A 112791-nucleotide genomic window follows, 5' to 3' on the forward strand; every position below is an offset into this window, starting at 1 on the left:
GAGCGGGGCGCGGGACCCTCCCATTGTCTGCGGCGGGGCCGGGCGGGGCAGGGGAACCGGGGGCCGAGGACGAGGGGCGGCCGCCCACCCTCCGCAGCCTCATTGGCCGAGCGCCGGTGCCTTAAATGGGCGCCGCCCGGGAGCGCCCCCATTGACAAAAAAGCGGCGACGCTGCCGCAGGGCGCCCGCGGGCAGGGGCGCGGAGCCGCCGGGCGCGGAGCGGGAGGCGCGGCCGAGCCGGCGCTGCGGCGGGGGCGGGCTGCGGCAGGGGCGGGCCGGGCCGAGCCGCGGAGCCCCGCACCGGCAGCGGCTCCCCCGGCCCCGCCGCGCGGCCGGGCAGGCGCACGCTCGGCGGAGCCGCCCCTCCTCCGCCTTCCCCGCGCATGGCGCTGAGCGCGGCAGCCCCCGGCTCCGCACGTGAGTAACGGCCCCGCCGCGCCTTTGTGCGCGGGCCCGCCTCAGGTGAGGGGCTGCACCGCTCTGTCCGGCGCTCTGGGCCGCGCCCCTGCCGGGCACCGGGGACAGGGGGGGGGGGAAGCCCGGGCAGGGCGGCCGCGGCCCGGCCCGGGGGCCCGGCTCGGCGGAGCCCCGGGGCCGGGGGAGGTGCCCGGGGGCCGGGCTGGGCCGTGGCGGCGCCTCAGGGCTGCGCTCTGCCCCGCGCAGGTGGCGGCGCGGGCGCGGCTCGCGGTGACTCCCCCGGGCCGGGGCGGCGGCGGGCGCTGAGACCTCGGCCTGGATGGAAACTGGGGGCGATGCCAGAGCGGCACCTCGGCGGGGCGGCAGAGGCGGCGGCCGTGGCGGGGTTCCCGCGACTGCCGGGCCCGGCGCTCTCCCGGCCGCGGAGATCGGCGTGAACATGGATGGGCCCGGCGGCGGGGGGAGCGCGGCCACGGACGCTGCTGCAGCGCCGGCGGCCCCCGGGGCCCTCACCCCGCCGCCCCGCGGACCCGGCTCCAGGGACCCCAAGCTGGTCCATCAGCGCTTCCTGCGGAGGAGCGTGGTGGACTCGGACCAGGAGGAGCCCGCCTTCGACCTGCCCGAGGCGGAGCACCAGCGGAGAATCATCCTGCCCCCCAAAACCAGGAGGATAATCGCGGAGCGGGCGAAGGCGGGGCAGGGGGCGGTGGAGGCGGCGGGCCGGGAGGCCGAGTGCTCCGAGGAGCCGCGGGCGACGCCGGCCGCGGGCAGCGCCGCGGGAGCCGAGGAGCAGAAGGAGCCAGGCAAGGATGCGGAGCGGAGAGAGGCGCAGGATGCTGCCAAGGACCAGGGCAAGGCTAAGAAAGAGGAGCCCGAGGAGGAGGCTGACATGAAAGCGGTTGCCACCTCGCCGGATGGCAGGTTCCTAAAGTTTGATATTGAACTCGGGCGGGGATCCTTCAAAACGGTCTACAAGGGTCTGGACACGGAGACGTGGGTGGAAGTCGCGTGGTGTGAACTGCAGGTAAGCCCAGCTGATCCTCCTGTGCTTTTTTTTTCTTTTTTCCCCTGCCTTATAAGACGGGAACTAAAGGCGTCGCGGCGGTGTCATCCACAGCAACTCAGCCCTGAACAGCCTTTATGGTCACCATCGCTTAGGATCCAGTGTCTAACTATAGCGCAGTATCCCCATTGGCTCCGGATCCACCACCTTATGTACACTCCTCCCACGCTTAACCCGCTCGGCCCGGCGCCGCCGCCGCGCAGGACCCGCCTGGCGCAGCCAAGGTCACGCGTGGCTCCCGCGCCGTGGGAAAGGGCGCAGCGAGCGGGGATGCTCGGCCCGGCCCCAGCCCCTCCTCGGGCCAGCAGCTCCTGCTTCAAGTGACACCGACAGTCGGTGCTTTGAGTGCGTTTGCAGGAGGAAAATTTCCTTTTGTGTTATGGCTTCATGAAGGCTGAGGAGCTGCTCTCCCCCACCTTCCCTCTCCCCTGCCATGAAATTGTCACCGTTCCGGGGAATCAAGGCTCGCAATATGCCCCGGTGCTTGCCTTTTTTTAGGCACCGTGTGTATGCTTTGGTTAGGTCAAAGACCTACCTGTCCAAATACCTTCGAAAAGGCGGATTTTTACATTTAAAGTTCTAGATCTTCAGCATGAAGTAGCACCATCCAGTAATACCTAAGGAGAACGAAGGTTTAGATGCTGTCTTTTGCCGTTACCCTGTTCTTGGTGGGTTTTATAGCCTTTGGTAAAAATCACAGTCATACAGGCTTAATTTTCTTTTTTGCTTATGGTGAAGCTTGCAGTGCCTGTTAACCCTCACTTCTGTTGGCATCCATTGGAATGAGACCTACTTAAGAGAAAAACCAAATACAGACTTAATACTGTTTTATTTTCAGCCTGAGTTACTCTGTAACTGAGGTGAAAGGAGGTTTAACTCTTCCTTATAATTTGGGGCCTTCAAACTTCAACTGGGTGGCTGAGCTTATGGCCTACAAGAGCATTTGAAACTGATGTGGAAATAACGTGTTATTTTAAGTCTGAGCTCCTGGTTGTTTGTTTATATTTTAATGATGGCCCAATCTGTTTGTAAATTACTCCTGGCTGTCTGGGATAGCTGGGGATGGATGTGCAGCCACATCTTTATTCTGATGATTTCATTACACAATATAATCATGATTCACTGCAGTACTGCTCCCTTAGTAAGAATTATGGGGAGCACTCCTCAGTCTTCATAGTCGTGCATTCCCCGGCTTTTATCAGGGGGGATGCAGAACGGGAGACACAGCAGCCAGGCAAAGGTGTGGTGGGTTGGTGGTGAGGGGAGCAGCCCCTCTCTCCTCCAGCCCGGGGGTCCAGGAGGGTTTGTGGGGAAAGGGTGGTCTGGAGAATTGTTACGGGGATTTAAAAGAGAGCTGCTTGAGGGAAGCCTGGGGGCAGGCCCGGGCTTTGTCTGGCTTTGCTGGGAACTGAATCCGGAGTGTGTAAGGCTTCTACTCCAGCAGCCTGCAATCCACGAGGGATGGTGGCTGGGATGCTGGGATGCTGTTGGAGGGATGGTGGCTGGGATGCTGTTGGAGGGATGGTGGCTGGGATGCTGTTGGAGGGATGGTGGCTGGGATGCTGTTGGAGGGATGGTGGCTGGGATGCTGTTGGAGGGATGGTGGCTGGGATGCTGTTGGAGGGATGGTGGCTGGGATGCTGTTGGAGGGATGGTGGCTGGGATGCTGTTGGAGGGATGGTGGCTGGGATGCTGTTGGAGGGCAGGTTGGAGGAGGCTGCTGCTCCTGTCAGTCCATGTGGCCCAGACCAGCCCCATCACTGCAGAGCCATGGCACTAAAATCAGCGAGACCCAGAATTCAGCACGATGCCTGGTTGTCTGTGCTCTAGCAGGGGGATTGACATAGATGGATTTTCCATATATTTTCTGTAACAGCAGCTTTAACGACCAAAGCCTGCCAAATGTATTGGAAAACATTGCTTGGAAATGCTAGTCTGGATTATTCTGCTCAGGAAGAGACTGGGAAGGGAATCTGCAGTGTGAAAGCTTTCTTACCTGGTGAATGGCCTTCTTATTCTTAGTCACACTTGTTTAGGAGTTCTTGAACTGAGTGTGAAGAAATTTGTATAATGCTCAAATTCCCATTAGTTTTCACTGTATGTGCATCAACCCAAATCAGATCTTAATACTGCTAGATATTTTCAATTCAATACAGGATTTGCTTTAGGCCTCTAATTGTGGGAAGAAAACTATTGTTTGGCTTTAGAGAAATTGGTGTGAATCCCCTGGAGGCAGGGGCTGCTGGGTCTCCTTAAACTTCTCCTTGTGCAGGTTTGAGTGATTCCGGAGGTAATGTGAGATGGTATGTGACTTTGGAAGCCGGTACTTGGGTCTGGATTGGGAAAGCCTCATTGAATGACAAAAGCCTTTAACGACTACAGGATTAAAGCCTGTGCCTCTGGGCTGGATTTGCATGGAGGAGGCAATGGGAGAAGGTGTGAATAGCTGTGTTGTCTCCAGCTTTTTAACTTGTAGAATACTCTCTCAGTTCAGCTGGGGAATTTTAGGGAAAACATTCAGAGGGTGCTGTCAAGTAAATCATTTTATTCATGGCATTTTTGAATTATTTTTTTTTTGTGAGCTGTGCCAGTTAGATCTGCCCCGATTTGTCTTTTCTCTGCGCAAATTTGAAGTTCCCTATAGGCAGCAAGAGAGTGGAAGCCATCATCTCACTATGCTGTTGGAGACAAAATGCCTTCCTCTGCAGCCTCACACCATCAGAACCCAGCCCAGAGCCTTTTGGTGGATAAATTGCTGCAACCTGTCCTTTTTTTTTCTCCTGGAGATGCACTTGTGTGTGTTCCAGTTGGAGCAGGGAAGTTCAAGCGGGCAGCGTTGTGGTTCCATGCAGGCATTAATCCCATCCTGGCTCAGCGGTTTTTCAGCCCACTTGTGCTGTTGCCTGTGTGTCTGTCTTTGTCCGTCTGTACAAAGGCCTCGCGAGCCATTCTTGCCCAGTGGCTTTATTTCATTGAAAAGACGGCTTTAGGGTTCAGAACTGAAGTCACAGCTCTGATTAGGGCGGGATCCAAGCGCTGCCCAAATGATGTGGGCTTTAGACCTGTCTGAAGAGGTGAAAGCTGTAGTTGAATACCAGCTAGAAAATAAGGCTATTGTTCCTTCATGAAGCTGAAGTGCCAGAGCAGGATTAGTGTGCCCTTGCAGTTTTGGAAGGGTTTGCATTCCAGTGTTTTCAGCAGCTATAATTAATATTAATTGATGGTGTACAATCGCTGTGTGGTGAGGCTTTGGCATAACAGTATTGCAGGGTTGCGCTCCTAAATAAAATGTTGGGTCATGAATAAGGAATACAGGCTTTGCCACTCCCCTGCTTGCAAGCCAAATATTCCTTTTAGTGAGGTGAATGGTTTTAAAATGCCTGTCATGATTCCCTTTGGGAATATATAGGGACTCTGCAAAGAGTCAGACTCGGTACTGTGAATTGCAGAGGCATCACTGTACTTTATGGTTCTTGCTTGGACTGTGAATACTGCCATTGAATTTAAATTTTTTTGCTGAGAAATGGGGAAAGGTTGGGCTGTCTTATCCTGCTGTTACAGGAAGGTGCAAGATGCCTGGTGATCATCACAGTCTCATGCCCCTGTATCAAAAATTCAAGGAGTTTTTTTTTTTTTTTTTCCTGAAAAGGGTAGTAACTCCAGGATTTCCATTGGTGTGGCAGTTTGATTTCTGTTAGTGTCCTTGCTGGCTGGCAGCGTTCATCTGATGTGGAAATAGTAGTAGCAGGTTACTATCTGTGCTGGTAATTTATTGGCCAGATAGACTTAGTAGCATAAATGAACAGAATAATTTAGAAAATCTGGGAGAATAAAGGAGACAGAGACTATACATGAAAGCTTGAGTCTGGTATTGAACTTCAAGATCAATTTTGTCTGTTTCCAGTTAATTCTTGTGAATGTGACTTCTGTTTAAATAGAAACAATTGGTTTAGCTGTGCTTTATGGTGTCAGTATAAAAGTGTGTGCCTGTATTACTGGTGTTTGTTAGCAGAGCTGTTGCCCTGGCATGGAGAAGCAGGGCAGGGTAGTGAACTATTAATAGACTGCTTCTCAAATTCAGTAAATGAAATAAAGCTAGGTCAGGCTTCACATTCTGCTTGTGAATCACACAAGACTCCTTTCTTTTGCTTTTGAGCACATTGTGCCTCAAGGTTGGTTGTGTGCTCTTTTAATTCTGGTGAAACTCTTCATGCTAAACATGCGGGTCCAGTTGCCGTAAGAAGAAATTACTTCAAATCAGAGCTTGGTGTAAAGGATATTTCTGGCCCTCTTGGTCATCTTATATCCACAGGGATGGCTGGTGGAAAGAGTTGATGTTGCAAGCTGTCACCGTGGTGATCCTTGCAATTGATACCAGTCTGACATGAGTGACGTTCATGCTGGTGGTATGGTTTTGTGGCTGGGGTGTGACAGAGGTTTAGGAGTTCAGAGGAGATGGTAATGATGTGCTAAAAGATGCTGGCTGCTGGAGTTAACGCCTTTGGATAGTCTGAACGATTAGAGATACTGCAGAGGTTTGAAAGAGTGTCTCCTAGACGGTAGAACCCCTGCTGTAAGGGTTGGGTATGAAAGTATGGTTGAGGAGGGAGGTAGGGATAAATCTCCTGCCTCAGGAGCCTACTGCAGTGGTTCATGTGGGTCCAGCGCTGAAAAGTTTGGGTTTCAGATTAGCCACGATGTGGCTGTTGATGGCCACACACTTATTGTGTGTGCATTGCACTCTGGGCTGTGTCTGCTGGCCAGAAGATGTAAATATGAGCTGAGTGCTGATGCACGATGGCTGGACAGGCCCCAGGCATGAGCCAAGGGCAGCCAAAGGTGTGTCACACAAGATGTGACACTTGGCACTCCTTCTAGGAGAGACATCTTCATTGTGCTGCAACAGGAGGGGCTTGCAGATAATAGCCAGAGAATATCCAGATGGGTCACATGGAAGCAGAACTGGTTTGCTTCATGTTTAATTTTATATGTATGAAGTTATGTTTGGAAAAGTGTCTTTTCCCTGAAGTGATGCTTGTGGACAGCATGGGTGCTATCTCAGTGTTGATTTTGGTGTGCCTGAAACCCAGGCTGGCCAAGAAGGGCAGCAGAGGATTTTCCTTGTGGTGTTGATAAGTCAAGTGGAAACAACCTTCTTCAGTCCAGTACCTTGCTATTGCTGTGTAGCTCTGAAAGGAGGGAGCAGCTCTCTGGTCCCACTGCCCTCCTGCCTTCTGGGAAGCAGAGGTCAGCTGTCCTGCAGGAGAGGTCTCAGCTGCTTTCTCCAGCACTGCCTGCTCTCTGCACCAGTGCAAGAGTACTTGTGCATCCTTCTAAACCCAGTTTCTACATAAACCACAAAGCAGAGTCCCTCTGATGTGTGACTGGTCCCTTGCTCTGGAATGCGCTGATCTTCAAACCATAAGCAACTTCCAGTATCCCTGATTAAAATCTCATTGTCCTCCAAAGGAATCAGGTCCATATCTCATCCTGGCATGCTTGTCCCAAGCAGTGTGTTTGTTGGGAATTTTGTCCTTTCAGAATTAGCTGCATAGCTTCTGAGCGATTCTTGTGACATGCAAATGCCCAGGCCCTGTAGAAGACACTGGGAGTTTGGGACATGGAGTAGATCACAAGTCCTGCATGTTCTCCCCTCTCCCCTGCCATCCATCCCCTGTGCTGTGGATACAGGTTGACACATGTAACTGATCCTCTCAGCCTTAGGAAGCTTATTATTTCCCAGCTGGTTGTCTGTAGCAATTGGTGAACCTAGACTGAGTTTCAAATCATCTGATAATAAATGTTCACTGAAAACTTTCTGGAGTGACTCTTAGGTGATGTGCAGGTAGCGGAGGGTGGTGATGTCTCTTCTCAATCCCTTCAAGAAATATAAGTAAACTCATACCTGTACTCCTCTTGAATTGTATTTTATGGGAGATGCTCCATCTTGGTCTTGAATGCTCTTATCTGTTCTTTCAGTTCATCATAATCCCTAAAATGCTTTAAAAAAAAAATGACACCCACTGGAAAATAATTTTACTGTATAGTGTAAATACAGTAGTGTGGCTGTGTGATACAGTGATTAAATGTGCAGTGGGGGTAACAGGAAAAACGAAAGGCCACATTCTGGGAATGTCCATCTTATTTAATTTGTCAAGGAAGGAGTAACTGAAGACCTGATACCATCTGTTCTTCAGTTGTTTGCTGCAGAGGGCTGTGTGAACTCTGGGGAAGACGAGAGGAGAAGGCAGGGCCAAGAAACACTGGGGGGAGGTTTCTAACTTGGCCATTTTATGCGAATTCAATCTGCTCTTCATTCTTGACCTTCTTAAAGGAAAATTAAACACTCTTAGAATGGTACTTGATCCTGTGATGAATCTCAGTGCCACCTGACTAAAGTTAATTTGAGTTTTAATGTAATTTTTGGTTAGATAAGTAAACCTAATGGCTTGGATTAATATTTTTTCTAAAAAAATGAAAACCTAAAAGGAAGTGAGCATTCTTTTGTTACCAGCTAGTCCTTCTTTGTAATGCTTTTGGCGGGGGGGGGCGGGAAGGCAGTACAGTAGCTGGTCACTAAAGCTATTAATTAATCTTTTTCAGACTCTGGAATTCCTGATATAGTCAATCTCTCTCTATTTTAAAGGCCTTTAGTTTCATCGTAGTTCAGAGAATTTAAATGTAAACCTATATGGATGATGGCCACCTTACTGTTTGTTTGGGGATTTTTTTGTTTATTTGTATATTTATGTGGTTTTGCAGAACTGTCTGGTATTTTCCATTAACTTTCTAGCAAAGCATGAGCCTTGATAAACTTGAAGCTCTTCAGAACTGAGCATGATAATGTGATGTTCTGTATTCCTGAATTAACAGGGCTTGTCCAGAGGCAGTGTCAGTGCATCTCACATGCTCAAAATTGCCTAAAACCCAGTCAGACTAAACAGATGGGGGAAGGGCTTTTTTCTTTAGCTGAATAATAAAATTTGTTCTATATTCTATAAAATAAGGCTTTACTAAAAAGAGCAGACGGCAGTTGGTCACCTCATGTGTTGAGAACTCGAGTATTGGTTTTTCAGAAGCAGCATAAACCAGGCACTGCCTCTGTCTGCTTCCGAAATGGATGTTCCTTTCTCTCCCTCGTGCTCAAAGGATTAAAATTGTGGTGTTTATTCCAGATTTTTATACAATAAGCAGCTTTTTCACATTGCCTTTCCTGATGCTGGATTGTCTCAGTTAGAAGAGCATTTCAGGTGCCCCATTGTGCTGGCCAGAGCTGGTGCAGCTGTGGTGCTTGACTGAACAGAAGCAATCCTACTGTCCAAACAGAACCCTGGGGAAAGCAGGGGGGGAATCACAGAATTTCCAGTGGATGGAGCTCATTGCTGCAGGCCTCTGCTGAAACACAGGAATCAGTTTTACAAGAGCCAGATATTATCAAAATGGGTTTGTTTTGTTCCAGGCTTTGCTGATTAATTAAGAAAAACAGGCATGGTTGTGTGCATCTGAACTTGTTTTGTTTCTCTTTCATATCAGTGTGTGTCTGGAGAGTTGTTGTAGATAATAAAGCAAGTGTTACACTAATGAAATGGACTTGCTTTTATCTCAATTATGATAACACTTACATTGCTAAGAATGGCAGAATCTTTCTGTCTTGAAAGCACGAAATTGCAGGAGCCGTGCCCCTCACTCTTTCCTTGGCTGCCAGGGTAGGTAAAGGCTTCAATGAGCCTTGCACACGTCAGGGGAGCTGGGAATGAATTGCCCCTCTTGGTGGAAGTTCTTTAATCTAAGTTTGGCCATTGTGAGAGGAGGGATGGGCAGTACCTCTTCCAGGTGTCATGTAAGAGGAGAGTAGGTGCCTTCACTGAGGTCTGTCTCTGTGTGATGGGTGTGTGTTTGAGGAATGGCTGAAGAGTTCATTTCTGGGTCCCAGCTGTGTTCACATTCCCAGGCTGAGGCCATTTGGGGCATGTGCTGGAGGCTGGAGCTCTTGAAGGCTCCTCACCTTGAGGAAAGGCACAGAGCCTTCAGTGTGCTGGCAGCTGAGGACTGGCTGTCAGAGCCCCAAGTGCCTTCAGCAGAGTGCATTTGGACCCAGGTCAATTTTATGTCTTATTTTTACAGTCTCATGTTAAATTAAACTGACTGGCTAGATTCCCACGTGATACGAGATACTGCTGTGGAGGCACACTGCAGCTTCCTCGAGGCTATAGACAGCTCTGAATCCCTCTCTGAGCAAGAGGATTAAGCTTTCTTTTCAAAGTACATAAAGAAGAAACTTGTAGCAAATAACTGTGGTTAGGAGAGGGAAGTGAGATGTCTTTTTAACTTGCTGGAATAAATGATAATTTTTATGTTTAGGATTTGACTGCCTACATTTGTCCCCACTCATGAGCACTCTGCCAGGGCCCATTCTCCTGCCATGCAATAGGTACACAACATCCCCACAGGGGCTCTGGTGTGCAAGGCTTTGATGAGAGGTTGACATCCCTTGCCACGAGAAACAGTGCTTAAAATGTGTGTGATTAAAAATGTGTGTGTATCTGTTCACTTGCATGAATCCGACATGTCAAATTTTTAACCAGTAAAGCTACAAAACTATTAGGGTAATTCTTTCTCTAAGTAACACCAAAGCATTAAATATGGCTTCATTTACTGAAGTGGATATACTTTTTAAAATATACAGAAACCATTATTTTTTGTTTGAGGGAAGGAGATTACAAGCTCAGGCTTATGCACCTGTGGGCTTCAAAGAAAATTTTGTTGCATAGCTGTGTTTTGAGGCTTTTGTGTGTGAAATGAAGCACTTGGGATAATGAAGCCTGGGTATTCAAAAGCAACTGCCTCAAGGAGGGGACTGAGGATTTGATTTTAGCCACACAAATATTACCCTGACAGCAGGGTAACTAATGAAATCCTCTGGCAAGTGGAGTCCTTGGTGCCTAAAATAGGATGTGAACTCCCAGTGTGGCTGCTTCAACAGTTTGGTTATTTCTGATAGTGCTCTTCCATGGGTTTTGCAGCTACCCGGGTTGGGCTTTTGCAAAGCTTTGTATTCAGTGGGGCCAACTGGAGAGTTTCTCCCTCCCTTTTCTATCAAGTTTACCAAATTTGAGAAGTGCTTTGTTTCCCGATGTCGCTTTACTCACTCGTTGTATTGTGGAACATATTTTCCTCAAGAAGCAAAGGCTGAAAATCAACCTTTGAATGTGTTTTTGACAGCCACTAGAAATAACAAGGATGAGTTTTCTTACTCTTACAATCACACGATGGTTTGTGTTAGAAGCCACCTGAAAGTCCATCCAGTGCCCCCCTGCCATGGCAGGGACACCTCCCACTGTCCCAGGCTGCTCCCAGCCCTGTCCAGCCTGGCCTTGGGCACTGCCAGGGATCCAGGGACAGCCACAGCTTCCCTGGGCACCTGTGCCAGGGCCTGCCCACCCTCACAGGGAACAATTTGTACCATAAAAGAATTCTTGATCTTCATAAGTTGGTTAAGTTGATGCAAGATACAAAACTCCCAGTGATTTTGTCTGTATTTTTGTTGGAGGATACATCCTTCACTAATTTATAATCTATTGATACAGCAAAGTGTTTAATTGTGTGACTTAAAAAAAAATGGATGAACTGGTTTAACTGGAAGATCTTACATATGCTGGAATGTTAATTAGTCATAGAAGTCTAAGACAGATGAAAAAATAGTCATGAAAACCTGTTCACCTATTTTTAAGGTATTCAGTTAATGAAAAAAAAAATGAAAAAGAACTATACTGTTTCCAAGGTGCTTGTGTACCAAAGTTTTAACCCCCCTGAGGCAGGGTTTATACAAGACAGAATAAGCATTCTGTCTAGTCTGTTAAGGATGTGACATATTTTGAAATGTAGTAACATTCCCAGAGCAGAAGCTTTTATTCTTAGGTTGCCCAAAATTTCCATTTAAATACAATTGCATGCACTGATCATGCTGGGATGGTGGCAGGTCTTAAGAATCTGGCAGGATCAAAGTGAGCACACAATTTTTTTAATTGATGGGAGACATGGAAAGCAGGCACTGTAGCTGTGTAGAGTATGCAGCAGTGTGTTAGCCTGAACCAGGACTGTAATCCCCACAGGGGAAATCTCAGTGCAAAATCAGCATGTTTGCAGATCTATGTACTTTTATAACATTGAGAGTTGCTGGTTCTGGGGGTTGACTTCTCCTTAACCTTTGGTATGGGGGTGAAAATACAGGTTCAAATGCTTTCTTTGCTTTTCAGAGAGTATTGTGGTAATTCTGGCTTTCTTTATGAAGCTGATTTAAGGAACTTTGTAGCTGCTCTCTGGCTTAATTTTTTAGTATTACACCTTGTTCAATAGCTTATGTGGGATAAATCTGGGAACAGCACTGCAAGTGGAAATCCCTAAAGAGATGGCTGTGGAGTGATTTGACTTGATTTAGGTTGCTTTGGTCTCACTGTTGAGTTGCTGTTTTCTTCCATATTCATGGCAAGTGCTTCCCCTTTGTTTTCTTGGGCTTTGCTTAAGGCTTGTCCCTAAGATGTTTGTGAGCATTCCTTTAAAAGGCCACACGTGTGCAATAGTTAACACAGTAAAGTGTTTGGACAGGTGACATAAATACAGGAATCTAAATTTGTCAGTGTCCTCCTAAATTTAAGAACTAGTAAATGAGATTTTGGCAATGACTATTATTCTTTGTTGAAAGGTGTTTTGAAGCACCTTTTTGGGGTTTGAAAATAGGTAATGTGCTTCTGGTAGGTTGAATGATTTTAAATAAGAATCCTCTTTAGCTTGTGAGTTCTCAAGTGCTTTCTTTAAGAAGTGCCTGGAGTCATTTGGGTGGACTGTGAACTGGTTTTGTTCTACCTAAGGTTTTTACAATCATATGGAAATGTCTCTACTCTGCAACTGATAAATCAGCTCTCCCCTGAGTGCTGATCATTCACTCAGACTCTAAGGTGCTAGAAAGTTAAGAAATTTGGGGTTTAAAATGGAATTGCAGCTCCAACAAAACTTTTGTTTCATTGCAGTCAATAAATTTTTCACAACAGTTCTAATTTTGAAGGCTCCTGAAAATAAAACTTCAAAATATTTTAAGTGAATTGCTTCACGACTCACAAGTTTTTTTCCCCATCTTGAAAATATCTGGGTTTTTGTATGAGATGGTAATCCATGTCTAGATCTTGATGTTTTATTATTATCACTTTTGTGATATTGAAACCATTGACTTTCATGAAAATCCACTGAATCTGATGGCATGACTAATCCAGCCTCCTGCTGCAAAAAGTCCTTTGTTGAGTCCTGCTGAGCATCCTTTTCTGAGAGATCTAGAATTTAACTACAGCTACTTAGAACCTCTTAGAACTCCAACTTGTACATTTTTAATCTTGTAGCCTAAATTAATCTACAAGAGCTGGAGTATTTAGTGTATTTTTAATCTTGTAGACTAAAATAGGGATGCCAAATGGGTGTCCCTGTTATGAAAGGATCCCAGTTTACTGATGTCACAGACAATATTTTAAAGTACTCTAGCTGAAGTTTAGGCTTGCAGACTAAAAAAGAATGGAAAAAAGAATACCATTTGCAATAAATCATATTCTGTTTGTTTCAAGTGTGCTAACACAAACTGAATGATCTTGGAGAACTTGCTCATCTAGATCTTGATGAAAACCAAGCTTTTGTCCAGCTGGAAGGCTCGGCATAGTGTGCTGCTGCTTCTGAATCCCCAGCGAGGCTGCCCACTGCTCTAGTTCTTTGCACTGCAGAAGAGAAATCCCACAGATTATTTCTATAATCAGGTTAATTGAAAGAGTGGAAAGGGCAAGGAGAAATTTTCTGGATTTACAGTTAAGGGAGAGTGGGAAGGACTAATGTGCCTGTGCTGTGTCTTGGTAGCCAGCAGCTGGGAGTGCATCAGGGGACCAGTGCCTGCAATGCTCTTTCAGTAACATATTTTTTACGTGTATATTATTACAGGGGGAATGAATGTGTTTTTGTCCCATGGAAATGTCTTGGAAGAAAGGGGTGTGATAAGAAAATTCTCTTCAGCCAGCCTTGTCTCGGTTTTCAGGGAAAAAACTCCCTGACTCTCATGTGAATGTCTCTCACTCTAGGAAAGGTAATGGGAATTAAACACAAAAAAGAAACTACCCTAGCATTGTTAGTTTTTTTCCTTTTAAAGTTCGGTAGGTAAAGGTGTTTATTTTTCACACTGTATTTCCTGGTTCCTTTCAGAATCTGCAGATTGGGACTGGTCTTTTACCTTTATCACCTGCATAGTTGAAAGTTGGAAATACTGAATCCTATTCCAGGCTGAGCCAACAAGATTTTTAGAAGAAATTGGTTGTGTGTGTTTATTAAGTTGCAAAATCTTATTTTCATATTAAATGTCTAAATATTGTGGTGCATGGTCTTGTTGTTTGGTGATTGTAGGGCTCCAGGTGTGTCATAGCAAGACCAAGGACTCCCCTTGGTTATCCATAGGGTCCACATCTGGCAGGTTTGTCAACTGAATCATACCCAAGCCTCTGTTGACATATTTATTCCCTATCCTATTTTTTTCTGTTTCATTCAAAACCATTTTTAAGCTCAGGGTAATGTTCAGGAGGACCTAATGTGTAGTTAATTTTTTTTAAAAAAAAAAAACAGCTAAAATGCCCCATTGGGAATGAAGAATCATCACAGAGCTTTTAATTTGATACCCAACCAAGCAGCTGTGGTATTTAATCCATCCTTGGAACAGCAGCCAGCATATAAAAGCCACAATAAGAAAGTTATTAGTTACATCCTCCTCTCAGTTTAATGGGACATCCTCTAAACTAACCTGTATGGGCTGTGGTGGCTTCCTATAAATGTGGTTTAGTTTTTTCTCTAAGTTTTTAGTAAATAACAAGAAGCTGTCTGGGCTTTATGGGATAACTCATTGTGCTTCATCTGTTTATTTCCAGGTAATTGTTCTTTGTAATGGGTATCCCTATTGTAAAGGATTCCTATTACTAATGCCATAGAAAATATTTATTTATTCTGAATAGACCTATTCCTATAATTTCTTCAAAGTCCTGTTTTAAGTTAGTTAAGCTCTGCTGAGTCACTTAAGAGGCATTTTTTGGTCTGGATTTAAGTGCACTTATATATTTTGTAAGAGATCATTTATATTCTCTCCATCTGTTTTGCATAATTTTTTAGGTTGAAGTATTCCTGAATTTCTTTGTCAAGAGCCTACGAATTAAATTGAGTGAGGAAATCTCTTCCTCACTTTACATAACAATTTAAATAAACTATTACGTGTCAAATAAAACTTTTATTATAATGAATGCAAGGTGCATCATGAGACTTGGTTGTGTCATATAATACTCTGCAGTTAATGGAAGATCTGTCTGAAGTTAAAAATATGAAAAAAAATCAAGCAGATTCTTCTGTGACAGGCAGTAGTTCTCAGCTGTTGCAAAGAAATTGAAGCCATCTTCTGAGGAATATATTCAGATATATTTCTGTATCATCAGAAATGAGACTTGGACAGAGGTGGCTGCAGATGTGTCCATTGTGCCTGGTGTGTGGGGTGGGCTGGGGCATCTCGGTGGGGCTGAGCTCTGTCTGTAGGGCAGCAGCTTGGGGAGAGGGGTCTGGCCAAGCATGGCCATGGGGCAGAGCAGGAAGGTGAGGATTAGCTGGGTTACCTGCTGTGAAATCTTCCTTTAACAACACGTGTGTGGGTATTTTGGGGATGGGAGATAAACCAGGGTGGGATCAGTGGGTGGTGGTGATGGCCACGAGGCTCCTGGTGGCCGTGTGGGCACTGCCCTCCTGCTCTGTTGACTGGCATGGGCAGACAGAATCACAGACACATTAGGGTTGGAAAAGATCTCTTAAGAACATCAGGTCCAACCGTCCCCAGCACGTGGTGGTCCATGTTCACCACTGTAGACCGTAGACCCCAAGTGCCAAATCCACACATTTTTTTGACACTTCTAGGGATAGTGATTCCACCACTGCCCTGGGCAGCTTTTGCCAGGGCTGAGCAACCATTTCTGTGAAGAATTTTTTCCTAATATCCAGCCTAAACCTCCCCTAGTGCAACCTTAGGCTATTTCTCTTGTGCTGTCTCATTTGTTGCCTGGCTTGTTACCTGCATAACTTGTTTCATGAATAACTTTAGCTGTTTGGGAACATGGAATTGTAACAGAGCCTCTTGTAAAGCCGGGCTGCAGGTCTGGCTGCCATTAGGGCCTTTTCTTCCCATGCACAAGTTGTTCCTGCACAGGCTCTTTGGTTGCCTGTGCTATTGAGGAAGAGGATGATTCATAGGAGAGGGTTCCTAATGTTCCTTCCTGTCAGAACTGCTGTGAATGTACGTGGGGAAATGCAGTGAAAGCTGGTTATGAAGAGCTGTGTCCATGAGGAACAGGAGCAGCTGCCTGCAGCAAATTGTAGGGTAGAAAAACCCCGAGTGGTGGAGAACAGTGAGCTTGGCATTCCACACAGAGCAAAGGGAATGGGATTGTCCCAGACACAGATTGGTCTGCTTGATCCCAAATGTTTGCATAATATTCAGTACTCTTTGGATACAACAGAGGGAAAATGCAGCTCGGGAAAGAGTTAATCAAGGTCTTAAGATGAGTGAGCCGTGCTCTGCCTGTGCCTCGTTGGGCATGCCAGGGCTTTCTGCCAGGTGGGTTTGCCATGGGCAGGTTATCCTTGGGGCTCTGCAGTAGCCTGGAACCTGACACCCAGCTGGTGTCAGGTTGAATTTGGCTACTGCTGGATGTTGCACTGATTGGCTGTTGGGGGTTTTTTCTGGGAGGTAAGTAATAAAGTAACATAAGTGCTGCAGAAAATTGAGATGGCACTCCAGGTGTTTTTCCAGGGAAGATAAGGGAAATGAAAGGATGCTTGCAAGAAGGGTCAGGGACTCAGGAGGACTGAGGGAGGGGAGGAAGGAGGAGTTGGGACTTATTGGGATGGATGGTTGTGGAAAGGGACAAGCTCACACTTTGGGAGCTGCCAGCAACATGCAGTCGTAGCAGGGATGCCTTCTCTCCTGGACTGCCTGAATCCTCTCCTGGTTCCTTCACCTAAGTGGAGCTGATTTGAGTCTTCTGTGTGAGATGGGGCTTTGAGGATTTCTTCCCTCTGGGTAGGATTTTGCCTGAATTACTCTTTGTCCATTTGTATTACATTTGCAGTGAGTTGTGGAGAAAGTCCTTGCCTTTTCTCTGCCTTGCAAGTGGGAGGCAGGATCGATGCTGCCCTTCAGCTGCTGCTCTGAGCAGCACCTTTTGTGTCTGCCTGGCCACCTGCCTTGCCGTGGTGGGCAGGGACAGCAGGCACCCCATGCATGAGAGCAGTGGCACTGGGGGGAGATGCACACCTGGCTGGCCCAGGTGGCTTGGATACAAACACAGTTGCTGGGAGAGGAGGATGCAGAACCTCCTCTGAGGTGTTGCTGTAGGAGGGATGTATCTAATTGGGATGTATGAGCCTCTTCAGGCTGTTCTGAAAAGCTGTTTCTGTTAAAAGATTAATATCCCAAATGCTGCAGTGCCTGTAGCCTTTTCTGGATTTTCCTTCTACCTGGAGCACCTTGTCCCATGGTTCTAAGGCAGAGCAAGTACACCAGGACCCAGAAGGTTTTCCAGAAAATGAATTAGAGTTGTGTTGTGTACCTGGTCCCACAGGTAAACTAAACCTATGCCTCGAAGTCTGAGCACTCATGTTAACCTCAGCTGGTGCTGAGTATTGCAATGCAATGGCTGCTTTTCAGATTAATTTTAATTAATTATCTGTTGAACACCTGCTGGGGCTCTGCTCTTCCCAAAAGCAGGGATATGTATCAGCAGGGGAGTTGTGAACCATGAACTGTGCTCTCAAATGATGTTCCCCAACTTTATTGTACAAAATGTTGGGTACTTCCCTTGGATAACTGGCCACAGCTGTTGGTGCAAAGCACTGCGTGCATCTCATGTCAAGGAAGATGTGGACTGGTCCTTCAGAATGTCCAGCACGTGGTTGGGACAGCACAGAGACATCTCAGCTGTGTGGCTGATAGTGAGAAAAGGTTTGTCTGTTTGAAGAACAGTATCTGAAAAACAACTCAAACACTTTCTTAAAGGAGGAGTTGAGTGAATGAGTATTCATGGCCACCATGTACAGGCAAATAATTACTTGGAACAGGTAGCTTTGTTGGGGGTTAGGTGTCCTTCCTTTTGTTCCTTCTCCCTTATAGAATTTTCCCTGTTAGTTGCAGAGAAACCTGGCTGCTGGTACTTTTTGGGTGCTTGAGAAGACAAATAGTTTGTCTGGGCACAGGGGGAAGGGTAGCAGGAAAAAGGGAGGGTGGGGGCAGCTGGGGGCTGGATGGTTTTTTCAGCTTCAGAGCAGCACACCCTCGGAGCTGTTGTTGCTTGGGGAAATGAATTGCCCATGACCCAGATGGAGCTGCTGCTTCTTCTCCTGTGGGCCTCGCACCCCCTGTCCTGCCGGGACGTGTGGCAGTGCCAGGCACCGCTGCAGAGCTGCTGATCCACCTCAGCCACCGGTCCAGGATCTCTGCTCATCCCTGCTGTTCCAGCCGGCTGTTCCTCAGAGCCCTGCAGGAGCACCGGGACTGCCCGAGGAGGGGGTTTGTGAAGCAAAGCCTCTCCTCCATCCCTTCCCGTCTCGGCCGAGAAAGCTGCCACGGGGTCCCTGGTTCTGTTTTCTTGCTAATGCTGTAGTTATTGTTGTTTGTTTGCCTTGTTATAAATACTAGTAAAGAACTGTTATTCCTATCCCCAGATCTCTGCCTGAGAGCCCCCTTGATTTCAGAATGATAGTAATTTGAATGGAGGGGGTCTACATTCTTTCATTCCAAGGGAGGCTCCTGCCCTCCTTAGCAGATACCTGTCTTTGAAATCAAGACAAGGTTAGAGAACAGGGAGCAGCTAGGCATTGACAAATATTCCTTAGGCAGGCTCACTGGAGCTGTGTGCAGGTCTGTCAGGAATAGTTTAAAAATCATTGCAAGGGAGCAGGCTGCTGATATTTCCTGTCGACTTCCAGATCCACTTGCTGCAATTCTCTTGCTCTGTCCCGTGGCATTGGTCACACACTCAATGTCACAAGGTCTGCACTGACATTGATATGGACTGTCCTGTGAGCACTGTTATTTCAACCAGCACACGGATAATGTAAGTTTGTTTTCCTTTGGTAAGGAGCCAGCCTAAACTGAAGAGTCATCTCATCTTTAAAGTGAGATGTTGGCAAGTTGTGTTTGCATTTATTTCATGAACAGGAGGTTGAACTGGTTTGAGATCACATAAGGCTTATGGTGCATAACTGCAAATAACAGCCAGTCAACAAAAACCATTCCTGTTCTGCTGCAGAGGAGTCAGGCACCTGAGAGCAACAGGGATTGTCTGGGGGCAGGGACTGCCCTGACAGTTGTCTTCAAAAAGGAAGAACGTGTCATGAAGGGCCAGAACAAGTAAATGAAAGGAGAACTTCACTTCTAAAGCAAGGCTGGACCTCAGCTCAATTAGCCTGGCAAGCCAAGAGGTCTGTAATAACTGTAGAAAGGCAAAGGCAGGGAAAAGGCACTATAAGGAAGAGAGCTGTGAAGGCTAGAGGGTGAAGTTGGCTTGGGAAGGACTGGCTTCAAGCAAACTAAACAAGGAGGAGTAAAGGTTTAGCACAGCTTTGCTTTGACAGTGACATGGCAAGAATTCTAATTGTTTTAGTATGAAGGTTGCTAAGTTTATGAACAAGATTGATTATCTGGCATGTCCTGCACTTGACCTTGGTTGTTCTCATGTAGGAGGCTTCCACAAGAAGCTCTTTCTTCTAAGACCTTGAGCTACTGCTTGTCTATTTTTGCAAAAATGTCCGCAAGATATTGTCAAAAATTTTAGGTTTCATCCAACACCTTGTACTAGTGCAAGATGGAAACTTAAAGTTTAAACCTCCCACACTTTAATTTGTAATTACATTTTTTAAGTGCTTATATTTCTTCTGAATTGTGAGGTTTTGCCTAATTTTTTTTTTAAAGATTTGTAGTATCCTGAAGTTATGCCAAGTTTGCTCCTGCAGGAATCCTTGAGTTTTGAATGTAACAGTAAAAACAAAGATTTCTGTTTTCCAGAAAGTGGTTCCTATTTAAAAAGAAGCAGGAAAAAAAAACTTTCTGCTGATGAGCCTTGGTGCCTCTAAGGCTGTGCATTTACACTTTTGTTTATAGGTTGGATTTTTGTTGGAGTTACTGGTGATGGCTGGAGGCTCAGAATCAGAAAACTCACCCAAGCATTTGATGCTGGTGGAGCCTTGAACTTGAGAGCAGAGATAAACTGATGTTTACGATTGATATTGGCTTATCCAGCAGGGGAAGTCTGGATTGGTTTTAAGCAGGATGTTGCTCAGCACAGGCAGAGCGTGTGACTTGCTCAGTGTGCGGAGATGTCGCGGTGCCTCGTGGTGCCCCATCAGCTGGGACACTGAAGCCCCAGAGCAAGGCAGGGTGCAGCATCAGTGCCTGGCCCTGGCTCTTGGGGCCATTCCTCTGGGATTCACCTTCCAGCCCAAAGGGATGGGGTCATATGTGAACTAATTTTGTCATCCTTACTTTATCAACCTTCATTTTTACAGCTGTGGCAGTGATGGTAGGGCGTTCCCAGTAGATGTTGGTGTTTCCTGCCATCTTTCTCATCTTGTTTTAAATAGCCTACTAGTAGTGATTCTTTTGCCTTTTTTTTTAATGGCAGGGTTGAAAAAAGGTTTTCAACCAGTGTTTCTACAACTTAATTTGCAAGGGTAACTGGACATCATAGAGAATCCTGCAGAATGAAGGAGCCTTATCTCGATACCTTTTAGAAATGCTGTGTCTGGGAACATTTGCCAAGGTCACATGTTTGTAAGAACACAATCTTCCCAAGGATGCTGCATGGAGTGCCTTGCTGCCTTCTGCTCAGGATAACCTGGAAGAGTTGAGCTGGTACTGTCACAGCATACCTGGTGGGGTTTGGTTGTAGCAGAGGAAAAATGCAGCACTTCAATCTCAAAAGCAGTGAAGTGTTAATGTGTCATTTTCAGGAAAGGCTAAAACACCGAGGTTAATGCTTGTTTTTCCACAAAACCTCATCTCTTGAGAGTAGGTCTGTTCCTGGCTCAGTGTGTATTTAGTGAAGCAACCAAGTAAATAGACTAGAAGAAATCGTTGGTTATTAACTTAAGCTTGGTAAAGAGAGACAGTAGTAATAACAAAAGAGGAACTAATCTGATTTGTTGTAGTGGTAAATGAGCTCTAAATTGGTTACTGTATCATTATCATCATTATGTTGAAGGGGTTTTTTTTGTGAAATAATAGCACTTTATTGGAAGGATTATTAAATTTAATTATTACTGGTTTTACTAGGCATTATTTTAACACAGTATGATTTCTATAAGGACACAGAGTGAGTGTGTGTTTGTCCTGCTCCCTTCCTGACTTTCTGTTACAGTAATATAATTGCTTTTCTTTCTTCTTGATATTGCCCTAAATGAAATGGAAATGGTGTTGCTGTTGTGGCCAAGGTTTACAGTTGTGAAGCATCTCATCAATCACACCTGCTTTGCTTCCAAATGTTTCCTTTGGCAAGAACATCTGTTGAGGAGAATAACATTATTCCCTAGGGCACCATTTTCCATATGCTCCCATTTCAGGATAAAATTAAACCAGTGGACCTTGACAGTGTTTTTGCAACCAAAAATGGGTCCTTGTGCTTCTGTTAGTAGAACATGAGCAGTATTATTTAATAATGGCATGAATCACTTCCACTGGTGCTCTTCTGGAGAGTAGTGCTGGCTGGCTGTGAGTGGAGTCGTTCCTTGGCACACGAAGCAGATGGTGTTTAGTCAGAGAAGTGTCGTATGTCCAATCTGGTGCTGCCTGGCTTGCTGACAGGGTAGTGGTTTGTGGAATGAAGAGCTTGGAGGTATGGTTACCACCAGGAGGAAGAAAACGGCTCTTGTGTATTTCCTGTGAGGCTAGAGCTGTCAAATGCCCAGATTTCCATGGGCATCTCCTCTTGATGAGTCTGTACATTTTGTGCAGGAAATTGAGGGCTCCCTGTGTGGTTGGCAGGGATCTGAGGTGAGTGGGCAGGCTGTGCTCAGCTCAGGTGTGGGCGTGTTAAATTATTGTACGTGCACATTGAGACCAGCCTGCTTTGGGCGATGACGCTCGCAGGGTGGGCTCAGGCTGACATCTCTGCCTCTCTGGGGATGAACTTGTGTGCAGAAGAACAGCCCAGGTGGGTCCATTGATAGTGTGTGCACATGAGGTTAAACAGCTGCCAAATTGCACAGTGATTTAAAAATAACCAAAACCAAACCCTTTTGTTTAAGCTATGCTTTTTGAACTTTTTCAGTACCTCCCCCCAACTACACATCAGCATGAGCTGTGAAGAAAAGCACAAACTGCTATTCCTGACTTCAGCTGGATGTTCAGGTGGACTGAAACTGCTGTGTGTGCCTCATATTGGGTACAGTCCATGGCAAGCAAGCGTGGGGCCTTGGGTTTTAATGTGTCAGGGAGTTTTAAAAACAGCCCTGCCCTCTTATGTAAGCTTGTAAGGCATTTTCATGCCTTGTGGTATTTATCATGGTATCTTACCTGCATTTCCTCTGCAATATGCAAAAAGGATATGTTTCCTGCAAGGTCCTATCCTACAACCTTTCCTTTTCCCAGGGTGAGGCAGGTACTGGTGATACATGGTTAATCCACTGCTTGCTTTTCTTTCAGCCCACGCTGCAGACATCTGTGCTTTCATTTTTGTGTAAAAGTACCATTTTCCCCAAGACTGCACAATAACTTGTTGACTGATGAAGCCCTTTCATGTACTCACCTGTCACTTTTCCTGAGGACTGTGGGAAACAGTCCCAGGATTTAAATTCCGTACAGTGAGCATCCATTACTGCTGTAAAAAAGTCTTACTCCAGTTGCAGGTTCTCTTTCACTAGTAATTAAGCTGTTGTTTCACAGCAGGAAAAAGCTTTTATTCTATGCAATCACAGGGACCTCAGAGAGATCAGCTTTGAAATCATAAGTGGGCATATTGATTGGTCTTTATTAATAGAAAAGCCTCTAAGGAGAGATGAAGTACCTGAATTTTGTAAAGTTAAAAAAAATAATAACAAAGCCTTTTAAAGTAACATGGAAACTAGGCATAGTTCCCAGGTCATTTCTCCAAACTTCTAGTCATGTTTTTCATGATGCTGTACTTGGTATTTAAAAAGTTTTCCTGAGCAAAGAGATTCATCTTCAGAGAAAAAAAAGTAGTTATTTTTAAAAACTTTAGTGAAAATGTGTACCAGTAATGTTATTTATGGGTGGATGGATTGAACCATTTTAAGGTGCATTGGAACCCAATGCTTCTTCAATCCTACATTTTACTGGCAATGCAATTTTCTTTAAAAAAACCAAAAAAACCCAAATCCAAGCAATCAAATGAAGTGCTGTTCACTCTAATTAAAATGAGATGTGTATGCACTACTTTTTTTCTTCAGATGTTTAGTTTGAAGAGATTTTAGTCCTTTTATTTACTGAAACTGATAGAGGGCAAATCTTTCTGTTGGGCTGTCTCTCTGTGGATGGGTTCTTCAGTTCCATAGCACCTTGCTAGTGTGCCTGCAGTCAAACAGCAGCCAAATGGAAAGGATTTTTTGTTTGCACGTCAAGGTAGCCAAGAGCATTATCATCTTTATAGATCCCCCTCTTAAGGGGGCTGGTAAAGTCAGTTTTTGCATTTTTTTCCTGTCAGCTGAGGTCAGAGAGGGAATAGAGAGTGGAAGGTTTCCCTATGTTTTTCTAACTTGTATTGGGTTTTATGAATGTGGGAAACAATATTTGATTAAATATACGACAAACCTTTTTTGGCAAATAGTCTCTGCAAACACTATCTTCTTGCACTACTCCATGAAATCTGAATATGAAGCTCAAACTACCAGGCAGTAGTTCTTTCCTATAACGTAGTTTTCCCATTTGAAAGCCTTTTGAGTATTCTTTAACCATCTGGATCCTGGGCTGTATCACCAGCTGGCTGGGAGACGATTCTGATCCCCCTCTGGTGTGTTCAGGTGGGACCTGGAGCACTGCACCCAGCTCTGGGGCCTCTACATGAGAGTGGTGGAGCTGCTGGAGTGATCCAGAGACTCGGAGCTGCTCCAGGGCTGGAGCCCCTCTGCTCTGGAGCCAGGCTGGGAGAGCTGGGGGTGCTCACCTGAGAGGAAAAGGCTCCAGGGAAAGCTCAGAGCCCCTGCCAGGGCCTGAAGAGAGAGGGACTGAGGACAAAGGAAGGAGAGCCAGGACACAGGGAATGGTTTCCACTGCCAGAGGGATGGAATGGGATATGGGGAAGGAATTGTTCCCTGGGAGGTTGGAGAGGCCCTGGCACAGGTGCCCAGAGCAGCTGTGGCTGCCCCTGGATCACTGGAAGTGTCCAAGGCCAGGCTGGACAGGGCTTGGAACCGCCTGGGACAGTGGAAGGTTTCCCTGCCCGTGACTGGGGGAACAAGATGATCTTTAAGGTCCCTTCCAACCCAAGCCATTCTGTGATTCTCTTCTTGAAATCCTTCAGAAAATTAAATGTAACGTTTCCTGATTATTCTTGCTTTCTGTAGAGTCTCTGTCCAATGCTGTTTGTTAAATACAGTCCACGTAATAATTCTTGCACCACATTATAAAATCAGTACTTCTGTAGGCCACAGATTTTAAATTACTAAACAGCTGTGATCAAGGAGTTTGAACACACCAACTCATAAGGAATGTGTCTGTGCCCACCACTTGGGAATCTGCAAGTACAAGACGGGGGTTGTTTTGGTGGGGTTTTTTTTGCTTATGCAGTCTTCAAATTCTTGTCATGATGGGCTGCAGGGACTCCTATCACTGAGCATCACTCACATTTGTTTAGATTTGGGGCAGCTGACTTTATGTTTTCATAGGTGGTGTCTAGCCAAGATTTGACCTTTCTTGTTTACATTTGATAACAGCCATTTGAATCAGTATTTTGGGCCTGTAGCCAAGGTCATGTGTCCTGTAACGTAACTGGGGCTGTAACAAAATGATTTCAAGTCACAAAGTAGCTCTGTGGTTGTCTCACCAAGCCTTCTCTATGTACCTTGGTTTGTTAGAGTTTCTTCAGTGAATCTGGTCATTCCTGACACTCTCAGAGAAGCTGTGCAACCCAAACTCCTCAGGCATGGCCAGCACTGCCCAGCTTTACTGCTTCTCACAGCCCATCTTTAAACCAGGGTCTGTGCTAAGGGCACTGTGCTCTCTGCACTGGGAGCTGCTCTGCTTGGCAGGAGGCTACCCCTGGCCCTGCAGGGATCAGTCCATGGCCAGGCTGGCTGTCCAGCCCCTGTGCTGCATCCCTGGCCCTGCAGGGATCAGTCCATGGGGCCAGGCTGGCTGTCCAGCCCCTGTGCTGCATCCCTGGCCCTGCAGGGATCAGTCCATGGGGCCAGGCTGGCTGTCCAGCCCCAGCATTGTTGGGCTGCTCACACACAGTTTACACAAGAAGCTCAGTCCCTCTTAGCAACCTGTCACCTTTATGCTGCAACACTCTCCTAATTCCTTCTAAAGTGCAGCATTTGTTACTAGCAATGAGCTTTTTTCCCACAGTTCTTTGTAAAAATGCAAATCAGTTTGTTAGAATTAAACCTGAGCCGTGTAAAACCTCATGAAAAGTCCTCAAGGACATGTATTTTTATTGCTTACCCAATTTTTAATTAATTTATATAAACAGATATTTTCTGTTTCATTATAATTCTTAATGTGAAGCAAATGCATTGCAGATATCTGAGTTTATTATGTCAATGTTATTACATTTATCAGCCCAAACATACAATCTCCTTGGAAAATAGCCCAGATCTGTTTCTCACATACCCATGTTGATGTTACCCTTTCGTGCCTTGCTGTCCAAGGGATGGGGAGTTCAATTTTTAACTATTAGTGTGTTTTAGTTGACAAGCTCCTGTTATTCTTTTGAGCAGGGCTATAGAATGTCAAGCTTTGCAGGAGGGAAAAGCAAGAAAAAGGAACTATTTTGTTACAGATGGGATGCTTTCAGCTTAATTCCTAACCATTATGGGAGACTGTGATGAATGGATCCTGTCTGGGAGTGCAGCATTTGCCTTGGAGTGTTTTCTAACAGGTTGTCAAGTGGTGTTAGGAATGCACCAGAAGTGACAGCTCCTTTCAGCACTTAGAAAGGTTCACAAGGAAGACATTTCCAAACTCCAGACACACAGCTCTGTTAAATATTTAGGAGCTGGGATACCCCAATCTGAAGAGTGGCTTTGTGACAGTGAAAGGTCCCTCTCCTTACTTTCCCAGAGCTTTGCAAGCATTGCTGCAAGGAATGCTTGTCCATTCTCTTGAGTTGTTATAGCAGTTGGGCTACTTGCTTTTTCCTTCGTTTCCACATTGCATTCTTCCCACTCATGTTTTCTTCTGAATTTTACCTCCAGCAGCAGCAGTGAGCAGTTGGTCCTTTCTTGCTTTGTGCTGTGGAGCAGGGCTGGAACAAGAGCAGAGTGTTCCTGGAGCAGCTTCAGGGCCTCTGAGGCTCGTGACTTTTCAGCTGCAGGAGTTTATAGAATCATGGAATCACAGGATGGTTTGGGTTAGAAGGGACCTTAAAGCTCATCCTGTTGCACCCCTGCCATAGGCAGGGACACCTTCCATTAGACCAGGTCACTCTAAGACCTGTCCAGCCTGGCCTTTGCAATTACATGGTGCTCTCCAAGGATGTGTTTTTCAAAACAAAGAGCAAATTATTTTAAAGGAATATCTTCCTGTATTTCCCCTCAAAGGTCCCTAGCTAAAACTAGAAGCAGGTTTGGATGAGAAGAGCTCTTGATACTGCTGGTTAGTGTGCTGCTCTTGCATAGATCTCCAGGGTGCACTGAGGAACTCCTTATCCTTTTTCTGTGTGTGTTAGAAATGCAAAATGTGGGCACAGAAGCAGTAAATGACTTGGTGTAGGAGGCTCAGAAGGCCGCAGTGTGAGGGAAGAACTGAGAAAGTTTTTATCCAGGATCCACTGAGCCACTGTTAAAGTTTAGATTAAGATCTGTGCAAAGACCTGGGCAAACACTTTTCTGTTTTCTAGCTGTTTTACATTCCTGTCCCTCAGTATAATTAAGTTCAGCATGTCTGTATAAAGACACATATGATCTTGGTCAGTCTTAAATGTTTTGTGGAAACAGGGATGTGAGAAGTTCTAAGATGTTGAACTCGCTCTGAAGGCTGCGTGGGCAAGTGTTCCATGCTTGCCTGGCACCAGGACAGCTCTTAACTGGGAGCAAGATAAAATATGTCCAGCTCAATAAGGCTCCAGTCATTGTGGTGATAAAAGACGTGGATGGTACAAGATGTTCTCCTGCACAGAGAGCTCGAGGTGGCTGCTGCAGCTCTGGCTAGTGAGACTGATGATGGTGATGATGAAAAACCTCATTGTGGTTTGCAGCTTCCTCCTGAGGAACAGGAGAGGGGACAGGCACTGATGTCATCCCTGTGGTGACCAGTGATAGGACCTGAGTGACCAGCATGGAGTTGTGCCAGAGCAGGTTTAGGTTAGATACCAGGGAAAGGTCTTCCCCCAGAGCATGGTCAGGCACTGCCCAGGCTCCCCAAGGAATGGGCACGGCCCCAGGGCTGCCAGAGCTCCAGGAACGTCTGAACACCACTTCCAGGGATGCCCAGGGTGGGATTCTTGGGGTGTCTGTTCAGGCCCAGGGTTGGATTCAACAATCCTTGTGGGTTCTTCCCAACTCAGGGTATTCTGTGGTTCTGTGACCAAGGGGATCTCCTCATGCTCAGTGCTCTCCTGGGCTCAGCACAGAATCACAGGAGAAATGGCTTTTTAGTGCTGCTTTTATGTGACACAAGGTGATTTTGTTAGAAGACTGGTCACATTAGAGGTATGTTCATGGCTGTGTAAGAAAGATGATTTGAGGAACTCTGAAGTTCTCACCTACAGTTTACTCCATCTGTCTGGTTTGGTGGGGAATCTTGGGGTGTTTAGTGGAATTGTGGTGGTTTTCTTACTAATTTGAACTTCTTTGAGGTAGTTTCCTAAAATAAATGTACTTAGTGTGTAATTGAAGACTGCGACAAGCCACCCTTCAGGGGCATCGTCACAAAGCCTGAAGGGCTGTTCATGGGTAGCTTCTAGGATTGCTAAGGCTGCCTAACCTGGGGTTCACTGACAAATCCAACACAGTCCAAGGGCTTTATTTAGGAGGCAGAAAATACATATTCTACTTTGCATCCTGCCACTGAGGGTAGTGTAAAACAGGGGAGTGAGAGAAAGCAGTGTTTGGCTTGGCAAATCTCACTATGGGGAACCAAACTGGGGAGTACCATTTCTAAACCATGATCTCAGACCAGCTGAGCATCCTAAGCCTGCTTAGGGCTCCTGGTGAACTATAATTAATTCACTGGTAGGAATATTTCAGAGTGTTCTACAAAGTATGCAATTGTTAGATTATAACAAGATGGGAAATGGTAACAATAATGGGATGAAAAGGCTGTTTTCTTGTTAGAAAGGCAGGATTGAATGCTGCCCCAAGATTAAATTTGCCAGAGCAAAGCTAAATCAGACTTTGCTTGTTCTGGTAATTCTTTGTGCCAAGTTTTGTTGGTGAAGCTCATTGGCCAAGGGAGCATTAACATCTGCACACTGTTTGGTAACACTGGGTAAATAATAACAGTTTTGGTGCCTCCTGCCAGGCTGCAGAGGATGGTAGGGCTTCTCTGGCAAGGTCTCTGGTGGGCAAGGGGTGGCATCTCTAGGAAACATACCATGTCTGTGTAGCAAACACACAGCAAAGAGAATCATAGAATCATTGACTTGGTTTGAGTTGGAAGTGACCTCAGAGATCATCTTCCAACCCCCATGACTTGCCACCAGACCAGAAAATACAAGGGGATTCCATTCCTATACAATAAGCTCATTTGCAAACTGCCCTCGAGAAGGGAGGTGTGATGGAAGAAGCCCACGAGCACTCTGCCCTGGGCTGCTGCTGAGACAGATTTAATGCTCACAGCACACCGAGAAGCTCAGCCCTTCAAGGGCAGTGGATTCTCTCTGGCTCCCTCCCCCTCATTTCCACCTCTCTGAAGGTGATTTTTTTTAGGCAGCAGCACTGAATTGTCTCTGTCCTGCTGTGGGCCAGCTTATGATTGAGCCTCCAAGGGATGGCTGGAGCATCCCTCCTGTGCTGACAAGTCCAGCACTACAATGAGGGTCATTTTCCTGCCCAGTTACTGTGTTTGTGGGTTTTGGGAAGTAGGTGAAGCAAAATGCTTTTTAAAAACAACCAATTGTTGCTTAAACTCCAGTGGATGCTGGACTCAGAAGGGATTCCAAAGGAACACCACGTTCTCATGACATGCCTGAAGTGGTTTTTTTGTGATTAGGGCTTTTTCCTTTCAGAGGGGGTCTGGTGTTGTGGAGCTTTTTTCACACATTGATTTCAGAGTTTCCTTTGAAAAAGGTGTTTTGTGAGGCAAGTCAGAACTGTTTTGGTATTTCATCTGCAATCACAAGCTTATGTGGAGCCTGTGAAGCACTGGTAATTAAGGAAGTTAAGGAGGTGCTACCTGAAATTAATTTAATTGCTCGTGACAAGAACTTTTTTTGTTTAAGCATGGATTGTCATGATGTGGTTATGTTGGGAGGTTTTCACCTGTAAAACACACTCTGCCCATGGTGTTGGGAGGTTTTAGCTTCTAAAACGCATGCTCTGTCTGTGGTGTTGCGTTTTTTGGGTGTGTTTGTGGCTCTTTTGGGATTGGAGATTTGGGGTATTGACTCCCCTTCCTCCTGCCCTTGCAGGATGAGCTGCTGAAGTTCTGAGGTTCAACACAAGATGTGAATCCCAGTGTTCCTCTGCTGTAAGGCTTTGAGATGTGCCTTAATCAATTTAGAAAGCAGCAAGCTATGATTGCATCCAGCAAAAAAGCCCACTCAGCCTCTTCTGCTGTGCCAAATTTAGCCATAAAGGTCTGAAATAAACTCCTAATTTTCCATAGATTTCTAGCAATGACTCAGGAAAGTAAGTAAATCTTCCTTAGCCTGTTCCATAGCTCCTGTTCACTGAATTGTGAGTATCCATGGGGACAGGGACTACTTTTATGCCTTTGGAAAATGAGTTCCCCTGGGAAACCCCCCTGCGCTTCAGTAGTGCTGCTGACAAATAGCAGGCTGTAACTTCACTGAGGGTGACTGGCTGAAGAAGAATGTTGGCTGGATTCTGATACGGAATGAAGCTGTAAAATTTTTTTTCTTGATTTGCGAGTTGTCTGATGGCATCTGCTGTTTGTTCACAGGGAAGGGATTTTATCCTTTAGGATTGCTTTAAGTGATGAGTGCTTATAAGTGAGTGTAGGGTGTCTGAATGAAAGGTCCTGTATGCTATTAAACATTTATGGCATAGGCAGGATGATACTAAAGACATAGGGCTGGTACATGACAGCAGAACTGTGCTCCTGTCTATAAATCCATGGGAAACTACAGACAGTTCCACAGGAGACAGCTGGCAGTGGATCCCGTGGCTGATTCACACGTGAGGCCGTCTCTGATTAGAAGAGCAGTTGAAGTGCATGAGCAAAAGTACATAGTTGGAATGCAGATGTGAAAATGGAATGATCTGAACAGATGTTCATTCTGTCGATGTAGGGATTTGATTTCTGTCCCTGGGTCAGAAGTGCCTCTGGTTTTTCTTCATCACCAGTGTGGGTCAGGCTTCTGTGTGATGGACGTGACCCCTGCCCTTGTCTCTGACCTGATGCTCCTACTTGCCTTACAGTCAGGCCTGTGTCTGTTCAAAATGAGACAAAGTTAAATAGCCTTCAGTAAATGCAGCTATGTCAGTTTGAGAATTTAAAAGCAAAACACAAAATTCTTAAGAAAACAGTATTTATAGGCTAGCTGGACACAGAAATCCTTAGGCTAGGAAGTAGGTAAGATATCCAAGTGTTTAAAGTAGTTTAAAATTTTTTAGCATTTGTGAAAATTCAAGACTTTAAAAGGAGAAAATTAAAAAATCTGTGAAACTGCAAAGCAGCGCAACTTTCTAGTTTGCAACAGCTGTGCTCCAGACCCTGCTCCTACATGGCTCTACGCATTGAATGTAAAAAATTTATGTAGTCTTTGTAAGAACCCCTTCCTTCATGGTGGGGGGATGGAGTTGATTCCCAAATCTGTTTGCTCCTTGCAAAGAATTAGGCAAGAAGTTGCCCCCAGACAAGCTATTGACCTCGTTTGTTAATCTTGGAAATCTTCTGAAGGCTCAGGTGAAAGCCAGTCTCCTGCTTGTATAATTTTCAGATCCTTAGTCAGAGCCCATATGTTATAACCTGGAGGAAATGATGCTTGGGGATGACTAACTGAACATGTTCCTGCTGTTAATTTGGGTGCCATTCCAGAAATTTAATTTGTAAGTTTTCCCTTTCCTTTTGTTAACACATTTACTTACTAATTCCTGTCTTTGCTGTTGTTCCCCATAAGGAACTTAATGAAGGGATAAATTTTATATTAACAGAGAGATGCATTTTTTTGCCCTGGCTGTGATGAGTAGGGAGAAGCAGAGAACATACATGTGTTGGATTAGCAGAAATTTGATTATAGATAGGGTATTTATTTGTATCTTCCTGCTGCAAATATCATATTAATCCAGTTTAAATGAGTGTGGGATTTACCAGGATTGAGGCTGTAAAGTGCAAATTGGAAATTCATGGAATCACAGAAAGGTTTGTGTTGGAAGGGACCTTAAATGCCATCTTGTCCATGGGCAGGGACACCTTCCACTATTCCAGGCTGCTCCAAGCCTCGTCCAGCCTGGCCTTGGGCACTGCCAGGGATCCAGGGGCAGCCACAGCTTCCCTGAGCACCCTGTGCCAGGGCCTGCCCACCCTCACAGGGCAGAATTTCTTCCTCATACCCAGATGATCTTTAGGGCTCCTTCCAACCCAAACTATTCCATGAGTCCATTACTACCTTTCTTTGTCATGACCTTTCCAAACCATCCTGTTCTCTATCTTGAAATGTAATGCCTGGAGGTTGTTTCAGGCTTACACCCTTGGCTTCAGGATGAGAACATTTTGCCTTGTGTGCATTATCCGATGGGGAATGAGTGTGACCCCAGTGAAGGTTTCTGGGGTTTGGATTAAACCCTGAGTGAGTCATGCAGTTAAACAGGTGTTTCTGCTGCTTCAGAGTAGAAAACACTTTGACCCTTAAGCCCTTTCAGAATCAGCTTATGTTTTCACCAGCGACTCAAGTGTCAGGTTCAGCCTGGAGGAATTTAGAGGAGGCTGCTTGAGCCCTGACAGCACCAGAGGCCCCTCCCGTGGTGGAGACCGCAGCCACAGGAGTGTCCGCTCTGCCCTGGCCCTCACCTTGCCTCTCCAGCTGGAAAACAATGCTCAGATATCAATCTGATGAAAAAAAAACCCAACAGATTTACAGATTTTTTTTTTTCTACTGTAATTACAAATAAAACACACATTTGCCTTCCAGAATCACTATGTTGCAGTTGCCAAAATGACACTGCTCTTAATATGTAGAATATACAGAATATGATTGTCTGCTGAAGGCCAGTTTTAAAAGTTACCAATAAAGTAGCGGTGGAAAAGTTCTCATGGTACTCAGAAACCTGGAAATGAGAGTTAATGCCTATGGTATTACTTTTTTTTTTCTTTCTTTAATTGGAAAGTATTTGCAAATCTGCTGGATCTGTGTGGCCATCTTTCCTTTTCTCTGCCAGCTCCCGCTCTGCTCTTCCTGCCTTGCACAGGGACTTGCTCCTTCTCCTTCCTAGCAGCAGTGTGTCTGATTTATTCTACAGGTTTTAAATTAGAAGGAAACTCAGCAGTAGGGAAGGAGTGATGGATTTGAGAGCAATTCTGTGGCTCCTCTTGCCTGACTCGTTAGACAGCCTGGTTTTTTGTTGGGTCTTTTTTGGGTTTTTTTGCTTTAGAAAAAAGGCAGCTGGTACAGAGCAGGAGAGGGGCTGCCTGGCTGGGCTGTGGGTGTTCTGTGTGTGCCTGTCCCTGTGGGGATGGCTTGCTCTGGCTGCTCTGGGGACCAGACCAGGTCACCACGGTCATCCTGCCCTGCCCAGCCCCAGGGCTGCTGCTGCTTGGGCAGTGTTTGGTCTAATGCTCCACAGATCTCAGAGGGAACAGAGAACGCCCTGAACAGCCCCAGAACTGATGGAAACTCTCCCCCCATGCACACACAGCACTGTGGCAGAGTTTTGTCATCCACCAAGAGCCAAATCATGCTTCCAACCCTGTGTTTCCTCTGATGGTCTCCGTGTAAAGCTGACACGTTTGTAGCCATGGGAATTCTCATTCCCATCTTGAACTGTCTGGGATTGTGGGTGAGGGCAGGCTGTGGAAATGGCAGTGGCTGATCTTTTTGCATCTTGGCTACAAGTCAGCTGTGTTCCCATTTAATTCACTGTGTGTCCACAGGAGTGCAGCTTGTATAGGCATGCCTAAAGTGACTTGAGAAAGGAAGAAGTCTGAGGTTTAAGTATGAGCTAATTCATCTTGGTGATTGGTGATCCTTTGGCTTTCTGAGTAAGAGCACCTTCTAAAGATCCCAAAAGCTCAGTTTCTAGGGCAGGGGTGCGCAGTGCTTTGGCCAAGGGGGGAGAACCAGGCAGGCATGATGGTGGGATCTGGGGTGGAACTCCCCTGCTGCTCTGTTCCATCGTCCTAAGAGGATGGAGCGAGTGTCCAGGCTGCCTGTTGGAGGTCTCCATGTGCTGGGAGGGGTCAGGCAGCCCTGGAGCTTTTCCTGAGCCATGAGAGGGGCAGAGGGGCTCTGTGTGCTCTGAGCAGGGTCACATCACAGCCCAGAGCTTGTGGGAAATGCCCTGAAATTCTCTAGGAAAACTGGAGTAGTAGAACATGACATTTTCACATTTCTAATCTAAAGAATTTCCGTGCATATGCAGCCTATGGAAGAAGCTGAAGGACAGCTGGAAACACTTCCTTTACCAAAAAGAAGGGAAAAGTTTGTAAAATAAAGCAGAACAGCAAACACATAGAAAAATGGATGTATTTGGGTTTTTTTGGAAGATGACATGGTTTTTATTTAGTCTGAGGTAAAAAGGATGGGCTGTAGAGCCTAGTGTGGTAAGCAGGGACCTCAGCTGGTGCTCTGTGCCAGAGCATCTCAGGAGCAGCTGAGGGCAGTGGGACCCATCCTGGCTGTGAGAACATCTGGACCTGGAAATGACATCCTGTGGGTATTAATCCTTTGGATAAGGAGCCTCACAACACCCAAACATGAAGAAATAGCAGAGGGTTGGTCCATCATGCCACGGGTGTGTTCATGGGTGCCTGAAATATTAGTGTTGTCATGAGCATGGCATAGCACAGGCATCTCTTTGTCTTCCTGATACTGGATTTAGGCCGAGTGCCCTAGTTCATACACGCTGCTGCTGTCTTACATAAAAGATTTTATAATTGCTCTTGACACAAGCATAAAACAAATTGAAAATTCTGAATGCCCTGGCAGTGCAAAGCCTTTATCTTTGTCCGTCACTAATAATAATGTCTCATTTTGGCTTATAGGACAGAAAACTCACAAAAGTAGAGAGGCAGAGATTTAAAGAGGAAGCAGAAATGTTGAAGGGTCTGCAGCATCCAAACATTGTGAGGTTTTATGACTTCTGGGAATCCTGTGCAAAAGGCAAAAGATGCATCGTGCTGGTTACCGAGCTGATGACCTCTGGAACGCTGAAGACGTAAGTACTGTGCTCCTGGCAAGGGGCTAAGAATAGCAGCAGGCATTTATAGAAAAATCCTACTTTTGTATGCTGAAAAAAGCCATCTCCAGATAAAAGCAAAAAATGGAGCTGTTCTCTGGTGTCTGTCATTTGTCCCCACATTTGAACTGCAGTTATTTGACAGTCAGAATTTTGGCCTCCATCTCTTTCTGCCTGCTTCCCTGTTTCGGTTATGCAACTCGAGACTGTTCTCTGGCGTGTTTTATCTTCCGCCTGTGACGTTTGCATTTGTCAGGGTGTGTTTTGTGCTTGCTTTTGTGCTTGTATTTGCACGTTTTGTTAGGGAATTCAAATGGAACAGCACTTGAATGGTAGAATCTCTGAGAAGCTGAAGGTGCTCTGGGTTATCTCCTAAACAATATTAATTAATAGCTCTGGTACTGACAGTCTTGTTAAGGTTGATATAAAGCAGTTGGCATGGATTCAGGAACAGATTTTCAGCCCCAATGGGAGCAGTACTCAGCCAGTGTGCTACTCTGCCAGTGCATTAGCAGGCCCTGCATCTTCCCCAAATGTCCCCTCCCAGCCAGCCCTTCAGGTAAATGGAAAGAAATGCAGGTGCATGGTAACAAGGTCCAAGTCTTGTGGTTAAAATTAAACTTCAGTATTCTTCTGATTTGAAATATGTGAACATATTCTAAAGATGTTCTCTGCATGAAATGAATTGCTGAACTATTAGAGTTCAAAATATTTGGTTGTATTTGCCCCGAAAACGCTTATTATCGTCTTCTCTAAAACTGAATGCTCTAATTCCTCCTTTCAAAAGATTTGTTTCATTTGATTTTGGGATATTTCTGTGCTGCTCTTGTGGCATCTAGTAAGGGGCTTTTATCCACAGTGGTGTTTCAGCTGTTAAAGCCCTTCAAATCCCTAATAAACTTTTTTTCATTTCCTTTATACCCACTTGTGTGTGTGTGTTGTGTTCTAGGTATCTGAAGAGATTTAAAGTGATGAAACCTAAAGTCCTGCGGAGTTGGTGTCGGCAGATCCTGAAGGGTCTTCTTTTCTTACACACAAGAACTCCACCAATAATTCACAGAGACTTGAAATGTGATAATATTTTTATTACTGGACCAACTGGATCTGTGAAAATAGGAGACTTGGGTCTGGCAACACTCAAGAGAGCTTCGTTTGCCAAAAGTGTCATAGGTAATGCTCCTGTTCTCCTTGGCTTTCCTCGGTCAGTATCGTGGCTGTCTATTTAACATCTTCCTTTCCCATTTTGCATTAGTGGTTTTTAAGTTGAGATTGGTAATTAGAGGTTAAAATGGGTTTGGGACTGTTGCCTTTATACCACTATAAAAATGGGAATCACTAGGTAATGGTATCATAACTTCCTCTTCTCCTTCCTCCTCTATCATCCTTAATTTGTACCAAGCCCAGTACCAGTGAAGTCAAAACAACAGAAATTTCAAATATGGGCTTGGCTGCTGTGGGTCTGCTTAACCTCACTGATTTCAGTGAACTCATGTTTGTTTATATTTGTTAAGAATCTCTAGTTTTAAACTTCTAGTAACTGGTGGTGTTTTTCTCTGTTGAGGGTCAATATTCAAATAATTTTTTTGCAGGTTAACAATTGTTCATGGGACATAATGGAATAATATCAGTAATAACAGTACTGGAAATAATATAATACCAATATTGGGAATAATTCCAGAAGTACCAATACTGGGAATAATAACAGTAATACCAATACTGGGGATAGTATCTGTAGTACCAATACAAGGAGTAACATCAGTAATACCAATATTGGTAAGAATATTAGTAATATTCATACAGACTTTTTAAAATCAGTTGAGAACAGAACACCATCAAAATGCACTCATGTCTGAAAGGAATTTGATAGTGGAAGGGCTGCAGGATGCTGGCAAAGTGTCTGCATTTATTTTGGCAATAAAACTGAGCTTATAATTTTCATGAGTAGTACTGCTCCAAGGAGAGAATTAAGGAGCCTTGGAAACGCTGGTGATGAGTAATGCTGCACCCTCTGCAGAGGGAGTAGCTCTAAAGGCATATCAGTAGCTGCATTTCACGTTGGCTGGAAGGGATGAAGTCAGCACCTTGCAGTGTCTCTGCAGGAGCCCAGCCAGGGCAAACCTGCTCCTGCCAAGAGCAGCTTCACGTTCAGCTGGGCTGTTATGTTGAAGGATGCTTGTAGGTATTCCTTTCCACCCCAAGGAATGGGAGGGAAATGTCATTTTTGTCCTGTTTTGGAATGGTGCCAAGTATTCCATTTGCTTCTTAGACTATTGCAATCACTTTTTCAGATTTGTTTTAAATGCTCTGTAATTCATGAGATTCAGTCCCGCTCCTGAGCTGTGTTCCTTCTAAAGCAAGGCAGCAGCTCCAAAATAATTCCCTGTGGCAGCTGTTAACCCTTTCTGAGCAGCAGTCTGTGCCTTGGTGAGAGCTGGAACAAAAACCCAGAGAGAGGGACTACACTGAGCCTCCATGACATGGCTCTGGCTGATTTGCTAAGGCTGGAGGAATGAGGTATCTTTGAAGGAACATAAACAAGGGAAGAGATCAGTCTTGAATTTTGCACAATTGATTTTACAGAAGTGCTTGTTCATGGGCTAGGTCTAATCTACTTCAGAAAAAGCAGACCCTAATTTTGAGGGTTGTCCTTTATGTCGCCATTTAAAAAGAGTACAGAACAAGTCAGAGAATCCTAGAATGGTTTGGATTGGATCATCTTGTCTGCCATGGCTGGAACACTTTCTGCTATCCCAGGTTGCTCCAAGATCCATCCATCCTGGCCTGGGACACCTCCAGGGATGGGGTTTCCTCAGTTTCTTTAGAGACTTGGGTGATGGCTTGTAACTGCAGGAAGAGAGATTTAGACTGGATATTAGGAGCAAACATTACTGGGAGGGTGGGCAGGCCCTGGCACAGGTGCCCAGAGCAGCTGGGGCTGCCCCTGGATCCCTGGCAGTGCCCAAGGCCAGGCTGGACGGGGCTGGGAGCAGCCTGGGACAGTGGGAGGTGTCCCTGCCTGGGGCAGGGGGTGGATGAGATGATCTTTAAGGTACCTTCCAATCCAAACCATCCTGGCATAGCCTGAACTGTTTTTTTCTGATTCTATGTTACTTTAATTACAGTTGTGCTTTTGCTGCTGATTAGTGATGACATAACCAAGTACTGATGGGATCTGCCAGGGCTGGGGGCAGTTTGGGTGCTGAGCCTGGGCAGGCAGAGTTTATCTTGGTTTTTCTCATCGTCCAAGACCTGCCAGTCTCTTTTTGGTGTCCCAACAGCTTGCTGCTACTGTCCCTTGACACACCATTGCATTGATCTCTCTTCCTTCATCTTTTCTATGTAGAAAGGAAATAAACTAGTCATTACTCCTAAGCATGAATTACAGTATGAGATACAGTTCCTGGAATTAATTACCCAAGTATGAATATATATATATATTTTATATATATTAATAATTATATATATATATATTTATATTTGCTTTATAAGCCACTCCTTTTCTGAGTAGTTTGCAGAGCAAATGTTGCAGGTGTTGGAAGTTGCTGCTTGTCCCCAAGCTGCAGCTCCCAGTGCCTCACTTCATATTTACCCAGTTGCATCAGATTCCCAGCACCTTAATCCCTATTGAGTAGGACCTTGTTCTGTGAGTAGCCTCATTGATTTGTCCCACTAAACCAGTGACAGAATTAGGTTTGATGTTTTGTGCATGACTCTGTAGGTGATTTGTGATACTACTGGCTTCCAAAGCGTTGTCTGCCTGCTGGTGGTTACTCTGTATCTCTGGAGGAAACAAAAAAAATGCAAATTTGCAGTGAGAAAAACAAGAGTGAAGTTTCTCTTCTCCCCTTTTCACCTCCCCAGTCCTGTGCACATCCTTCTCTCCAGCCAGACAGAAACCGTTCTATCACTTCAGTATAGGCAGGAAATGAACCATAGCTCATTTTCTAATTAATTTTTGAAATTTTTCATTATTTTTCTTCCCCTTCCCCCCTGCCCTGCTTCCCCCCTGTGGATTATTGTCAGCAAGCCATGGGCATGGAAGTGCATACATTGATCTTGGATTTCTTCCCTGGGGGATGCTTGAGCTCTTTTGAAATGATCTTGCATGCACCTGTACACAGTTGTACTGGGCACTCTCCTTAAAGGTGAAAAAGCTTGTGGTTAAAGCCATTTAGACTCCTGTAAAAAATCAGCATTTCTCTTTGTGTGTCTGTGTAGGCACACCAGAATTCATGGCCCCGGAGATGTATGAGGAACACTACGATGAATCTGTGGATGTCTACGCGTTTGGAATGTGCATGCTGGAAATGGCTACCTCAGAATACCCTTACTCAGAATGCCAGAATGCTGCTCAAATCTACCGAAAAGTAACCTGTGTGAGTACATGTCCTTGACTGCTCTTGGGTCCTGTCATTGGAAGGTTCAAAAGCACATTTTGATGAGGTGTCAGTGCTGCTGAGTGTATACTGTGTTGTAGAAGTTGAGGTATCTGAGCTCTGGGTTACACAAAGCTGTTTCAGGCTTGTGTAAGCTTACAGCTCTACACTTGGAGTGTGTTTGACTGGGTGCAGCTGCATCAAATATTTTCAGTAATCTCTGTCATTGATTTTATCTCCATGGGCCACAAATACAGCCCAAGGTATTGATGCTCGGTAGTTTAACTCTTCTTAGAGCGTTGCTTTCAACCCAGAGCCACTCGGAAATAATTTAAACCCCACAAAAGGCCTCAGAAACTGCTGAGCAGTGCAGCTATCTTCATCCTGTGGCTGTAGCAGCCCCCATGGTGTTGCAGGGAGGTGAGTGTATGCAGCCATGGATGTGCTGGCTGCTGACCATGCTGCAGCTTCTCAGAGACTGGGAATGGGTTTGATGGCTGGGGGAGTTCCTTGCCTTTATCCTTGTTATTCATGGCCAGGTGGGGCAGGGCTTGGAGCTACCTGGTCTAGTGGAAGGTGTCTCTGCCCATTTTAGGGAGGTTGGGATGAGGTACCTCCCAACCCAAACCATCTTGTGATTCTGTGAACCTAGAGCCACGTGGCTACTCCATGTTGTTATTCCATGGTTCTTTATCACAGTGTTTATTACCTTTGGCACAAGGGATATTGGCTCTGTTTTGGTCCTTCAGATATGGCCTCAATGCAACCAGCGTGGGCAGCTATGGGGACACCTCCTTGGGTTCTAGAGCTTCACAGAATGGCTGCAAGAGGCTCTTCTGATTTTAGGCTCTGTAGCCTCATGTCCTGCATGTGAGACTGTTCAGGTACCCAGTCCCACCGTGGGAGCTGGTGTTACTGGGAATGTGTGTGTGCACCTGGAGCCACGGAGAGCATCGAGCTCTTCATTGCATCACGTACCCACAGAAGCTCTGTGCACACCTCACAGCCATCTGGAATATTGGTAATTAAGACTTTGCAAGGCTCCTAAGCCTCGTTTATCAAAGCAATATCCAAGATGGCAAAGAATAATGATTAATCAGAGGATTCCTAATTAGATGTTATATTTCAATTTTTAGACTTAAGTAGCCATTTTTTTAAACACTGATTAAAACCTGAGCCAACTCATTTTTATGGCAGTAACCTTTGCACAGCTCAGAATTAGATGGTAAATTATTATAGTTTTGTAAAACTGGCTTTATACTGGCAGCTTCAGAGAGGTGGGAGATGATGATTATCACACAGAACAAGCAATGGCAGAGAAGCTGTTGAAAGGTCATTGTAAGGGGTATTTTTGAAGCAGAAGTGTCTGGCAGGGAAAGCTGAAGACAGAAGCATCAGGTACCAGCAGAGGTACCTGATGCAGGTACCATCACCCACACAGAGGGTGTGAGGTTTTCATCTGGATTTGGGGTAGTAGCAGCGGGAGCAAAGGCACCAGGATTCCTTAGATGGCAAAAATTGGCATTCCTGTTTTTCCAAGGAAAGGGTTAACCAGCTGCCTGTGGAGTGGAGAAAGCCCTGTCAAATGCCATGAGCTGCACAACTGTCAGGCAGGAAGGAGGAGCAGGGGGTGGACCTCTGCAGTGAGGGTGCAGGAGGAGCCTCATCCTGGGGGAGATCCTCTGTCCCAGGAGGAACTTTGTGGTGGGCTCAATATCTTCTGTAGCGGAGCTGCACCTGCAGGGAGCTGCTGACAGGAGGGACCCTGCTCTGAGCAGCGTGAGTGGCCTGTGGGGTCTGAGGGATGCAGCAGCTGAGGAGGAGGTGGAGGAGTTTGGGGTGTGGGGTCTGCCCTAAGCTGGGGCAGTGGCTACAGACAGACAAAGTAACTCTGAAATCACTTGGATGAAGAGTTAGGGTTGGTGATGAGGCAACTTGTGTGAGCCTTGGGGCTTATAGACTGAAATACACTCAAATAGAGTGTAGGCTGAACCCAAGAGGCTGAATTAGACTGTTTTCTTCCAGGATTAGATTAGGTTTGGGGCTCTCACTAGAGCAGAAGGTGACTCTGACCTGCTTGGATGGAGAGGATGCAGAGCCCCTGAACGCTGCAACTTCTCAGTGAAACATTTACTTCTTTATGAAGCTGGGGCTTTTTTTCACCAGGATTATAAATACTATTTCTAGTGTTTTAAATTGAGTGTCAGTGCATTGTGCAATGTGTTTCCTGTGTCTAGCTGCCTGATGCCTTTATTTAAAAAGTATAAAATAAAATTACTTTCTTTTCCCACCTTTGGCTCAGCATTGCAGTGGCAACCACCAGAGCATCCGTAGGGGTTGGAATGTCTGGCTAGAGTTTGCATCAAGGAGCAACAACCCACAAAATCTTTAGACTGCCTACCTTCTGTAGCTGACATTCCCTCTGCTGCCCAGCACAGGCAGGGCATGATTTGGGTTTAGCCACTATAATCTCTTTTTCAGTAGTTTCTACTCTATGTCCTAACACTCCACCATGCCCTTGCCTGGTACTAGGACATGAAATACACCTCAAGTCCAAGTCACACACATTGCTCATCCTTACTGGTGTAGAAAATGTAAACATTACCTTTCTGAGACATTATTATTTTAGCATGTGTCACATTCTGCATGTCTGTATTGTAAGATTATTATATTTAATTTATTTCAGTGACCTTTTATTCTGCCTGACCGTATTCTTATGGCTTAATTGCTGTTTTAATTTTTGCATTCCTGTTTTTCCACGTATTCCTGTATGTTTGCAGTTGTCCAGGATAAGGTGCTGGTCGTGTTTGGGAATGTGCAGAGGGGCTCATTTGAGACAGGCTTGTTCCAACTTGTCACCTCTCTCTGCCCTTTCAGCCCAAATGATGGAGTGTAAGCATTAAAAAAATGGATATGTACCATAAATAGAAAATACATCTTTCCCAAGCAGCAGGGCCAAGCCACATTTACCACAGTTCACTTTGAAGTGATTTCCTGGTCAGCATATTTGCAGTGCCCTTCGTTCTGATGCCATAATCTCATTTTTCATGCATAAGTTGATGGTTTTTCTTACTCAGATTTTTTTTGTGTTTAATCATTCTGCCAAGTGATTTTGATGTAGACAATAGTGATGAAACATTGGAATCCGTGACCTTCCCAGGCTGCTCCAGCCCAGTGTTTTCTTAGGGGTGCGCTGCAGAATTCACAGCAGAGCAGCTGCACCTCCAGGGAGTTTCTGGCCATCTCCTTGGGTTTAGTGCTACAAACCTGTGCTTCAGAACAACCCACCCCGTGACAGTGTTGTGGTTAGCATGTAAAGCTTTCATATTGTTTGTTCTCACCAGCTATTGAAGGTTTTCTCAGCATTCTCAGCTTGTATGCCATAGTGCACACAGACAGAATAAATGCTGTGGCTGTGGCACAAGGACAGCAGGCAAATAATGCTGTGAATGTCATTGCATGGACTTCTTGTGGCTTTTGGAGATCATCTTAGCTCTGCAAGTAATCCTCTTAACTTCACATTAAGATGGAGCACCATTCTGGAGTGAAACAGAGATGAGTTTGTAATTGTACACAGTGATGTCATGGAACAAAATCCCGGTAAAATTGAGAGCTTTACTCTCATTTCAGTGACTTCAGAGAGTGTGTGCCAGGGCACAGTTTCAGCTGGAAACATGGCTTCAGCTTTTTTGGTAGAAGGTGTTTTTCCTTTTTTAGGAATGACATGAGCTTAGAGTTACCTCCAGGTGGAAGGTGTAGTGGTAGCCCAGAGCAGGCTGTCTCTGGGGTGGAAGGGCACTTCCAGGGGCCAGGAAAGCCTCCAGAAACCTGACTGATGTGGGTCAGGTGTGCCAGCGACTCGTGGCATTCGCTGTGTCCCTTCAGAACATCACGTGCTGCTCTTGCAAAGTGTGCTCTGATGGAAAATGGCAAGCAGCTGTTTTTAGACCCTGCAGAATAAGCAGCACATTTCTTCCCTCAGCATGAAGGATACAACTTCAATGTCTGTGTGTGTCTGGCTGTAGACTCAGCTGCCTTATACTGGAGGGCAATGGATCACAAATCTAATTGCTTCAGGAAGAAGGGGGTGGGAATAAGTGGTGGTGAGGAAGTCAGAATAAATCATCCTGTTTGAGACAAAGAAATTCTCAAAAGGGAAAATATTTAATCTCTCATTTTGCTCTTGGTTTATATACGTGTATATATATTTTAACATTTAAGGAACTTGTATTATCCTTATGCCCCTTATGCCACCCAGCAAGCCCTGCCTTTCACATGTGGTGGCATTGAGTTTATTTTAATTTATAAGAGGCTGTGCAGCTTTCAAACTGTCATGGATAATTTCTTTGCTAATACACTTTGAATTTTGGTGGCGTGTTTCCTTGGGAATGCTCAGGGAAGACAGATGGCTCGTGTTTAGGTGAATGAGATGAGTCCTTTGATGGCAGACAGAATCCCCCTTCATTGTCAGGAGCACTGTGCTGCAAGGGAGGGTTTACAGCATCCCAGGGAGATGGCCTTGGAGAGTTTAATGAAGAGCAAGGAACAAAAGCATCCTATAGCACAGAGACAGGGAGAAAACACTTTGGCACAGCAGCTCTGTTCAGTACTTCACTCCACATGTTTTGTCCTTGTTTGTTTTAGTCATCTATTCATAGCTTAGCTGTTCAGCAGATGAACACAATGATGTTTGGAGAGGAGTCTGTGTTCTGTCCAAAGATGGGGACAATAAAGTGTTGGTGGAAGAGTTGCTTTTTTTATTTGTGAGAGCAATTTGTAAGCTCAATATTTGGAACCAGTCATCGAGGATCTGATGCTCTGGGCACCCTGTGCCAGGGCCTCCCCACCATCACAGGGAGGAATTTCTTCCTTATGTCCAGTCTAAACCTTCAGGTTAAAGCCTTTATTAGGTCTCATTACCCTTTCTTCCTGGAGAAAAAAAAAAAAAAATCAGTTTTCTCATAGCAAGCAGCAGTGAATTGAAATGTACAGATTTATCCTTCTTTCTGATGGAGAACACACTCCTGTAGCTTAAAGGTGAGTTAGGGTACAGAGCTGAAAATCCATTTTGGTGATGCTTTGTTTTCTTTCATTTCTAGTTCAAGTATCAGAGCTCTCCTCAGAGCTCACCTTGGCACATTAGAGCCAGCCTAGGCTTTGCACATTTTTTCTAATATACAGAATTGGAACCCTCATCTCATCAGCAAGATTTAGGTTTGCTTAAGCAAATCATTCTTTTTAGTGAGTCAAAGCCAGCCAGCCATGTGTACAGATTATTTTGGTTTGTTCTCACAAAAATGGGTTTCTTTGGATCTCCACAGCTTTCTGTTGCAGCTAAACCAAAGAGCTGGGTCTTTGTGTGACTATTCTGTATATTTATTACTATTTTTATCGAAATTTATGATTTATGTATTTCACTCTAGAATTTTAAGACAAATAGGGGGTTGTTGACCTAAAGTTATCAATTAATAAAGTTTGAAGTAGAATCTGAGGCTTGAATAGCAACGGAATGTTAATAAAAGGATAATAGTATGATCTGATGTTGGAACATTCAGAAAGTCTCAGAGAAACTCTAGCCCTCACTGAAATTCACCCATAAAATTTATTTAAGACTTAATTCAGTGTATTACTTGCAGATGCCCTTTGAAAATACTTGTTTTCTTCTTTTAATCCACTGGGTGAACCAAGAGTCCACTCTGCAGGGCTCCTTATCTGTGACTGCATGAGCCATTATTTACTGTTATTTCAGAATGAAACTTTAAAAGGATTTGAATGGAGCTAAATGTCCAATTCCCGTTCAGTGATGTGCTTAATCACATTCTGGTTTTTTAGATAAACGAAATTATGTTTCCTTTTTGTTCTGCTTATTGACTTCATTGGAAGTACTTGGGTCCTTAAGTGATAGGGTCTAGCTGCATCATCTCTTCTCAAATTAATTTTGTCATATTTTCATCCATATACATCTTAGTTTAGCAGGTAGAGGTAATAACGTGTTTTTGAAAAGGAATCAATTAATTCTGTGATTTAAGCTGGACATCACAAATAAGCAGAAGAACTTCTTGTGCTGCCACTTGTCATCAGTACCTGAATATACAGATGGATGTGGGGACACTGATTCTGCTTCCCAGGGTTTTCTCTTGCAATGGGTAGTTGGGTTTTCTCCTTGAAAGGCTGTACTCATAGGTTGCTGTTCCAAATCTGTTCCCAGCAAAAATGCTAACATTTAACAGAGATTTGTGGGAAACAGGAATATGGAATATTCCAAGGTATTTTTGACTCATTTCAGTGCTTGCTCTTGAAGAAAACCATGATTATTTGTTTTATTCATCTAGTGCTTTGAGACTTAAGACAAAAATATAAAAGGAATAATTTCAGAGAATGGTTATTTTTGAAATTTCAAATTAGCTGTTTCTTGAATATTCACTTCAGAGTCCAGAGGACATAAAGGTAAAATTTGCAAAGGCTGGTAAAGAAAAAGGGATACTTTCATTGTGTATGGCTGAGCTCATGCACACTAGTGTACTAATATTGAAGTGCAATGGTATTTAGAAATATAGTACCCCTAAATCCTAATAATCCTATAATACCCCTAAATCAACTCAGTTTTGCACTAAGACTGACAACTTAAAAGTATTAGTTACTTCCTGGGTTGAATTACCTTTAAAATGCAGAGAAAATAAGCTTAATTAAGAGGTATAATGTAGTTCTTTTTCTCATTAAATTGTTTTTCTCTGTGCTTTTAGGGTATAAAGCCAGCAAGCTTTGAGAAAGTTACTGATCCTGAAATTAAGGAGATAATTGGGGAGTGCATCTGCAAAAACAAAGAAGAAAGGTTTGTTTCAAGGGATCGAGTTTTGTATTAAGTAATGTGTATGCAGGGGTTTCAGAGCTGTGGGTCTCTCCTGTGCAGGAGAAGAAAATGCAGCATGGAAGTGCAAATAGAAATGATTTCCTGCTTTCCTGACATTCAGTGTCAGTGCTGTTGTGTCTCTCAGCATCACTGTGGAGCTGAGCTCCAGGGTATTCTTGCAATTTCTGGTTCAGCAGCCCAAAACATGTCACTGGGAAGGTTCTGTGGGGGCAGTGATGGTGTGGTGGATTCATCACGAGCTGTTGTAGCAGATTTCATTGACCTCTGGACATGGAGACACCTTGTGCCTTGTTTCCAGCTTTAGTTCTAAAAACTAATGTTTTGCTGGTCTCTGCCACTTTGTCTTGTGCTCAGTATTTCCTGACTTTCACAAATACAGTTTTTAGGGACTCTGCAGCTGACTGCCTAGAGAGAATCTCTTCTCTGGTACTCCTTAAGCTCAGATAATTAAGAAAAGTTCAACAAAGCTATAATCTGCATTTCTCTAAGTGCCTGTGGTGTATGAATATTGCTAAAGCTTTGAGAAATGGGAAATGTCACTTTTTCAATTTTGCTTCCTTTTCAAAATCCCACATTTTTTTCAAAAAGAACACAAATTCATTATGGGTGAATACTGAACATAGTGTAAATGTTTCCAGCTTTAACAGCAGTTAAATGTTACAAACCTTTCTGAAACTGTTGACTTGCAGTGTTTGAATCTTCTTTATATCCTTTGCAGATATGAAATTAAAGATTTATTAAGCCATGCCTTTTTTGCTGAAGATACTGGGGTAAGAGTGGAACTTGCAGAAGAAGACCATGGTAGGAAATCCTCTATTGCCTTAAGACTCTGGGTAGAAGATCCTAAGAAGCTGAAAGGAAAACCCAAAGACAATGGAGCCATTGAGTTTACTTTTGATCTGGAGAAGGAAACTCCTGATGATGTTGCACAAGAAATGGTAAAATACACTTCTGACAATAATATGTATCTATGGAAAGTTGTGCATAAATCTCAAGGGACAACAAGAATGAGTTGGGTGGAGTAACTTCCCTTGAGCCACTCCAGGTGTCCAGTTTGGACACTTGGCATTGATTTTGGAAAGGCTACTGCAAGAAAGGGGTGAACAGGGAACAGCTAACTGAAGTGTATTGTTTGCAAACAGATGCCTGAAATCACAATTTACATGGCTTAGGGACCATAGGAGTCAGGTCTACTTTTATGTTTTGCAAGCTGTTCTCCAGTTTCTATAGGCTGTTGAATGTCTTTGAATTTATTTGGAGTCCATTTAGTTCCAGACAGCAGCTAGAAATTCGTTAGAAGAGTTCAGAAGTTCAATCACAAAATACTCTGCATTGAATTCTCCAAAACACTTTTCCCCATCTTTTCTGTTGGTGTTCCTTAGAAGGAATGTAGATGAGAAAGGTCTGTGATCAGCCACTCTACCCCCAAACTTTGGTAGGAAACTGGATTCACCGAGTTAGGAGTAAGCTTTGGATTTTTCAGCAGATAAGTTTCACTTGCTGAATTTCTGTATTTTTATAATTTTGAGCTTTTGTTAGAAAATCTGTGTTCCAGTTTCACCACATTGTCCTTGAACTCCTATTTTGTTGATGGTGTCTCTGCTGCAGTTGTTTCGGTGTTCTAATGTCACAGAGGCACTGAGCCAAGGGTCTGAACGTTCCTGTGCTTGCAGAAACGTTCCTATTAGACTGTAAATCCTGAGGGATCCCATTTAATGATGTCATCAGCACTCATGTTCTTCTCAGGAGGCACTCATTTTGGTAATGCTGCCTTGCTCTGCTGGAACTCATCACCATCTACTCCAAGTTTAGTGGGAGGAATTCAGGCTCCTTTGTCTTCTTGTCGTTAGTTTGCAGTAGGTTTAATGTTTTTCCAGTAATATATCATTACAGAACTCATTTAGTTTAAAAATCGCTCTGGTACCATTTCTTGCTGTTGTATTTTGCATTTAAATATTGATGGGAATATTTGGAACTTCAAAGTTCTCTAAGTTGTTTGGTCCACAGTTGTGATGCTTGATTTTGAAGAGGAAATAATTCTTGTGAAGAGTATATTTGAAAAGATCATGCCCAAACTATAGTACTCTTTCCCAAATAATTCCCAAATAACTTTAAAATCTGTATTCTACATTAATGCTTACCTAAGTGACTGCCCATGAAATGCTTTCAAACCTGAGGCTGTTGCAGGGGCAGAAAAGGGGGATGTTTATTCCTAAATGTCTTTTTCTAATCCCTATGAATTGTGGAACACCAAAGCCATGTGCTTTCATCAGTCTGTTGCTTTATGTGCTGTGGAAGAGAAAGAATGCAGGAGACCTTCTGACTACAGGGAATTATTTGTCATTACTGATGGGTTTTTGGTAGTCAGGCAATCCCACCTGCCCAAAGGATGTGGGCAAAGGGAACTGGAAACATTCTAGGGGGTTGGGCAAGGACAAGGCAGGAAAGCTTCTAGATTTCCCCCATGGGTGTAAGTGCTTTCAAATCTGTCAAATGTGCATGTTAAAAATGTAGGGTGAGCAGAAAAAGCTCTGGTAGGTCATTATTAAATGAAAATTCATACCCTGCACTGCAGGAGATGATGCAAACAAATAGCACAAAGATGAATTTCCGTTTTATCTGTTGAGCAGTTGAGTTCTGAGAAGCCTCACCCCCTTTTCCATCAAATGGGAACAGTCTGCTTTTTCTTTGTGAAAGTCAATCAATACTGACTGACTTCACTATTTAAAAGAAGTTAATTTGAGACATAATTCTGTTAATATCTTGTCCTTCATGATTTGCTGTGCTGTCAAGCAGAGCAATTTGGAAAACTCTGTGTGCTGGAAAGGTTATGGTAAAAAATTCAGATTTAGGGGCAGTCTGATGCTCTCCTCAGCAGATGTTTAGTGGTGGATAGTTAGAGCCAGTATATATTCAGGTCTTAGACATTACATCCTGTTTTTTTTTTAATTTATTAGGAATAGAAGTTTTAATGAGAAAGAACCCCACCCCACCAAGCTCTTGAGTTCCCGTTCTCGTGAGAAATAAATTGATATAAATTTGTGTTGTTTCAAACAGATGTTTTCTCTGTTGGGAAGAGGTTCGGGTCTCGCTCGTGCGCGTGCCCAGCCGCGTGCTCGGGCCCTTGCTGAGTGTGTGCTCCTCTGCAGATTGACTCGGGCTTTTTCCACGAGAGCGATCTCAAGATCGTGGCCAAGTCCATCCGTGACCGAGTGGCGCTGATCCTCTGGAGGAGGGAGCGCATCTGGCCCAGGATGCAGTCGGAGGAGCGCCGCGACTCGGAGTGCCCAGACAAGCCGAAGGCGCCGCAGGCACAGCAGGTCCAGGTCACCTACCTGTCCCACACGGGCCACCACATCCTGTCAGAGCCCGAGGAGCCCGAGGCAGACCAGCACCCCTTCCAGCAGAACCTGCCCACCAGCGTCACCTCCGTCGCCTGTAAGTGCCGTGCTGCCTTCGCGGGTGAACGTCTGAGGGGAAACCCACAGTGACCTGAGCTCAGATGAGCTGGTGTGGGTGGTTTTGCAGAGCCCAAAACCCACAAACATCTGGGACAGATGCTTTATGATATTTATATATTTTGATTATTTTTATATTTATTTTTTTGAAAGAGATGAAGTTTCAAGAGAACAGTATTGTATAGATATCGCTATATAATGCTCTATATACTTTGCTACTAAACAGTTATCATAGAGTTTCTGTCTTACTGTTCTGGACTTTTGTGTTGTGCTTAAGTAAAAGATGCAAAAAAACTCCTTTAGCAAGACACAGCTGCCACTTCAATTCAGGTACTTTATAAAAGACTACACTGAGGCCTGCTTTGAATACTGAAATAGTCATGTGTGCCCGTACAGGAAAAATCCCTTTATGTGATATGAGAAATAGCCACATTTGCCAAACACTCACAATATTGCCATATTTACAAAGCTTTTTATCTGAAGCTAAAATGAGCTCATTTCATTTTCTTGGATCAGGTACTTATTTCATGCTAATTCCTTTGTGGAACACTGCAATTGTGACTCTTCTTGTTTCTAGTGCTGCAATGAAGTGACTTGCCCTTCCCTTGGTTCTGCTGGACATGAGTTGGCAAAATGCTATACTAAATATAACCCCCACAATTTATTTCCTACTCCTTCTCAGCTTTTAACCAGTGCTTGGTAGTATTTGGCAATTTGCTATCAGATTATTTGAACATTTTCTTAGCAGAGGACCTCTATAAATTAAGGCGGCACCCATTCATGTAATTTGAGGTCAAATGTAAAAGTGGAAATTAATAACTTAATGTGTGCAATGTACATTCTATAAAAACCTGAGAGTGACTCACAGATTTAACTTTAGCATTCCACCATTACACTCTTCTTTCTCTTCCTTTGAGGTACTGAATAATTGTTTGTAATAAAACGGAATGTTAATGCAGCAGAAATCCCATCCTGAGAGCAGGGCTGTGTTGGCTCTTCAGAAATGAATTGAATAAATAGAGAGGGGAGTTTAATTTTGGAAAAAAAACATTTGGGAGAATTGCTTGGGAGTGCTAAAGAGAAATGTCATCTCTGGTGCTATTAAAAAATAATTTGTTACTTAAAAGCCAAATAAGTAAAACTTAACTTAGAATATGGAAAAAAGAAACAGTGGAAAGTGTTGGGAAAAGAAATAGTATTTAAGCTTAGCTGTAATTTAAGATTTTTTTTAAACTGTGTTTCAGTTTTCTTTCATTTTTGAACTTTCAATCTCTATTAGAAGCTATTTGTCCTTGGGATATGTCCAGCTGCAGTCTGGCTGTCTTAATTCCTTTCTCAAGTGAAGAAAGCAGTAACCTAGGCTCAAACAGAGCTGGGCACTTGCATTTTACACACTTTGAAAGTTGTGGAAAGACATTTTTAGATCAGTAATACCAATATTTCCAGCTGACAAGGGACCCAGTGCTTGCCCAGTCCCTGTAGCTGTGCAGTTCCATAGGTTAACTGGGCAAATGTTCCATGAGAAACTCCCACAGAGCTCTGAGTGTGCCAAACCCACTGGAACCTGCACAGGGGTTTGTATCTGACCTTAATTGCACTACACTCAAGCAAAGCATGACTTGCTGGACTAAAATCATACAGCATAAAGAATTTTGTCATTTTCAGTTCAGCAGTTTTCTGCTGCTAATAAAAGCAGTGTTAAAGTCAGTGCATCCTGGGAAGGAGGATGGTCTAAAAGACCCCATGATCTGCTCTGAACATGACAATTGGGGTTTCCTCTCCCTTCATCCTACAAAATCTATAAACATCTGCAATTCTTAATGTCAACCTTATGCCCTTTAAAGGAAATATTAATGTGCCTAAAATACCAGTGTACACAGAAATCCATGGGGATGGGTTTAGGCTTAAGAGAAGCAGCGTGTGCCTTTTGTAGAGAATAACATTGGTGTTGTATAATTTATTTATATAATGAAAGGGCTAGAGTAGTAAAAATGCTAATTACATAAACCATGGTGACCTTGCTGTAAAGTCATCACTTGAAGATTGGGAGTTGTTGAGCTTGAAATGACTGTTGTTCCAGCTGACAGCACGTTTGACAGCGGCCAGGGCTCCACGGTTTATTCGGACTCGCAGAGCAGCCAGCAGAGCGTCATCTACTCCTCGCTGCCGGATGCTGTCCCTCCTGCCATCCAGAGGGTGTACAGCCCCCCCCTGAGTGAGGGCCAGCCTGTGCCCCACAGCCTCCCCCAGCTCAGCCACTACCAGCAGCCCTCAGCAGTGAGTGCAAAGCTTTTTCAAATAGTTCTGTATCCTGGGAGGTATTTCATGTTAGCATTTATGTTGTTGTTCCCAGAGGGATATGGGTGCCAGGGTCTCTGTATGAATTCCTTGCTGACCTCTGTGCATGGTGACCCGCTCAGTCCATTATCAGTCTGTTGGCACTGAACTGCATTAGTGGCTTTGCAGCAAAGCACAAGAAGGACATGGACCTGTTGGAGTGTGTCCAGAGGAGACCACAAAGATGCTCCAAGAACTGGAGTCCCTCTGCTCTGGAGCCAGGCTGGGAGAGCTGGGGGTGCTCACCTGGAGAAGAGAAGGCTCTAGAGAGACCTCAGAGCCTCTTGCAGGGCCTAAAGGGGCTCCAGGAGAGGTGGAGAGGGACTGGGGACAAGGGACAGAGGGACAGGACAAGGAGGAATGGCTTCCACTGCCAGAGGACAGGAGTAGATGGGATATGGGGATGGAATTATTTCCTGCGAGGGTTGGGAGGCCCTGGAAGAGGTTTCCCAGAGAAGCTGGGGTTTCTCCATCCCTGGAAGTGTCCCTGCCTAACTGCTGTCTCTCCGCAGCCCATCCTGCCCGCGGTGCCGGCCGCGCCCGCCGTGGTGCCGCAGCACTACCAGGAGCCGGCCATGCCGTTCCCCGTGGTCCCCAGCACCGTGGCCTCGCTCCCGCTGGGACAGCCGCCCCCGTCCGTGCTGGCCGGCCAGCAGGTGAGAGCTGGGCTCTGCCACGGAGCCACATCCATCCCATCCCATCCCCGTGTCTGCTCTGCCTCTCACACTGTCCCTGAGCAGCTGGGGCTGCCCTGGATCCCTGGAAGTGCCCAGGCCAGGCTGGACAGGCCTTGGAGCAGCCTGGGAATAGGGGAAGGTGTCCCAAGTTTCTCTACAGAACTTCTCAGAGCAGCTATGTTCCTCAGAGACAGCAGTGTCCCATGGATGTCCGTGCTAAGGAGGGTAGGGCAGGACAGTAGAAGAAGGGAAATTAGGGTCAGAAATTCATCTGCCTACAGAATGAATTGTTTTGAATCAGTATGCACTGGTGGATCACACATGTGGAATCAAAGTTGTATCTCCTAACCTTTATTTATTTTTTGAATTTATGTGTCTGCATTTACTCTGCTAAGGTTGTAATGAGGCAAAATTACCTAATCTGCCTGGATATTTTCCCCTCCCTGTGCCATATCCAATTCAGAAGCATTTTCTAAGACACAAACTGGATTTGAGAGGCAGGTTTTAGGAAGTTGCTCCATTCCCTAACACATTCTAATGCAATGTCTCCTGGAGTGGGAGGTGGCTGAGCTACACGTGCCAGTGCCCTCTGTCCCCTTGGTGAGCCGTGGGCAGCTGTCTGAGCTGCAGATTAACCCAGCTGGGCCACGAGAGCAGAGCTGGCTCTGGGAGCTGGCAGCTTTATCCAGCTCAGCACCGTGTGAGCTCTCCCACCCTGGAGCTGGGGCTTGGTCTGGCAGGAGTTCCTCCATGGGGTGAGTGGGGTCTCCCCAATCCAAGGTGGGTGTCCCATCACCAGTGCCAGGCCAGCTCCCACACTGCCATTCCCGTAGGTTTGGGGCTGTAACTGGGAAGGTGCCACATCTTTCCCGAAACATGAGGTGGCAGAGGTTCTGTGCGCTGCAGGGCCTGGTGAAGCCACCAGCCCTGTGGTCCCAAGTAAGTCACCCTGAGTCAGCCTATGCCTCAGAGTCATCCTTTTGAAGCAGAAGGGTTTTTAAAGTACTTTCAGAACTAGTAAGAGGAACTGAAGAAGAAGCTACCAATAGCACATAAAATGTGAGGGTTTGTAACTGATGATTTCCAGCTTTAATGCAACTTTTTCTCTGTTCTGCTGCCCAAAGCCTGTCAGGCCAAGGGAGCACTACTTTCCCTGGAAAAGTAAAGCAATTTCTTTGGCTACCACATTGTCACTACAGTACATCAGAAATATCTGGAACCTAGCTTTTACTGCAATTATTGTGGTTGATTGTGTCTCAGGTAATAAGTGCTGTACTTTCCATGCCTGCTCCATTATGTAGCGACTTCTGCTTGCCAGGATGAGCTGGGTATTAACTGCATCTTGGAAGTTAGTGGGTGGGGATTTTCACAGGGCCAACTGGAACAATCTCTGGGATTTAAAGAGTCTGAGTCATTACAAATAACCTCTCCAAGACAGTTAGCACTTGTCATTTTAGCTAATATATCTTGCATTTAAATGTGTTTTAAGCATGGGCTCTTGTGCAGTGTTTGAATTAAGAGTGCCTGTCTCTCCTGGGAGCTGTCCCTGCTGGAGCACATCCTGAGGGGGTGGAGCATGACCAGGGCAGGGAATGGAGCTGGGAAAGGGGCTCAGCCTGGAGAAAAGGAGGCTCAGGGGGACCTTCTTGGTTCTGCACAACTCCCTGCCAGGAGGGGACAGCTGTGGGGGTCAGGCTCTGCTCCCTGGGAACAGGGACAGGATGAGAGAAAATGACCTCAAGCTGTGCCTGGGAAGGTTTAGGTTGGATATTAGGGAAATTTGCTTCACTGGAAGGGTGGTTAAACTTTGGAATAGACTACCCAGGGAAGTGGAAGAGTCACCATCCCTTGAAGTGTTCAAAAAACATCTTGATGTGACGTATGGGGACGTGTTTTAATGGTGGACCTTTCAGTGCTGCTTTAGTGGTTGGACTCAGCGATCTTAGAGGTGTTTTCCAGCCTTAATGAGCCTGTGATTCTGTTCTCCAAGCGCCAGGTCTGTCCTGCCAGTGATGTGGGGCCAAGCGGGGAGCACGGCCAGCCATCTGGCTCCCTTGCTGTACACGAGCAGTAACCTTTTTCCTTGTGTCCCCGCAGCAGCAGCAGCCCATGTCGCAGGCAGCCTCCCTGCAGCAGGTGCTCAGCAGCCAGCCCATGTGCCCGCTGCCGCCAGCCCCGCACCTGCTGCCGCCCTTCCCGGCCCAGGGCTCGCAGGTGCCCGCCAGCAGCGCCCCCCTGAAGCCCCTGCAGATCTCCACCGTGCCGCAGCTGCCACCCGTGGCCCCTTCCCAGGTAATGCTGTGTGAGCACAGCCATCAGAGGAGAAATTTCCAGCTAATCATTAATGTCATTTGCAGGTTTTGTGTGGCTATTTTGACTGCATGCCAGCTTAATTAGGCGATAAGAGTATTTTTTGCTCTTTCCTAATTCCTGTGTATTTGTCTGTTATTTGTTTGGTGAATCAGAAATCTCCTTTGTGCCCAACCCTGTGCCATCCAGATAATGACGGTTCCAAATGGCAATAATTTTTTGAGGGTTCTTTTGATTTGGCCTTTTGCACTGTCCCCCTGGCCCAATTTCTTCCCCATCCCAGGCTTGAGGCATGAGCAATTGCCTGTTTTTATTGCTATTTTCTGACCTCCTGACTTCACACGGTGCCTGCCAACCCTGTCTGTGTCATTCTGCTCTCTGGAAGAGGGACAAACCCTTCCCTTGGCCCAGGAAGGTGGATGGTGCTGTCACTGTGTTTGGCAGTGACAGGCACCGTAATGTGAAGCACCTTATGCCAAAGGGCAGGAGCGAGCTGCTGCTGTGATGCCAATGTCTGCTCCATCACTGGGAGGTTTTGATTGTAAAAACCCTTTTTCTGGGCTTTTCAGTGCTGCCTGAATTGCAGCTTGCTTGAAAACAAGGGTTTAAATCGTCTCACTTAATTTTGCATCAAAGAATTTTGCGTTACGTCTGTCCCAGTTCCTTTTAATTTCTGTTAAAATGAAAGCAGCTTTTAATTAGGATGTTGCTTGAAGGCTTCAGGCTGGTGTTAGAAATAGTTTCAAGCTTCTAAGGTATGAAAGCGTCCCCCTCAAATGAATTCTTTTTGCTTTTACTAATGATTTAAGCATAAATCAGTTTTTATTACTATTTGTGAAACTCAATGAATGAATGGAGGTGATTAACAAGCAGACATAATGATCCTCACGGCACAGGTGGTTTTTAGGGACTTGTGTGGCAAATGACACGGCTTTATATCATCAGCGAAAGCACTGGCGATTTACACGATATTGCATTTTTTTCAGATTCCTCAGTTTCCTGTCATTCCTGCAATTACTCCTCTGGCAGGGCTTGACAGCCTTCCTCCAAACCTGTCTGACATCCCCGCTGCGAACGTGCCCCCCATTCCCGCTCCTTCCCAGTACTTCGCTCCGGCCGTCATCCTGCCCAGCCTGCCCATGAACCCCACGCTGCCCATGGCGCCCAACTCCCCCGCCCTGCCCATGCAGGCCGTCAACCTTCCTCACACCACCGTGGCTTCTCTGGTCCTGCCCTGCCAGCCCATCGTGCCAAACATGCCTGCGGCGGCCACCATCCCTCTGCTGGCGGTGGCGCCGCCGGGGGTGCCGCCGCTGCCGCCTCACGCCGCGGTGCCGCCGCTGCCGCAGCAGCCCGTGTTCCAGCCCGCCTTCCAGCCCCTGCTGCCCGGCGACGCGCCCTCGCCCCACCACGGCCAGAGCTCCCAGCCCGTGTCCCAGCCGCAGCCGCCTCCTCCGGCCCTGCAGCCCGGCGTCATCCACACTCCCGAGCCGGCTCTGGCTGCTTCCACCGCGGCTCACCAGGTAAATCGGCGGCACCGTGCTCTGGGGCACTGCCCCTCCGGGGGCTCTCTTCCTCACCACCACTAATCCCTGCTCTTGAGGTGTTCTGTTGACTTCTCGGCCTCGGTTCTGGAGGTGGTGGCTGAAGCTGTGAGCTGTGGGGTGGCAGGTGATGTCCTCACCCAGGGACAGGGGCTGTCAAGGGTATAGGGCGTAATCCAACTGGCTTTGGACAGTGAATGAGCGGAGCACTTTCTGAATTTCCTCTTCCTTCTTCCTCTCAGATCTGGGCAAGTGTGAGCTGTGGTTCTCCTGGGTCAGGAGGGTGTGCCAAGCCTTGCCAGTGCCCGTGGCTGCTCCATGTGGGATGCAGCGGCTGCTGGGTATACACAGCAAGTGTGGGAGAGCTGGTGGGAGCAGTGCAGTTGTTTTGGTGTCTAGAACATCTTTAAAACAGCAAAGGAAAGTAGCCCTCTGGTAAGGGCTCTGGAAAACTGTGTGGAAGAGCACTGTCAGAGATGCAGGGCATGGATCGATTCTCGCTGCAGACCCTTTCCCCCTTGAAAGAAACGAAGAACAAACGAGCTCAAGTATTGGCAGTATTTACACGGAAACTGCCTCAGGACTGACAAGAGTCTGCAAATACTTCTGCCACATCTGTGATATGTCAATGTGGAACACAGGCTGACCAAAGCAGGAGAGGGCATTCAACCTCTTAATGAAGCATTTGGAAGAGCTCTATTCTGCCACATCCCTTCACCATAAGACACTAATTAAAATTCATAACATCCCATCCCAACATGTCACAGCATCTTCAGAGCAGTACATAGTTTTTAAATTTCTCTCTTCAGCCATATATTTGGTACAGAATTACTGTCGTTGAGAATGTCAGCAGCATGGAGCCCAAGAATGTTACTCAGTGTTCCCTGTGGCTTTAGAGGGAATGGAATCAAGCACATTAGACACAGTGAGCATGGCAAATACCAGAACTGGAGAGCTGATGTTCCCAAACCATCCTTGACACAGTCATTATATCAAATATGTACGGAAGAGTTGCATATGGAAGAATTTAGGATAAAAAAATAGCTATTATAGTGTGCAGAGGAATATTTTAAAAAACATGGTTCTGATTTGAGGACTTCTGGTGGAGAGGTATTTCTGTATATAATGTCATGCTGTTTTCACAGTTGATGTTTAGCACCTCTGAGTTTTGTTCTTCCTGGTACTGGTATGGGCCGTTCACTTCAGAGCTGGACTTGATGATCCTTGTGGGTCCCTTGCAAGTCAGAATATTCTGTGATTCTGTGACTTGACATTGAGATATTTTGTGAATTATTCTAATTATATAAGATTTAAAATTGAACCACTCTCCTGTGGCATTACTTGTCAGTCCAACAGCCCACCCCTTGGGCAGCCATGTAACTCTGAGGTGTTGTGAAGCACATCCTGTCTTTACTTTTATCCACATTAAAACCTGGAATAAAATTTCAGCTCATACCCAGAACCTGCAGAGAGCATGCAGCAATGAAATCACCTGGCCTAGTTCTCATCTGAGTCTTATTTTTCTAATGTATTTTCCAACAGCCTAAAGTCTCTATATGACGGTACTTCAAAAAAGTGAAAATTTAGCACACTTTTACCTAGTACTAAAAGACTTTTTTTTCTTCCATATGCTTCTTTTTTTCCTTCTTCCTCTTCCCACAAGCTCAGTCCCCCTGGAAAAATACATGATGTACCTAAAAGGAGAACGTTCTGTTTTTAAATGTACAACCCAAAAGGACTGTTATGCAGAATAACAACCCAGTCTCTAAGGTAGCTGGCATCCTGTCGCCTGGGTCTGGTTCCCACCAAGCGCTTACGCACTCAAGTTATTTTAATGCACTGGAGAAATCCACTGAGATAAGTGAAACTCCCTCTGGCCACATGGAAGTGTTGGCAGGACTAGGGCCTTGGGGCTTGGCACATCAAGGGTTAAGTTGGGTGTGTAAAGGGTTAAGTTCAGTGTGTAAACTGCACGAAACTGAAGTAGGGCACTGGTATATATTCAGTGAAGGAATTAATTGTGTCATTTGTGCCAGCTCCTGGTTCTACATCTATGGCAGATTTCTTAATATATCCTGAGTTAGGTTATGAGCAGAGTGTGTTTTTCTCTGCATGGACAGTGTGGGGTTGTTGAAAGCAGAGCAAAGTATTCAGGAGTATGAATTCATCACCTAAGAGCTTACAGCAAGTCCAGAGGAGGCCATGGAGATGCTCTGCGGGGTGGAGCCCCTCTGCTCTGGAGCCAGGCTGGGAGAGCTGGGAATAGACTCCCTGGGCGAAGAGAAGGCTCCAGAGAGATCTCAGAGCCCCTTCCAGGACCTAAAGGGGCTCCAGGAGAGGTGGAGAGGGACTGGGGACAAAGGATAAAGGGACAGGACAAGGAAGAATGGCTTCCACTGCCAGAGGGCAGGGCTGGATATGATATGGGGAAGGAATTCTTGGCTGTGAGGGTGGGGAGGCCCCGGCACAGGGCACCTATAAAAGCTGTGTCCGCCTCTGGATCACTGGAAGTGTCGAGGACCCAGGTTAGGCAGGGCTTGGAGCATCCTGGGACAGTGGAAGGTGTCCCTGCCCATGGCAGGGGCTGCGATGAGCTTTGAAGTTATATCCATCACAAACCATTCTGGGATTCTGTGATTTTTCATTTCTTAGCAAAACCTGACTTTGTCCCGACTAATAAACTAATACCTGAGCCATGCACTTTGTAATAATTGTACAGAGAGAATCCTTAGCTTTTATTTGCTTATCTCATAGGAAGTTTAACCTCTGTAGTTGTTACTGAGAGCACCCAATCCCAGTTGCACTGCGAAGTTTGAGTCCTTTCTTCATGCAGACCGGTGACTTTGCTCCCTTGTCGCATCTGTGCGAGCCCTTGGCGCAGAGGTGTGTGCTAACAGCTCTCGTTGTGTTGCAGCCCGTGCCTGGACACGCTCAGTTTGCTCTGGAGGCTGGAGCCCAGGTGCCCGTGCTGCCAGTGCAACCCTCCATGGTCATGTCACCGCCGTTGCAGCTGCAGCCGGAGCTGGTGCCGCCCTGCGTCGCTCCCGAAGGCGTTCCCCAGGTCCATGGCAGCCTTGCCACGGCTGCCCCGCCTGTCCCCATAGAGCCTGGCCTGCCTCTCCAGCCCTCTGCTCTGCTGCAGCTTCAGCCTGATCTTTCCCAGCCACTGGGCCAGCAGCTGCCAGCTCCCTGCTCGGCTGTCGCGGCAGGCGCAGAGACATCTCAAGAGGTAGAGCCTTCCTCTGAAGTAACTCACCAGCCTCAGCCTTAATCTTCTTAGTTACTTCTGTGTGAAACAGCGGGCTTGTTGCACAAGGGAGGTCATCTCAGTGTGCCGAGCTGCTGCTCCTCGATGCCAGCAGCTCTGGCTCAGCGAATAATTGGCTATTCCAAATGAAACCTGATGTTCTAGCTCAGGAAATGTCTCACTGAATTCATGAGGCAGCAGGACTAAGCGCCTCTTTGTCTGTAGCTGAGCACAAGCACAGAGATAGAAATCAGGAAATTCTCACTGTGGGTGAGTTAGAAGATTCTGTAGAGTTTCACCCATGTTTTGTCCAGTCTTGTTTTAAATGTCTCAAGCACTTCTTCAACCAACCATCATTTGCCCTAAGAAACTGCTCCACAATCTGAATCTTTGTGCTGTGGAAGCCCTTCATGCTCTTCAGCTTGAGCCCAATTTCCATTTCATTCAGCACTGTATCCTCCTGTATTGCCTGATGTCTGCTGTAGCCCTGGGGTTTTTGTTTCTTCACATACTCATAGGCATTCCCAATGCTCTGTGGTGATAGAAGCAGGATGCTTTTTATTGTTTTCCTTATAGAACTGTCAGCTCCTCCTGTCTTCTATTTTGACTTTTCTTTCCACTCCCATAATTGTTTAATCTTCAGTCTTGACAGAACATCACAACATTTCCTTCTCTTCAGCTCCCTGTTAATAAAGCAAAAAAGAAAGCTTTGGCATTTCTACCTGATAAGTCTGATTTGTTCTCCACTCCTGGATGGAAATGTCCCTCTGTGATTCTGTGTTCAGAGTCATTCCTCTTGAGTCTCTGTTCTCTTTCCTCCCAAAGTATGTATTTCACCTTTTCAAAATTAATCTCTTGGTTTTGCCCAAGTTTCCATGGTTTGTCACATGCCTTGACTCCAGTGCAGCCTGAAATTCCATTGGAGGCACAACTCAATGCTGCCTTCAGAAGATGCTCTGGAAGGGCTGTGCTAACCCTAAAAATGGTTCCCCATTTTTCCTGTCCATCAATGGCAGTTTAATTCTTACCTCATCAGCGTTCCTGCTGTGATGTAGGACATTTCCTGGTGAGTGTCTGTATCCTGTTGGTTAGGTGTGGCAGGAATGGCAGAGCCTGTCTGCAGTGCTGCACCTGCAGACTCCCCAGGAGAGCTGGGCTGGGTCAGGCACATCCATCACTGAAGGTATTCCTTCTCCAGCTGTCTTTTTTCTGAATGCACAGCTCATGGCAGGGTCAGTGCTGGTGCCTTCAGTGCAAGGTCCATTCCATTAGAGATTCTTGAAATATGAACAAACCTCATTGTTGTGCACTGTGATACGGGGGATACAAATTCTCCTGAGAAACTCATGGCACACATCTGTCCTTCACATCCCACATCCCTCAGAACATTTAACCACTGGTTTGTTCTTTTCATTCTCACGTGCATCTCTAAGTTACCCCCCTTCTCTCGTTCATTTTAAGAAATGAAGCAAGTGCCAATCCCCATCCTCTCCATGCTGGTTTTCTGACATACATTGCTGAAGTTTCCTTGGGTGTAAGAGAAATTTCATACCTGCCTGTATAATCAAAACACTGCATTTTGTTGCTACTCTGCCATAACATTTTTATCCCTTCTGTTGTGTTCAGGCACGTGGCAGCACTTGCATCCAAACCAGCCTGCACCAGTCAGGCAAAAGAGGTTTTGTGAGGCACTTGGTTAAGTGCATTACCAGAATGGTGATACATTATGTCTGTGTTCTCACTGTTCATTGATGTTGCAGTTTTACTGGAAACTGCATTTAAGCTTGGCATGGCTTATGTGTGATGTTACAGCCAAGGAGTGGGGCTGACTGGTTAAGTGACACAGAACCAGTGGGGCTGACTGGTTAAGTGACACAGAACCAGTGGGGCTGACTGGTTAAGTGACACAGAACCAGTGGGGCTGACTGGTTAAGTCACACAGAACCAGTGGGGCTGACCAGTTCCCCACTGAGCTTTTAACCCCAGCTCACCACTGCTTGAGCACTCAGTGTGGCGATGGCAGTCGAGGGGCTTGTTCCTAGCTGTGTGTCTGTAGCAGGATTTTATAGATGAGTGTTTATAAATGTATATAAAATGATACCTGTCTATGGGTGTATCTGGTGTGAGTGTATAACACAGTTCTATACATGCACAGGTGTGTCTGTGTGCATACATGCTCAGTCTGTTACAGCAGGGCCTGCAGCATTGTCACAAATTCTGTGAGAATGGGTCTACCCAATGTGAAAATCATGCTGTGATGTCTGTCCCAGAGCTGCAACCACTGAAGAGGGAAGCTTTTATGGGAAATTTGTGTAGAGGACAAGAATAATGCAAGAGTGGTGTTCTTAAATGATGAATTTTTATTTTTTGTTTGTAAGTTCCTCAGAAATTTTCCCACTAAACCAAACACAATGAAAATACTGAGCATCTTTCAGGAAACTATATAAAGCAATGAAGCAAATTAGCAGATACATTCAAAAATAAAAGACAGTGGGTGCTGATGTGGAATTGTCCCTCAATCAGATTTTGCAATGGTGGTGAGAACTGTTTTATTCCTTTCACCATCTCATCTGCTATGGGCAAAGGAAGGGAACTGGTGGGTCAGTGGCTCTGTCTGAAAAAGTGGTTGGTGCCTTGGACAGAAGTGATGTTGGAAGGAAAAAATAGGACATTTATTTTATTTCCAGGTTCCAAAAACAGGTTAAACAGAATGGTTTAAAAGTTACTGGTGCCAACAGCAAACCCTTTCTTAAAGGTATTATTCATCTGCTAATAAAATGTGTTTGCTTAAATTACTTTTATTTTTGCATTTTAGGAGCAGGCAATACAGGATAAACTCCAAGCTCTGTCCCAGAGTTGCGAAAGGTATTGTTATCACCTCTTTGACATCAGAAATGCTTGCTTTTTGGAGGCTGTTTTTTCTGACCTGACCAGAAGGAGATGGACTGGAAAGATGTCTAGGGAGAAGCTGACAATGTCCTGTGTGCAGTGTGCCCATTCTGGCACCTGCAGCTCTTTCAGTTCCTTAGTTTGGGTGCAGCATCCTAGCCTCGGTGTATGTACAGCTGTATGGAACTTCTCTTTTCCTCCCTCTGCAGTAAACCTAACCTGTTTGCCCTTCTGCTGGGAGGGAAGAAAGGCAGGAACTGAGAAAACTTCAGCTTAGAAAAGTAGGAACTTGTGCAGTTCAGAGCAGGACTGTCAGGACCCTTGAAGCGAAGGTGTTGGGGGATGTAGGGATATATTCAGAGTAATGGGACGTTTGCTGTGTTACTGCCAGAAACATTAATAGATCATTTCTTGATAGGTGTTTTAGCCAGAGTATGTACCTGGTGTGGAGTAGTGCCCTTCACTCACTGTGTATCTTCCAGTTGACTCAGTTTGGGCCTAAAAAAGTGCAAATGTGCCCCTTTTTGCAGCCTCTGTTACATAGCTTATATGTGATGCATGACTCTGGCTTTATTTTGGGGTTGTTCTTCCTTTCCCTTGTGAAGCTACCTGAGTCCAGATGTTGCTCCTGGTAAAGAGATGAGTGACAGCTTGGAAGGAGCAGCAGGAAGTGGAAAGCAAGAGGGAAAGTCTTCAAAGAAGCATAAGAAATCCACGCGTGCTCGTTCCCGCCAGGAGAAGTCCAACAGACCCAAGCTGACCATATTAAATGCAAGTACAACTTGCTGGAGGGTAACTCTAGGGTTCCTTTGGCTTTGCCAGGAATAAGGGTTGTTAATCTCTGCATGCAGGTGTGCAACACAGGGGATAAGATGGTGGAGTGCCAGCTTGAAACCCATAACCACAAAATGGTGACGTTCAAGTTTGACTTGGATGGTGATGCGCCAGAGGAAATTGCTACTTACATGGTGAGATGTGGCTGCCCACAGGCTCTCAGTGCTCCCAGTTGCTTCAACCCCTTGTGTGTGCTTCTTGCCTGAGCTGTGGAAAGAGGCATTAATAAAAAATGTCTGTTTTCCCCTTTATTTTGATGTGGCCTTCTAGGTGGAGAATGAATTCATCTTGCAAAGTGAGAAAGAGACTTTCATTGAGCAAATGAAGGATATCATTGATAAAGCAGAAGATATGCTCAGTGAGGATACAGAAGGAGAGCGAAGTTCTGACCAGGGAACAAGTCCCCAACAAGATGCTGATAGACTTGAAATGAGTGATGTAAGAAATGCTAAATAAAGATTGCTAGTTGGATTCTTTTTCCTTAACAGCCAGATACTTTAATTATTTCTGCATGTTGTGTTAAAAAAAATAAATAAAAAGGTGTTGCGACGTGCCTCAGGGGAGACAAAGAGTTACATTGTCCCACCCCAAACCCCTTGAGAAGGGCGGCCCAGGTGCTCTGATTGGGTTTGAGTCCCTGGGGGGTTCTCCCTTGCTGTGCTTCTACTGGTCCCTGACCCTGAACTCCACCCTCAAGGGTGGAGACCCTCGGGGGTTCTGTCCCTCAAAAACACCTGCTGTGCCTCTGTTCGGGGCTCTCTGTTCTGGACCTGAGTTTGTTCCTATGCTGAATAAATGGTTTCATGAACCGGGAGCCCGACTTGTTGGTGTTTCATGCTGGTCCCCAGAATCCTGCTGCTTCCCTGGACGAGATCCCGAGGTTGCTGACTGCAACAAAAAGGTTTCTTAACTAGAAAAATAACGCTTTTGCTGGGCTAAGCTTTATAATATGAGTGGGATGATGCTCCTCTTGCACTGACCCAGCTATTTCTTCTTTTGTTTCTTTAACAGGAGAAGCGTCAGTCTCAAATGAAGACACCCGTGTATCAGCAAAACGGTAAGAGTTTTTGAATTTCTAGTGGAAGGTGTCCCTGCTCATAGCATGGAGCTGGAACTAGATGGCCTTTAAGGTCTCTTCCAACCCAAACCATCCTGTGAGATCAGGACAAAGTCATGATCTGGAGATAATGTAATTCATGTGTTTAATATTATTTTCTTTTCATCCCTAGTTTTGCATACTGGAAAAAGGTGGTTTATTATATGTCCAGTGGTGGAAAACCCTACTACGGATGCCCCCGAGTTTTCTCCCCCGGTGCCTCCCAGTGGCCAGCAGACAGAAGGGCCAGGTATCTCCAAACTTTATAGAAAATGTCTTCTCCAGAGCTGCTGTGTTGTCTCTCTTCTGTCCTCACCTCACTCAGCTGTGATGGTTTCACTTGATTTAGTCAGAGGAAAACACAATTAATTTTGTTAAGCTGTGCATTTACAGTGTGTTTCTGCTTTTGAACCGAACTGGGAATCTTTATCTACATTTCAGTAAAGTGTCAGTATTTTAGTTATACCTTATGCTATGGGGTAGCTGAAATTCTTGTCACTGTAGTGTCTTTTCAGTGAAATATTTTTTGCATAATCTGAAAATTCTCGTTCGATGTGCATAACAGCTCTTTGCTGGTGAGAATCACTAGTGGGCTGTCCTGCAGCTGACTGGGGGGCTTGGCAGTGATTTCCTTTCCTTTAAAAGTTCACCTTTTGTTTGTGTTCTCTCTAGACCCAGAGCAGTCGGATGACCAGCCGATGGGCTCTGCAGTGCCAGAGGCGCCCGGGGTTGGGGCTGGCCCGCAGCTTCCCCTGCACTCAGGGGTCAGTGACGCCCTGTCCTTGGCACCAGCTCCCGCTGCAGCAGCTCCTGCCAGCGTAGCGAGCCAGCCGGAGTTCCCAGCCCCAGCGGCGTCCGCCCCGAGCATCGCGGAGTCCGCGGTGGCCGGCGGGGGTCACCCGGAGCACCCCCAGCCCGGCCTCCCCGCCCCCCGAGCCGTGGGGCCGGACGAGCCCCCCGAAGCCGCGGCCCCCCAGCTGCAGCCGCAGGCGGATGAGCCGGCGTGTGTGCCTGACGTGGAGGTCTCCTGCTGCAGCGTGGGGGCTCACACGGCCGTGCCGGCGGCTCCGGGGCCGCTGCCCGACGCTGTGGTGCCGGAGCACGCCGCGGTGCCGGAGGGTGGCCAGCCCGGCGCGGGGCCCTTCGGCAGCCAGCCCTTCCCCGCTGGCCCCGACGGGCTGGGCTTGGCGGGGTCCCAGCTCCAGAGCCCCACGCAGGTGCCGCTGGCTGCGGCCCAGCAGCTGCCCGGGGCACAGGGTGGCCCGGGGCTGGCGGGGGTCAGCCTGCTCCAGCAGCAGAACCCCCCCGGCACCGCCGAGTCTGACGGCGAGGGACCGCCCCGGGTGGACTTCGTGGACAACACGATTAAAAGCCTCGATGAGAAGCTGCGCAATTTGCTGTACCAGGAATACGTTCCGACTTCTTCGGCATCAGCGGGGACGCCGGACACCTCTGTGCCACCCGAACAGGGCGACAGTGAATTTACCTTACCGCCTTTCCCTGAAGATCAAGGTCCTGCCCCGGCATCGGATGGGAGAGACACGGGCTGCAGCATCCCCGACAGCAGCCAGGAGGTGAAAGCTGCTGCCGAGCCACCGGTGCCCCTCGTGCCCTCGGAGGCCTTGCCCTGCCCACCGCTGGTCAGTCCCTGGTGGCTCTGCCCTTCATCCTCTCAAAGCCAGCCTGTAGCACTGGCCCCAGGGCAGATCTCAGAACTTGCTCTTCTGTGGTGGGACATGTGTAGATCTTTTGCTTCCCTAAACATTTCATATCCCTGCTCCAGAGTGTGTCACCTCTGCCCGCTGACTGCTTTCCAGTGTGAAAGCCTGCTTAAATTTCTCTTGTCCGATGCACCCCAACTCATGTTTCAGAATTGCTTGCTAGCGAAAGCCAGACTTCCCCTTTAGATTTAGAAGTGGTATAATACTTTAATTCATCTCCTCTCATGTCCTGTCCAGAGCAGGTAGAAATGTGTCAGTTTTTTTGTAGTTTAAGAATGCAAACACATGCGTGGTATAGTCATTCTAGTTCTAATGAAGGCAATTTTGCTTCAAGTTTAAGTATAAATGAATGGCAATGGTTGCAATTACTGCCTTCCAAGTCAGCCTGGATAAAGCAAACGCTTCAAGTGCCTTTGCCTTGTCCACTTGCTGCAGCCAGAGGCACACATTCCATTGGCAGGAGTTTCTTCTCTTTCCTTTGCTTTTGTCTTCTCCTGAGCTTGGTAGAGCAAGACTGCCACGGAAGCCTCTAACGAGAGACGTAGCAGCTGCTCTGGGGCAGTGGTTATTCTGTCTCAGTTGACGTCCCATGTTAGGTTTTTTCAGATAAAATTCTGAGTTTATGAAATCATCAGATTTGCAGCACATTGTGCTAGGTCAGTGTCTATTCCAGGCCCTGGCATAGGTTGCCCAGAGAAGCTGTGGCTGTCCCACTCCTGGCAATGTCCAAGGCCAGGTTGGATGGGGCTTGGAGCAACCTAGAATTAATAAAAAGTGTCCCTGCACATAGCAGGGGGTGAAATGGGATGAGCTTTGAAGCCCTATTCAACCCAAACCATTCTATGATTCTATGTCTTACCTCAAAAGTGGCATTTCTGGAGCTAACTCCATCCCCACTAGCAAGGCTGAGCCTGTTCTGTGTAGCATCAGCTGGAGGGACTCCATCAACTGCTCGAGAGGTGCCGTATGGTACAGGAAAGCAGCTGTACTTGAGTGACTCCTTAGAGCATGTTGTTTCCTAATGATCAATTACTTTCTACAGCAAACAAAATTCTCACTCTTTGAAAGGTGTTATGTCTCTCCAGTAATTGGAATTTGTCCTATTAAAATCCGTGCCAATAAGGGAAGAGACGTAGAACTTCTGAAGACAGACAAACAGATGAGGAATCTACAGTCTGGCTGGGAAAGCAAACCAGAACAAAGCCCCAAGCGTGTGTGTATATATCATACACTGGGTTTCTGTAGCTTGGGCTGCAGCTCCAATTGTGATGCTGCCACTGCTTTATTTCTTCCAAGGAAGGAGACAAAAATGGGGGAGTTGGAGGCAAGGCTTGAAGCACCTGCACAGGCACTGTGCAATAGTTCAGTATTCCCTGGTAGTGCCAGGGCAGCAAGGGGATGCGAGGGAAGGAGAACACATGCTACTTTGTGAGTGAGACTGAAATTGTGTTTCTTTTTTTCCTTTTACTGAAAGTTGGACAAGCCAGAAGTCACTGGTGTGAGTGCTCATCCCTCAGAGGCAAGAGGTGGGTCAGCAGGTGGAACAGGTAATGCTCCTCTGGCCATCCCTGCTCGGTGTCAGTGTGTGTCAGGCAGGCGTGGGACAGCAGCCCCTCCATGCTCAGCAGCCCTGTGTGTCTCTGAGACATCAAGAACACCAGAATAGTTCAGGCCCAATGTACCATGCAGGTTTCATTCTTCTGTTTTTCTCCTTAAAATTTTTTAACTGACTAATGAAATTCCACACACCTATCATTATTTGAATCCCCCAAATCACTAGATCTGCCTACCTGCAGATATTTTATATTGCCACTGCTATTACTTCCTGCATTTTTAATCCTGTATTAAAAAGATTGGGGTTTAGAATTACTCCTCAGTGGTACACTTCAGTTTATCACAATAAAAACATTGGCTTTTATTATATTAAAGCATTCTAGACAACTTTTTTTTTTTTTTTCCCTCCAACTTTAAAACAGGTCCAGCTGCCAGCATCACTCCAGCTCCTGCTGCTCAAGCAAAAGGCCTTCTTCAGGTAACCAGAACTAGGAGCGGTTTTCTGCTTGATTGTTACAGTTCCTTTCATTAAGCTCTCTTATTTTCTCCAGGTTGCACCTCCATCATCAGGCACAGCTCCACAGATGGAGACTTTCCAGAGGGGCGAGGAGGCAGAGAGGACGGCTTCACCCGCGCGCACGACGAGCGTAATGCGGCGAGCAGCAGCAGATGGGGCGATGAGTAACTTCCACAGGGACGGCTCTCCAGGCTCTGGTTCCTGTGGAAAACAGGCTGAGGCTCAGGAGAGCGGCACACCAGCCAAAACCATTGGCAGGTTTTCAGTCATCAGCACGCAGGACGAGTTAACTTTAGCGGCACCGCACTGCTTGAGGTTCTCGGCGCCCCCGGACGTGTACCTGGACGAGCTGCCCTCCAGCCCGGACGTGAAGGCCGCCGTGCGCAGGGTCCAGACGGCCTCGTCCGTGGATGTCCTGTGCGACCAGGCCTCCAGCGACTCTGCCGACGAGCCCTTCCCGCGGCAGCCGGCGGCTGCTGCAGCTGCACAGCTCTCCCCCCCCAGCAGCACAGCCGCGGACTTGATTAAAAAAGCAGCTGCTTTTCTGCAGAGGTCTGGCAAAGGTGGCTCCCCCGGCCCAGAGTCACCCAACGGGCAAGGTGCGAAGATTCCTACCATCAACATCACGTCCATCCACTCGCAGTCGTCCTACATGAGCAGTGACAACGACTCAGAGTTCGAAGATGCTGACATGAAGAAAGAATTGCAGAACCTGAGAGAAAAGTATGTTGGGTTGCAAGTGATGCAAAAGAGGCTTGTGTTGCCATACCTTGGCAGCAGCTCGGCTTAGGATGAGCAGAGCTGTGAGGAGTGAACTGGTTCTGGGTAAATGAGGCATTGCCAGGATCTTCCCCCACCGTGCATCCTGCTGTGCGTTGCCTTATCTGCCAGTTCCAGTTAGAGAGTAACTCACAGAATCCCAGAATGTTTTGGGTTGGAAAGGACCTTAAAGATCACCTCATTCCAACCCCCTGCCCCTTCTATTATATAAGGCGGCTCCAAGCCCCGTCCAACCTGGCCTTGGACACTTCCAGGGATGGGGCGTCACCACCGATAGATTTTGTAGCTTTGCGTACTTGGGGATGAGCAGCTGATTGTTTTATAACCAACAACTGTTTTGTTTCTTCTTTTACAATTAATTACACTGTCAGGATGTGGTGCTTTATCAAATTTATTGCTAGTAGAGTCCTTCTATTTTTTAGGCATATGAAAGAGATTGCTGAGCTGCAGACACAGCAGAAGAATGAGATAGAGGCACTGTATATTCGGCTGGGGAAACCCCTTCCTCCCAACCTGGGCTTCCTTCACTCCGCCCCGCCGAGCGGCCGGCGCCGAAGAACCAGCAAAAACAAATTGAAAGCTGGAAAACTCTTAAACCCTCTGGTCCAGCAGCTCAGGAGTGGAACATCAAGCACAAGTAGGTACCCTGGGTGCTTCCCTTCTCCTTCTGTTTGTGTCAGTTGTGGTTCTGCTGTGTGATGGCTGGGACTGCTGGAAAGGACGGAGTTCTTGCTGGTTTTGAGCTGGCATGCTTCTGGACAGCCTTGTCCCAGCTCCTGGTGGCGAGCCATACCTGCCTGCTCTGCAGTGGCTACAGTGCTTAGCAGAGGAATAATATTCCACTTTCATTTGGAAAACAGCCTGGTTACATCTCCCCCATTCTCCAAATGCAATTTATTGATGTTTGTATTCACTTCTTTGGTGCTGTTATGCTCTGTTGAATTTATTGTTGTTTACTTTTTCCTCCAAGATGCCATATATAAAGGATGGGATTGCATTTGCTCTCCCAAAGGATGGGAGGTAAAAGCAGTTACAAAAACATGGTAGATACTTTGGCCATGTGAAGTAGTGTGAGATTTTCACACACCGCTACAGCCTTGAGTTTTTTATCTCTTGGAAAAATACAGAAGTATCGTTTACCTGGGAAATATTGATAAACCCCAGTACCTATTTCTTCAGCAAAACATAGAATAGAATATGCATCATTTTTCTTCAGCTTACTTCATGCTGTTATTTGGGGTAGCAGCAGCATTTCCAGCATTCACCCTTTATTTCAAACATGTTACCTCCTGTTTTCAATATTACTGCATCACTAGGGCCCCTTTGAATTTTGTTGCATCAATATTTATAGACAGGGTGTTGAGGAGGATTTTGATTTTAGCTAAGGATTTTGGCTGAGTTGGGAAAAATAAATACATTCAGAGGCAGTAAGTTCTGTGGTCCATCTTGAGACTGAGTGTTCTTGCCCACAGGGACTGAAGCAGTGTGTGATACTGTCTGTACTTCTACATCTGTCTAGATATTTATATATTGATACTTATCTGTAGATATCTAGATAAATGTCCCTATCTGTACTTTTGTCTACACAAATATCTCAGCTAAAGAGGCTTAAGAACCAAAATACCTTTGCAGTCATGTGTTGCATGAATTTATCAGCAGAAGCATCTAATAGTGGCATGACAATTATACTCAAATGGCTATAAATAAAAAGTTCCTTGTGCCTTTGCTGCAACTTTTTATTCTTCTCTCTTTGCTTAATTTCACCTTTGGTGTGGGAGAGCAGACCTCTGTGTCTTGCTTCATCATTCTGTGTGTTCATCCTCCTCCTCAGCACCCCAGCAGCTCTCTCTTTATTCCAGCAGTGCTCCTTCTGATGCTCCTGAAAACAGAGAGGAGAGACTGTAAAAATCAAATCTGCTTCAGGAGATTCTTGGAGAAACAGGATCAGTGATAGGAGGTGTGGATAATTTTCTGGTACAGGCTGTCCCCAAGGTCTGTGCTCCATCCAGTACATCAGAACGGTGAAGGGCTGTTCCTCTTGCCTCAAAATACAGATTACTTTTAGGCAGGGTTTTTTTGTTCAGCGTTTTCCTGGCTTTTGCCATCACATGTGTTGTGTTTGTTTGCTCTTTCAGGTAACCTTTCAGACTCTAAAGACTCACCCCACAAAGAAAGCAGTAAATCGCAGCCAGGCTCCCCTGAAGCAGCCGCGGTGCCTCCCAGCTCAGCCTTTGGCAAGGCTGTGCAGACCCAGCAGCCCTGCTCTGTCAAAGCCTCTCTGTCCTCTGACATCTGCTCCGGCCTGGGCCCCGACGCTGCCGATGCCAACGCAAGCTCTGGCCAAGGTGATTTTCCTGCCGCCTCTTTCGTGTCTCTTCCAGCACATGCTAAAATTAGTTCCCTTCCCTTAGGCTTGAACTTTTTAGGAATGATAGAGGAACATGAACCTTTGACAATCCAAGTTACTGGCTTATCTTTAAAAAGAGCATTGTGGTATTGTTAGAAGAGTAAAATTTAAGTGTTTTACCGAGTGTTACCAACACTCGAGAAGGCGTGCCCAAGACATCCCTAATTCTGGGGAACGAAATGCCTTTCAGTTTTGCCAGCAGTGGCTTTATCCTAATACCATCTCTGGAGTCTGCCTTACAGATTCCTGAGGAAAAATGAATGGAAAAGAAAAGATGCAGAAGGCTAGAAGAGTGTTTGCTTTGTTTCATTTTTTTTAGCCTCTTGATTCTGATAGACCCCAAGTTCCTTGTTATAAACTACCAAACCGTCTTGGGCATGAGAGAAAATAAAAATGAAATTAAAAGAAAACCAAACCCTGGGGACCAAGTTATGTTTCCTTTCTATAAGGGGCTCACTTTGTGCATAATTTTGGAGTCCCAGCCACAGGACTGTAGACCGGCTGTGCTCCCAAGACCCCAGCTCTGAGACCTCTGTGTATTGCCCCCGTCGTAGGCTTTGACTGATCTTTTTGCTATGCATATGGGAAGTTCCAATGATGATTAAAATACCTTCTTCTCATTGCACATCCTGCCAAACTAATCTACAAAATATTTATCTGTCCTCTTCTGCTGTTATTGCATCCTTTGTGTATGGTCAGTGAACTTGCTCCTCTTTGGCAAAGTTAAGGGGGAGATGTGGAGGTTTAACTAACAAAGCTGATTTGACTGATGGTTTAGGACATCTGATCACAGCTACTTGTACTTTATAAGTGTCTTTGTTTTCTTCCCTTTATATTCATTTACAGGCTGGACGGTTTTCCACCAAACGTCTGAGAGAGTGACCTATAAATCTAGTAGCAAACCTCGTACCAGATTCCTCAGTGGACCTGTGTCTTTGTCCATCTGTTTGTATTTGTTCTTTTGTATTTTATCACAGTCCATCTTTCTTTTACCCCCTTTTTCCAATTCCATGGTTTATATCTCTAATATGTTTGGCAGGATGCCCCTTTTTCTGAACCATCTTTTCTTTCTTTTTCTCTTTCTTTTAAGTAATCATCATGAACACACCTTATTTATATTAATTTTTCGTATGAAAGCTTTTTTTGCACTGCTTTTGGCTCGTGCCTGGGCACCAAAAGCATGTGTGGAAGATCTCATCATTTATTATATATAGACTGATGGTAAATTTTACCCTGGACTTATCAAAGCTTTTGTACTTTATGTGATTTCTGTTGAAGTAATTTTATTTGCAATGTGGCAAATATACATGTCTGCTGTCCCGGTTCCAGCGACAACAAAACGAAATCCATCCTTCTGTAGACGAATGGTCTCTTTCACACATGTTTGGACTCTGAAGACATGCATGTAGCAAGCTGATACAATTCTAGAAGGTCACTGGAGGGTATAACTTCCATACAAGGGCTGTATTAACTCAATATACAGTACTGTTTATATCCACTCTATTTTCTTTAATTTTATTCCCCGCTCTTTGCATGTGGAAATGCTGAGACAACAGTGCTCCAGCTAGTTCTTTCCAAATCTCTGTCCCAGGTGGGCTTTTCCCCATGTAGTCACTTTAATTAGTTTAAGTGAGCAGTTTTTTGATGCACTCATAAGCAGCAGGAGGATCTGGTTGCTCCAAGGGAGAGTCCCATCAACTTTTTGTGTAAGTTGATCTGGCTGAAGCACTTGACTCAGTTTATTTTCTTATGACCTTATGTGACCTCAGAGATGAAGTCAATTAGCAGTTCATCAAAGCATAAATAAGTAAAAAGCAATATCAGATATTCAGATGATACTTGGAAATGGATTGCTAGGATCCAGGAGTTTGTCTCAAATAACTGTGCACCTTCTATTTGTACCCTATTCTTCTGACTTCTAAAGTAATTGGCAATTCCACCAAATGATATCAAGCTATTTAATGAAAAAATCTAAGACTTTTTTACCCAATTGTAGATGCTGCTTTTTAGGCAAACGGCTTTTGCTTGTACAATAAAGATATGTTGTGCTGAACAGGTACTATAGGCCACTTACATATAACCTTAGAGGGGCTGATAACGTGCTTGAGAAAGTGTTTGGTTAAATAACTTTGGGTTTACAGTAGAATCAGATCTCCCCTTGGAGTTCTGCACTGCTCATTACAATCCAAGTGGGTCAAGTCAAAGGCACAAGACCACTCCAATACACCCCTCCTAATTTTATGAATAAACAGCATTTTTAAAAATAATCTTGATTTTTTTTATCTTGATTTTTTTTTGTTTGAGCTCCCTGAAAGCCCAAACACTCAGGTGACTGACATTTACAGAATTTATTATCATGTAAGCTTTTGACAACTGGTGAAGTCATGAGACAATTTTGCTTTTCTGGATTTTTTCTGAGAACCTGAGAGAAATTCTCAGCTCCCAAATGTTCCCATTTGGTGTTACAGTGGCTACAGTAACTTTTTCTTCTGCACATGTAATTCCCAGAAGTTCTTCCATTAATCTTCCATGGAATTACTAGTCAGTAGGATACAAAAAGTCTGGGAGATGGCAATTAAAAACAAGTGTATTAAAAATGTTTGGGTGCATGGATGTTGTGAATGAAACCAAGGGAATATGTAAATCCTTTGAATTGTGAAGTTTCCTGATGCTTGAATAACTCAGCATGACTAATTGCTTTCTGTTCTCAGTCCATGTGCTCTCTCAGCTTCTGGGCGAGTGCTGGGGGAGTTTTGGCCTCCCCCATCCCTGAGTCACAGCAGGAGATGGGCGGCAGTTCAGACACTTAAAGTGGCACTGCAGTCCTGGGTGACCCTGAGGGTCCCAATCGTGAGAGCACAGCCAGGGGAGCCTCTCACCTGGGGAGCCTCTCACCTGGGAGAGCCTCTCACCTGGGGAGCCTCTCACCTGGGGAGCTCAGCATGGGCAGGTTTGGTGGGACAGAAGGCTATTCCAGCTTGTTTTCCTGTGAGCCCAGCAGGAGTGGGGTGTGTGTGTGAGTGAAGGGCTGGGGCTGGGACAGCAGCGGGCAGGATGGACAGCAGGATGCTCTGTGGAGCTGGGATCCAGAGCAGCCTTCAGGAAAAAGAGTGCTTGGGGAAGGCCAGGTTGGATGGAGCTTGGAGCAGCCTGGTCTAATGTAAGGTGTCCCTGCCCATAGCAGGGGTTGGAACAAGATGGACTTTTAAGGTCCCTTCCAATGTAAACCATCCTTTGATTCTATTATTTGAAGGTGATGATGTTGGCAATACCAGCTGGCCTGGTTCCTTCCCCTCTGGAAGGGACTCAGCAGGCAGGCAAAACCAAGCATTTGGATTAGGTGCTAAGTGTGTTTGTATCCATGCCCCATCCCTGGAATGTCCAGGGGCAGGTTGGACAGGGCTGGGAGCACTCTGGGATTGTGAAAGGTGGCCGTGCACATGGCAGTGTGGAACTGGATGGGCTTAAAGGTCCTTCCAACCCAAACCATTGCAGATAGGATTCCATCCTCTGTGCAGCTGTACAGGGCTGGGACATGGCTGTCCAATGCCCACAGCTCGGTGGCACTTCCTGACAGTTCAGAGCCCTATTCCACAAGTCAAGGTTTCCCTGGTGTTGTTTTGTTTGAGAGCTGTTGGGAAACACTGTGCTGCATTTTCAGAAATTGGTTAAGGAAAACCAGCCCTTTGGTGAGGTGGGATATGCCAGCAGGACTGCACTGGCAGGAAAGTTGGCAACAAGTTTAAAAATAAATGTTCAGATGGATTAAAGACAGTATCACAAGGATCTTGCTCTGGTTACAAGATCCATTGGACTTGAACACTTTCACAGTGTTCTCCAGGACTTCTTGATCTGTTGTCCATGTCCAATATTGACTTCACCTTCGTATGTTTCATGAAATAAAATATTTTTGATGGGCTTTGGTGTAATTTTATCCTGAGTTCCTTTCATGGGTTAAACTGCAAGGGTGCCCTAGGGAAGAGTCTCCACCGATTGTGAGTGGAATTTTCAAAGCTCCATTTGGCTTAAGCTTGGAATCTTGTGTAATGCAGTTTTTGCCAGGTCTGTAGCAATTCATATACTGTATGTGCATATGCAATTATGGAAATGGTCTAGCAGTGTATTGGCATTTCCATTTTTTGAAGCTTTCCAGCTTTTTGGCAGCTGCTAGTGCAAATATGGGACAGTGGATTTTTTCAGTTCTGTGTGATAGCTATTTAATTCCTCAGATAAGAGATCTGGGATTGGAGGTAAAATGCTCTGCTGAACTTTTGCAGTCTTACATTTAATCTTAATTATGATTCATCTCCTTAACTTTACAGTTTCTTAAACACGTTAATTTTAGCGGTAATACAATTAATCTGGCGAATTAGATCTACAAAGTGAATTTTTAATTTAATTTGAGTTCATAACCAGCCGTGGCTGATGACTGTCAGTCCCTGCTTGAGGCAGCCTCACCACTTAGGGAGTGTTTCCCATCTCCCAAGCCCCACGCTGGAGTGATGCTGCTGGGAGGAGCAGCTCTCTTCTCAGTGCCTGACTCTGCTGTGGTGTTTTCCTCAGAGCTGACACCCTCACGCGGGTGTTCACGAGTGTGTTGAGTATCGCCGCTCTCTGGCACGTCCCTGGCTCGGGTTTGGCACCTCAGGTGCTGGGAAGCCTGTGCTGGGTGTGCAGGAAGCAGAGGGGTTGGTGATGAAGGTGTTTTTACATGCATTTGAGCATGTACTGCAGTCAGCTGCCTGCTTTTATTTCTCGCAGGCAGGTGCTTTCCATTTGCACTCATATGGTGCTCAGAAGTGCCTGCTGCTGTGGGAAATAGCAGGAAATATCCTTCTAGGATTGCTGCTGTGGCCACCACCACCCTGGGGACTTGTTTCCATTGTGGGAATTGGTAGCTGACTTTGGGATAGGCAAGGTAAGGTGTATCTAAGGGAGAAAAGGGCAAAAGATACAAGAATACAAGACAGATGGTTGAGTTGTGAATGTGACTGTTTCCTATCTGGGCTCTGAGATGGGAACTGAACCTGGTCATGCTTGTACTGTTGTAGTCATGTCCTGATTTTCCCAGGGTAGACACCTGTATGGACTTTATGAAATAATAATAAATTCTTTCAAAGCAGTTCTCTGTTCCTCATGCCAACCATATCTAAGCACAAGCATCTCTTCTCCCTTACTTCCTCCCTTCCTCGTTTCTTTACTTTCTCTTCCTCAGTCTCTGACTGAAATCGCTTCCTTCTCCTCTGAAGACTCATTCAGGGCCTGTGTCAGCCTGGACCTGCAATCTCTGAGTTTAAAGCTGCATTTCTGGCACAGTAACAAAATGTTAACATCACTGTTTACTCTAGAGAAAAAGCACATCCATCCTGTATCTTACTTTTTTGCCCCAGTCTGATTTTGCTCATGGTTTCAAGTGCTTCTTCCCGATGAACCCACCATAGCCCATGTCAGACACTCATCTCCCCCCATCCCATAACAATATTCTTCTTACCAAGTCCAAAATACCTTTCAGGAAATTTGGCACCCAAATAGCAACGGTGCCGATGTCTGGCAAGATCTGACAGTCGAGTCGGGGTCTCGGCACACTTCTGGCACTCTGCTCTCTATCAACAGCCTGTAAAATCATGATGAAGGATGGAATGAGATAATAATGAAAAAAACACCTAGTTTAGTTAAATTAAAACTCGGCTACCCTGATGGATTATTTTTCTGCACTTGGACAAGGCATAAGGGAAACTCATTCACAGTTCTGTTCAATTGAAGTTCAGAGTCTCACATTTAGACACAAATCCTACAAATAAACTATTTGGAAACAATTGGCCTCAGACCTGCAGAACAATGTATCTTTTTGGACTTGTAAAACAAGATTTTTGGGGTTGTTTTATGGTTTGTCTTTGCAGCCAGACTAGCTTGACTTGTTCCTGAAAGCATTTTTGGCCTCCAATCACAAACTAAATTGACATCATTTCCTGCATTAATAGGAAACAAATCAAAACCTTCTAGTAGAAAGCCAAGGCGATTTGGGGAAAAAAAAAAAAAGAAAAAGAAAAAAAGGAAAAGAAAGAAAATTTTTAAAAAAATTAAAAACCAACCAAAAAAATCCCAAACAAATGCATCTTTAAGTCACGAGCCCTTGCTTTTGGCATGCTGTGGTACTTTCCAATGCTTTTGAATGGCTGCACATTAAGGAAGGTTTGAGCTGTCCAGTTATTTAGGCTTCCTTTACTCACCTGAACTGCTGACTTTGTCTGTCCTTTCTTGCATAATAACTACTTTTTGATTGCTTAAAAGTACAGAAGCTTGTCCGTCCGATTTGTTGTGTTTAGTCTTACCTAATTCTGTGTGTCTTGTATTGTTTTACCTTGTAGGGTCCACCTTGAAACGACTATGTCTAGGCAAAGATCACAGTAGTAGTAACTATCCCATTTTTGTTTCTCAGTATTTCCTTCATGGCATGGGATGCTCTTTGCTTTTTTATTATTATTATTTTTTACTAAAAGCTAGTTGTTTAATAACTAGAGCTGATGCACTTATATGAAACTAGACTGTATAAATTGTGATACTTTGAGAGTAATGCATGTGCTGTGATGTCTTGGGAATCTCGCATGCTTCAAGAGAGTCGTGGTGTTCTGTGTTTGAGACCGTGCACGCATGCGGCCAGGAAACTGGGTCCAGTGTCTGTCTCTGAAATACACACCTTTATATGACTGCAGTTCTCTGCTGGAGGAATTGATAGCTTAAAACCATCCCAGGCCACTTGAGCTGCATGAAATATTAAACACCAATTGAAGAGCTTTCCTCTCAAAATCCTTACTTTTCTCACTTTTGCCCCAAGTAAAGGAAAAGGAATTGAGGAGTATTCACTTAGAAGTGATGTTACAGGTTGAATGCATGATCATTTAGAGGTTATTAATGTGTTTTATATAACTGTAGGACTAATTAGTGTACTTGGTTTCATTTGGCTGGTAACTGATTAACAGAGAAAATACTCAGTGTTCATGTTTGCTTATGTAATAATTTTACTAGAGTTCTGTGAACTTTTTTGCTTGGAGAGATGGTCTTTATTTCCAGTCTTTAGCTATCTCAAGTGTATTAGCTGAGAAGTTACTTTGCATTTTCTACTTTGGTCAGATTCAGACTCCTTCAGTTGCAGAACTCTGCTGAGCTTGCTGTGTCAGACTTGCAGTCACTAAGCAGAAAAAGGACAGAATTTTATTTTTTTTACTAGTTCTTCTAGAAAGAAGTGAACATACAAAATTAAACCTCTATCAATAGTCTTCCTGATTTCTTTTATCTATATCAAAAGTTCTCTATCTTTGTCTCAAACAGTCACTCCCCCCCACTACATCCTTTCTCCTCTCTCTTCTATAATTTCATGGTCCTGTTGGGGTTTTTCCCCCAAAATGCACAAAAAGCCATGTGAGTGGTCCTGGCATCATCGAGAGAGGTGGTGGGCTTCCAGAGCCCTTGAGGTGCAGGAGCCAGCCCTGCCTGTAACCCCTATGGCAATGACATTTTTCCAGGAGGACAGTAAACTTACGCAAGTAAAATAAATGGTAAATTAATTTTATAATTACTTGCAGTGTTAGCAATACATCCCATCTCCCTCTTCCTCACGGTAGTCTCTGAGGAGATGATGTATGGAATGTCAGCTTTATGGAACTGCATTCCTGGCTTCACTCCCTGTCCCTAATTTCACTCAAGACGAGTTAGTGGCCGAGGTAACATGATGTAGAAAATGCGAACCCATTGGACTTGGACCATTTCTTCAAGCAAAGGTGTTCTGCAGCCAGGAGGGGGGGAGGGTTAGAAATCCAAAAAGCCACCCTTGGAGTGGCAGTAGGTGAGAAGGGGTTTGAGCTGCAGGGGTGAGGCAGAGACACCATCTCAGCTATCTGTGTGATTTTCCAGGATCCTCGACCAACAGCCTGGTGACATGTCCTGAGCCCCTGCCGCAGTCGACGCTGCAGGTTCAGGCCAACAACAGTAACAACAAGAAAGGGACGTTCACAGACGACCTGCACAAGTTGGTGGACCAGTGGACGAGCAAAACTGTTGGAGCTGCACAGGCAAAACCTTCTTTAAACCAACTGAAGCAGAACCAAAAAAGGCAAGACATGGAGCCAAAGGCTAACCCCATGCAAACGCAGAATGAGACATGTGGAGTAAGTGGCCCTCCTTGAAGGACATACCTTTTGCTATGTGTCTGACAGTCTTTGGAGAACTCCAAATGTGGAGGAGGACATAGACTAAAATTACTCCAGATAAATGCTTTCTAGAAATGTCTGGCTCTTTTCATTCAGTACTAAATCGATTTTTTTAAAAATTGTCCTTTGGAATAATCTTAAGGGATATATGGGCAGCAATATATAAAAATATATATTTTTAAATTCCAAACTGCTTATTAACAGTGATACACAGCAATATTCCAGTCATTATTATCTGTTGCTCAACTTCAGTTTCAGCTATTACTAAAGTTTTCTTTTTGGTGTTTAATATTAACCTTCCTCAGAACAGGGGCTGGTGGTTCCGTGGTTGGGAGCCGTTGTTTGAGTGGAATTGGAGTGAGTTCTTTGTTGGGAGAGGGCACAGCTGGGGGTGTGCTGACCTTTGCTTGTTGGACAATGCCAGCCTCAGAAATGCTGTCAAAGTATCCTACAAGAATTAGGGACTTGGAAAGCCCCCACTGGTCCCTTGCTGTGTCAGCAGCAGGACAAAGCCGCTGCTGCGGGTGCGCCGTGTCCGCGGTCAGCGCTGCTGAGGGATGCAGAGGCAGCACAGCAAGGAATGAGCACACATCCACAATCCCAGTCCACCATTCTGGCCTTCTCTGCTCTGGGTTTCCAAACCGCTTCCTTCTCACAGGTGGAGATCCTTTGACTAGTAATTTTTGCTGGGTTCTTTTTCTTGGAAGACTGCAAATTGAGCCAAAGTAGAGAAAAATAACAGCAAGGAGCTGTTTTGTAATCCTCTCAAGGCAAGAGAACTAGATCTGGACAGCAAACCACTGCCTTTTTGGGATGTAGAAGGAAAAAATCCTGTAGCATTAGTAGCTCTGTAGCTGTTGGTGAGGTGAAATGTACCAAAGCAGGAACCTCACTGGTGTGTCTGCTTTGGTTCCTGGTTTGGTGAAGCTGCTGGTTCCTAAGGGAGTAAATTATCCTTTTACTCAGTAATGCTTTAACCAGCTCAAGCATAAGGAATGTCTACTTATGACCCTAGCAGTTTTCATAAAGTAAGTCAAAGTTGGTGCTAGTAAACCCAAACTGAAGATTTCCATAAAGTGGTGGGGAGGGGCACAGATTTTGTTGAGTCACTTCTTGACACGGTGCCGGATTTTTTCCCCAGCCAGCTCCCGGCACCGAGCCCAGAGCGGGCCGCTCCTGGAAAGCAGGGCAGCTTAGGGCTGATGCTCCATGGCACAGGCTGTCCAGCCTCGAGGGCAGGAGCAAGGACGAGGGAGAGGTCTTCCATGGGCCTTCCAGAAAGGATTTATTCTCTTGAAGGTTCCAGGGAAGAAAGACGAAAGATACAGGGATACAGCAACTTATGCGTGGGGGAGGAGCAAGGGGAGTGTACAAATAATAACCCAATAGGAAAGACTTAGGGCAGGAGCACAAGGCTGGTTTATGCATTATTACATAATACACAAACCAATGGGGAACACAAGGGGAGGAGAGGGGGGCACATGGCCCAGTGGGGCCTGGAGGAACAGGGATATTCCAAACAGGGCGGTCCAGGCAGGGGAGTGGCACAAGGGAGGATTGACAACTTAATGGGAGGGGAACAAGGAACATTCGAGAACAAGGGGCAGGCATCAGGGTGGATTGGCAACCGGGGTAGGAGGGCACAACTGGGAACAAAGTATTAACATGGGGGGTGGTGTAACTTAACAATAAAGAATGTAATTGAATCAAATATAATGAACAACAGTGCACCGCAACAACTTCTTACTTTCTTTTGATGTGCTTTTTGGAGCATTTTGGTGTCTTTCCCCTGAGACCACTACAGAAGTTTGAAGTTGTTGATGTGGGTGTTTTGCCCACCTGTATCTCTGGAGAAACAAGTGGTTATTTTCCTTATTTAAATTTGTTAGTATCAATTTGGGGTTGATTTTGCCCCCTGCAGTCTTGGTGTCCCTGTCTCAAAGCCTGTGGAGAAGGCAGTGTGTCACTGTGAGAGCAGCAGGAATGTCCCTGTCTCAGTACACTGGATCTCAGAGGGTTTGTGTCTTTCTCAGCTGTGGCGGCTGTTCCAGGGAATCAGCAGAGCTGCTGAAGTTTTTTGGAGGTGATTTACCAAGGGCATGGAGAGGTTGGGATTCCCTGCTCTACATTTGGCGTCATTCCTTGTTGCATGGAGGAGTGACATCAGCTGGAGCCCTGGGGTGGGTGAGACCTGGGGTGCTTTGGGGCATGAAGTCTTCATAAGGCCCGTGCTGGCTGCAGCAGAGACACGAGGGCAGGTGGCAAACTCTGCTGGTGTCGTTCTTGTTGAGTGTTTTGGCCATGAACATGGCACAGGATGCTGCAGGTGGCAGGTGTGATATAGAAGAGTTTGACAAGGGTTGGTTTGGGAGTTCAGCATTGTCCTGCTGTTTGTACCCTCCAAAACTGACCCTGAAGGGGAGATTGAAGTTGAGGGAGAAGAGAGCTGCATGGTGTTGGGAGAGAAATGACAGAAGGAACAGGAGGGGAGCAGCGTGAGAGGACTCCTAGTGTGGACAGCTGGACAAGTAATCTGTGTGTCAGTGTTGGAGGGATGAGCTCCATGGGGAGCTGAACCTGTTCTGAATCACAGCTGAGTCAACTGGAAAGACAAAAAGAACTTGGGAAATCATAAGGATGGAAAAAATAGCTTTCCAAGAGAGAGAATGTGAAGCTCAGGCTCTACTTCTTCAGTTCATCTGGTAACACTGTCTTTTGTCACCTCTTTTGATCAAAAATGCCTTTGCAAGCAGAGAATAAGGAGCACTAAGGAGATTTCCAGCCCATCAGAGAAGGTTATAATAAGGTTTTATGTTGGAAATAAAGGCTGGATAAGTAGGAAACAAGATGATTCTTAAGCCTTTTGTGTTTTCTTTTTTAAACTGGAACAAGCTAGTACGGAGCTGTTAGGATGGGCTGTCTGACATGGGCTTAGTTTTGGGAAAAGCTGTCTTTTTTTGAGAAAACCAGTCCTTTGTGATGGTCAGAAATGAGGGGCTGGGGGTGGCAGGATTTGTACCTTCATTTCTGCCTTGTCTCTGGGAGTTATTGTAAAGAGAAATGCCTCCCTAAAGGGGTTCATACAGGAGTAGGAGTGGAGTTGTCCCACAATGAAAAAGACATTAAACAATAAAAAATATAAAATACTAACTATATATCTAAATAGAAAAATACATCTTTCCATTTAAAATTTTCTCTTACTGTTCAATCTACTGTTACAAATATGGAGGGCAATGTATGGCTGACTTGAAATCTCTTTCCCCCTGGAACAGAGGACTTGCTTCCCTGAGTTCTCTCTTTTTTACTCAAGACTCCTTCTACCACCAGCAGCAAATTGTTTGCTGTGAATAAAATATATTATTTTTTAACTAAGTGAACTCTTTAAGTCTGGAAATAGAAAAGAAACTGGTAGTGTGTTTAATAAGAGTGAGTGGTTTTCATCCTCTGCCATCAGAAGTGTAGACAGCAATAATGTAATTGGTATGCAAAAGAAAATTTTATAACTAACTTTATATTATAACTAACTTGATATTCTGCTTTGTTTTTGTACCAGTCCCTTTGCCTGCAAATCCTGGTTGATTATATTAGAAATTTGGGGGGGGACCTTTCAAGGGGGAAGGAACCTTCATCCAATTGTGTCACAGGAGCATTGAAATGTTCCTTTTCAAATGGCTCTGTGAAGCATGGAAATGCAGGTAGATTCTCATCAGCAGGAGTTTGAAATGCAGTAGGAAATATTAGAAAGAACCAAGGTCAAACTGCCTGAGTGATTTCTCTCTGTGATCTTTATGACGATGTAATGAAATAATCATTTTTTACAGGTAGTTTTGGTTAGCATTAGTCAAGGAATAAGCTTAGGAATGTGAGCTGCCTTCTGTGCAAAGAACACTGAACGTTGTGTACTTAAAGACACTCTTTGGAGATACCTGAGAATGAAGGGCTAGGCAAAAATGTTTTCTGTTCTCCATGCTGTGGGTAACTCCATGGGTTTTACAGAAAAAAACATTATCTCAAAAAAGCTGTAACATGTTCCCAATGCATAGTGAGGTTATTTCTGAGAACACACAGGTCTCTATCCCCTTTGCTGTGTCTTCCCTCTCTGTTGGATTGGGAAAATAATAAAAAGTGAATCTGTATTTGAAACTATTCAACACTGCCTTGGTCTGAATGGCAGAATAGTTTTCCAGGGAATTGGAAAAGCACATCCATCTCTTCAGGAGTGCCTAAAAGGTTTGGGGTTTGGGCAAACTGTGAAAAAGTGATAAAAGAGATGGATTAGCATCCTTAGTGCTCATGTTGGCAGCCAGCTCTGACTGCCCTGTGACTCAGGTTCGTTTCAGCAGCAGCTGGTCCATACAGAAGGAAAACTGATGCTAATGGGGTAGCCAGCAAAAGAAAAATCATATAAATCCTGCTTTTTCAAATGGGTTCTGATAGTTATGGTCAGCTTTCACAGCAGAATTACCTGGTTTCCTCTGCTCTGATATAAACCCAGAAGTATTTATGATGTCGGTAAGTGACACCCAATGCTTGGCTGTGTGGTTTGACAGTACTGGAGTTGTGAGTATCACTGGAGTGATCACTTTGAAATTTGCCTGGTAGAGCACAGGAAAAATTAAAATTAGTCCAAAGAACAGGTCTGGGATATTTGAACTACCCTAGTCTTTGTCTTGTGAGGTTTTTTCATTTTTACCAGTATCTTCCAGTATGTTGTTCTCTGTATATGTATTATTCTTGTTTCCTAAATGAGTTTCTGTGATTATTTGGGGGAAGAGGAATAAAGAGCCACAAAGGACAAGCTGTCAGGAGCAGGCAGGTGTAGGGGAAGCAGGAGCTGGTGGCTGGTGCCTGCAGGGACACGTACAGGTGCTCAGAGCAGGTTTGTCAGCACAGGGAGAGGTGAGGGGTGCAGGTGAGGAGGTGACACGAGCAGAGGTGTGAGGGGGGCGGGTGCAGCTGCCGCTGTCTCTCCTGGCTGTGGGTTCATTGCTTCTGCAGAGGAGCCTAGTGGAGATGGAGAGGGGGAAGAGCTTCCCTTCCTACCCATGTAATACATGGTACCCTCCTGAGAGCCCACCGTCAGGACTGCCTGCAGCTCTGGGCTGCTCAGCGCAGGGAGGGCTTGGAAGGAGGAGAGGCCACGGAGATGCTGTGAGGGCTAAAGCTGGCCAGGCAGGAGTGACTGCACGGGCTCAGGGCTCCTGCTCAGGTGAAGCCCTGGCCATGGACACGGCACTCTGCAGCCCTGGGGCTTCCCTGGCCAGCTTGAGATGCTGAGCTGGTCCTGTTCAGGGCTGATCCCAGGAGAGCAATGCACACACCTCGTTCATCACTGCCTGAACGCCCATCTGCTGCCCTTTGAACGGGACCAGCAAAGGCACTTGCAGTCTCCTGGTTTTCCTGGAGCTGGGAAAGCCACAGTTTTGAGGCTACTTTTCTGGTACTTGTTAATTTTGATGTTTCAGTCAGCACCTCCATGCAGGAATTGATGGGATGTGTGGGCCTCCATCAGTGTTGAGTCATCAGAACTGGTTCAAAAGGTGATAGTTAAAAAAGGCCATACCCAAGAGGCTCCTACCCAGGGGAAGATGCGAGAGTCAGGTGCCAAGGCTCTCAAAGTGTGCTTGAAGCATAGGAGGAAGGTAGAGGAAGCAAACTTAAACCACTAACCTGTGTTTGTCACAACGTTATCAGCTTTAATGTGTATGTGTAATGTTGGGTTTGGGGCATGACAATTTTTCCTGGTCACACATATGTAGCATTAAATGCAGCCATTGCTTTACTGAGGAATTCAGCTGAGAAGGAAAAAGCTCCAAACTGGAGTGAGTCAGATTTCCCAGTACTTTAAAAGAGCCAAAAATAAGCTTTTTCAAATTAATTTTTAAAAAGGGCAAAAATGCCACCTCACATTTTCAGTGCCACTGAATAATCTCTTGCTAGTATAGTCCAACTCCTGGCCCTGCACAGGGCACCCCAGCAGTCCCACACGTGCCTGAGGACATTGTCCAAAATGCAGCATTTTCACAAACATCTGCTGGCATTCCTCACAGGTACTTAGTTTGGTGGAAACTACTATTTTGAGGATGTTAAAAAAATAATCTAATAACAGCTTACAAAACTCTGCAGGTCTTAAAAATCCATCCTTGGTTCCTCTGTTTCTTGTTCCTTTGGTTTCTGATAATTTTGTTGGGGTTTTGTAAATTACTGGTGTTAAATTCATGACCTGAAGGATCTCTTTCACGTCAACACTCACAACAACATCACTCAGATTCAGGTTTCAGGTGAGAATGGGAGACAGGGAAGTGGAGTATCAAACAGTTCTGTATTTTTCTAAGATTGCCCATGGTATAGAGGTTAATGCCCCAAAGCAGGACACCCCAGGGGACAATGCCATTTTTATTATTTATTGAGAAGAAAGATTAAAATCAGAAACATGGAGTGAGCATCCCATGCAGCCTTAAACACGTGTTCATTTTTTCTGCCAAAATTTCACCTTCATACCAATTTTATCAATTGAATGTGAGATACCCCGTTGTTGAGAGAGCCTGGAATTAAACAACACCCTTTTTTCCTTGTGCCACAAATAGGTGATGGCCTGGTGGAAACCCTGGCAGGGAGCTGTAAATTCTGTGACACGAAAAATGAAATGCTGCAAACGTTTAGGGCAGCAGCAGTTCCCATGTCATCATGCAGGATGGAGTGTGGAAATTGGGAAGCTCTGCCATCCCATATTGAGGGAGGAGAGCCCTTTCTCTGCCCCTTACATGCAAAAGCTGAATAGTTGAAGTGTATGTTCATAGAATTTTAGAAAAGTGGCTGGAATCGGTCCTGGCAGCCCATGAGGCACCACAAGAGGTCTCCTGCCCCCCTTACCCTCAGCTCCCTGGCGCTGTGCAAAACAATTTTGTACAGAAATAAGGGCTGGAGTTAAAACTCTTTTGTGGCTGGCTGTAAAAGCATGGGATCTGGGTTAATTCTGTGCTTAGTGAAGTTAATTTACTTTTATGCACAAGTTAACAGATACTTGAGTTGCTTTGAACATGTGAGGGTGTTGATTTTCACTTATTTAATGATGCTTCCTGCCTTCTTAAAGAAAGAGGTTATATTGAGGTAACTTTCCCCTCCGCCTCATATCAGCCTTTTCTATTAATTTCCAAATATTCTGTCTTTAAAAAACCCCCCAAAAACCCCAACCCCCCAAGGAAAGTATAAAAGGAAGAATGAAAGGAGCTCTAAAGAAAGCCCCAAGGACACGGTGGCACCTCTGTGCCCGCAGCCGCCCGGGGCCCAGCGTGGGGCTGGGATGCTGCTGGCACGTGGAGAGCAGTGCCCTGTAGCGACACTTGTTGTGTTTCTCTTTTTGTAGGTAAATTCGGTAAGGACAGGACTGGGGAGCAAGTGCCCCGTTCCGGTGGCTTGCCCCATGCCCGCGGGATTAGCTCCTGGAGCCGCAGCGTCCCTGCCGGTGCCGGTGCCGGTGCCAGGGCCTGCCCTGGCGGGCGCGGTGACGCCGTACGTGATGCCTCTCTGTCAGTACGGAGCCGTGTTCCCTTCGCCCGTCTACGGAGTGCCGTGGCCGGGGCCGGTGGCGCAGCCGGGGCTGGTCCGAGGGCCCGGCATCGTGCGCTTCTCGCCGCTGGGCCGGAGCTGCCTGCGCATGTACCCGGTGCCGCTGCAGCGCCCGGCCCGGCCGGCCAGCCCGCGCCTGCGCATGACCTAGGGTGGGGGCCTGGTGGGGACCCTGCCTGGGGACCTGCCTGGGGACCTGCCTGGGGACCTGCTGTGGGGACCCTGCTGTGGGGACCCTGCCTGGGGACCTGCCTGGGGACCTGCTGTGGGGACCCTGCTGCGGGGACCTGCTGTGGGGACCTGCTGTGGGGACTCTGCTGTGGGGACCTGCCTGGGGACTCTACTGTGGGACCCTGCCACCCTGCCATGGGACCCTGCCATGGGTGACCTTGACATGTGTGACCTTGATGTGGGTGACCCTGTACATGGGTGGCCTTGCCATGGGTGACCCGAGTGTGTCCCGGTGGCTTTGATGCCGTCCCGTTGGAGTGTTTGCTCTGTGCATGCCGTGGTCTGTGTGGGGCACAGCCATACCCTGCACCAGCAATCACTGTGAGGCGGCATCACCACAGATCGTTTGTCATCATGGCAATATCTGCTTCTGTCCCATTGCTGAAGACACTTTATTCCTTGTGTTCTGTTTCACACTTGCGATCCTTAGTATCACTGTACTTGAATTGATAATTAGCAAATTGTACTAACCCTGCAGGAGTTCAGTGCCTTGAATCTCAGCTTTCCAGTCCCAGCTGGAAAGAGATGTATAATTATTTGAAAGGTGTATTTTATTTACAATCTGCTTGTGAGTTGGAGGTCTTTTTATTTGCAAAGGTATTGCAGGTTTACAGTTGATGTTCCTCATCGGCTTCTTTCTGCTGTAAATGCTTTTCTTTTTATTCACGGGTTGAATTTTCATTTCTGAAGCTTTTAGAAATAAGAATTGTGAGGTAAGGTTTGTTTGATATGTTTGTTTGATGCACCGATCGTAAAATTGTTGGTGTTTGTACAAGGAGTAGTGAAGTGCACATTGTAATAATGTAGGAGCATTTACAGAGTGATCCAAGGAAAGTGAATACAAGGACAGGGAGCAGCTTCAGGCAGCGCTCTCCATTCTCCTTCCCAGCCCGAGCTAAAGTCACTGTAGATGGTGACTTACTTCTGTAACAGGCAGTAAATGCTGTTTTCCTCCGGATCAGCAGCAAACCGGATTTAATTTCCTTTCCCTATGTGGGCTTTTATAATTTAGTTAAATCAGAAGCTGATGTGCATTCCATAAGTGAAGATGAGTGGTGGAACTCTTGATCATAGCAGAACATATTTGCAGGTGGCTGTGAGCCCCATGTGAGCAGAGCAGGCGCACGTGTTCGGGCTCTGCTGAGTTTGAGGGCTGGGTCTGGTCCCTGGCATGCCAGCTGTGTTCATGCTAAAGCAGAATAAAAATGTGAAGCTACTATTTTTCATATCTGACACTTCAGGTTTGGAGTCTCAGCACCTTCTGTTTGGGATTATTTAATTATTTATTTATTTATCTTTATTTTTACCCAAGTTTGCGCTCCAGGTGGCACGGACACCTCTCTCCTGTTCGAAAGTTGCTTTTTGCCCATTTTACTGTGCATAGAGCCTCCACCTGCACCTCAGTTTAAAGGCACAAGGTAACCACTAGAGCTGGTTTGCCATGGTAAGTCTCCTTTCCTCCCTGGGCGCTACGGGCAGTGTTACAGGCACAGGACCTGGGTGTGGCCACACCCAAAGGCCCCACAACTACATTTTGTAACCCTCTGCTGAGGGGCAGAGACGTCCTGTGCTGCCAAGCTGTGAATTGTATAGTTCTATTGTACTTCCAGCATTATACCTGTCTAAATTACTTTGTTTGTACCCTTTGAATATATTATTCCATCAATTCAGTTAGAATTGAATTTTATACACAATTATGCAGAGTCTTCTGCCTGGGCAAAATACTTACTGCAGTAAGAGATTTCTGTTCTCTGTACCATGTATCTTTAATTTGTTTGGGTTTTTTAGATTCATGTCTGTATGCTTCATGAGCAAACATGGAAAATCTGTTCTCACACCGGGTTCCCTTTGGCTCGCACTGAATCCTACAGTTTATGTCGCTATTGCCTGTATAGTCCATCCCTTGTATACTGACAAAGTCAGTGGCACTAAAAGCCCCGAGAAATTGTATAGATTCAAAAGAAAAATAAACATTTTGTGCTTGAAAATGGTGTGAAAAACCCAGTGTTTTCCTAAAACATAGAACAGTGTCAATTTCCAGCCCTTCCAGGTAATTCTGCATCTGTTTTCCAGACTCATTCTTGTCCCTGGCTGGTGTGGCAGGAGCAGAGTGGTGCCTCCCGCAGGTGCTGGGCGCTCCCCGCGAGGTGCGTGCTGGCACCTCGGGGCACTGAGCCCTGCCCAGGGCTGCTCCTGGGCTCAGCTGCTCCCTGTGGGCTCCCTCAGGGCTGCTGCTGCTGCTGCTGCTCGAGAGCATTCTCAGTTTGGTAGGTGGGAAAGAGGCCCACAAACTCTCTCCTGAGCTGCAAAGCACTAGGGAAGCCTTTCTGAAGGATCCTGGCATCATTTAAGTGTGAGGAAGCTCAGTCCCGTTGCCAGCGCCCTCCTGGCAGTCACCATCACTGGGTGAGGCTGCAGGAGAAGCGAGAGGAGGGTGTGCAGGTGTGACACTCCTGCTTCTGTCTCTCCGTGTGGCTTTGCTGTCCGTGCTGCCTTGGTCGGGAAGGCTCTGGTGACCCCGCGGTGCCTGCGTTGCATGGCTGTGCTCCCGGGAGAGGCGGGGGGCTGGACAGCAGGGGCAGCTCCCAGGGCCTTGGTGGCTGTGCACCTGCACTGGGGCCAAGCAGGAGCTCAGAATGTGTTGCTGGCATTGTTGTACTCGTGATTTTTAATTTCCTGATGGCCCTCTTGGCTGCAGCTCTTCTGGCTGTTCACTTCAAGCCGTGGGTTTTTTGCCCTCAGTTGTGAGGATCGTATTACAGGGTGCTTTGACCTCGGTGGCAATTAAGCAAATGACATGAGATTAAATTAAATGGAGCGACTTCTTGAGCAAAAGGTGAGCCAAGGAGTAAGACAGAACTGAGGGGTCCGTGCTGCACCATCGGAGCGGGAAAACCGCGCCTAAAAAGATCCCCTACAGATCCCAGAACTGAACTCATTTCATTCCTGACTGAATATTGCTTCAACATGCAGCAAATGGGTCAAACCTGCTGCTAGAATTCCTGGTCTTGCTGGTTCCAGCCCTGCATGTCCTGTAGCTCTGCCATCACCCAACGTTCCCAGCCAGCACTGTGGGACATGTGGGAAGGCAGCACAGGTGCTCAGCCTTAAACACCAGGTTTCAAAGGGGGAGCTCACAGATCCCCCATTTTCAGTCTTTCAGTGACAGAAATTTGACACAAATCTTGAAAGAATGTTTAACCCCCTAAGTCACTCACCCAGTAGTGGGAAAGTTTTGCAGTTTTCAGTTTGGGAAGTTTGCCTGTGTGCCTTTCATTTGGCTTTCTGATTGCCTTACATTGTGATGGAGGATCTTAATGTACAACCCCATCCTGCTTTCCCACTGCATTCCCAGCTTGTTTGGAGTAAGACTGGACAAGGAGAGGAGCTGCTGCCACTGGCACTGCTCATCTGCCACAGGAATGCAAAGCTGGGCACTGGAGATGGCAGTGAGAAACTGCAGTGGTTTAAGGCTCTTTTGCAAATCTGGATTCAACCTACCTGGCACAAATTTCACTCCAAAGAATGATGCAGCACTGGCCCTTGCAGTTTCTTTGCATGTTTAACTCTGGTGTCCATTCCACAACTTTAAAGAGGAAATACTTTAAAATTCCTTTTAAAAAGAAAAAAAAAAAATCTTTAGGAAGTTCATTTAAAGAGGAAACTCCCCAGAGAAGCTGAGGCTGCCTCTGCATGCCTGGAAGTGTCCATGGCCAGGCTGGACAGGGCTTGGAGCAGCCTGGGATAGTGGAAGGTGACATGACAGGGAGTGTGATGGGCTTTAAGTCTCCTTCCAACTCAAACCATTCTGGGACTCTGTGTTTATTTAACCATTACTCCAGATCTGTCTTTACACTGCTCCGTTCATGCCTTCTACCTTTCTCTGAAATCCTTGACATTAGCTGGGACTGACTGGGGGAGATGTGGCATTCCCTGTGCTCCTGCAGAGATACTTGTGTTTGGAACAGGGTGCTAAGAGACAGGGTTCCTGAAATGAGCTTCTTCCTCCAGGGGCCGGTTTCGCTGTTTCGTACTTGTGGAAGGAAATCACTAATATTTTGAATTATTAATTTAACTTGACTTTGCATTCAAACATTTTTCATGATCCCAGTGCATTACTATCAAGTCTGGGAACATGCAAAATTTTTCCAGAGAAGCCCTGTGGATGTTTTGTGGGTCCGTGTCAATTTTGTTCAGTTTGCACATGTTTGAGCAGGAAAAACATCTGTCCTCACACGTGCCTTGGAAGATGGCTTTGGAGAGTTGTAACCAGAAGTCTCCCTTCTGAAATGTATGTGATGTCAGTATTGCTTTCCCTGTCATCCCCACTCCCCTCACCACCCCTGCTGCAAAGAAGGAAAAGGTTCAAGCTTTTGGGGTGATGTTAATCATCAGGTATCAGCTATTGTGGCAAACCCTTGCCTTGTTTTCTGCCTTGCTGCAAGCTAATTCCCCCCAGATTTCCATGGATGCTGTTGAAAGTGTTGGCTCGGAGGCAGTCACCCATGAGACAGTTTCTGACTGTGTGGCAGGTACAGAAAGGTTTCCTTGCCCTCTTGTCCTGATTTTGGTGATTCCTGTGGGGCAGTGTGGGCACAGTCTCTCTACAGAGCGTACGACGGGGAGCTCACACTCTTCTTGTCATGGGTGGATGAGTATTTGATATGGGATTGAATTTTACAGAACAGCAAAACCATGATTGTGTGTTATTTCTGGCTATGGTTATTTTCCTGGATTGAGTCCTTGAGGAGCACCTCAGTGGTTTGTGGTGTTGGGCAGTGCCAGGCTGGTGCTTGGGCACACTCAGCTCCAGTGAAGTTGTCTGATGTGCTGATCTCTGTTGTTATTTTATCCCTGAGAGTCATTTTCCTGTCTGCATACCCCAGAAATGAAGCAGTCTGTTGATCTGGTGGGAACTGTGCTGTGACTCACATGTGTCGGTGCCTTTTGCCAGGGGCACCACTTCTGGCTGTGGAGCGATCCTCAGCAGGACAGGGGTGCTCCAGTCACAACCGTGCTGCTGCCAGCCTCCAGAAGTGCAGTGGCCTGAGATGGATTTTAGGAGCTAGTCAGGCTACAAATTCTGCTTTATGAAGGAATTTGTTGCTCAGAGGGGTTTGGATGTGCTGCACTGCTGGCTCTGTGGGCACAGAGATCACTTACAGGTGGAAGGCAGGCTCGGACCAGGAGGTGGCTGCTTTTGGGAATGATATGATCCTCTCTGTTCCCTTCTCAGGGGCAGTTGTGCTATCAAGGCTGTTGCTGCATATGCTGGGATCTATATTTTATTATCAAACTTCTCTCTTTAATTAATTTTCTCATAAGGAGTTCAGGCTCTGCATGGGTCGAGCCCTCAGTCTGACATACAAAACCTTAGGAAGCTTTAGGGCTCATTTGGTCACTGTTCATAGACAATGCCCTATTAGTTTGATAAAGTATTTATCAAACAGCAGTGAATTCTTATGAGAAGCTCTTGGTTTTTCCAAATCTGGTGAGCAAGGTGCCTTGGATGAATTTCTTTGTGCAACAGGATGATTGCATGGTGAATATCGAGCACGTTGTCGTAGTCACAGGGCAGAGGGAAAAGTCAGGATTGTTTTTCCCCCTCAGAAAGGAGCACATCACTACATTTTGCCTTTCATGACTGAGGCACCTCTTGAGCGCCAGCTGTGGCTCTGTGGCTTTTGAAGAGCTGGGCATGGTGAGAGCCTCTCCAGCCACTCTTCAGGGGACTTCCCTGGGTCTGATGCAGTTTTTGTGAGGCACTTAGGGCCCTGACACCTTCTAAAAACTTTGGAGATTTAGAAAGAAATAACCAGCTGCCAGTCCTTTCCGAATGGTTCTTCAGGTCTGACATAAAGCAGCCCCAAAAAGTATTAACTCTTGTGTTTTTTCAATGACTTTGCAAATAAAGTAAAAAGTTCCTCAGCATTCCTAGTTTGTTTATCAGACCAGACAGACTGAATCTGGTATCTCTGTCCCCATTAGGCAGCAGCTACAGGGTGTGCCATGGTGGCCTTTTCCCACAGCTCTGCTGTCACAGAGCAAACCCTGGGGTAACTGCGCTCCCTGAGCTGCCTGGGAGCGCTCAGGGTGGAGTGGGGTTACTCTGGAGTAAGGAGTGAGGTGGTTGCCCATGGCTGAGCGCCTGGTGGGGTTTGTTTGAGGAGCCAAGTACCTGGGGAACTGGCTCTGCTCTGGATGTTGTGGCTGACCGAGTGCTGCCAGTCTTTTTCCCAGTTACCTGGAGATAGTTAATTTTGTCCTGTTTTCCTGGATGAAACTCCATGCCAAATGCTGGCTATCCACAGTGAGCAGCTGCTGGGGTGGATCCAGGCAGATCTTCAGAACTGACATTGGTCACAAGCTCGGGGAGGAATTATGAGCAAGACATGATCTTCCTTCCCTTAAAAGTCAATTCTTCCCATGAGCAGGCAGAGCAGGGAATACACGAGGGGGAAAGTTGGGGTTCATTTAACAAACGCCAAGCCCAGACCACAGAGACCCAGCAGGAGCTGTGCCAGGTCCCAGCAGTGTCCCCACCCTGCGCTGTCCCCAGCATCCCCTGCCTCCCTCGCCGCTCCAGGACTCCCTGCATGAGCTCTGAGCGCCTCCCGAAGCTCCAGCAGAGCTGTGTGTGGCTGTCCCTGCCCAGCAGTGTGCAGTCTGTCTGTCTGTCTGTCTGTCTGGGTGCATGTCCCCAGCACGTCCCCAGCCAGTGCGTGTGGTGGCCGTGTGGTGCTGGGGGACACGAGGTGACGCCTGTGCTGCTGCTGCTGCCTGAGGGATGTGCTGCTCTCAGCACCTCCCTTGCCTTCTCTCCTGGTCCTGTCCTTGCTGTGCCCTTCATGTCTGTCCAAGCAGCCTCCCCGTGCTCTGCTCCTGCAGCAGATCCCATCCCTGCCCGGCTGGGCACGGCCCCGCTGCAGGGAGCCACTCTGCCATCCTGGGATCGGCTCCTTCCTGTGGGACAGGGAGCCTGAGGCCTGCAGCTGTGGGGAGCCACGACCTGTCCTGGCAGCCCCAGCCTCCTCTGACACCTGCAGATGGCATCACATCCATGTCCCCTCCTCTCAACAAGCTGCTGGCTCTTCCCATCTCTGCCTCCTGGAGCCTGGCTCTTCCCCCACGGGAATGAGAGCTCTGTTCTGAGGGCCCTGTGAGGTGCTGAGGCTCTGCCACCAAAAGGAATGTTCTCCACAGCTTGTTCCTGTGGCACCAGGAGCGCGCCCTGGCAGCAGCACCTCCCTCACGCTGCAGGTCCCCTAGCTCACGTGGCCCTTTTGGGTTTGCTTTGGGTTTTCCTAGATGTGAAATCCACATATGGATTTTTTTCTTTTAGATTCTGAAAATGAGACCGTCAGCGACTGACACGTGGCCCCCACAGCTACGGTGCCAAGCGCGAGGCCCCGCCGCAGCCAAGGAGGAGGAAGAGGAAGATGGGAAATGATTTATCATACGTGAGGAATTCTGTGCTGTTCTGGTCCATTCAACACTATTTTGTAACTTCTTTCTAATCATTTTTTTATTTATAGTTGGAAATACAAAAATGTTATGCAATAAAAAATAAAGGAGAATTATTTTGGGGGAAAAGGATTTTGTTCCAAATTGTTCCCTTCTGTTGTGAGCCAGGTTTCCTTGAGCAGCAGATGGAGAAGAGGGAGGAGGAGGAAGAGGAGGAGGCACTCCTTCAAATGCTTTTTGTTTCACACAGTTAATTGTCATTTAAGCAATTTTCCAAGTGATAAACTAGGCATACATACAAGAAAGATAAGTTCCAGTTCCATTTAAATTTCTCACAGTTCTTTTTTAAAGATGAGATTCTATTTTAAATCCACTTAAATCAAGTAAAAAACCTCCGGATCCTGCACCAGAGAATGATTCTGCTTGTCACTTCCCTTTTTACCTCTCTCTTTTTTCTCATAGACCGGCCACATTTTCATGCCAGACTTAAATACAGTCTCGAGTCACTGCTGATTTTAAATGTAAGACTGAAATCCTTCCACAGATGAGTGGGTAATTGGAGCCATTTTTAAGACTCTAAAGTGCCTTCAATGATCTAAACCGATGCAGTGGGGGTTTCTTTCTCTGGGCTCACTGGAGCTGGGTTTCAGCTGTCTCCTGGACTGAGGTGATGGACAGAGCAGTTCATAGCAATAATCTCACGAGCAATCATTCATTTATCCAAGGACTACTCACCTGGTTTTCAGACAGCTGGGTTAGCACTGTCCTGAGAAGTGGGAAAATGCTGCTCCTGCTGTTACATCTGGGCCCCAAAGGCTGTGTCCCCACGGGCCCCCCCTGCCCCTCTGCACTCCCAGCCCAGGCTGTGTCCACGGCGTTTTTGATCCCAGAGCCGCAGGAACCTCCCCAGCCCGGCAGCCTCTCGGTACCACCCTCCCTCGCAGCTGGAGCCTGGCCTTCTTTTTTGTTGTTATCTGCCATGTCTGTCTCTTCCAAATCTTGGTTCTAAATAATAAATCTTATTTTGATGCTGTTGTTCCCTATTTCCTTTTCACCTTGGCCCCTCCTGTCCACCAGCAGGGGTGAGGAGAGCTCAGGTGGAGGTACATGTAAAGCTCCAGAACCATTCAAACACTTGCTTAATTCAGAGTGTTGAAGCCCCAGGGCCAAAATATACGTATTTATGTTAATTTTCTGCTTCTCTGGGGTGCCTCCTGCACTGTCCTTTTCTGAGGAAATGGGATGGATCACCTGCACAGGAGCAGGGACTGGTAAGTGCTAAATCATTGCTGGTCTTGGGCTTCCCTGCTCACAAGAGGGACCAACCTCTGTCCCTTCCCTAATGGGCAGGAGAAGGGGGATCCAGGTGAGTGGGAAACCTTCCTGTTTCTCTTTTGGCAGTTCTCTTTCCCATGGCTGGGAGTGCAGCTCCCTGCTGCATGGAGGGACAGGGGTGTCGTGTCCCCAAGGTGCTTCTCCAGGGATGAGCCACTACTCCAGTGATCACAGAAACAAAGCACTGTCCCCTCATCTCAGATTTTTATTCCTGAGTTTAAAAGATGGTTTTCTCCAGGAAAGTCCCTTGCAGGGTCTCCTGGGGTCCAGGACTTCCTTCATCAGTTGTTCTGAACCTCTTCACTGCTTCTACAGACCCTTGAGCTCCTCCACTGTTGCAGGGAACCAACGGTCCTCTGACTCCAGATAAGCATTTTATAAATATTCTATTAATATTCAGATTAAAAAGAGGGATTAGTATCAGGATTAAAGCTCAGGAGTGGAAGCTGCAGCAAGCCCTGGCTGGTGGCTGCTCCCCATGTGGGCCCAGCCCACTTGGCTTTGGATAATCTCTCCTCTGAAGGGCTGCTCCCTCTGGGAGGGTACCCCTGTGTTTGCTCCTTGCTCAATAGTTTGGAGCTGCTGAGGGTTCCTGAGCTCCTCTGGGATGAATCACTGAATGGGATCCTCTAATTCAGCCCATGATTCTGTGAGGGGGAACGGGTTTAAACTAAATAAGAAGAAATTTAGATTGGATATTAAGACGAAATTGTTCCCTGTGAGGGTGGGCAGGCCCTGGCACAGGTGCCCAGAGCAGCTGTGGCTGCCCCTGGATCCCTGGCAGTGCCCGAGGCCAGGCTGGACAGGGCTTGGAGTACCTGGGACAGTGGGAGGTGTCCCTGCCATGGCAGGGGGTCGAAAAGGATGTCTTGTAAAGTCCCTTTCAACCCAAACAATCCTAGGATTCTGTGGTCCCAGTGTTTCATCCCAGCCTCTCTGCTGGAGAAGAAGGGATGTGAGTGCTGGGGCTTTATGGCAATGGAAAGAAATTCCTGCAAATGTTGAAAGCACAGCTTAGTTCCCTGTGACTTCAGGGGCTACTGAAGCACTGAAGTGTTTGGGTGGTGCTGATTTTGAGGGGTGGGGAAGATTGGAAAGGCTTCAAATCCCCTTTTAATTTGTGCAGTTTCTGTAAGACTCTGGAGAATGTTTATATGGTTTATTTTCTGTGCAGTTTCTCAGTGCTTTAGTGGTGCGAGCAGGAGAATGGAAAGTAAAAGAAGGAATACATTTGGTGAGAGACTGATGGGACACTTGAGGGCACGTGGAGATGTTTCAGTCTGCTGGATGTTTAACAAGGATTCCAGGGGCTTGTAAGGCAGTCATGGAAATGCAGAGCCAGTTAAAAATACACATAGCAGCACCATTCTCCAATGTTTGCTGATGGCACATGAGCTGCAGGACTCAGCGGTGTGTGTGCTTTGGGAGAGGGATGGCAAGGGGACTCCACAGCGCTCTGCAGCCCTAAACCTTTTGTTTGGGGGCACTTTGGAAGGTAACTCGTGTTTGTTATCCTTGTTAAATCAAAGCATGCATTGTTTTTCTTTAAAAACCCCATAATTTTGTGTCAGTGGAGCTCTGCGTTGCTGTGCTGCCTATTGGTGGCAGAACGAACTTTTTGTATCCCAGTGCTGGCTGGTGATGCAGGGATGGGAGAAGACACCCTCCTCCCAACACCCTCCCTGTGGGTTTGCTCTCACACCTGCAAAGTGATGAACACCCTGAAAATTGCTGGCAGCGCCCCGTTTGCTCCTGCAGTAGGATTCTAGGAGCATATTTCTATATTTATTTTATATTTACCCAACACTGAGAGATTATATGAAGAAGCTGACAATTAGCAATGCAGAAAGAAAAATATTCCTGTTTACTGATGAGCAAAGACAAGTAAAGAGACATGCATCTTGTAGAGTTCAGCAGTTGGAGACTTTTATTTGTCCTTTTCTTTTTATTTCCTTGCACCTGCTGGAAGGTACCCCTGTCCCTGGCATGGGGTTGGAATTAGAAGAGCTTTAAGGTCACTTTCAACCCCAACAATTCTGTGATTGTATGACTATTCTTCACTGTTTTCCACCACCTCTTATTACAAAAGCAGACAAGGAAAATTGGTCAGAAATCACCTGCCTGGATGATTTCTCCATGGGAAAATGAAATTGTGCAAAGCAAACTCAAATGCTCCACTTCAGCTGGGCAGCTTTCCTGTGTCCAGCTGCAGGTGAATTAGAAGTGCCCAGAGTGGGGCTGTGCCCCTGTGCCAGCGGTGTGGGACCCTCTTGGACTCTCAGTCACCTTTTAATCAGCTCTGAGCTGCTCTGAGTCACCTCCCTTCTCTGGGTGCTTCATCTGCATTCACACACATGCTGGGAAAATGCTTCCATTCCATGTCCTGCTCACAGCACTGTTTATTTTCTTTATTTAATCTCTCTGGGTAAACTTCTGGCTGTGCTCAGTGTCAGGAGCTCAGGCTGTGGTGACAAATGCAGTGTCCCCAGGAGGGATGGCCCTGTGCTGGCCAGCAGTGGGTGAGAGCATGGGGGGCTCAGCTGGACCCCAGTGTGGGGACAGCCTGAGATGATGTTTCCCAGAGGAAAAAGCAAAGTTCCCCCTTTTTCTTTCCTCTGCTCCCTGTTCTGCAGAGCTGGAGCACCTGAAGGGGCCGTGCCCACCCTGTGGGAGCTGGGGCTGCTCCGTGGGGCACAGAAATCATGGCTGGGGCTCTGGGCTCTGCAGGTGCTGCACCCCTGTGACAGTGCCAGCTCACTGCTGAGCCTGTCTCTTACCACAGAGTGAATCACAGGGAAGGGCTGGGAGCAAACATGGAATATTTTATTGTCCTTTTTAATCAGATCTAGGACAAAATCCTCAAGATGTGGGCTGGAACCTGGAGCATTCCCCTGTGCCAGGCCAGGCTGGGAGCTTGGGACAGGCAGGGATGCAGCATTCTCTTACTGGCCTGTAACTATTCAAATCTCTATTTTTTAAGAAACCTCTGTGTTACATCCTGGCTTCACAAGACACTGCTGTTCCCAGCAGTTCATGAAACAACACAGACATGCACGAGCTGCCCAAACCTGCTCCCAAACACTGATTTTAACCAAGGACTGGAACCAGAGCATTGAGTACAGCAGTGGCAGGGTGGGCTTTTCTGGGTGGGCTTTTCAGGGTGGGCTTTTCAGAGTGGGTTTTTCAGAGTGGGTTTTTCAAGGTGGGTTTTTCAGAGTGAGTTTTTCAGAGTGGGTTTTTCAAGGTGGGTTTTTCAAGGTGGGTTTTTCAGGGTGAGTTTTTCTTGGTGGGTTTTTCCACTGCCACCGAATGGCTGGCAGGCCGGAGCTGGCTCCCTGTGGCAGCAGCCCTTGGCTCTTTGTCATGGTGATCAGCAATGCTTCGCTGTTGTCATGGCTGCGGGGTTACTACTGAAGCCAAAGCACTGCACAGCCCCTTTATTCATAGTTTCAGTGTATAAACTAATTAAGTCAACTGAAAGCAGCAGTCTGTTCCCCGTGCCTTGTTTTTCTAATATGGGGGATCAGATAGACCTGATTCCTGCTGTCCTCCAAAACATCCAGTCTGACTCCATTTCACCTCCCTGGCTGAGTTTTGTGCCTTAACACCGAGCAAAGTTCACTGATTATTTAATTATCCAGAAACTTCCTTGCAGAATGGAAAAGGTCTCTGGAAAATGTCTTTTGAGCTGCTAGGATGAGGCTGAGAGCCAGTGTGCTGCAGCTGTGCTGCATTCCTTATCACTGCTTTACTCGGGGCACGAACCCGCTCACTATATTTAGTTTCTGAGTTTATGCATCTCTGGGTAAAAAAGAAAAATGGCAAAAGGGCTGGGGGAGGATCTCAACAGAGCTCCTCACCCGTGCCCCAGGATGGGAGGGTGGGAGGATGGAGGAGAACCCCGCTGCAGCTGGTGGGCACAGTGTCCCCTCCGGCCAGGGACACACACAGCCTCATTTTTAATTAAAACTTCACGTAAGCAGAGGCTCTGTGGGAGCCCCAGGAGCAGTGGAAGGAACTCCACTGTCCCTGTGAGGGAGCAGAGCCTCTGCTGGGAAAGGGTTTGGGAGATCTGGTGTCCCCACTCGTGTCCTGGGCACTGCTCAGCTCAGCAAAGTAAAACCAGACAGGGACCCTAAAAATCCTCTTAGGGCTGCTGTGGTGTCTCCCAGGAGGGCAGTGCCAGGGGGGCAGCCCCTCACCACCCTCCCAGGAGATGCAGGTGCCATGGACCTTGTCAGGGTACAAAGGGAGCTGCAATCCGCACTCCTGTCCCACACGGAGCTGTTGGTCATGGCAAGCACAGGGGACATGTGCCCCTTCCAGCCCTTCCTTGCTCCACAATCATGCAGCAATAATTGCTTTGGTTGCTTTCTTAACAAATATTTTTACTCTTAATCTCGTTTTGACAGAATATTTGTGGGGAGTAAACACAATGAAGGCCCAAATATAACAAATCTGTGAGTGGGAGATGATCTCTAGCTCCAGCACCAGCTGGAGCTCGTGCCCCTCCAGGTGCCACAGATTCACTGCTGGCAGTGTCCTGATACAGGAGGTGTGAGATTTGGGACGGGGCAGAGGCTGTGTCCTGCCCAGCAGAGCTCAGAACATGCAGGGACTCACTGTAAAGTCTCCATGAGAGACAGCAGGGGCTCGAGATTGCAGACAGGGCTGGCTGTGAGGAACATGGGGGGCAGGGTAGGGACAGGGCAACCCCAGAGAGAATTTAACCAGAACTGAAGTGTTATGGGCCACTCGTGGGTTGGGATAAAGAATCCACAACTCCAGTCCTGTTTTATTGTTCAGAACTTACTTACATCAACCTTTCAAAACTCCTGGGCTTAGACCATTCCTTGGTGGAATTCCAGCTCCCTGACCAGGGCTGTGCTGCTTTCTGGATTGAGCATGACTGCCTGAGGTCTCTGCTTGGGTCTGAATCCAACCCATCCCTGCCCCATCTGGGGACTTGTTTTCCTTCTAGGCTGGCTGAGTTTGGGGGTCTGATATGGCCAAATTTCTTAGGCAGCAATAAACGAGCTGCCATGGTGACACTGAAGAAGTGCTCCCAAAGAGCTGCTGTTTGCCAGTCAAAGTGTGCTGGGATAAACTTTTTTTAACGCAGCAGTGCTGTAGGAAAGTGGCAGAGACAGTTCTGCAGAGGGAGCTGACAGTGACTGCTGCTGAGCCCTCCCTGCCAGTGTGGGGCTTTGTGAATTCACCCAGCAGAACTGGTACCCTGGGATCTGATCACCTTCACTGCAAGCCAAAAATAAGCAACTTCTACATGCAGCTGAGAATGTTGTGTTTTAGCAAACTACAGACCTAGTCTGGGCTCCCAGGTGAAGGGACACACTTGTTCCAGTGCAGGAAGGATTTCATGACTGATAAACATCAGCTTCTCTTTTTCAGCCCCACAAAATGAAGCACAACAAAAGACAACTACTGATAAAATACTCTTAGGGATAAGTATCAGGCTGGAAGAACTACATGAGTTAAAAGTTAACTCCTCCCTTTCAATGGGGATCAATTAGTCTTGAGTTAATGCAGGCTGGAAATTAGAAGACAGTTAATAGTTATGGGAGGATAAAAATTCTCGAGCACCTTGTGATAGCAGAAGTGGTTTGAGAAGCTCATGGAAAGATTGTGCAATGGAGTAGAAATTCCTGAAAGGAGAAAATGGCTTTTTGTTGTGAGTCCTGAGGGATTTGGTGACTACCATAGCTGGAAACAGGCACTTTTGGTTTTTCCCCTGCTGGATTCCTAGGGATATCTGTAGGGGTAAGAAAAAAAACCTGTTGGTAGATCATCTAACTTGTGGGTGTTGGGTTGTTACTCTTTCCCATCCTCTCAAGCACTGAAGATTGGTCTCAGAACCGAGATACAAGTGAGATTTGCTAGGTGACATTAAAATCCTGGGCTCTGGCTGGTGGTGCTGCCCCGTGTCCTCAAGGCAAGGTCAGCGCTGGGTGGGAAGTGCTCACTTGCAGACCTCAGCCTTGGCACAGGGTGACACAGCTGGGGGGCAGTGCCTGCACATCCAGAGGATCCCAATAAATGATATATTCACCTTCTTTCAGCAACAGAGAAACAGAATCACAGACTGATATTTCATTTCTCAAAGTACATGTATTTTTGTAATAAAATTCCACACAGCACTACAGAGTGATGTGTTATCACACATCATAAACTTTCCAGCTCTCCTGTGGATTTCCTTGGTCCCCTGTTAGCTGGTTAAGTGGTTTATTTCTGCCCATTCTGTGACAGCCATGGCACTTTTGTGGCCTCTCAACTGAGCACCCTGCACTCTCCAGGCCATTGTCTTTTCTTGCTGTTACACAGTACAAGCCCAGAATATTTAAAGCATGTTTTGTATCACATCAGGCTGCTCTAGAAAGACCTCTTCACTGATTGTAAAGTAATTATGGAGGACAAGTTTCACTCAGTCCCAAAATAGCCTGGCATCAAATTTTCAGCTGAAATAAACTGCTGTCTTGCCATTGCCTTGGACACAAACCAACCAAGATGGAGAAGCAGCAGGTCTGATCCCAAGTGGGAGCTGTGAATGTGGCAGAAGAGCTCAATCATAAAGCTGATGGTGACTTAGACTAATTTACTTTATTTCATTTAATTTATTGTTAGTTTATTTCATCTTATTCTATTGCTTTTACTTTATTTTAGAAACTGCTGTGAAGGCTGAGATTCATGGGGCCTCTCAGAATATCCAGGCCAAAGTACTGAATTATTTAAACCAAAGACAGAGCTTTCTTCTGAGCCCTTTTAGGTTGGTGGTGAAAAATAACCTCTGGTGGAAGGCTGGGAAAGCAGGAGATGAGGATCATGATTTAGCACTGCTGATGTTCTGCACAAGTTCCTTTGTGCCTGCACAGCACATGGGGCAATGTAAGAAAACATGAATAACAAAACCAGAGTATTGCTTGCTCTAGCAGGATAGATTAGCCCACACCTCTTGTCCAGATTTAAGCCCTATTTAGGCACTGGGAGCTTCTGCCTCCTGATCTCCATTTCTGTTCTGAGAAAAGCTGCTTTTCTGACACATATCCTGATATTAACTCTCCTTGATAGCCCATAGGATCATCAATGGAATCAAGCACCTGGTGGATGCTGCAAACACAGGGATGGACCTGTAGTCGCCACCCTTTAAGCGTAACTTTGTCAAGTTTCAGTGGTTACTGGACTCGTGGACTCTGCTGAAGGTCAGGATGCTGCTGGCTGAGAGATGTGTGTCCTTACAGCTCTAACCTGTTCACTGTTGCTCCTCTAATTCTGAGGAACCACCGTGGCTCAAGGAGAAAGGAGTCCTGGGACAAGGGGTTTTACAAAGAAAACTGGGGTTAAATGACACTGCACCGGAGCTCCGGCTGGCTCTACGGTGGTGTCTGCACTCCGGCACAGGCAAACGCCAGGAGTGGGGAATCCCTGGGGAGTTGGCTTTTCCCTCAGTGAAACCTCCAGGGTCTTGGGCCACCCCAAACTCTGTGGTGCACAGTGTCAGGTGTGGGGACAAGAAAGCAGATTGTAGTTCCTGGATTGCAGTTCCCAGCAATGGTTTTTGTTAGGTCGGGGAAACGAGGGGTCCATGCTGGAAGGGATCAGGTCCAAGAGAGCCCTGAGCATTGCTGTGCAAGGAGTTAAGTATGGCCTGACCTCCAGGGGAGGGCACACACTGCAGACCAATGGAGAATCTTGAGAGGAGGAGTAAGGGGAGGGGATCACAAACTCCGGACTAATAGGGATTCACAGAGGGAGGGAGCAAGATACAGTAACCTGTGGGGCCTCGAGGGATAATTGATTGACACAGAAGGGTCTGGAAGAAGGGGCGGAGTTTACAATGATGGATAGGGAGGTGGGGCAGGGCTGAGGTGACTGGCAGGGAACATTCAGGAAAAATAGGAGGGGTTTACATAACTGACAACTGGGGCCAAACCAATACAATCAACAGGGAAACAAGAATGTACTAACAAGCTTCAACAAATCCTTAACAACATTAAATAAACAAACTACAACAATTAAATGATGGGGGGGGTCAGCCATTACCAACAATAATTTGAAAGCCTTGAGCTGGTGATAAGGCAAGGAGGCAGGCACAGGTAATTGCTGGGTCTCCAGCTGTTTCTGGAGGAGGACTAGAGAGGGATGAGGATGAAGACTTCTGAATAAATCACATGAAAAGAAAGGAGCCTCCATGAGAAAGGTGCAGAGGAAGCAGCATCAGCAAGGGTGGGCAAGGAGAGACAGAGGTGGACAGGATCTCTTCAAAGTAAATCCAAGAGTTCAGTCACTTTACATCTTTCACTGTGCTCTGAGGATTTTTAGTGGGTACCATCCTCCAACTTTCTAAATGTTCTTCCAATTTTAATGATATTTTAATGTCAAACCAAGTAACCAGTGAACAGCATCAGTTGCTTGAAGTCAAGCACATGAATGCTGTAAATGACAAAGCAAAGTGGAAGGCTAAGAGAGTGAGAGAGTGTGACTGTGACGACAGTTTGGGATGTCAGGATTATCACATGATGGCTGGGTAAAACATAAAATATGTTTTCTATTAATTTAGTTAAAGCCATCTGGTTTTTTCACATATTCTCTCAAAATCTTTCATCTTCTCTCAGTGCCAGAGCTGACCCCTTTGACTAAGTTATCTTTCACTGAATAGGCTTGTACCCAAAAAAGCCCACTCCTTTTCCTTCAGTGAAGAAAATAACATGAATCATGTTTTTCCAAGGTTAAATGTATTTTTCGATTTCTATAGGCAGGAAGAGAGTGCTTCTCAGTAGTACTACAATTGACTAAAATATCAAAGGATTATTATTTTTTGACCCTATCAAAGGACACCTGTGATTAGCATTTAATCAAACAAGAGGATACAGGCCTAGTATCACCCTGTCATGAAATAATGAGGGTATTTCCTAGCCCAGAAAATGCTTCTCATTACCATTAGGGGCAAGAGAAAAGTGCATGTGAGGGTTTGTTATGTTCTGAGATCTGCATGTTGCTGTAGCAAAACCTAATCTCTTGAATTCCTAATAATGCAAAGCTTTTTTCAGAAAAAAAAAAAGCAAAAAGCATAATTCATGAGAATGATAGAACTAATGATAGAAGAATTGGTGACAGAAGAATGATAAGTGGAACATCTCAGATTTAAAGGCCATGCAAAGTTCTTGCATTAGATCCATATGATATGGATGATTCGGAGGGCAGTGTCTGTGCTATAAACTGAAGGCAAGGCCAGGCATCCCTGATATTGACAGGACTGCAAGTCCAGAATGGCTGCATTCATGGCTAGACTTTGATCATCCACTGGAGGTGACAGGCAATCTGCAAAACTGAGAGCTGCAAATGGATTACCACTATTAGAAAAGGAAGTGCAGGTAGCTGGGAAATACCTGAATTACTAAGTAAACCTTAATTTTGAATTACCTGTCACTGGAATCATGGGGTAAATCAGGCTATCCTGATCTGGTTTTGATCTAATATGTGATTTTAGATCAAAAAAAAAAAAAAAAGGATGTTGGTACTAGTGGGAATGATTTCCCATGTCCACTGGCACTGCAGTGCTTCAGAACAGGCTGCAGTGACTGATGCTCTGAGAGACCCATATTACCAACTTCTGCCACCAACAACCAAAGCATGTGCACAGAGGAAAGGACTAAAATTCCCATGAGAAGAACTAGCAGGCAAAGAAAATCTCATTTTCTGATTTCCATTTATAGCCTGCTATACCTGTTCTTTGGAAAAACACCGAGATGAAAAACAAGAGATGGGACCACCGTGCTATTTAAGGTGATTTATTGCTCAAGTAAGTCAGGTAAGATATCAATCTCGAAGGTGTGAGATTTGGAGAGGAGCAACAAGTCAGCCATAGCTTAAAGGTAGCCACAGGTTTCTTCTTCACACAGCAATATATAACATTTTGGTCCAATAGACAGTTAACACAAAACTCGTTTCTACTTATTAACTGATCACTTTTGCCTAATTCTTCCCCACTGTGTGTGACTTTCAGCCAAAAACCTCGAAGGTTATGTACTCATACACACACACACCTCTATTATAGCTTCTAGATCCTTAGCCTACCTTATAAATCCCATTATTACAGCTCAAACCTCTCACTATTTTACCCAATATAATTTCTTACTTACTCAAGACATATTCTTACTTATAACTATAGGAACATTAGTTTATCATTTTCCTACTTAATGTTAGTGTACCTTTATGATTAAATTAACCCAAGCTCTTTCTAAGGCTGCAGATTGAGCCCTTCAGCACCTGTGGAAGTTTCTATTTTTCCATTTTCCACAGAAAAACAGCAACTATGAAGACTGGGGGTGTTCACTTCCCGGCAGTGTTGCAGCACACTCATGGAGTACTTTGAGTTGCAAATCCTGCCTGGCAGAAACTCAGTGGAGTTAATCATATGTAGCAAATTAAACAAACAAACAAACAAGCTGGTGGGCTTAGGAGGACCTGCAGCAGCTGAATGTTTTCTTACCCTTTCTGGGCAAACTTTCCCAAATTGCAAGAAGCATAAAGACAGAGGAAAGTGGTGGGTTTTGTATCCAGGGTCAAACAATCTATATATGTATCTGCAGTTCACAGACTGAAGCAGGGTGAGAAATTTGTCTGTATTCTTACAATAGTCAGAATGAAAGCTCTCCTGCAGTGAAATTACTGAAGTTAGTCCACCAAGATATCAGCTGTGCTGTTAAAATGAGGTGATGAGCTACTGTGTGCCCCAGCCCCTGTCCCAAAGAGGCAGGTGCTGCAGAAAGGGCTCCTAAAGCACCAGCAGTGGGTAGGATGTTCATTGCCAGCCACAGACATTTCAAGCAGTCTTGAACCTAACATGGATTTGCAGTATGGAAAGAAAGGTATAAGAGGCATGAAAGTGGTTTTGACACAGCTCAGCTGGATGCAGATATCCTCATCCTGTATCCTCATGGGCTGGTGAAATGGTTCCTGAACATCACCTCCTGTTGCTGAGGAGGTTGCCTAGAACATTCTTACAGAAAGGCTCCTTTTCCCCATTGTTGACTTTGGTGACATGAAAGTGTCTCAGTCCCGTTATCTTTCTCTCTAAAACCACAGAAAGAGTAAAATTAATCTCTGGTCAACAGTAAGTGTTAAGTTATAACAAGCTAACTCAAGCTCAGTGTAACTAAGCCCAGAACTTACAATAGAATCATGGCAATTAGCATTTGTGGGAAGGAACACATCACTGTTTTAAATGAAAACTACTTTGCCATTAGCTCAAAGTAGCTTGTAAAAGCTTTCACTATGACTAAGATCTGCAGTAACGCTGGAGATCATTCAGCCAAAGATTGTGCTATAATGTCTATTTATGGCTTTAGCATTTTAAGGGTTTTGTGAAGTAAAGCAGCAGGGATGGACTCCCTCGCATCTGCTATGCCTGCTCAGGAATAAATTAGGAGTTACATATTCAATCAAGAATACACGTGGAACTCTTCTTAGAGTTGAATGCCAAACTCTCATCCACCACTCCACAGGCATAAACAGAGCATGCTACAGTCACTTTGTTTGGAGAAGAAGACAGCTCTGCTGGCATCCCACTGCAGCATCGCAGAGCCTCTCACCAAAACGGTGGCTGGCTTCATCCCAGGAGTGTGGAAGGAGAGGCAAAAGGTGCTCTTAGTTCAGAGATATCCCAGATGTGCTTTGTATTCTTCCAAGAGGGAAGTAAATCCCAAAAGATGTTTCCAAACATCTTTGTACCGAAAGGACTGTGGAGGTGCAGCTTACACAAGGCTCCACAACTCAAAGATGCACCCAATTCAGACCCATTACATTTCTCTCCTGGGAAGATGCAAAGGGGACTGTGATGGCAATATCCTTCCTTAGGCAGCTTTTCTTTGGTTTTCTTATGGCAAGTGTCTTGGTTTGAAAAGACAGGTGTCTGCTAAGGAAAGCAAAAACCTCCCTTGAAATGGAAAAATGTAAACCACCCCAGCTCCCTCCAAGATTATAATTAATCTCTTCAAGATTAATTCAAGATCTTGAAATCAAGGTGCTCTCAGGCAAAGATATGGGAATAGGAATAACAATTCTTTACTAGGAAAATTAAGATAAAAATGCAGTAGTACAAAAAACCAAAAAAACAACTCACTGACAGTCAGAACACAACCTGACCCCCTGTTGGGCAGAGTGTTGGTAGCAGTCTGATTAAATGGTGTCTGCAGTGCTCCTGGAGTGACAGATGTGGTTCTGATGAAGCAATGATCCCATAGAAGGGTGTAGTTTACCTCTGAAGGTCCTGTGGTGTAGATGGGCCCTGTTCCCTCTGGGAATCCAGTGGAGAAAGGCTGCCTGTGGTGTTCTGAGTCTCTGATTATATCCAGGTAGGAATGCTTGGTTCCTCCCCCTGGCTGGAGCATCTCACAATGGGATGATGGAATTTTATCAGTCCTGCAGTGAGACTCAATGGCCCATTACCAGAAGATTTCCCCCTGGAGGGAGGATGGGTGGTGGGAGAGATAAAGAGCACTGCCCCACCTGGTTTTAACAGCTGGCAATAGAACACAGACTTGTGGTTACATCTTGCATTGAATCCCAAGACAGCAAGAGACATCTTTTCTAATAAATAACTGCTCTTTCTTATGAGCTAGCTGTTTTCAGTGTCCAGAGGACAGAAAATAGATCCTATCTGCCCAAAACAGCTCACAGAAATCAACTATCATTGTGTTTTATTTACTGGGTAAAAGGAGGAAGATGGCTTTTAAATTAGAAATTGAAGCCCTTCCAGAACTGCAATATAAGATCCCAAATCAATCATTCTTCACACAGTTACCTCCTACTCCATGAGCTCCTACTACCACAAAAATTGGTTGTTGCCAACTGAGCTGAGTGAATAATTTGCAGTTTCATATTTGTTAGAGGAATTTTTCCTTTTTCTCTTTTCATTATTTGTCCACAAGCAGATTGATTTGTTCCAATATATTTTTTCCAAACACATGTGCAGTAACCATTCTGGAAGTAACTCTTGCATTTGTGAGCAATTTGTTGTAAGAAGTCTTCAAGCATTTGTCCCAAGTCCATTCATTGTATATATGAACTTGCATCCCGTGTCTATTTCTGTGAACAAAACATCAAAAGAGCCTGTCTTGAGTATTCTCTCTGAGAATAATTGAAATTATGCACAACTTCACCATTTAAAAATTACTTCATTCCTAGAAATAATGGCAGGATTCTCCTGGTTATTGTAACACTTGAATGAAAACAAGGCTGTATTGGAATCCCAGCTGAAGAGTCTGACCAGGACCATGCTGGACTCAGTGCAAAGCTCTTCTTTCTCCATTTTTTCAAATGCCCTTTTCAGACTTTAAATCACTGTCTTTTAAGAGAAAAGTTCAAAGGAACGATTGCACTTTTCAATGGGATCTGGCTTGGATACCTTGTGCCCTCTTACAAAGAAAAGCATTGGAGTGACTCTGACAATATGGAAAAGGGGTAAAAGTCAAACCCTGCGTGCCGTGGCACACCAGAGCTGAGGAGCTTTGGAGTTTCAAATCCAAGTTTCGCAGTTGGCCTAAAATGTTTGCATTGAAGGTGCCTGTAAAATACAGGTTTGGCTCTGGCTGGTGCACCAGGGAAATGCCTTGCTGGTATTCCAGCTACAGTAAAGAGCTGCTGCCACTGCCACCCCAGCACTCTGTGATGTTAAGCAGGAAAAATGGAAATGAAAAAGTCATGGAATTCATGGATGATGATGATTGTGATTGTAAATGGGACATGGACGGGCATCTCTTCCATTGTTCCTTACTGTCCACTATGAAAACAGGAAGACCTTGAAAAACAGTAAAAAATAAAAAAAAAATCCACATAGAAATGCTGCTAGTGAGAAACCAATTACCATTTTTTCAAATATGAATTTTGGAAAAGAAGTTTTATTTTACTTTTGCTCTCTAACTTCTTCTGAAATGATTTTTAAATCTGTCAGAACAGAAAAGACTTAGTGCACTGTGTTCATGTCTGAGATAGACTGAAATGTTAACCCTCACTGCTCATGAACAACTCCTCAGATAATGTAGTTTGTGACAGAAATAAGTTGTTGATGTTAAGCATCCAAGTTCCCTGAACCCAAGGTTCAAACAATCAGTTTCAGGCTTGTCCACCAAGCTGGGTGCCAGATGCAGCCCAGCCACGGGGATGGGGAAGCCCCATTTGCCTTGCCAAGGTCAGTGGAACCCATATAAACCATGAGAGCCCTGGCTGTGGCACAGGGAGAAATCACTGTGAGACATTCAAATGACATAATTATATTGTGGTAATTTGCATCTCATTTGGTGATGTGGTTGTACACTGCCAACACAGCGCTGGAAATCAATACAGAACAGCTCATGCCCTGTCTTGTCACACTGCTGGCCCTTCAGAGTGAGATGCTTTAACTCTGCACTCAGAAATCCCTCAAAACAGGACAATTATTGAAGCTGCACAACAATAATTTACACTTAGAAAACCTCCCTACTTTTCCTTCCACCTGGAGCAGAACAGGGAACTCTTAGACGGTTTTATTGTCTGCTGAAGTGAAATTTTACTCTTTGGCAACAGCAAATAAATCCATGTTTCTTCTGCTGAGTTGCTTAATTAGTGTGGTGCTGTATTCATGCTCTAGAAAGGCTGGTGCATTCTCCTCGGAGAAGGCAATACTGCATGCAGGAGTAGAAAGTCTGCTCTGGAGCAGTGGCACAGCAATATGTGCACCAAGAGATGTGTACAGGAGTCCCCTTCCTGGTAGATGTGCATCTCAAACATAATAGAAACTATAAATTTAGTTTCACTTATAGTTTATGCTGAATCACACAAAATGTGATCACCTCAGAGACCACAGCATTATTTCTTTGCACTTTTCACCACTTGCTGCTATTTTTTTTCCAGCACCTACGTGCTGCAACTTCACATTTGGTATTGTGATACCAATGGAGTTTTAAGGCAAAGCAGTGGGGATGGGCTAGCATCAAACTTAAAAAAATTACAACTTTGTAAGAAGATAGATTCTTTCCATGCATTTCCCATAATTATTACTAAATAAATAATAATGTAAATATGTAATTATTATTTCCAAAAACCTACAATAGTATATATCAGAGGGGAAAGTTTCTGTGTTAAAAAACCCTGAAGTCTGCCTGCCTGAGTTTGAATCTGCATATTCAAGCTGACTACAGCACTGAAAGGGCAGCAGTCCCAAATCCGAGCTGCAGCAGGCAGCTCTGAGCTGTGGCACTGCTCTGAACCGCTCTGCTGGTGTGAAACAGCACAAAATGAGGTACACCATGTACTCTATTCCAGAGAGCAGGTATAATCTCTGTAATTACACCACAACTGCATGGCAAATACCGTGAAAATACAGAGTAACTGCATGTTCCTGCAGCTTACCAATTAATTATGCACTGCTACTAATGAGTTCATAGATAAATTATCATTGCAGGATTTAGGTGCCTGCTTAGGTGGGTCATAATGGAATTCATGCTATTGAAGGCTTGTTTTTGTTGATTTTCCAGTGGAATGGGGAAGGGAAATGAGTTACCTCATATGCCCCAAGACTTAAGTGTGTATCTTGTCCTGGTACAGCAGAGGTACACTACCATACAAAATAACATGGCACAATTAGGAAAACTGGGTGAATAAACAAACAAAAATAATTTCCAATAATAAATCACCTTTCAAATTCCATTTAGTGTCTCAGTGTGGTTCTGAGACCTCTTGTCCGCTTTGGCCGGGTTGAGCGTGGCAGAATAAATCAGGTTGGGTTGACAGTGCCCAGAGAGAGATTTTAATGTTCACAGGGACTGCATGGTCTGAGGGGCTGCATCCAAACACCTGGGGCATGGTTAACTTCACAATCTAAAGGGGCACCTGAGGGCAGGGGTCCAGGGGTGAGCACAGCCCAGGGCCATGACCTGTTATGGAATGACTCCATCAGCATCCCCCCAGCACCCCCTGCCAAGGCCTTGGCTTCATTCCCTCCGTGCCAGGGACCTGGTCCAAGGCGTTACCCACCCCAGCTAATTCAGTTCCCACAACTTAGTAATCCTCCAAAGCAAATGTGTTTAAAATCACTGGTATTGCATGCAGTAGAACTGCTATGGGTTTCCTGGCCCGGTGTTTAAATTTGCATGGGCTAAAACCAGAGGAAAACATCACTTCACCAATGTCACTAGCAAAACTATCAGTTGCAGCAAGGACAGGGCTCTACCCATGCAGCTTGCCTGGGCTCTCCAAAGAGTGTATTTTTTATGGTATCAGACATAGATTACCATATGAGGCCACTTCATAGGCTGTACTAGCTCTCCTCTGAGCTGCACTGCAGTTTTTTGGACTACAGCTTGTAACTTTTAACAGGTATTTTAATAGTATTCAATAAGACAAAATTAGCCTCTCTATAAACATTGCTCTTCTCCAAAGTGAAGCTTCCCTTTAAATTATGGCTTCACAATGGTTGTTTGGTCAGCCATTTATACTGACTTTTACAACCTGTGTTGGATCACCTGGGGTTTTATTTGTAATTTTTTTTTCTATTTCATTAATCTCATATTGATTTTCTTCCTGAAAGATGTTGTTGACATTTCTGAGCCTTTTTTCTATTGAAGTTCTTGATCTATTTTTTCCAAAAAATGTCCAGTGTCTATTGCAAAGGAAAATGTTGGTCTTTAGGGATTGCAGAATCAGGACAAGCTGAGACAAAATAGCCAAGCCTCATTTTCTGTTGCTTATAGAAACCTGAAGTACAGAATAAGACCCCACTGAAACTGGCAGTGCATAACTGCAGATGGAAACAGCAAATAACTTCAGAATGACTGTTGGTTTGAATGGGTTTATGTTTATGAAATGTACATTGACTTCAAATAAAAGAGAGCTTTTTGTCTCCAGCACTGTGAGCAGGGCAGTCTAATTGAGGCTCCTTAGCACAGCTGCTGCCGCTGATGAGATCCTCTGAAGATGGAAACCTGGATTACAGGGAGGATGATAAAAGAGAAGGAAACATACCTTGTTCTCTTCCACTCATTTTACTCCCTTCTCAGTCTACCCTGGAGCCTCAAGAACTGTTTGTAGGTTCTCCTAGAA

At 45.8% G+C, this 112791-nt stretch overlaps 1 protein-coding gene across 8 annotated transcripts; it reads left to right on the plus strand.

The window, feature by feature from the left end:
- Positions 1-721: 721 nt before the first annotated feature.
- Positions 722-95396, plus strand: WNK2 (WNK lysine deficient protein kinase 2). Of its 8 annotated transcripts, none has more exons than XM_088061631.1 (28): positions 722-1441; positions 34083-34255; positions 35226-35446; positions 38495-38652; positions 45396-45484; positions 46242-46461; positions 48673-48961; positions 51062-51258; positions 51831-51974; positions 54093-54287; positions 55292-55828; positions 58764-59078; positions 61912-61961; positions 62591-62756; positions 62837-62953; positions 63090-63257; positions 63831-63876; positions 64049-64165; positions 64588-65555; positions 67111-67183; positions 67613-67668; positions 67742-68430; positions 68910-69124; positions 70623-70832; positions 71741-71839; positions 77263-77307; positions 78806-79059; positions 86468-86821. In XM_088061631.1, exons 1-28 carry the CDS (start codon positions 737-739, stop codon positions 86819-86821), a joined length of 6870 nt encoding a protein of 2289 aa, XP_087917757.1. In that variant the 5' UTR covers positions 722-736. The 8 variants fall into 8 exon arrangements, with proteins under 8 accessions (XP_087917757.1, XP_087917754.1, XP_087917756.1 ...); XM_088061628.1 differs by lacking the exon at positions 86468-86821 and adding an exon at positions 94244-95396 and having other exon boundaries at positions 737-1441; XM_088061630.1 differs by lacking the exon at positions 86468-86821 and adding an exon at positions 94244-95396 and having other exon boundaries at positions 737-1441; positions 78806-79004.
- The last annotated feature ends 17395 nt before the right edge of the window (positions 95397-112791 follow it).

This window comes from Pseudopodoces humilis, chromosome 13 (assembly GCF_049639895.1).
Source record: "Pseudopodoces humilis isolate 2021_Gansu_Grassland_sample_001 chromosome 13, ASM4963989v1, whole genome shotgun sequence".
NCBI lineage: Eukaryota > Metazoa > Chordata > Aves > Passeriformes > Paridae > Pseudopodoces > Pseudopodoces humilis.

What these genes read in the sequence shown, in the direction of transcription:
- WNK2 (XM_088061631.1), top strand. Translation starts at nt 737, where the DNA reads ATGGAAACTGGGGGCGATGCCAGAGCGGCACCTCGGCGGGGCGGCAGA. An exon ending in TGCAAAAACAAAGAAGAAAG is followed by an intron (nt 45,485 to 46,241) that starts GTTTGTTTCAAG and finishes TATCCTTTGCAG; the next exon opens with ATATGAAATTAAAGATTTAT. An exon ending in CTGTCCCAGAGTTGCGAAAG is followed by an intron (nt 61,962 to 62,590) that starts GTATTGTTATCA and finishes TCCCTTGTGAAG; the next exon opens with CTACCTGAGTCCAGATGTTG.